General features: G+C 33.8%; 10 protein-coding genes across 17 annotated transcripts; 3 read left to right on the top strand and 7 right to left on the bottom strand.

Annotated features, from left to right (window-relative positions):
• Positions 1-19,040: 19,040 nt before the first annotated feature.
• Positions 19,041-19,562, bottom strand: LOC138856916 (uncharacterized). Its single transcript, XM_070107882.1, has one exon. It carries the CDS (start codon positions 19,560-19,562, stop codon positions 19,041-19,043), a length of 522 nt encoding a protein of 173 aa, XP_069963983.1.
• Positions 19,563-19,769: 207 nt separating this feature from the next.
• On the bottom strand, positions 19,770-21,344 carry LOC138856915 (bromodomain-containing protein DDB_G0278469-like). Its single transcript, XM_070107881.1, is given in 2 exon segments — positions 19,770-20,144; positions 20,146-21,344. Coding segments are annotated over 2 exon segments (1,461 nt in total). The 3' UTR covers positions 19,770-19,882.
• A 13,405-nt stretch (positions 21,345-34,749) lies between these two features.
• On the bottom strand, positions 34,750-48,221 carry NaPi-T (Na[+]-dependent inorganic phosphate cotransporter). Its single transcript, XM_014236595.3, has 7 exons — positions 47,679-48,221; positions 42,876-43,198; positions 37,425-37,670; positions 36,895-37,350; positions 36,696-36,828; positions 36,387-36,628; positions 34,750-36,323 (listed from the first exon to the last, which is right to left on the bottom strand). Exons 1-7 carry the CDS (start codon positions 47,686-47,688, stop codon positions 36,090-36,092), a joined length of 1,644 nt encoding a protein of 547 aa, XP_014092070.1. The 5' UTR covers positions 47,689-48,221; the 3' UTR covers positions 34,750-36,089.
• A 6,307-nt stretch (positions 48,222-54,528) lies between these two features.
• LOC106618751 (transcription factor SPT20 homolog) lies at positions 54,529-57,395 on the bottom strand. 4 transcript variants are annotated; one of them, XM_014236626.3, is made up of 3 exons: positions 57,066-57,395; positions 56,335-56,511; positions 54,529-56,237 (listed from the first exon to the last, which is right to left on the bottom strand). In XM_014236626.3, exons 1-3 carry the CDS (start codon positions 57,066-57,068, stop codon positions 54,825-54,827), a joined length of 1,593 nt encoding a protein of 530 aa, XP_014092101.2. In that variant the 5' UTR covers positions 57,069-57,395; the 3' UTR covers positions 54,529-54,824. The 4 variants fall into 4 exon arrangements, with proteins under 4 accessions (XP_014092101.2, XP_014092102.2, XP_036231445.2 ...); XM_014236627.3 differs by having other exon boundaries at positions 56,335-56,490; positions 57,066-57,372; XM_036375552.2 differs by lacking the exon at positions 57,066-57,395 and adding an exon at positions 56,686-56,999.
• Positions 57,396-57,651: 256 nt separating this feature from the next.
• LOC106618753 (venom peptide isomerase heavy chain) lies at positions 57,652-59,055 on the bottom strand. Of its 2 annotated transcripts, none has more exons than XM_036375592.2 (6): positions 58,868-59,055; positions 58,642-58,786; positions 58,454-58,561; positions 58,229-58,350; positions 57,963-58,147; positions 57,652-57,884 (listed from the first exon to the last, which is right to left on the bottom strand). In XM_036375592.2, exons 1-6 carry the CDS (start codon positions 58,974-58,976, stop codon positions 57,711-57,713), a joined length of 843 nt encoding a protein of 280 aa, XP_036231485.1. In that variant the 5' UTR covers positions 58,977-59,055; the 3' UTR covers positions 57,652-57,710. The 2 variants fall into 2 exon arrangements, with proteins under 2 accessions (XP_036231485.1, XP_014092104.1); XM_014236629.3 differs by having other exon boundaries at positions 58,642-58,789; positions 58,868-59,052.
• A 356-nt stretch (positions 59,056-59,411) lies between these two features.
• SMC2 (structural maintenance of chromosomes 2) lies at positions 59,412-64,358 on the bottom strand. The gene is made up of 8 exons (XM_014236625.3): positions 64,173-64,358; positions 63,865-64,072; positions 62,758-63,799; positions 62,242-62,669; positions 62,035-62,181; positions 61,841-61,963; positions 61,030-61,223; positions 59,412-60,971 (listed from the first exon to the last, which is right to left on the bottom strand). Exons 2-8 carry the CDS (start codon positions 64,030-64,032, stop codon positions 59,531-59,533), a joined length of 3,543 nt encoding a protein of 1,180 aa, XP_014092100.2. The 5' UTR covers positions 64,033-64,072; positions 64,173-64,358; the 3' UTR covers positions 59,412-59,530.
• A 531-nt stretch (positions 64,359-64,889) lies between these two features.
• Positions 64,890-66,687, bottom strand: RpS16 (ribosomal protein S16). Its single transcript, XM_014236633.3, has 5 exons — positions 66,576-66,687; positions 66,462-66,503; positions 66,229-66,360; positions 65,952-66,066; positions 64,890-65,141 (listed from the first exon to the last, which is right to left on the bottom strand). The coding sequence occupies exons 1-5, from the start codon at positions 66,585-66,587 to the stop codon at positions 64,996-64,998; spliced, it is 447 nt and encodes a 148-aa protein (XP_014092108.1). The 5' UTR covers positions 66,588-66,687; the 3' UTR covers positions 64,890-64,995.
• Positions 66,688-66,943: 256 nt separating this feature from the next.
• Positions 66,944-75,618, top strand: LOC106618754 (uro-adherence factor A). Of its 2 annotated transcripts, XR_004979122.2 has the most exons (8): positions 66,944-67,243; positions 67,594-70,535; positions 71,024-71,439; positions 71,505-71,783; positions 73,870-74,362; positions 74,521-74,648; positions 74,809-75,047; positions 75,188-75,618. XR_004979122.2 is itself a non-coding variant. In XM_014236631.3 (7 exons), the coding sequence occupies exons 1-7, from the start codon at positions 67,108-67,110 to the stop codon at positions 74,903-74,905; spliced, it is 4,491 nt and encodes a 1,496-aa protein (XP_014092106.2). In that variant the 5' UTR covers positions 66,944-67,107; the 3' UTR covers positions 74,906-75,618. The 2 variants fall into 2 exon arrangements, 1 of the variants encoding a protein (XP_014092106.2); XM_014236631.3 differs by having other exon boundaries at positions 74,809-75,618.
• A 5,784-nt stretch (positions 75,619-81,402) lies between these two features.
• dnr1 (defense repressor 1) lies at positions 81,403-97,172 on the top strand. Its single transcript, XM_014236593.3, has 4 exons — positions 81,403-82,232; positions 94,132-95,072; positions 95,391-96,050; positions 96,118-97,172. The coding sequence occupies exons 1-4, from the start codon at positions 82,146-82,148 to the stop codon at positions 96,239-96,241; spliced, it is 1,812 nt and encodes a 603-aa protein (XP_014092068.2). The 5' UTR covers positions 81,403-82,145; the 3' UTR covers positions 96,242-97,172.
• A 526-nt stretch (positions 97,173-97,698) lies between these two features.
• On the top strand, positions 97,699-138,071 carry px (plexus). 3 transcript variants are annotated; one of them, XM_070108862.1, is made up of 14 exons: positions 97,700-98,516; positions 98,584-98,858; positions 98,920-100,575; positions 106,089-106,308; positions 106,376-106,668; positions 111,203-111,336; positions 112,058-112,327; positions 112,405-112,594; positions 114,695-114,822; positions 114,960-115,178; positions 115,802-115,943; positions 120,830-120,905; positions 134,283-135,113; positions 135,179-138,071. In XM_070108862.1, the coding sequence occupies exons 3-14, from the start codon at positions 98,929-98,931 to the stop codon at positions 137,431-137,433; spliced, it is 6,405 nt and encodes a 2,134-aa protein (XP_069964963.1). In that variant the 5' UTR covers positions 97,700-98,516; positions 98,584-98,858; positions 98,920-98,928; the 3' UTR covers positions 137,434-138,071. The 3 variants fall into 3 exon arrangements, with proteins under 3 accessions (XP_014092095.2, XP_069964963.1, XP_014092098.2); XM_014236620.3 differs by having other exon boundaries at positions 97,699-98,858; positions 115,847-115,943; XM_014236623.3 differs by lacking the exons at positions 97,700-98,516; positions 98,584-98,858; positions 98,920-100,575 and adding an exon at positions 102,666-103,783.
• Positions 138,072-143,743: the final 5,672 nt, after the last annotated feature.

The raw sequence follows: 143,743 nt of genomic DNA, 5'->3' as shown, positions 1-143,743 counted from the left end.
TCTTGTTTGATTGCAAATTTTGTATGTATTTTCTTTATTTCCAGAAAAAAAAATTTAAATTATATTTTGTAATTTCCGCACATTTACATATCTATGTTCGCAAGAGAAATGATATTGGGCATATGAACTTGCATACATATGTATGTTATGTGAGCTTGTTTCTGATGATGCACTTTCCATGCAAAACTGTCAACTTTCACCCAAAAAAGCAAATTTATTTATGGCAGCCTTTAAAGGGCACACGTGTTTAAGAGTAAAGCGCCTGGGCGAGCATGTTAATTTGTATATACATAGGCATGTACACATATGTATTGGGCACAAAAATTTTGCGTAACTGGAAAGAGTCTCCTGCGAATGTCCAACTCAAGCCACACATCGGCAGTGAGCTTTTGTTTAAAAGGCTATCGCGAAAGGACATCTTCCAGAGTACTAGAGTACAAGCAAAAATGAGCTTATTGGGTGACCTTTTTTGGTCAACTCTTGGTCTATTTATAAAAGTTAAATAAACATTATCTTGTCGTTGGAAGAGAAACTGCAAGCGAGCAACTTGAATGCAAACAAATATGCAGCTGAGTGTGTGTTTGTATGTGTATGTTTGTATGAGTCCATGAATGTGTTGGTGGGTATGTGTCTCCATGTGTCGTAACCCTTTTTGTGCCCTAAAATACACATACACATATCATATATCTACTCATATGTGCTTAAGTCAGCTTCTGTACCCATGAACACAGGCAAACATGCACACAGCCACACACGCACCCATTTGTTTGTGTGCTCTTTGTCACATATGTCCTTTTTTAGCTCATTGCCCCACCCACCAACCCTCATTTGGTTTTTAATGTGTTTATTTTTTTTATCAGTTTTCGTTGTTCTTGCTGTTGTTGTATGGTTTGTGTTTTTGTACTCGGTGACCGCAAGATAACACCAGACCAGCTGACAGGCACACAGAAGACGGTTGGACAAATAAAAACAAGCAAGGATATATGGTACATCTATACATACATATGTATATACTACATATAAGTATGGTATATGCGACTAATATATGTGCATATATGTGTGTTTGCTGTTTATAATGTCGCTGGCCAACAGGTTTTGCTCTCCCGCACCCACAAGTTTGGTCAGATTTTGGTAACTAATAAATTACGTATTAGCGGCAAGGATCATGGTAATTTACGACAGGACTAAAGGCAAAGATACACATTATTTTTATGTTATTTTTTTTACTTTATTTTTTGGAAAACAAAAGCAAAGTAATAAAAACGGGTAATCAAGGACACTTTTATGTGCACACAAACGCTTGAATACATAGGAAAATCGTTTTAAATGAGCGGCACTCTGCTGTAAGGGCTAAGCAATGATATGCGTGTAATGCTTTTATGCGAAATTTAATTAGAAATAACAGTTTTCAATGCGATTTTCTAATGTAGAAACATAACATTTGGCTTAGTTGTTCTATTTTATTCAAAAAACACTGAAAGGGTTGCAATTTATGGACATAACCTCAAATTCTATAGCCATAAAAAGTAGTAGTCACCCTGCTTTTCAAAAAATATTAATTCACTTTATATAAGATTAATACTAGAAGGCTAAAATTTTTAAGAAAATGTGCAAAATGTCGCATACGAATGAACAAATCTACTAAAAAATATTAGCCATAGAGAAGCAAACGTATATAATGGAGCGCGAATCACCGAAAAACTATCATTTTGAAAAAAAAAATTAAAAAACGTTAACTTCGGCTGCACCGAAGCTAGTGAACCCTTGAGTAGTGAATTCTTAGAGCACAAAATTGTAAACATTTTTATCGGTCAGTTGTATGGTAGCTATATGCTATGGTGGCCCGATCCAAACTATATGTATGGAGATTGTAGCGTTATGGCAATAATCCATATCTCAAATTTCGTGTAGATATCTTGCCAAATAAGAAGGTTTTCCATACAAGGACATTATTTTGACAGCTATATGCTTTAGTGGTCCGATATCAGCGGTTTGAACAAATTTTCACAGTTTCTTAGGAAGAAAAGAACGTTTGCAAAATTTCAGATCTATATTGAATGACATACCATTGTCTCGAGCAGCTACACAGAAGCTAGGTAATGACCAATCAAGTAAATGAAAGATAAAATGAGTAAAAAAATAGGTTACTCACTCAAATTTTGTGTAAAGCTAACATTTGTAGAATAAAAATCTGACAAATTCAAGACAAAATGTTGGCCAATTTATTAGTTGAAATTAAAGTTTGTAATGTGAGAAGCTGTGGTGAAGTGCTAATACCGACCAATTTTAATTTGACTTTGACGTTATTTTTGCATTATTCCAATGGCAATATATTCCGAACTAAGAAAATCAAACCAATAGAGAGACATTATGGAAAGTAAAGAGTTTTCCTCACCCAAAAACATTCAATATGGACCTCTTTTACATCTCTTCACAGTTTCTTCTTCAAAAACGAATTTGTACATTCCGGAAACCTTCATTGGTTGTCAGCTATCATTTGAGTGAATAAAATATAACAATATCGTCCGCATATCCCTGACAGCGGATTCCGTTGCTGGTTAGCAGCTCGAGAAGATCGTCCACAACTAGGCTCCAAAGTAGGGGGGATAGCACTCCACCCTGTGGACAGCCTCTTGTTGTGCCGAGACGAATCTTAGTGTCGCCTACTATGGTTTCGGCAATCCTGGTGCACAGTACTGCTTCAATCTATCTGCGCACCGGCATCGCCACACCCCTTTTCTCTAGTGCTTTTGACACGCTCTCGTGTGACGTATTGTCAAAAGCACCTTCGATGTCAAGGAAGGTGCATAACAGCACCTCTCCCCCGTCTAACGAACTTCGGATCTCTGAGGTCAGCTGATACAGAGCAGTATTGGTCGATCTGCCTGCTCTGTAAGCATGCTGCGTCGCGTGTAGCGGTGCAGCTTTCAGCACCTTCGATCTTATTTCGTGATCTATGATCTTTTCCATGCTTTTCAGTAGGAAGGAAGTTAGACTTATTGGTCTGAAGGATTTCGCCAACGAATAGTCTTTCCTTCCTACCTTGGGTATGAAGATCACCTTTGCAGTGCGCCAAGGTTCTGGGATATACGCCAGCGCCAGGCTATCCCTCATCAGCCGAACAAGGTGGGGCAGTAGGAGCCAAATGTTCACAGTTTCTTAGGAAGGAAAGAACGTTTGCAAAATTTCAGATCTATAGTGAATGACACACCGTTGTCTCGAGCAGCTACACAGAAGCTGGATAATTACCAATCAAGTAAATGAAAGATAAAATGAGTACAAAAATAGATTACTCACTTAAATTTTGTATAAAGCTAACATTTGTACAATAAAAATCTGACAAACTCAAGGCAAAATGTTTGCCAATTTATTAGTTCAGATTAAAGTTTGTGATGTGAGAAGCTGAAAGTGCCAAACCGACCAGTTTTGATTTGACTTGGAAGTTATTTTTGCATTATCCCAATGGCAATATATTTCGAACTAAGAAAATGAAACCAATAGAGAGACATTATGGAAAGTAAAGAGTTTTCCTCACCCAAGAACATTCAAATTAGACCTCTCTATTTATCTACATCTCTTCACAGTTTCTTCTTCAAAAACGAATTTGTACATTCCGGAAACCTTCATTGGTTCTATCATTTGATTAAATGAGCAGAGGTATACTCTTAATACCCCTCGAGCATTTTCTCTTTTCGTCTTTTTCTTCAATGTTCTTTCAACATTCAAATGTGATATGCGCTATGCAAAGAGTAAAAAATGGTATTATTCTTGCCTTCATCAGTGGAGACGATCTATTATAGAGTAGAAATGAACCTATGATCGTATTGTCGGAGGACAGTAAGACAGACAAGAATTTTTGCTAGAGTATGCATATACTTTAAGATTTGTCGAACTAATTACCGGTATTAAAATGAAATACTAACTTTGAATGGGAAAATAAAGCAAAAAAATTATTCAAAGTATTGACTATTGCTTTTTACACATTTTGACCACCTTTCTGGTAATTTTTGGATACCATGCCAATCGAAATGTTCGTCTTTTGAAGTAAATCCAATTTTCGACTTCTATTTATTTGTTCAATGACTGTAAGGTTATTGAATATGTTTGACAGATGTCATGCCAATCAAACAGAAAAAATTAAGGCTCATTCACAACAAATGTTCCCTACCAACACACTTGTATCTTAACGCTCACTTCATACCGGTATACCTATGAAGTTCTAAACCTTTCGACTCAATAATGATAAACAGCTATAAAGATATTCGCTCAAATAATAATTTTTTATTCTCTTTGACATTTAGTTAAACGCAATCAATTGCCTAACTTCGTATAAGTACACTTAAGCGCTTTAAACATTAAAATATAATATATACTTCCTCCAACGGATTTTCATGGAAAAACAGTTAGCAGCACCGTTAATCGCCATTTGTGCGTTTAAGAGGCTGAAAAATCTATAATTTATTCATAAAGAAATTATCGCTAATTCAATCGCAGTGAGCAACATTAGATATGAAAGCATTGTGAAGCATACATTTACGGCCAGGCATATGTATATGAGCACGCTGTTATGTGTAGATATGTATGTATGTGTATTGTTTTCATAAAAGCAGCTTACTTTATCGCGCATTCATAACTGATGGAATTTACATATGTTTGTTGTTTTTTTTTTGTTTGCTTGGTGGAATAACGGCAGTGATATTTTACTACACACACAAACACACATATACACCGTGTCACTCACATATGAAGATATATTCATTTAAAAGCGCCCACGATTGTATTTAATGCCATTTTCACAGTACTCCAGCACTTTCACAGGTAGTTAGTACCTTAGCTGGCATTCTCAAGAGGCCACATCGTCGTCCATGCCACCAAAGCCAGCAGCAGAGCAAACATTTATCTTACTTTCGTGCATTTACATGTGAGCCACGCTGTTTAAATAGGCATTAAGCAAAGCTAAAACTAAAATGAGAGAAAAAACGACGACAACAACAAAGTAGAGATGAAACAAGCGGCATTTTAAATTTTCAAGCACACGGCAAGTAGAAAAAAATTACAAAAAAAAAAAATTGTGCCGTTACCCTTCATAAGGCATTTCCGGACGCACGCAACTCAGCTTCAAGCTCAGCAGGCGTGGCTGGAGTAAAACAAAACCAGCAAATATATAAATCGTTGTTAAACATAGTAAGTGACAAAGGCGCGCTTGTAAATTTGCGCCGAGCATAAAGCAAGAAAGCAGCAACAGCAACAAAAAGCTAAGCGCGTCACATACATAAATACAATTCGCGAAAAATGCGATGTAAATGAAAGGCATAAGTGGCGGTGGGTTGTAGTGCAGCACAGTAATGGATTTTAAATTTCGCGATTATGGAATTAAATTTCGGGATTATGAATTTTTTCGAAATGTAAGAAAATTTTACTTTTTTATAATATTTATATAATAAGGAATTTGCAAAAAACCATGAGTGACTGAAGCTTGGATTTTAAATTTCTTGATTATGGATTTAAATTTTCGGGATTGTGAAATTTTTCGGCAGGTAAAGATATATAACATTTTATAATATTTTTACGAAAAAGCATTATCAAAAAAGCATTTAATGTGATAACACTTATATATAATAATTTATTAGCAGAATAAATAAAAACCTTAGAATAGCAAAATTATAAGCTTAATTTTTGATGTAATTGCTAGGCAAATGAGTATCGTAAAATTCGGGAGCCCGTAAATAAAGTTTAAAAAAAGCGGTGTGTAGAATAATTTAAAAAGCGACTTAGCAAACAACGTCTTGGCTCAAACTCGAACTATCAAATTATATAATTTTACAGGGGTACCCCGATTTCTCCACCATTTCTGAATACCGATGACATTTAACTTGAAACTGTAACGGAAATTAACACAAAAACACCAAAAATAAGCTTTCAATCAATAATTATAACTATTTTTAATTTGAACTTTAAACAATTTTTACACAGTCCCGAAATTCGGGATTCGGGATTCCGAATACCGAAACTCAATTCTAAACACATTCTGCATAAAAATAATATAACTAATATAAATCTACACATAGGAAAAAATTTTACTAAGTATAGAAATTCGGGATCCCGAATACCGAAACTCGATTCTTTGCTTGAAAACTCCACGCCCACTTGTCGTTCAACTCACCTCCTCATACACCCACACACACACACAAATCATAAACTCACAAAGTCTCATGCTGCCCTGACATTTTAGCTGGGATTTCGGCAGAGTCAACAATTTATAATAATAAAAAACAAATTCAATCGTAAACAATGCAATCAAAAATTCATTCAAACATAACATTAACGCTTTGCACCCGCGTGAATTCGCCAATGCGACTACAAGTACGCAAATTGTGCGAAGTGCCTGTCAAAAGGTGTGAGTGGCACGGGGGCGCAAAGTCAGGAGGTACGAGCATAGCGATTTTGTGTGGAAGTGGGCGGAAACTATGCTACACCTGTTTGCAGTCGACATTTTTTTGTGGCATCAGACACGCTTACATATACACATATACAAACACTTATATACACTCACACACACCAATGAAGACATATCCTTGAAAGCACGTACCACGGAATGTGAATTTTTAATTTTCAATATTTTCTCGGTTAATTTTTTTTACCGCCACTACTCAACCACACAAACACAAAACCTACCTATCGACAGAAACTCATACCAATTCATAAAGAGTGCAAATGCTGGTTCCACTCACTCACCTATTCAATGAGCTATCATTTTTTATAGAGCACGTGATACATGCACACTCATACAGTGGCATACAGAAGTATGTAGACATTTCCTAAGTACAATAAATTTTTATACACTCTCAAATCCTTAGCTATTTCTTACACCCAGCCACACATACATATCCTTTCTTCGTCGAGGAGATTCGAGTGTTTCGAGCGAAGCTTAAAATAAATGCGCCCGCCAAAACGTTTCGCTGTAATGCAATAAATTTAATTTGCACAACAAAATAATGGCAACAAAGTCATTATTTACTTACTCTTTGTAAGGTAACTTAGCTTCCCAGCGTCGAAGATTGCAAGGAAGGGCCATTAACGAAGCATGAGCGTAGACATATTCACTACTGAAAAATTGAAGGCAATACAATTGAGAACACTCGCAAAATGAACTCTGCGAAGTGATTTACGCACGGCGTAGATATTAAGTCACAGCAAATCGTAAAAAAAGCTGAGCCTTATAATCTAGTGCTACGCTCAATATTTTTTAATGGTTCGAGTTTTCGACTGCCCATCTATTAAAATGGCCTTAAACGAAGATATTCTCAGTGTTTCCAAAGAATTCTTCGCCTACGAACGTTAATTCAGGGAAAATCTACGTACATTACTACTACGCCAGTAAGAGTAATAATTCCCTATCTTGGCGTAAGTAACATTCCGCAGTTTATTATTCTTTTTTACCGCCAGAGATCGACAAGAAAGAAACCCTTTTCCAGCAATAGGACCAACTCTGAATGGAATATATCACTTCCTCCTCTTTACTGAGAACATTCTTTAAGCGAATAAAATTAAATAAGAACTCTGATATCTAACACGAAAACATCTCAAGAAGAAAGGATAACAACAATGTGCCGAAAAGCTAACTAAAATTATTCATGAGCTCTTAAATATATGTAAATTATTCCGATAAGAAGAGAGAAGTCAATAAATTTAAAGCATCAAGATAAAAGAAATGTGGCGAAAAGCTTCTCTGAAATTTTCCTCCTGCTTGAGTTTCCTTTGTTGATACTCTCCGAACTCAACCGCTTCAAATTATAATGAGAGTCAACCAAACCCGTCTCTTAAATTGAACCAAACCTGTCTCATCAACTTCGCTACTCATACAACAACCCAGGGTCGTTTTGATTTTTATTTCATATGTATGTACCCTTCTCTTGAATTCATCAGCTTCCCTACTCATAATTTATTCTAAGTTCTTTTTGATTTTGAGGTCATACATATGTACTGGATTATCAAAATCGGGATTTGAGAACCTAAGTCAAGATCGCATCCAGGTTTGAACTGACAACGTTAAATTCCAATTCGTCTAAAAATCAATAGATTCCAATATAATAGAACCAAGATTTTCTCTCAAATTAATTTGACAATAACTCTGCGCTCCCGAGCAAAACTGCTAAATATGAGCACCGTGCTCTTGAAACAGTATAATATATACTATTTGAATAGTCCGAAATACTTTCGTAAGCTGCAAAATAAGAATCCTCCCTCGTCTAATTTTAAAATGATATCTTTGGACCGCTCGAAGGATAGCAAGAAATCGAAAAACAATAAAATAAAGTTTAAATTCCTAAGAACCCTTCGTCTAATTTTAGAATGGTATCTTTGGACCTAAGTAAAGCTTAGATTCCTAACAATCTATCCTTGCTTAATTTTATGTTAATATCTTTGGACCTCTCGAAGGATAATAAGGAGTCGAAAAAGAAGAAAAAGGAAAGTAAAGCTTAGATATCTAGCTATCTTTCCTTGCTTAATTTCAGGATGATATTTTTGGACCTCTCGAAGGTTACCAAGGAGTCGAAGAAGCAGAAAAATAAGATTAGATTCCCAGCTCACTCGTAAAGACTTTGCATCGCAGAATAACGCCTTCCAAAAATTATACATGAAGTGGTGTGCCTCTATCTAACACCCGTATGAGAAAGAGACACAATCGGATGAAATATTTTTTTTAGAAGCATCATTACATAATGATAGCACGTTATGAAAATTGTGTTCGAAAATTCAATATACATATATGAAGTGCTACTTGCTCCAATATTCAAAAGGATTTACCTTACAGGCGTAACTTCTGCTAAAGTATGAGATATACTCGTACTGCTGAATCTCGCGGAAAGGAGATTTGTTCATCTATAAAATTATTTCCGAACTTTACTTAACTTAACTAAAACTTAAAGCTTAGCTTTAAAATCTCAGTGAGAAATATGAATTTTAGAACTTTTAGGAATGCTGACACAATGTCTGGGTATAAGCCCGTGTTGATCCAAAGGGTCTTGTGCAGTAACTTTTAGATGAAGAATCCGTTACACTGTAGACAAAAAATACCAGCTTCTCTGTTAGAATAATTGTAAAGGCATTTGAGAAATATTATTCTAGACCAGGCGGCATCCAGAGTTTTTAAATTATTTAATAAATATTATTATTTTTTTATTCTTCATGCGTCAAACTGCTGTCTAATAGCCAGCGCCCACATCAACATATCTAGACACTTTTATAATTTATTTATTTTGAGTTATTTTTGCTTAAGACTTTGCTTTGAGTGATGCGTTGATTTTTGCCCTCTCTCGCTAATCCCAAAGGACTAATTCAGAAGCTCATACGTGTACGCCATATTTCAATGAATATTTCATTTATTTATTTTTTATACTTTTTTATCTGTCTTGCACAAACTCCTTCCACTGACCACCGAACCGCAGTTGATTATCCTGTAAATTATTGTTGTGAAAGCGCAAATATTAGACTCGTTCGCATTTTGCAAAAATAAACCCAGTTTGATTGTGTGTATTAGTCAGCTTATTTAAATTAGGATTGACATGTGGACATTTGTATTTGAACTCATATCTTAGCATCGGCAGGACACACTTAAGTTCCAGAATATGCGAATGTGAGTAGATTAGCAACCTTCGTGCAGCCACTTTGCATCCTTACCGCTAGACGGAAAGATGAAGACAGAGAGAGAGAGAGAGAGTGTGTGATATTGGTTGGTCGGCAACGAAAAAGGACCTTTTGGAAAATATTAATTTTCTGCTCCCTTGCACATGTCTTTCGGTTAGCAGACGCGTAGAAGTATGCAGATTGCCACATTTCGAATTGGACATTATGGCCAAGCAATTATAGACTGCAAATGTTCTGTAATGTAATAAGAGGGAGGGCGAAGTGTTATCTTCTTTTCTCTCACAAATAATCCGAAAGCTTTCATCGCTTTTAAGATATTTATTTTTGATTATCTCCATCTCTGTGCGCACTTTGAAAGAAAGAGACTCACACTTGCGTCTACATATTAAAGTCCTTAAGTATTTGAAAGAGATTAGACTACTGAGCCAGCGAGTTGTAAATACACTAGAAATATCAACCCGCGATCGAATAAAGAGCAGCTCTTGCCTTTTTCGTTAGCTCGTTCCTCACTCCCAAATCCCAAAAATATTCTCTGCTGATAGAACAACGACAGACTTACACTTGAGGAAACCACTTAACAGAGCACCTTTGACGCTATTTATAACAAAAAATGGGAAATTACAAAAGAAACGAATATCTCGATGGAGTTGGGTTATATAATGTTAATAAAAGCTCCCATGGAATGGAAGAATCCAATTTAGTAAGATCAGTTCAAATTACTGAGATCAACTTTAAATGTATCCAGAAAGAATACGTATACACCTTAACGACGTCTAAATTCGTGCACAATTGCTCCAAATTCTTATGTATTGTCTCTTAAGCTACAATATTCTAAAGGTTCCAAACAGTGTAGTGTAGAGAATTGATGAGTAGGTACTAGGACTATGAACATATTCAGATGAAAGACACAATAATAATTTGGGGTTCTCTAAAAAAAATCTTAAATAATTTTCAGACCATATAATCACGCCTAGACCCATTCCCTCGAACTCAAAACAGAAGAAGATACATTCTTTATAGTACTCCTTAGAATTTCTATAAATGTATATCTGTAGTTCTTACCCTTCCACCAAAGTGTCTTGTGCGTTAAAATTTTTGTTACTCGTAGTTTTTGAGATATATAATATATGGTATATATAATATAATCATGAACAAGGCTTTACAGCATGTAACGGGTGATCCAAGTAGAGGTACTTTTTTCAATAGCCTTTTTTTGACAGATCACGTGTGAGATTTGTCAAGCTGTCATGTTATTTTTGTTCAGTATTGTTTGGCATTTCACCGTGGAAAGACTTACGCCTGAACAACGTTTACAAATCGTTCAACTTTATTACAAAAATTCACGTTCTGTAAAGAATGTGTTTCGCGTGCTTCGCTCAACTTATGGTCAACATAATCGGCCTACTAAGCATACTTTTCGCAACACCATCACTCATCTTGAGACCCAGCATTCATTGTTGAATAATATTTCACTGAATAGACCATGTCCAGCACGCAGTGAAGAAAATATAGCAGCCGTAGCTGAGAGTGTACATGAATACTGTTGAGAGTCGATTCGGCGCCGTTTGCAGCAACTCAGACTGACGTATGGAACGACTTGGAGCATTTTACGTCGCGATCTTAAATTGAAAGCGTAAAAAGAACAGCTTGTGCAAGAACTGAATCCGCTCGACTTTACCAAACGAGATCGATTCACTAAGGGCTCTAGAAAAGTTCCAAGAAGATACGACGTTTTCGAGCTAAATTTTGTTCGGCGATGAGGCCAATTTCTGGCTCAATGGGTAAGTAAGTAAAAAGTAAGAAAAATTTCCGCATTTGAGACGAAGAGCAACCTGAAGAGATTCAAGAGCTGTCATTTCGTCCAGAAAAAACAACGGTTTGGTGTTTTTTGGGAGCCGATGAAATTATCAGTATTTCTTCAAAAATTATGCTGGTGAGAACATAACCGTCAATGGTGACCGTTATCGCGCCATAATAACCGACCATTTGATGTCTGAAATTGAAGCTCGTGATCTCAACGACATTTAGTTTTAACAAGACTGCGCCACACATAGCATCAATCAATGGATTTATTGAGAGAATTATTCGGTGAGCAGATAATTTCACGTTTTGAGCCGGTCGTTTGGCCACCAAGATCATCTGATATGACACGTTTAGACTTTTTCCTGTGGGGATATGTAAAGTCTAAAGTGTATGCGGACAATCCCGCTACAATTCAAGCCTTTGATTAAAACAGAGATAATCTTCAAAAAATTAATGCCAAAGAATGTTCTTTCCAATTATAATAAACATTTCCCATTCAATTTGAATTATCTGTATTTTTTTTTAAGTAGGAAACCTCGAAATTTATCACCCTTTAGCTGCAATACAAACTGACCGATCAAAATCAAGATAAAGACCTTTTTATACCTTTTATGCTATAAAAAATGCACCTGTGAAGGGTATTATAGCATCGGTGCAGACGAAATTAACATTTTTTCTTGAATTTTAGGTTCTGAAATCTTAGGTTTCTCATAACTAAAAATGATCGCTTATGGAATTTGCTGGTGTCGTTATCCAACCGCAGAGTTCGAGTGATTGCCGATTTGCAAAGGAACAGAACTTCCTAGTGAACACTCACTGTTACTATTGAGTTAGTCCGTCTGAAGATCTGACCTTTACCGAAGCTGCCTGCCGTTTAATTTTAGTTTTCTGAATCATATATGGACCATATATAGCTTGATCTTTACTTCAACTCTCCTTTATTTATACCACTCTTGGTAGTTACCCGACGAGCTCACATTGTTGAGTTTGTTTGGAGAGCTCAGGATTGCAATTGGTCTCAACATAGTGGTATATTTTTCTTTTTCTGTATAAGACTTTCTTTCTCGCTTATAATTTTAAGTTTTTAAACTCAAATGATCACTCTCTTTAACACACAGCTTTTAGCACCTGGCTTGCGTTATAGTTTCAGGCCAAAACTTCAAAGTGCGCTCGCTAAAAATTACCTTTTTTCTTTTTCCCTTTTTTGCAAAGTTCATAAACAAATAACATTAAAACTTCATCGCGTCTATTGCACACACACACACACATAATGCCTGCGCCTTTTATTACTACTTTAGAGCGCACTTGAAGCAGTTTGACTGCATTTAAAATCCCCCAAATGGCGAAACGTGCGACCATTACCATAATTTTTAATGCGAATATATGTCTTCATTTGGCGGCTATTGGCGACAAGCGAATAGACATTTTCGCATATAAAAGCAAATAAAAGAGAAAAAAAATTCATAAATTTCGCAAAAACAAAAAACAACGAACAGCAGCACATATTGTTTCTTGCAGAAAGCACTTCGGACGCAAGGAAAAAGTGTTAAAAGGGGTTTCATAACAACAACAACCAAAACAAAATAAAAATAAAATATTATATTTGTATTTTATAATGGCTTTCGGTACATGCTCTACCCTCAACCAGATCCCCACACACACACACACTCACTCACAGTGGAAGGTAGAAAGCAACAGGAAGTCAAATAGCTTTACCGTTTCATATTATATTATTGAAAATACTTTGCTGTAGTTGTAATTGAATATTTCATGCATGGCATATCACCCTAACGCAGAAAAAAAACATAAAATACCCCGATTCGTGTATACGTTATAATCGAATGATAATTCAATATAAGCAATGAAGTTATTGTTTCTTCGGCAAAAAGCATTATAAAACACCAACAAAGCAAAGTTATGCTAAGGAGTTACGCCGTCGCACTTGTCGTCGCTACGCAGTATTGTAGTCTACGTTACGGCTACTGTGCTGGTTGCTGCTCGACTATAAGCAGATTAATGTATGTGTGTGTGTGTGGATATGTGGAAATGCATGCATAATCATAACAAATGTTTATCCTGGGATTTGTAATCATGCATTTGTTAGCATGTAGTTTCAATCTCTTGTTCTTCTACATCTGCAGCTTCTTATTCAACTTCACACTCTTTCCATGCAGCTTCAAGCGCGCTACCGTTAGGGCTATCAGAGTTACCTGTAGTTCGGGCTTGTGGTCGTGTCCTTTTTATTCATAGACGGGCCTTCCGCCACCTTTGCATTGCGTTCCACATGCGACCATGAGTTCAGAGTGTTCTTGAATAGCTTTTATCACTACCATTTGTCGGTCCTTCTTTGTGTGTCTTAAAATATTTAAATGTTTGCACTGCTTTTAGCGGGTTCAGAAGGGTAAGTGTATTGCACCCTCTAAGTACATTGTAAAAAATATAACAAAAACAAGAAATAACTTTAAGTTCGGCTGCATCGAAGCTATAATCTTCCTCTTCTTTGGCACTATAATAGTGGGTTGGCCTGGGCCGAGAACAGAAAACTTCGCCAGTTGCCTATATCCTTTGCGAGGTCACGCCAGTTGTACATCCCCAGTGCAGACAGGTCGCTTTACACTCGGTCCTTCCATTGGATGCGGGGGCGCCCTAGTTTCCGTTGCCGCAGCTTTTCTCTGGGGCAGCATCTTTCATGCGAACGACATGGCCTATCCAGCGCATTCGTTGTATTTTTATGCGCTTAACTATATTCATGCCGAGCTCATACATTGACAGTTGGTTCCAGCTTCTTCGATGTACATCGCACACGTGGATGGCTCCAAAATTCGTGCGGAGAACAGTTCTCTTGAATGCTCCAAGAGCTTTCTCATCAACAGGGCGGGAATTATAAGAGACTTATAGAGCGTAGAGAGGGAACTGCTTCTCAACTTCTTACCGATCCCAAAGTAACACCTGTTAGCAAGAGTTATTCTGCGCTTGATCTCCTGGCTTAGATGATTGTTGGAATTTATGCTGGTTCCGAGATATACAAAGGGTTTACCTTTTCCAAATTTATAGCTGCCAACCGTGACCTAGTTCCCCAGACTCGGGAATCTTTATGTCTGGCCTCCAGATACTTTGTATTGCCCTCGTTCACCACAATGTCAAGCTCTTTTGCTTCTTTTTCTAGCCTAGACAAGGCTGCCCTGACGGCCCTGTTATTAAAACCTACGATGTCAGCATCATCTGCGTACCCCAGTAGCATTGGACTTTTAGAATGGATAGTGCCACTGCAATTTAGACTAGCGGCACGTATTACATTATATTGAAGAAGACGCACGAGAGGTCTGTCTAAAATCACTTCTGGTATCGAACTGCTTGGAGAGGTACTTCCCGATTATTAACTGATGGTTGTACTCAATGTCATTCTACATAACCGTATGAGTTTTGAAGGGATACCAAATTTAGACATGGCGTCGAATAGGCAGCTCTTGTCAGTGTGTCGAAAGCGACTTTAAAATCGACAAAAAAGATGATGGGTGTCGAACTGTTTGTCAAGGCTTTTCTCCAGAATTTCACGTATTTTGAAAATCTGGTTTATGGTGGATTTGCCAGATATAAAGCCACACTAAAATGTCCGATCGGTTTATTTAAATGGGTTTAAGTCTTTTACGCAATACTGTCGAAAGAATCTATAAACCGAACTATAATACCCTAATAATAATAATAAAAAAGTTTTAAATGCAATAACATAAGCCAAAATTCGTGAAGACATCTTTTCAAGTAAATTTTAAATACATGAAGCTCAGATTGATATCTCAAAAACTAAGTTACTTGTTCGCGTATATAGAGACAGACAGACGGACATAACTGAATCGACTCAGCTTGTACCGCTGATCATTTAAATATATATTATATTTTAATTATCTTCGACGTTTAATTCTGGGTGCTACAAAGTTCGTGGAAAACCTCATATACCCTCAGGGTTCAGGGTTAGATTTGGTTAGATTAGATAGCTGATCCCTCAGCATTGCAGTTATAAAAAGTTAAAATTATAGAAAATGTCTGAGGTTCGTAGTGCTAGAGTCTGGATTCGCTGCTACAAATAAAATACGTTAAATAAAGAAATCGTCAGACTAGTTGGAGCATAGATTGCTTAATTGAGTGATTGAGGCTACGTACGTCTAAAGAGTTCACTTAATGTCAAGGTCAGTTTTGAATCCGCTTGAAGGCTTAAATTCGTTTCAGCTCATTAAAAAGAAGTGCGGTGGTAGTAGAAGGTATGAAGTTAATGATATTAGGTAATGAGATTTTAGGCGATAGTTAAAAGTATTCCTTCACCTTTTTCAGGGATACAGAGGCCTAATCTATTTGCACCGAAATTTATTCTGAGCCTTTCTAGCAGAAAAAATGCAAATCCTTTACAGCAAGCTTGGTTGAAACTGTAGTCCTGTCCTAAACATGTTGAAACCTAATCAAATAATCAAAATTCGGTCACCGAAGTTGAGGAAGTTCGCCTAAAACAATCGAATTACCAAATCTATGAGCATCTTGATATTATTAAGACCCTCTAGTGGCAAATTTTCGAATATAATTTCGAAATTGGATCCCCTTCTCTAATTCTTTTTAAAAACTATATTAGAATTCAGTTTTAGTCCATAAAATGGAACTTTATACCTAGAAATACAGTTGAACCAATGAACAACTTCAAAAAGAAGAATTTTTCTAACTAACTTCGTTCCTAGTAGGTGAATTGAACTCGATGTAGAAACTAAAACTAACTAGCTAGATAAAGTTTAAGCTTCAGAGACTACTTTGCTTTATATGTCGCGCTTTTTATATTCTGTTTCCATAGCTGGTGTTACCAATTTGGCCGCAGAACCACACAGTGTTGCCAATGGTTTCAAGAATCTACCATCAAGGAGTTCATCAAGAACTCAAACAAGTTTGCTGCTGTTGCTGTTGCTGAAAAATGACGAGCCGGAGTTAGAAGAAGAGGACGATAAGGATTTCGACTAAACATTGCTTGAAGTACTCAAAAGAGAAGAGTATTCAACTTGTATTTTTTCCAGTGTACCCACATGCAATATGCAATAATTTCGTATCTATATTTATGGACAGACACATATTTATGTCAGAACGTGTGCATATGGAGGATATGAGGCGCACTAATTCAATTTGCATAAGTGCATAAATAATGCAAGACACTCTGCTACAACTACAACAAGCGCAGGCAACGGCATTGATGCTGTCAATTATGCAAGACAACCGCCTGAGATGGTGTCCACTCGTCACACACCTACAAACTCATACCCAGTTTACGAGCGATTGCAATTCAAGATGGCGTTATAAGTATTTATTAAGCGAACTGAATCTAAGTTGTTGCGTTCGATTGCTACATTACGCCTATAAGTAGACTATAAGTTTGAAAAGGTACTCATAAATGCATTGTGGGCACAGCTTAAGCAATCATTTGCGAATTTTTGTTCTATAGACTTACTAATAAGGACATGTGCTGCTCATTTGGTAGATTAGAAACGTGTTCGGGAAGCAAAATCACGGTGTTTTATATATTTTTTTCTTATTTCTTTTTCTTGTTATTGCGCGAATATTCGAGGTTTATGCAGAACACAAGTGAACATCAGCGCAGGTCACTCACTTTTGTGTGTTTTTTTTTCTTTTTTGTTGTCGGAGGGGGAATCTTACATAGATACTGATATTTATTAGTATGCAGTATGCACGATTCGTACTGGCCGCTAAGGGGTACACCTCTTTCGGGACCACGCCCAGTCAGGAGTATCGTCCCAAGTTGGACTTGCGGCGCAGTACGCCTACGTACTAAACCCTGAACTCCGTCACCTGCAGCTTAGGTGAAAGACCCTGCGGTACCGCCGTTAGGCATTTCATCGCAGGGTCAGCTTAGCCTTTTGGCTCACGTCATTTATTCGCTATTCGCGGCTCAAGCTTCACTGCTTCTCTGTCTTTCGGCTCTTCTCAGCTCTTGGATTATCAGAGCTGTCGTCTTTTTCATAATGCTCCATACATGTCTCGATTTCAACATATAAGGCACTGTATTATCTGGAGTTATTTGGTCTGCCACTTCTTTTTCCAGATTCTGTCTTTCTTTTGAAAATTTTGGGCAGTGAAAAAAGATATGCATTGCATTTTCGTTACTTATACCACAAAAGGAGCAAGCGACTCCATTGTCATGTCCGTACTTATGCAAGTACTCTCGGAAACACCCATGCCCTGTTAGGAACTGCGTCATATAGAAGTCAGTTTCTGCATGTTTTCTTTCCACCCATGCTTGTACATTACCAATTAATCGGTGCGTCCATCTCCCCTTGACTGCTGCGTCCCAGCGATTCTGCCATTCTTGTGTGCTGGCTTGTCTTTCCTCTTTGCGTTCTGCCAATGTTAACTTCCTGCCCAAACTCTTACTTTTATCGTAAATTCGTTTCAGTTCACAAGCCATTATATTATATCTGGTGGCATTATTCCTGATATAATGCTAACAGCTTCATGTGACACCGTACGAAATGCACTGACGGTTCTGATGGCACTCAACCGGCATACCGTTTCTGCCATTCTGGCGTATGTTTTTTGTATTAACGCTGGTCCCCATACAGGTACGGCATATATTATAATTGACTGGCTAACCTTAGCCAGGAGCGCTCTGCTGCTCTGTTTTGGTCCTCCAATGTTGGCCATTATTCTGTTTACGGCCGCATTCACACGGGCGGCTTTTTCGCAGACTTTCTCGATATGGACTTTATAACTTAGTCGTGCGTCTATCATTACCCCCACACTTCAAAGATGTTTGTGTCGAGATGTTATGTCCATCTATACTGAGAAAAATCGTCTCTAGTTTTTTTCTGCTTGTAATAAGCACTGCCTCAGTTTTTTGTTCCGCAAGTTGAAATTTTGCGCTTGCGGATAGGCTGCAAGTTTCCTTTTCCAGGTGATCTTCTAAGCGGGCGCAGATTAGTCGCTCCAGGATTTTTCCCATTGTATTGATCATGCAGAGTGGTCGATAAGAGCTCGGTTCCCCTGGCGGTTTGTTCGTCTTCTGCAGAAGTACGAGCCGTTGCATTTTCCATATCTTTGGGAAGACACGCAAGCATCGTGTATATAACGCCGTGAATGGATTTGTGTTAAGTTTTACTGCGAGTTTCAGAGCCCTGTTCGGAATACCATCCAGTCCTGGCGCTTTAGACTTTCCGAACCGCTCCACCGCTTGTAGTACTTCCATATCATTGACCTCTGGCGCATCTGTGGCTTCTGGCTCTTTAAGGCTTAGAGCTCTACTTTCTTGGTTTTGTGTAAGAAACAGTGTTTCAACTACCTTTTGGAGTAATGAGGGACAGGTAGGTACTTGTCCTTTGCCCCCTCCAAACCTTGACATTACGATTTTATACGCTTCGCCCCAGGGGTTCTCGTCTACTTTGTCACATAGAGCTTTGAAGCAGGCATTTTTGCTCTGTTTTATCGCCTTTTTGAGCTTGCTTCGTTTTTTCTTGAAAATGTTACGGAGTACCGTATATTCGCCTCTTCCTTGGTTCCGCTGACATAGGCGCCGTGCTTTGTGACAATCGCTTCTCAGTATTTTGATTTCACTGTTCCACCAATGCCGGCTTTCTCCGAGCAGTATGTTTCTTTTTGATCATGGCGGCATCGCAAGCTTTAGTAATATGATGAACCAGAAGTTTGGCCTGCTGGTCTACGTTATTAGTTTCATTGAGGTTTTCGTCAAGAATAAATTGGAAAACATCCTCGTCCAGTGTTTCGATCCTCCATCCTTTGGCCTGTACTTTTTGTTGGCAGAGGTTCCTTCTTGGCCGTTCCATGTCTTTGTTGATATTTATTATTATTGCCAGATGATCACTCTGGGTATATGTGTCAGACACCCGCCAGTCTATTGATCGCAACAACGATCTGCTGGCAAAAGATATATCAATAATGGAGCCACGTCCATTCTTCTCAAAAGTGTTTTGTGTCCCTGTGTTCAACAGTACAACTTCTAGCAGACCGAAGGCTTTGAGCAATGTACTGCCTCTGCGGTTAGTGGCTCTGCTTCCCCATTCTAGAGCCCAGGCATTAAAGTCTCCTGCAATTATGTTAGGTGTGGTTGTCATTGCTTCTTTCACAACTTCGTCCAGTATTTTTTCGTAGTCAGTATGCGATATACTTGGCGGTATGTAGCAACTGTAAAAATAAATCCCACATATTTTACCTCGTGTAAAGCACGCATTTTGCGTGAGTGGTTTGTCTTGTATCACTTTATCTCCACATGCCCATATTGCAACCTTATTGGTGGTATCTGAGATCCACGTGTTAGTGCCTTTATTTTTATATTGTTCACAAATTATTGCTACGTCAATATTGTTTTCATAGGCCGTTTGCGTTAAGAGATCCTGAGCTGCCTCGCAGTGGTTCAAGTTTATTTGCAGGATCTTCACTTCTTAGTTTTACTACATGCTGCTGTGTAGATGGGGCATCTTCGGCTTCCTATTTGGTGGTCAGTGTTCGTTCTCCCACTGTTTTTGCACGCAGTACAAAAAGGTTTGTTAGTACAAGTTTTGGCCCGATGGCCCGCTTCTCCACATTTAATACAGCACTGACTCCTGTCTTCCGTATAGTTGCATGCTTTCGCCATGTGTCCATATTCCAAGCATCTAAAACATTTCCTCAGTTGTGGCTTTTCTGTTATTCTGCATCCAGCCGATCTTTATCTTCTGCGCCTGCAATAGAAATTTTGCTTCTTGCACCGGAAGATTTATCACTGCTTTTTTGGTGCCTGCGTAGGCCGCTCTGATGTTTTTTATTGAAGTGTCGTTGAAAAGACTAAGCTCTTTAATTTGACGACGGATCGCTTCTGCAATATCCTCTTTCGTAGTGATATCGTCCATGTCACTCACCTCTATTGTTGTCCCCTGTTGCAGTGTTCTAATTTGCGCCTGGTCGCCTAGTATTTTTCCAATGTCCTCCTTGTATCCTTCAGTGCTTCCTGTTTGTGTCTTCTTTAGTTCAAGCAAAATCTCTCCTTTGGCTGTCTTCTTTACTCGGGCGACGTTTTTGCCAAGTTCTTGCAATGTTCCGTTATTTTTTACTGCTCGGAGTATGTCAGCGTACGTCATATCACCATTTTTTGCAATGACAATTGCATTAGGCTTTATGCGTGGTGCGGGGTTTGCATTCTTTTTAATTTTCTTCTTTTGCTCTTTCCGTTGGACCGTGGTCAAGTCCTCTTCTGTTGACGACTCCGTTCTTGAGTATTTACTATTGCTCTTTTCTTCCTCGCAACTCTTGTTAACCACCGTTTTCCCCGTCCGCTCTTCGTGGAAGGTTTTGGTCCTTTTTGGTAACGTCTTTCTGTTTATTTGGTTGTTCTCTCGTGGCCTTTTTGGCGTTACTTCAACAACCATGTGCTGGCTTGCTACAATTCGATTAGATTCCCTTTGTCTTATGTGATCCTCTTGCGCACATGCTTGGAGCTTTGAGATTGTGCTCAGCAATTCTATCACGGCATTGTTGATAGAACGCTGTGGCGGCCGCATCATATCCGCTAATTTTTGGATCATTTCTCCCAATTCGTGTATATGTTCCCGTTTGGTTTTCCCCTTCTTTACCGCGATCGTGGATCCCTCCTGTAGCGTCGGTGGTGACGATTTTGCGCGCGTGGGTCTATCCGTAGAAAGCACCTTTACGGGAGATTTGGCCAGACGCGAAGTCTTCTTAAAGGGATCTACTTCTGAGACGTCGCTCGTACTAGCAGTTCTATCTGCGCCATTTACCAGCTGCTCCACATGGGGATCATTCGGTATCGACGTCTTCCGAAGAGAGCTGCCAAGGGTACCGCTGTTTTTGTTGCTGCTATTGTTGTTTTTGTTGTTTGTTTTTCCATTTATTGTCTCCATTAATCAGTTTTACTACCCCAGTTCCCTGAAGCCTGTCCTTCGCTTTACCAGTTCCGGAATACACGGACGAACCGGCGCTCGCCCGGAGCAACGCAGTCTACTAGTTCTACGCCGAATGAACACTTCCTGACCAAGGCCCGAAGGGGCTGGTTACTGATTCACATCGTGGCTAACACTTCGGCAGAGCAAGCTCACATCATCCTCTCCACAACACCAGCGGTATACAGCTGATGATATTTCGTGGGACTCCCCGTGCGCCCCGGTATGGACCGGTCGTAGTTACAGCCGCACCTAACATGGTGGACAGACGCTGACCAGGAAGCTGCTCATTGTGAGTCCGCCGCGCCTGGATTTTTGTATTACTCACCACGCCCATGAATGGTGAGGGGGACACCTATTTTAGAGAAGCGGTATCGGCTCGCCTCTATCGCAAGAGTTTCATCGGCTTAGCTGGCTTTTATACCGCATCCTCCACTCCTGCCGCTCTTCGTCGGGGATTGCTTATTCGTTGTTACTTATTTCGCAATTAACCTGCTACTGCAGGCCGTCCGGCTATCCGCGACCTGCCGACCCCCCCGGTAGCTTAGAGTTCAGCTGTAAAAGCCTGATCCCTCATAGAATCAAAACCAACGGGTGTGTGTTTGTCTATTTTCGTTAAGAATAATTAAGTGAGTAGTTGTTGTTTTTGTTGTACTGTAATTTTTTGCGCCGCAACTCGCAGATTAATTACGCTTTCAGCATAAAATTTCCAAAGCGTCGAGCAGCAAATTAAATGTGGCCCACACGATGCGCATAAAAACCAGCAACAACAAAGAAACCTCAGCTCGTAATCAACTAAATTAATAGTGATACATAGTAGTCGTTGAATCTACAGACATAACATAACCTCAAAGTATATGAAATGAAAGGATAACGGTATTTTGTATGCAGTTGAGTGGCACCACTACTGCCAACAAGAAATATGTGTTTAACGGTGAAAAGTTGGCGACTTCAGCCACCAAGTTCAAAGCGTTTAATTATAATAATTAAAACTTTGGTGACAGGCGTAGGCGAAATGTCACGTTCGCAAGACGCCTTAAAGTATGCTATGAAAAGCAAAAGTGTGAGGCTCTCTTAGTGGATTTGGCAAGACACACGGCTTACTTACTTATAGTAATAAATTCATATGGCGACTAAGAAATGCAAAATAGACTTTACCGAGAGCTCGGATAAACCACACACACACATAAATTGTATCTATATACATATAAGTAAGTGAAAGCAAAAGACTCTTGCGTAGAATATATATGGCGAGCATTGAAATCGAATGCATAAATATGTTGGCTTTGCACTTGCCTGAAACATTGCTTCCAGCAGCATCTTCATTTTTGACCCGACTTGAGCGTTAGCTTAGTAAATACATACATACATATTAAAAATAATATGCAAAGTGCGGGAACCTGTTGAGATTTTATCAATTCCCCAAGCAAATAACATATTCACATATTGTTGCATAGTTGTTGTTAATATTATTATTCTTGTTGTTTTTGCCCAGCTAACGGTTGAGCGTGCACACATACATATACCAAAGATAGCCCTTCACACCACTTAGTGCGAGTAACGGAAGTGCGGTGTGGGCAACAAGCCAAACCCAACCAAACAGGCTTCTCACCCAATCGCTTCTCTCCGCTCCGTGTTTAAGTCTGTGTCGGTTATGCGTTGCGTACCGCAACATCTTATGATTTATTATCGCCACTGCCAAAGTCATTTGTTGTTTTACCAAATAAAATGAAAAAAATTATATATGAAAGCCACGAGCGTGTGGGAAGGGATTTTTTTGCATTGGTGAAGCGGCCGTGGAATGTGGCGCTGGCGGTAATGAAAGTGGCTTCTATATGAATTGTTGAAATTAAGTCGAGCATACTGTATAACTACAAGCAGTTGCTGTCAAAAATATTGGATTAGCTGCTTAACAGTTGCTTATTTGCGCTGAATAAAATATTTCAATACTCATATCAATTAATTAAGTGGGACAAGTGAACAAAGCAGCAGTCGCAATGTCATTAAAAAGTTTGGATTTATAGGTATAACGGTACAAAAATATTCACTTAGTTATATAAAAGCAAAAGCCGTTAATTTTAGCAACACCGAAACAATAATACCCTTCACACGTACATTTCTTATAGCATAAAGGTTGTAAAAAGATTTTTATCTTGATTTTGATCGATCGATTTGTATGGCAGCTACATTCGATAGTGGTCCGATCTGAACAATTTGTTAGAAGTTTGTAGCGCTGCTTTGGATTATAGCATCAACGAAATTTTATGGTGACATCTTATCAAATAAAGAAGTTTTCCATACAAGGATCTGATATTTATAGATCACTTTTATGGCAAGTATATGCTATAGTAAACCGATCCGAACAATATATTCGGAGATTATGGTGTTTCTTTACACAAAAATGTATGTCAAATTTCATGGAAATATCTCGTCAAATAAAAATGTTTTCCATACAAGCATTAGTTTTGATCGGTCAGTTTGTAAGATAGCTATATGCTATAGTGTTCCGATATCGGCAATTCTGAAAAGTAAGCAGCTTCTTAGGATGAAAGGTGCGTGTGCAAAATTTCATATTAATACCTCAAAAACTACATACAGAGATTAGACGGACATGGCTAAATCGATTTCGCTCGTCACGCTGATCATTACTATAAAAACTTTATGGGATCTCCTAGGTTTCCATCTGTGTGTTACAAGGTTTGTAGCAAACTTTATATACATATGCTTTACGCGGTATAAATATGTTGGAAGACTGTAGAAGTATCAAGCTAACCTCAACAAAGTCGAAATAAAAATCCTAAGTTTTTCAAAGTGCTAAAGTTTTGTAGAATTACGATAAAATATTCTCAAACTATGGTTGCAAAAGCTGTTCGGACGATAGTCTTCGATACGATATTAAGCCGAGTAATTTTGGTTGTATATCCGCATAACAATAATCTTAACAATAGTCAAGAAAACCTTAAAGTATTTTACAATAATCGATCTCATAGAAATTTAGATCGTACGAGTTTCTTTCGACCATTACCTGTACTTATCTATAGTAATTTAACTTGTATTTGTTTTTGAATGTGAGATTATTTTAAACAGAAAATTCTTCCTCACCGCCAGACCCCTTATTTCGGAGGTCCTACTGGAGATCGGCTGTGGGGTCGAGGGAATCCAAAATTTTTGAATATGAATCGCCGATTTTTAAAGTATATCAAATTCTGTAAATGTTAACTTTTTATTTTTTAAAAAAATCAAATGTTACTTCAAAAAATTCCATACACAAACGAATTTTTTCTGACTTGCAAGTGGATATAACCCCTTAAGGCTCATTATAAAGAGCAATCTATGAAAGTAATTGGTATAGATATATGGCATTTGGAGTTCGCCGGTTTTCGAAAACAGAAAATCTCAAGCCTCTGGACACGCAAAACTGCAGTTAGTCCAAAATATTTCAAAATCAAAATTTTATCTGTGGAATTTAGCTTTCATGTCTTCGGAGCAGCAACTAACTTCACGCGCTGCATTCAAGAAAAAATATAGTGAAATATATGTTTAAAATTCCCTCCACTTTCCTTGCTGCTGCATCTTTTCACCACAAAATCTATTTACTCACTTCCAATGGCAGCACATATTTACAATGTGTGCAACCAGTAGCTTATGGACCCGCCCAGTTTTTGCCACCTCAATGCTTTCGCCTAACTGTGTTGATCCATTTGTGGTATTGAGCGTGTCGCTGTTATTGTTTTTGCTCATCGCCAAAGATTAAGACTGTGGTTTGGTGCACTGTGGGTTTCATTCGAAAAATTAAATGAACAAAAATCCGTAGGAGTAGAAATTATTTATTTTCTCTCATGCGATTTTTCAAACAGAGATTAGCTTGAGATAATTTAAAGATCATGTTGAGCTCACATGTAAGCCTAATTGGAGAAGTTATAGACCAAAACAGTGAAAATATTTGTATGTGTTTATATACAGAATTTTTTCTGGCGAGCGGCCCAGAAGTCTCAGTATAAATTATTTAAAAACAAGAAGAGATATTAACTTCGCTTTCGAAACTATAATACCCTTCACAAATAAAAAAATATTCCATACAAGGACATGACTTTAATCCTTTAGTTTGTAAGGCAGCTGTATGATATAGTAGTCCGATATCGGCAAATCCGACAAATGAGAAGCAGGTAGAATAAAACACGTGCAAACTTTCAGGTGCATATCTCAGAAACTAAGGGACTAGTTTGCTTGTATACAGACAGACGCAAGGACAGACGGTCAGACGAAGATGGCTAAATCGACTCAGTTCGTCATCCTGATCATTTGTATATTTTTGAATGTAAATTTTAGATGGAATGGTCATATATATTTTTAATATGGTCTCCGACGTTTACTTCTGGGTATTACAAACTTCGTGGCAAACTTCATATATTCTGTTCAGGATATAAAAAGAGTAAATGCTTGAAAATTCAGCGCTTTTTTTCTACCCCTAACCCACTGTGCCACAATCGTCTACATGAATTTCCACCATGAGCTCCAAAGCTTTTTAGATAATTAAAAGATGAATAAACCTGACACAACGCGACAGAAGCAATCTTTTAGAAATGAAACACACCGAATGCGGTCAGGCGTACAAACCGTGTTTCATGCATATAAAGTAGGATGGAAGAAGAGTGCCGAATAAAAGTGCAACCACATTTAACACTTTTTCCATTATATTTATGCTTTTATTTATAAGAAAAATTGTGCAAAAGCCAAGTGTTCATATATATTAGATGTGCTTTTTTAGGAAAATATGTATGTACAGCTTGAGCGAACGCAGCCAAGTCAAATAAAGGCAGAGAAATGATGGAAGTTAGTTTAGTTAGTTAGTTAGAAAGTTAGTGGGAAATAAATCTATGGTAAAATCTAGAAACTATATTTGCTCTATTTTCAAGAAGGACGAAAAACTATTTCACTCAAATCAGATATATACATACTTGGCTTAATTCGATATATAATTTTCACCTGTCATCGCCAAATAACGCTCATTATTTTTAGTTATTACGCGCATTAATAATTGCAATCACAGAATTGTTGCAAGGACAACGCTGGACCAAACACAGCTGAGTTCGAGTAATTAAAGTACGTGCATAGCTTACTTAGTACATACACACACACACATACATCGAAGTAAACCCTTTATCCTGAGTCACACTTTGGCTGTATATCATTATGAGTTACTTAAATTGTAGTAGATGGTGATTAGGGAGGCTGAGGCCACGTGCAGTCCGAAGCGCCTTGCCTCATCAGCTGAAGTGTGTACTGCTATGTAGTATGTAATTTGTACTTGTTGGCGTTGCGACTTGCTAACTCTTCATTCAGTTGCGCAAATCTACAAATGTTTATGTGCATATAAAGTAAAACTCACTTACTGGGTTGAGGTGAGATTGAAGTGGAGCAAAATCGTGCTATGGAGTATGCTGTTAGTATCGCCAAACTGGCATACATACTTTGACGAGGCAAGCCAATTGTGAACAGATTGTGTAGCCAACACTCGAACCGCCACTAGTAATTAACAAGATTGTCCCAATGGGATTATACAATGAACAACAATGAGTGAGGTGTACAGAGCGTGAAAACTTGGAAGGAGTTCAAGCAGTCGGCGGTTACCCGGCTGATAAATGGCGTAGAAAATGAGTTATGTGGAATATTTTTAGACAGTATCTGCATATTATGTAAGGAATATTTTATTTTACTTTTTGTTTGACATATCTATAATAATTTTTATAAACATACAAGTCTAGATTTTTCTTATTAGGGTGAATGTCTAATCAATAAATCGCTTACAAAGGTGAATTTAACAAAAAGTGTTGATACAAAAAAATTTACAAGAAACCGCATTTATACTCGTATATACTTGAAATCAGACAACTTATTCACTTTGATTGCATATCTCATATTTTCTGCAACATTAAAATATAGATTTTACCATTTCTGACAAATCAATTTATAACAACACACTCACCCAATTTATAAGTAGGTATTTAAAATCAAAAACCGTAATCTATCTGATAGCCTTAGAAAAATCTATTATTTTACGCTCTTTTAGCATTAACATTTTTAACACACAATATATAATATAATAATTTACTTTACTACCGCCACCTACATCCACATTTCTTTATTATCATTTTCTTATATATCTTGTGCGCATTTTAAACTAAAAAAAAAGCATAAACTGCAATTTCTTTAACAAACTAAATGCAATTTTAAACTACCGGCATAAAATTGTTGTTGATATTTAACAGAAAATATTAACCGCTTTAGCAGTACTAAATAATATTTTCAATAACTTCGTTATTTCACAAACAAAACATTATTTTTTTTACATAAATGTTCTTGCGTCGGTTAGTCGACTGCCTTAACTTTTATCAAACTAAATTTAAGCAATATTTTACTGGCGGAGTTTATATCTTATATATTGTATTTTCAACAGAGTCATCACTAAAATAGTGTTTTTAAACAATAATGCAAATTCTTTTTATATATCATACAAAATCTACAAGTTTAACATATTATATATAAAACTTAACGCGCTGGCTCTTAGCACTCAAATTACAGAAGTTTATTTTAAATTTATTTATACAATTTTCAACTGCCGAAGTTAAATTTTAACAGATTATAATCACTATCAATTCATTATAAAAAAATATTATTTTATAAATAATTGTTGCAATTGCAATTATCGCATTATTTCGTAAGATATTTATCAATTAACAAAAACGTATTGCGCCGGCCCATAGCGCTCGCAACACTTAAGTAATATTTTGAGCACGAATTTCAATTACCGGAGCTAATATTTTGCTTACAATTAACAGAAATCAATCACTAAAATTGTTTTATTATAATAAAACTCTTTTTGCAAGCTTTTTTAATAAGAAAATTTAGTATTCTATATGAATTGAATAGCTGGGGCATACTCGGACGTCGTATTCGCTTTACACATTAAAATTAAACGAACAGCTGTCTTAGCTGTTTTTTTGATCTTGTTAATTATGTACTACTACTACAAATTACACTACTATAAATAGTTTTAGTACATTTTTATAATATGATAATCACTTTTTAATACAATTGAACGAATTTTACACGCGCGAAAACGGAAACTATAATAAAACATTAGTTATGTAGGCGGATATTTAGCTAGACACAGGATGCATCATATGAACATGTACGAGTGTTAGAAAGATCAATCTGCTTTAAATTTTATTTTATTATTTTCTCAATTTAATAAAATAATCAATAATAAGATAAAAATTAAATTATGACATACAGATAATAATAATGAATATAAATAAGCATGCATGTGCTTTTTACAACTTAACTTCTTATTTTAACGCAAGTACAGGTGGATACTTATGATCGTGTATATTTAAATATTAAAAAAATCAATCTTCCGTAAACTAAATATTATTTTAAATGTACAATTTATAAAATGAAATTCTTTCAAAAGACAGTTTACAATTTTTTAAAGTACAGTTTAAAATATATATCCCAAAACCTGATTAAAGATTAATTTTTTGTTTTAATCCCAACTACTATATTGAAAACAAATTTAATCTCAGGTTTCTAATTAAAAATTAAAAAAAGAGATTCTTTTATAATTTAATTTTTTTTACGTTTGTGTAGTTCGTGTTCTACCATTGGGAGAGCTCGCTCAGAGTCATCATATTCAATACTCTATAGAAATGGTCAACACATTCAAACGATTGATTTTGTATCAATTTTTATTCAAAGGTGTTTAGGATTCAAAATTAATTTATAAATTTTTGCTATTTAAATTACAAATACAATTTTCGATTTTTAATCCCAGATATCTTCATTCTGATTAGATTCCGATTTGGGACTAAAATTTAAATTAAATTTAAAATCTAATTTTTAATCCAAAATTTTTGATAAATATGAACTATTTCACAAGATGTAAAAGAAATACGTCAATGAACTTTTGTTAAATAACTACATTTGGATATTAATATATATTTAACATGATTGGCATATTTATTGTATGAACTAAAAAACTAATTAAGTATCAAAACTCAAATCTTATACTACAACAGTTAAATAACTGGCACACCTTTTGTGAGTGCTGATTTAAAATTATGCATCTGCAGCCTTAAATATCATTAATATATTCAATAAAAGAATTTTATTTAAGTATATGTGCCTAAACGGTATATTATCTATTTTCTAAAAAATTTAAACACTTTTTGCAAATGCCTATAACAAACACTTGTCTGAATCTACTACGATAAATAAAATTAAAACATTTGTGTCACCCTATGCCGAAATAAATGTCCGCCACCAACATCAACCGTTTTGTATTAATTTTCGCAAGCTCATATTAAACTAGTAGAAAACAGTGTTTTTGTTAATAAATAACGACAATTAGAAAAACTGTTGATTACGCATTAAGTAGTAGCGTGATAAATATTATGGAAATAAGCTAAACATTTTTAGCTGACAGCTATTTCTAAGTATATTATATGCCCTGCCCAGCTCTTAAGGGTGTTATAATGTTAAATACTAACTTCCTGATTTAAATAAAAAATTTTGTAAATAATGTAATTACAATTAGCATATGCTTATAAATAAGAAAAAAAGCTAGCTCCAGCTTTGATCTGTAAGTGCATTTGATGCATTTACCGCGGTAAAAGAAGGTTGTAGCTGGCGCCAATAGAAAATTGTGAGATATTTGTGATTGATTCAATTAGTTCTATCTTTTTAGCAATAACTTCGCGTTTCCTCAGTCAAAATTGTATTGCAATAGTAATAAATATTGTGGCTGGCAGTCAGGTTTATAAGGTTTTAGTGAGTAAAACTTGATGAGAAATACTCTAATGCCGGAATTCAATAAATATCGTTGCAATGAAGAAAAATATACACTAGTAATGTTTCTGGAGCTTTCCAGATAAGTGCTTGTGCGAAAAAATAATATAGACAGACATTTTTCCCACCAACAATGTCAAAAAATATCTTGCGCTCAAATCAGCAATGGAACTACAGTATTGCTCAGCTAAGGCAAGTGGTTTTTGGCCTGCAAGTTAAATATTTATCCAGAAATATTGGTGCTTACCTCTGGATATGTGTTTATCTTATGTCGCAAACATGCCGATAGACCGCTAGTTGCTATTAAAGTCAAACACAAGTAAAAACTTGAAGTTCATATGCTATCGATGCGCTTCTACTAGTATAACAAACTTTCTAATTTACAAGTTAACATATTAGATTTTGCGCAGCTAAATTGCTGCGGGAAATGTGCGGTGGAAAGTTTGGCGGCTGCCAGGAGTTTTATACACACATGCATAGAAGTCTCTAAGCATCTTGTATATACATATGTATATATCTATTTCCAAAATTTCTTAAACCCACACACCTCTCACATTTATCAGCAGCATGGCAAACTTATTAAGTAAATTTTGCCTTAAGTCAAAATGCTGCAGGCAAAGTAGTTGAACTTGTGTGGTGGTGGGCGGTTCATCACTCATATTCAATAAACTCATAAAAGATATATGTCTGGATGCTCTATGATGTGTATCTACATACAACAACAGATGCTTTTAAATATCCTAGAATATCAGCAGCGGCTAATTTAATTATCTTTGAATGTGTGTAGTCGTGTGCATAAGTGAGAAGTTTGCAAACTATTAAATTGTGGTACTTTTGGCATTTTAGGTTATGTTTAGCTATAGTTGTTTTTGCATAAACTTTTGCGTAAAGTATTTACCATAAATTTCACCGCTTTGATCAGCTTAAATGCGAGTATTATATCTACATATACATACTTACAAGTACGATAACAATAAGTAAGGGCTAAGTTCGGGCGTAATAGAACAAACTCTCCCTATGGGTAAGGCACAACGACGGTGATATATATTAAAAATTCTTAAATTAAACTGTAGGAGGTAGAATTGTGAACAGATATATATATTTATTAAAATATAAATATCTTACAAATTAACCGTCATTTTTGTGATGTCATCCATAGGTATTATGACGCTCATGTGCGATCCTGAAAGTGTTTAGTCCAGTTTTAGGTGAAAACTATTTACCTTTAATGAAAACAACAACCCGAGTTCAACGTTTCTTTTGTTTACCTTCAGCAAAGACAATAACCCTAGGTCAAAGAACCTTTTATTTACCTTTAACAAAGACAATAAACCGTGGTCAATAACCCTTGGTGAAGTCAATGACCTCTTTCTTTACCATTAGCGAGAGCTACAACCTGATGTCAATGACCTTTGGTGAGGTCAATGATCCATTTATTGACATTTAGCTAAGACAATAACCTAAGCCTTAGTGAGGCTGACTGCGTTAAGGGTCATTGACGATTGCGGTAAAGTTCCTTACCTTTTTCAGATAATTCATTATTCAACGATATTATAAATGGATTAAAATTATATTTGGCATAAATTACATAGACTATAAGTTATATACTAAGTTTTGCTTCGTGCCCTAGTTATTTTAATTAATTAACAAAAACAAGAGGAACAAAACTATAATACTCTGTATATACTCCGTTATGAGAGAATAAAAATAATATACTTATATACCAACATTTAAGCATGTACTTACATACATATGTATATGAGTTTTATATACTTTTTTTACATTTTACCTTTTTTTTCTTTCACCTTTAAATTGACATTGAACCCGGCAGTGAGTGCTGCTTACCTTTGTTGTTCGACAGACCGGAAGTGTTTAAAAATTTATGTTGATATCATTTTAAATGGAATGCATCTTTTACTCTGTTGAACTCTTTGGGAACGTTACCTCATAAAAACACATCATTGCTTAAAAATAATATATACAAGTATATATATATTATATATAACGTTATATTTCACCAACGACATTTAGTTAGGTTGAACTGCTTACTACAAATATATTATATTATGGCTCTTTTAGAAAGCCAGCAAGCGCGAATATTTCTTCTCGGAATACACCAAAGTACCACTAATTAATATTTGCGCAAGGAAAAAGTTTCGGAAATAAGATATGTGGATATATTCTCTTTAGACTTCAAAAATACCGGCGTTTCTGATATTCAAACGAAAGTGTGTACTTCCATTTTATTGAAAGACTCATAAAGTTTTTGGTTGTGTAATTCAATGACTTAGGTATAATTTCCACAGAAGAACTTCGTAAATACATAATATAGAAGTATGGTCTTTGGCTAAATGACTGATAAAAGTTATTTTTCCAAAATGCAAAATCAGTTCAAAGCTCTACTTCTCACCTCGTACCCAAACTGTTCAAAAGCAGCTAGCAAGGATAAATCCATAAAATTATCCATGACAGAAATCCTTATGAGACTCTTTCTCGAGTTATCCTTTCCAGAGCACACTTTCCATCTGATCTTATTTTCGATACAGTTAAAACGTAATGCTGCCATGTTCTCAAAATCCAACTCGCATGACAATTTAATTGTAAATATACAATATATGATATTACTTCTAAACATGAAATTGAACTCCACATTAAAGCCTTATTTGGTATTCCCAATTCACAACCGCCGCGCGTCTCTCGAATATATGCCAGCAGTTTCATTTGCTCTCCCATTTAATTTCATACATTGATAATTTTCGCTTTTTTATATCACTTTTTGCTTCTTTTTTTCCACCAATATGCAATCGGATAGCAAATTAGTTGCAATAATCCGAAACTGCCTGTGCGGAGCAAATAAAAAAAAATATGCGAAAAAAAACGGTATAAACGAGCTGTCGAAATCAAATGTCAGAAGTCAAGATGTTGTGTACCGAATATCAAGACGAAAGCCGAACAAGCAAGGGAAGACATTAGTGATTGGCTGTGTGTTAGAGTGAGAGTACTTGAAGTTATGGCTCCCAGGAGGGCAATTGCTTTGACCAGAAATTAAAAACGGATACTCGCTATAATGGTTAACGAGTAGAGTGAAAAGCTAAGCATTGAGTGCGAGGAGGAGTGTGGGAGGAAAGCAAAAAGCATTTTTTAAGAAATGCTTAACTAACGGCAAATTTGTATAGAGCCTGAAACTTCAGGAGCAGCATTATATAAGCAGCTGATAGTCGTTTAAAGATCTACCAGCTAAATAAACACATATCTGCTTCGCTGTTGCTGCTGCAAATAATCGCAACAAACGAAGTAGATTTGTCGACGACGATTTTGTGATGAAATTCCAACAAAATTCATAGGTGGGGCGCATGGAATTCCTAGCACGTTTATGACAGTCAGTCTTAATGTGAAAATTATTTTCGCCGAGCACAGCTGGCGGCGGACTTCGTCGGCTTAAGCGCGGGCGGAGCAATGGCGCAAAATTTTCAACCTCTCATTGGTGTTCCGACCTGACAACAGCCCTCAAAATTACCAGCTTACAATTGAAGGTATTTTTTCTCCATTTTCTCAATTTTTTTATTTCGTTTAAGTTGTTTTTTTTTATTTATTTTTACTTTTTTTCTGGTTTTTGTGACTTTGCTTTATTTCATTTTCATTTTTGCAAGCGTTAAAAAGTTTAGCCTAACATTAATCATTTCGCTCGTCATGTCGCTAGATACATATGAAGGTGGACAGTGGTTGTTCGGTTACAAATTTTCCGGATTAGCCATAAACCTACGTACAACATGGTGCAACCACAGCTTTGTCATTTTTTACGCCCGATCAGCACCGCCGCCCTTCTGCGCGCATATCGCTTGTTTGTATTGCCCTTTTTTTGTGCCTGTCCCGTCGGTGGATACGTGTTGAAATTAAGCAATTTTTATGAATTTGAAAAAAATATCTGCAAAAATTCACATTTTTGCCCTTTATTTCATTTTTTTTATTTTTTGTTTTTGCACGACACAAATTTCCTTGGAGATTACTGCAATAAACGCATTTTTCTTCGTCTATATTGACGTGTTGCTATTGTTTTTGTTGTATTTTAGTGTTCAGTTACTAGTAGGTTGGTTTTGTTTATGCCATCAGACATTTTGTGGTGAGGTATTTACATCCGACAGCCAACAGGGGGATTAACACACACACACACAGGCATAGTCATGCCTACCTAGGCTCGAAACATTCTCTGCATGCAACGCCTCAACCGTGCATGTGTATGTGTGAATAATATTTTTAAGCATGAAAAATGTTAAAAAGTGGACATCATCAGCCGAATTTATTGTTCCAGCAACTACTCAGCTGAGGTGCAAAGTTCAGTTTTCGCAAAAAGGAAAAGTTTTGAAAGCTTCCCATTGCGTTGTTGCGAAACCTATTGACGTTAAGTTGATTTGTGTTGAACATATTTTATATTAAAAGTTGGAAACTTTTAGTTGCTATGTCGATTCTGAAAATTTTAGACAACAAATGAGAGCAAAACAAAAAATAAAAAATTTGTAAATATGTTTTATATGGCTTTAATTTTATATGTCTTCAATTTTTTGTAATTTTGAAACACAAAAAATGTATTTTATTTTCATTTTTGTATTATTTTATATTTAAACTATTATATGAATATCATATGACATTGACAAATATTTTTTGGACGTAAAATATTTGGAAAAAAACAAGCAAAACCGCTAACTTCGGCTATTCCGAACTGTAATACCCTCTTAGGTGCATTTCTTATAACATAAAAGGGTAATAAAGAGATCTTTATCCTGATCTTGATCGGTTTGTATATCTGCTATAGACCGATTTGTACAAAATGATCGGAGACTTTAGCGCTGTCTTGGAAAATAGTCTGTGCCAAATTTGATGATGATACTTTATCAATTAAAAAAGTTTTTGATATAAGAACTTTATTCGGATCGGTCAGTTTATATGGCAGCAATATCCTATGGTGGTCTAACATCAGTCGTTCCGACAAATGAGCACCTCTTTGATGAGAAAAGGACGGATGCAAAATTTCGTTAATTTAAATGATCAGCATAACGAACTGAGTCAATTTAGCCATGTCCATCTGTATACACCTGAACTTGTGCCTTAGTTTTTAGATATCGCTCTGAGATTTTGCATACGCCTTTTTATATCCAAGAAGCAAGCGGAACTGAGTCTACCGATCTTAGAACACTATAGCATATAACTGCCATATAAAATGGACGATCAAAAATAAATCCTTATACCGAAAACTTTTTTATTCGACGAGATATCTTAGCGCAATTTGGCATAGATTATTGTCTAAGGCAGCGCTTTAATCTTCGAACAAATTGTTTAGAGCGCATTACTATAGTATATAGCTACCATACGAACTGACAGATTCAAATCAAGTTCTTGTTAAGAATCTGTTTTATATGGGAAGTGGTTTAAAGCTTCATTGCAACCGAAGTTAACGTTTTTTCTTGTTATACTCTCGCAACCTATTGCTACAGAATATTATAGTTCTGTTCACAGATCGGTTGTTTGTATCGCCTAAAACTAATCGAGTCGAAATTTATTTCGAAAATAAAAAACATCAAATAATTTTCGAGTTTAAGATTTTCGATTTCATATACTAATTTTGTCCAAGCTAAAAGATCCAAATATATTAAAATTTTTTAAATATAGCTCAATATTACATTAAAATTTATTGCTTTCCTGAATTTTAATCAGACTCTATTAATACTAGGTTTAAAAATTATTAACAGCTTTGAGTAGATTTTCCTAAAATTAACATCTTATACTTAAGATCATACTATAACAACATAGAACTTTACTTAACACTAAATTCAAGAAAGAATAATTAAGCGCAGCTAAGTTCGCTCAACTCTCACATTTATAGTCAGAGTTCTTTTCCGCATCATTACTATGCTTCTCATTCTCGTTTGTAATCTTCGTATGCAAGAATTCCAACTCCTTCGGGTCAATAACTAAAGCACGTTTTGATGAGTTCCAGTCTTGAAGTGTTGAATCGGAGAATAATACATAGAGCACACCACAGCCAATCAACATGAACGCGCAGAGCAGAAACACATTACGCCAAGCCTCGATTGTTTGCTGTAGGAGAAATTAAATCATAGTTAACCATAACACAAAAAATTGCACGCGACAAGAACATACATTGCCCAACGTCATAACGCCGACAATATAGGATGATATGAAACCTGGTAGCACGGAAATTGTGCCACTAATACCCATAACAACACCCGCATAGTTGGGCGACATATCGACAATGGCTGCTAGAGGGCCCGAGGATACCGCACCGTGGAACATTAAAGATAGCGTGAGGAAAACAACCGCTGCCAACGCATTATAGCCGAACCAAGCAAGACACAAAACCATCGCGCCATTCACAATTAAACCTACGAGATCGTTAATGAAATATTTGCGTGAGAAGAGCGCTGCGAAATCAAGCGACGTTGCACTTACAAACCAATGTTGCCAATTTTCGCAAGTTCGTACGCTTAATCTTATCCGTACGCAACAAATAGTCGGCAAATATGGAGAAGACTAAAGCGAAGAGCATACGCATTAAATGTGGAAAGCCAGAGAGTATACCGGTCTGCAGAACATATAAAAATAATGGTGTAATTATAAAATTCTTACAAAACAAAAATAATTTACGCACAGCGCGTATGTTCCAATGATGTACAACACGAAAGTATGTCGGCGCCTGTGTCATCATCGTAAATAGACCCCAAATGCCGCCCCACTGCGCTATCACATTCATCCAGACACCCCGTGATGTGACTATACGCCGCCAGGGTATCGAACCCAGATTGGCATGGTTAACCGAAGTTCCCAGTGCCTTCTCAATATAACGCTGTTCTGAGCTATTGATGCGCGGATGCTCCGCTGGTGTATTGTAGACAAAATAAAGCCAACAAAACCACCATATGGTACCAATGATGCCACACATTAGATATACCCATTCCCATGAGGTCCAATGCATAACATAACCAAATAAGGGATAGAATGCAGCGACACCTACCGAACTGCCCAAGTAGGCGGTGACGAATTTGCTGCGCTCATTCGGCGGTATCCATTTGCCGGTCATGTGATGCATAGCTGGCCACGATAAACCCTTTAGATGTAGTTTGAAAAATGTTTTTGTTTTTTGTTTTTTCAAAATATATGTGTGTCTTGCGTTTAACTTACAGTTACGAGTCCTTGTAGTATACGCAACCATATGAGCAACTGATAATTCCAATAGGCCGCTAATGGTATGACGAAACAGATCCAACAGCCGACTGCATTCGACAGACCGAAGATCAATTTCGTGCCATATTTTTTAGCCAAAATACCACCGGGAACTTGCGTGACCCAATGTAACCAATAAAACGAGCCTAAAAGCAATCCTTGTTGATACTCATTCCAGCCAAATCCATTCGTTTCGTAGTGAATCTATATATTTGTGTGAAGTGATAAAAAAGTAAATAAGGGTATTAGTGAGGTTATGAGCTGGGTAAACACAAATAAAATGAGTAAATAAACGGATTGTCTACATATATGGTATTTCTTCGTGGTGTGTTCAAACAAAAATACTGTTATAAAACATACATACCTACAGTGCGTGTCAAACGTCTTGAGCTTTTAAGTGTCAAAAATACTCACTTTATAAGCTCATGTGGATAATTTCCTCATATAAGCTATTTATTTAAGTGCATTATTTTATTTATATGGTAATCTAATCTTAGTATGATTATTAAAATAGTGTTTACTAAAAGATAAATGATCTCCCGACAATTTCAAAAAATAGAAACTGACAAAGGTTATTTTTTTTTGCATGGTTTAAAGTGAAAGCCAGCGTAAAGAGTTCTCAAAAAGCTCATTAAATATTTATTATAACGCGATAAGAATATTGTTATAAGGCTCAGCTGGGACGGTATTCAGTGCTTTCAACGAATTTTTAGTTTTTTCGGTTTCGGATAATTTTGAGGCGCTATTCGCTTTATTGCTTAATAGTAGTCGACGTCATATACATATTCAGCTACGTTGTCAAGCATATATTTTGCGACCTCGACAGTTTTTGCAACAGATTCAGGTAATTTGTTACGAATCTAGCATTGACAGGCTTCATACCCAAAACATTAACCAAAAAGTTTTGATTTGATCTATAAGAGATATAGAGATTCTAGGCTAGCTCTGTAATGCCAAGACAACGATTTTCAAGCACTGTTTCTTTAACTTTTTCGATGACTTCACGTGTGTTCGAGTTAAAGTAGTCTCCCACAACACCTCTGCAGTATTTTCAACAATTCCGTAGCTGTGATTCCATTGGAAACACAAAATCAAGCAAACTAGTTGTTCAATTTTATTTTTCCACGATAAAAATCGCCAGACAAACTTTGAATATTTTGTCTATATTCGCTCTAATATTTCTAAACATGGTGGATATTCTATAGTCTCGTTGTTGGCACTTGGGTTGTTCTTAGAACGACTGTCTAGTTTCTCTAATTTAGGTTTCAGTGAAATCTTTAATCGCAATGTCAAGTGCTCTCTAGATCGTGAAATAAATATTTTCTATTGGAAGACTTGTTATACTCTGTTAAACCTGGAGTTCGCTAGCTAGACAGAGAGAAACTCATTTAGAGTATAATATTTAAAAGCCTACACTCGAACAGCAAGCTTAAATAGAAACTACTTTCCAGTTACACAATTAGATCCACCTACACATTAAGGTCTTCATCTTTCCTTAATTCCTTAATGTTATTAATGCATTCATATAAATGTTATCTAACACAATAACAACATGAATAAAGAATTATATAAAATATGAGTACTTCAAGTAGTACATAGTTGCAAAATCTGATTACCGCTATGCCGCTGATAACAAAATACTGAAGAAAGTCTAATACTTTTATTAATGAGTATTAAAATAGTTTATTTTAAGATGCGATAAATCAGACAAGTTGTTGATGTTTAATCTTTTTTATATCCTAAACAGGGTATATTAAGTTTGCCACGAAGCTTATAAGATATAAAGGAAACGTCGCAGACCCTATATTATATACATATATCTTATATATTGTATATAAATGATCAGTGTGCCGTGCTGAGTCGATTTAGCCCGCCTGTCTGTATATACACGCATGAGTTCCTCAGTTTTTGAGATATCGATCCGAAATATTGCACACTTTGTTTTATCCTCAAGAAGTTGCTCATTTGTCGGAACCACCTATATAGGACGATATAGCATATATGTACATAGCTGGCATACAAACTGATCAATCAAAATGCAGTCTGTGTATTGAAAACTGTTTTAATTGACAAGATATATTTAAAAATTCGGCAACATTATTTTTCAAGGCATCCCTACAATCTTCAAATATATTGTGCAGAACGGACCACAATAGCATATAGCTGCCACACAAACCGTTGGCCGGTCACGTTTGCAGATTTAGCTATACATATTATATAATTGCTATAGAAATGCACCCGTGAAGGATATATAGCTTCTGTGCACCGTTTTCTTTTTTTTTTGTTTTTCATAATCGTTTCTAATTAAAGTACAGTTAGCAAGTAAATATTTAAAAATGCCTCTTACATTGTACATACATTGTAAATCATTTAAACTGAGTTTTGGTTTACTGCAGGAGAGGGAAAAGGTGGTCTTAGAATATCTACAGCCTTTTGTTGGGCAGTGTAAATATCAATAAGCCATCTGTCGTCAATTCGTTGCATAATTATGCAAATACATTTAGATTAAAAAAAGAAAAACAATAGTATTGATGAGTAGTATTGTATTCCTCAATTACACAGCTGTGTAGTGTTTTGTCATTATGATCGCTGTTTTCGAGTTTCAATTATATTTGCGCGGCGCATGTAGAATATCGAAAATGGAACGTTTTTCATACAATGTATAATTTTGTTCTCAGTTCATTAGAGCTTATAATTTTATTATAATTATGGATACGTTCGGTTTTAACTATTACTGCTCGAACCTTTTCGATTCGCATTGAAAACGTTAAAGTCAAACAAATGAAGATATTCAAATCTAAAGTTTCAATATCTTATTTATTTTCCTAAGTTAGCGTCGGCTAACTTTACTTCAAAAAGAAGATTAAGACCAACAGCAGCTGCTAGAAAATATCGAAAATATAATACCCTATATAAACTCGCTTTATTTAAAAAATTAACCACTTTATAATTAGAAGAAAAATGTAAGCTTGAGCACTCACTCTTTGCTCAGCAAAATTTAAAGAGTTCCAATTATAATTAATCCTGTAGCTATAAAGATACTCGAAAGTAAGTTTGAACACCTCAAGCTTCAGTAGATTTACGATTTTTAAGTTACAACTAATATTCCTAACCTCTTTTAAAGTGGTAGTAAAGGATTTGGAGCTACGCATCCAAGTCTTGAGGTGGCTACAAAGTACACGACTTTTTAAAACATTCATGTCAAGTTCCAAGCCGGTACAAAATTAAAATCAGGACCAACATATCGATCTCATTTTGAGAGAGAGTGAGAAAGATAGAGTTAGTATTCCGCCATGTTGCAGGCTTTCACACAGGCCTGCGATTAGTGCCCATAACATACCCATGTAGTTCATAACTTTGCGAATAATCGTTCTAAGGCGTACCCCCAACCAAGCGATTTTATTATTAATCGGTCATTAACAAGATTTCGAAGTTGATAACATTGTTTTTACACTAACGCTTTCAGTTCTTTGATTTTGTACACATTTTTTATTTAATTAATAATTTTGACAATTAATTTATCTTTCTATACATGTCTTCAATAACTTATGTCAACAAATAATTAATGTCTATTAGCAGTTAATAATGATAATCTATCAACAGTTAATTTCGGTTGCTGATAAGGAAATAATTATTGTAGACATCTAGTTACGTGTATAGACTGAAGTAGGTGCTCGACCACTGGATGATGTCAATGGATTGTTACGATATTTCATTTTATTTATTTTGACCACGATCATGCCATTTGTACTTTTTGATAAGAGATTTATCACTAAGCAGTAAAACTAAATATGCGTACATTCTCTTAAAACATGTCAATAACCATAATTAATTAATTTGGCACTTAGAACACGCTGTCGTACGAGTATGATTACATTTTGAGAAAAATCAATATTTTGTGATATACATAGAAATATATAACCTAGAGATGAGTTTTATGTAAAACTGTTAGTTTCTGGTTTCCAACAAGAAGAGCCAATTGCATCCAACGACTTTTGACCGCTTAGAACATTTGGATGACGCAAAAGCAGTCTAATACTTTAAATGTTATTAATTAGTTTCTGAAGGATCTTCAGTTTTCGAAGAATTACAACTGGAAATAAACTGAGACTTACAAAAAATCAATGAAGACATCATTATTTTCACTTCCATGGCCGACCTTATAGATCTGCTGTTCTCTCTTAGAAATAATCTGTAATAAACCTTTGTTGATTCATCGTCCATAATGGTATTGTCGCCCAAAACCGCCAAGATCAAGGTTAAATAAAATGATGGGAAACTTGCATTATATTCTCTGCCAAAAGCCAAGAACATGAGGGAGCAAGGCGATCTTCATTCTGCGAGACGATCGTAAATTGCTAGGCAATCGAGCTAAACTAGAGTTCAGAAAGCGAAATTCTCTCTCTCTAGAGCAGAGCAGCAGATTATGTTTTTTCTACTCGGCAGTTAATGTCAGAACCGCCTGTGTTTTTTTGCTATAAAAAGATATCTCATAGAAATTCCAGAGACATTTGAAGGCAGCTCAGCCCATGCATATGTACATATGTATGTAGGTAGGAGAAAATCAACATATAGAGTGGAAATTAAAAGAGGAACTTGGCCAAATGCCACACTCATACATATCTATATATTTATATACAAACACACTTACACAGCGCAAAACAAATTTGCTGCGATCACGTTTGCTTCTCTGTCAATGCGACGCACCTTTTTGCGCTATTTAATCAATTTTTATACCCTGAACAGGGTATATAAAGTTTGCCACGAAGTTTGAATCACCTAAAAGGAAACGTCATTACCCTATAAAGTGTATTTATAAATGATCAGCATGGCGAGCTGAGATGATTTAGCCACGTCCGTCCATATGTCCGACGTTCTGTAGTCGCTCAGTTTTAGAGATATCGATCTAAAATTTTGCACACGTTCTTTTCTCCCCAAATAGCTGCTCATTTATGTGAACCGCCGATATCGGTTTACTATAGCATATAGCTGTGTTACAAACTGAACGATCAAAATTAAATTCTTGCAAGAAAAACGCTTTTAAATATTTGGCATTAATTACTTCTCAAGGCAACGTTATGATAGAAAGAAGCAATTTTTCAGATCGGATCACTATAGCATATAGTGGCCATACAAACTGAACAATCATATTCTAGTCCTTGTATGGAAATCTTTTTTATTGTATTTGAAGAGATATCTTCACGAAATTTTACATGATTTTTTGTCGTCGAATATATTCTCCAGATTGGACCACTATATGATCTAGCCTTAAAACTTACCGATGTAAATTCAGTTCATGTATAGAAACATCTGTATTTAAGAAGCGTATTCTAGCTTCGGTGCAGCCGAAGTTAATATTTCTTCTTATTTTTAATTTTATATTTTTTTTAATTAGAAATTCAAACTTACCCCTAACGAGTTGAGTAACTGCTTCTCCCACGAGTAACGCTGCTCTTTCGCCACCGCAAGTGACACTTCGGTACTCTGATTAGACGCGATCGCTGCTATACTATTGCTAGTGATGTTCGCGTGAATACTGTTGGTGTTATTGCTATTCACGAATGTGTTTAGTGTAAAATTCGTTAACAACGGCGCTTGTGTGACTATTGTGGGCGCTAATAACGGTTTTTTGGCTATCATTTCCACAATTGTTATATTTAGATTGATGCGAATCATGTAATTCACCGCGAAACCGATGAAAACCAGATACCAGAGCACTGTGCGAGCTTGAACTGCAATGAGAGAGAGACAGAGAGAGGGTTTGTAAGGGAGAAGGTTAGCAATTGTGAGTGAGCAGTGAAAATAGCAGTATATCATTTAAATTTTTAAAATTAAACTTTAATTTTTATAAGAAAAATATAATAATTTTTTTTTTTGAAATTTCAAAATAATAAAAAATTAGAAATTTATTTAATGATTTTTTTTTAGTTTTTAATGCAAACCAAATTTTTTAATAATAAAAAAAATAAATAAAAAAGATTAGTTTATATAATTTATTTATATTTTTTTTGGAATTTATTTAGAAATTAAAATTTTTAAAAATTTTAATTCCACGAAAAAAATGTAAGTTTAGAGAATTTAGTTTTGATTTTATTTTGGAACTTAGAAAAGTGTATTTACTTCAATGTAATTTTTTTGAATTGAAAAAGAAAAATATAAAAATTGGAAATTTTTTTTTTGATTTTTATTGACAAAAAAAATAAAAATTTACTTGTTATAAGTGAAAATAATACTAATTTTAAATTAAAAATGTACCTTTTAGGTTTTTTTTAGTAATGAAGGCAATCAATTTTAATAGTTGGACAAAAATTGCTTATGTACAATATAATTTATTTAAATTTTTAAAGTTTTGCTTAGAAATTAAAAATTTAGAATTATTTCAAAAACTTCTTTTAAGTTTTTACTTTTTTTATTTTCCTTCTTACTCCTTGAAGTAATATATTTTTATGGTGAGAATAAAAAATTTTGGTGTTAACTAATCCTTAACTAATAATTAAAATTAATAAAAAAATTAATTTTATTAGTTTTTAAATTTGTTTTTTTATGTATGCTAAAATATTTAATAGAAATTAAAATAACTAGATTAAAATAAAAACTTGAATTTTGTTTTAATATCTTTATAGAATTTTATTTAGAATAGATATTTTCTAGATTCAAATTTAAAATAAATAAAAAACAAATATATTTTTTTTTTAGAATTTTCAGTACCAAATCATTTTAAAAAATTATTAGTTACATATTTAAAAATTTTTTTTTTAATTATTAGAAAATGCTTATGTATGTATGCTTATAACTTTTTTTTTAATTTTTAGGCCCAAAAATGTTAGTAAATACATATTTTTAAATATTTTTTAATAAAATCTAAAATTATCAATTAAATTTATAATAATTATTTAGAAAAGTTTCTTTTATATGTATATGTGTAGTTTTTTAAATTTATTTTTATAAATTTTAAAAATTTTTAAATGTTTAAAAAATTATTAAATTTTAAAAATTTTTTAATGTTTCAAAAATTATTAAAGTTTGTATTGGAATTTTTTTTTTAATTTTTATTTTTTTACTTCCTATACTAATATAAATTTAAAATTGAATAGCTATTATAAATTTAATTGGTTTACTTTTCGTTACTCATGAGAGAAAGAAACAATTTTGTGCATACATTCAAGTATAAAAATATAAATTAATAGCCCTTGCCAACATATATATGTATGTGTGGTATGTACATATGTATATCATTTCGCTATAAAACATCAACCGCATTATTTGAATACTATAATTAATTATAATTATCGACAACAAACATACGAGTATTACTCCGCATTCTATATTTTATTTATGCATGTGTATGAATAGCTAATATTTTCATACATACTATATTATATATTTATTAGTTTATGTAATGTTGCCAATCAATGAACTAGCGAACAGTTCTTTCATTAATTTTTATCGCTTTTAATACATACATACATATCGATTATCAAAAGCAGTTGTACTACATATATATGTAGGCGTAAAAATATAAATATGTCAGCATTGCAACCATTTGACAAGTATGAATGAACTCTAGGCTAAGTAGCGCCGCTGTAAGTCATTGCCTAGGCCAGCAGAAATGCGTGCGATCAATCAGCCAGCGCGCCAACAGCCGATCGACAGCTGATTCTAGGAATTAATCCGAAATATTTATTTGCATTTGCACTGAATTTGTAGCAAGTTTCTGAGCCTACAACTTTTAATCGCTGTAAATAATTATTATTATTTTTTTTTTGGAATTTCGGCGCTTGTAATTTTTACAAATATTTTGAAATGAAATGATTTCTGTAAAATTTTAATCAAGTGTATGCACTTGGCAATTCGCTTGAATTTCGGATTAAAAAATTATAAGAAAATTATTACAGCCATTTCGAATGAAGTTTGTGTATTTATGATAAAATGAAAATCAAACAACTTAAATGAGTTAACCTAGGCAAAACTCCAATTAAGGAAAATATTTATTCAATTTGCGTTGTAATAAATTAAAAGTATATTTTTTATTGTAGAAAAAATTTACTCGCATGAAATAAAAAAAACAATATCTTTTTTGCAAAAAATGCAAAATAATTTCCTCAATTATGTTAAAAAATTACAAAAAATGAATTCACAATCAAAATACACAAAATTGAAAAAAAAATCTAGAAATAAAATATTTGAGATTTGGAATAAACTTTTAATAACTCTTTATGAAAAATATATAGAAAATGTTAATGGCTTCTTATTTTTAAAAAATTGATGTGAAACCACAAAAAAATTTGTTCACAATGTTATGGTTAGGATAACTTTTTTCTTTGGAAAAAATTTTACGAAATTAAAATTTTTGTTTTTGAGCAGGTACACTTTTATAATTAATAAAAAAAATTGTTAAGAAAAAATTTGCCTAAACTAATACAAAAACAATGTTATTAAAAAAACAATTGTTTAAAATCGTATTTTTAAACAAAAACCAATGATGTATTTTACTTTATATCTTGTTTTAGTTTTTATTTCGATTTCAAAATGATATATTTTTGTTAGTTTTTGTTTAAAAATGCAATTTTAACATTTTTTTTTAATATAACTTTTGTAAATTTATAAAATTTATAAAAAAATATACTAAACCAATATTAGATTTAAAATATATATGCCACTTTTTGGATGATTTTATATTTCATAAATGTATATTCACTTGAAATTTCATTTATTGTAATTTTTTTATATATTATATGAAGTCATAAAAAATATCTTTTAAATTTTTACAAATCTGTTCTTGTTTATATTAAAATTTTTATTACATATTCTATTTTTTCAAATCATAAAATTTCAACTTTTGCACAAATAAAAATATTGTAGAAATCGAAATAAAAAATTTTTTGCAATAAAACGATATTGTTTTATATATTTTAATAAGCCATGCTTGCTTAACTATTTGTTAATTTCAAAATGATCATAAATACATAAAAAATTTGATTTTCAATATTTTAATACAAAATTCTTCTACATTAAATCTTTTTTGTACTACTTTATTAAAAAAATTATGATACATTTTTTGATAAATAAATAATAAATAAAATTGCTATAAAAATATTACAGTTTTAAAAATTTTACAAGAATAGTTTTGTAAAATTTTTTCACAACAAAAGTTCTTTATAAAAAGCCTTTTAAAAAAGCAAACGTTTTATAGTTTTAAACATTTGTATAAGAAAAATTTAAAAGCTAAAATTATACAATACTTTAAAAACACTTTCTTCAAATATTTTAAAAGTTGTTTATGACATGCATAAAATAAGTACAATGATTTTTTAAACTAATTTATACATTTAGAAATATATTTTTTTTATTTTCATGAAAAAAATTTTGATCAAATAAAATTATTTAAAACATTTTAAAATTTTTAAACTTTGCCAAAAACAAGTTTTGTGACATTTTTTCACAACAAAAATTCTTTATTATAAACCATCTAAAAACAAACCATGAAAAAATTTTAATATTTTTGATATCAAAATTAAAATTAAAAAATATTTTTTCTTTAAAAACATTTTTTGCAATATTTTAAAACTTTTCTCATTTATAGCATACATAAAATTAACACAATGATTTTTGAAACTAATTTATGCAGTTAGAAATATATTTTTTATTTTCATGAAACATTTTTTGATCAAATAAAATTTACTATAAAAATATTTAAATTACAAAAATTTTGGAAAAAAAAGTTTTGTATAATTTTTTCACAACAAAAATTGTTTATTAAATAAAATTCTTACAAAAAAAGACTTCAAATTTTTAATATTTTTATTATAAGAATTAACAAATAATAATAATTTTCTATAAAAAAATTTCTTTTAAAAGTTTTTAGATTTTCCATATTTATAACATATGTACATATATAAAATAAAAACAATGATTTTTCGGAATAATTTATGCAATTTTGTTCCAAAATTTTTAAAAATAAATTTTCTTTTCATGAAAACATTTTTAAGCAAAAAAAATTATAATCCAAATATGTTGCAAAAAAATTTTTTTATAATTTTTCACAACAAAAATTATTTATTAAATGAAGTTCTTAAAAAAAAATTTTTTAATATTTTGATTATAAAAATTTGTCAAAAATTATTATTATCACTTAAAACATATGTTTTAAACATTTTTAAATTTTAAATTAACTCAACACTTTTTATTATTCTACTCCTTTAATTAATTTACCTTCCACCATTTTTACGTTTATTTCCAAAAAATTTTCCACCAAAAGCTCACTTATAAGCCAACAGCTTCGCGCAAAATATTTTTGATATTGAACGTGTGTGCAGCTGCGCACTTCCGCAATGCGCCAACTACAAGTGCGTTGATTGCAGTGACTGTAAGAGATCACTTGAAACGAGGGGCGATCAATAAACCCGAGCAACGATCACTAGACACGGGAAGTCTAACCGCTGGCACGCGTCTACACTACTGACTGAGGGTGGATGGGTGTGTATGTGGGGGAAGCCTTTTCAAAACATTGCAACCACCGAACACAACACTACTCGCATCTTCACACACTTCAAAAACACTCAAAACACTTTGTTAAGCATATGAGACGAGCGAAAACGCGCTAAACGATCAGGTTGCATACGCGAAGCGCGAATAATTCGCAATCAGTGGAGAATTAAAGTCAGCACTTGTATTGAATAAACGGAACGAATTGGTTGGCGATCACGTCTTGCCACTTAGCAGTGTGCAAGTAGAATGAGGAAAATCCTATGCGTCTAATAATACATATCTCAAAGTTAGTGTGAGCTTCTGAGCTAGTCGAGGAAAGAATTTAGGTAAGCTACGCAACAACAGTAACTGACGTTACATATTATTTATTGCTCGCCACTCGACGACATTCAAATTATTCTGATAAAGGCACAATACATACAAACAAGGCTATTGTGTGCATATATATATATATATATACATACGTTTATATAGGTGGGCCACAAATTATTTGCACATATACTACAAGCTCACAGTTACTGCAGCGCATACGCCGACGATCTTGCCATACTACGTCTAATACATGTTGCTAATCAGCGCCCAACAACAGCAGCAATAACTGATCTACGATCGCGACAACATATGTGGAAATAAGTCACAGCTCTCGACTCTTATCAAATGTGGTTTTAATTTTTTACATGCGCTCTCTCTCTCTCTCTTTCTCTCTCTCCCTTTCTCTCTCCAGCACACCTTTTCAAATAGTAAATATCCTATCACCAAAGTGAGTGCGTAAAAATTACTCTACGCTCCTTCATTCTTGCGCTTACCCAACAAAATGCTACATTCACGCGATAACGGTTTATCTGTCTATCCCTCTCGTTCCCGCCCACCCTTGAAGGTACTTTCTTTTTATCACAATCTCTCGATTCGATCTTCAGCAGCAATTGTAAACAGCTGTAATCGCGCTTATCACAACCTCAACGGCTGCTTCCACCTCGACGATGCTCGTATACGAATAGTATACATTATATGTGTGTATGTGTGTTAACAAGCTAATTCATCACCGCCTGTGGCATGCTGAGGTATCATGACTTTGAAAGTGAATTACGATATGCATTTAGCGCTTAAAAGAATCTCAAAGCAGGGTTGATCGCAACACTGATTTGATGTGTTTGCGTGTGAGTGGCTTTGAGACAAAGCATTTAATTTTCCAAGTGATAAGATTAGCAAATTATGGTAAAGCACAAAAACAAAGGTGGCTATAATCCTACTCAAAGGTAAATAGAACTTTGTTCACGCGAGCAGTAAACGTAAACAAGCAGCTTCGGGTAAATACTACTAAACGCGATACAGTGGTAATCTGAATAACAAACTATATAACATACATATTCCTAGGATAATGTATGTATTAGAGCGATTGTGAGAGTCTTTGATAAAAGCTCTTCCATTGAAAAAGCTGCGAGTAACATCTTCTTGTACACCAGCCAAACCGAAGTCAAAGTCAACTTCGATCCACGGTTTCTTATGACAATTTGAATACCCGTCCACGAAAATTTACGAATGTTTACCGAACACAAACTCAACACAAAAAAAAGTGAAATAAAAGCTCGGAGGCCTTCATGGTTTAAAGCTCACTTGCCGGCAGAGCTTTTATTTAAAATAATAGATACACGATAGGATCTGCTATTAGAGTGATTGTAAGAAATTTGCAGCAAAAGCTCAAAATCAAAAAAACTACGACTAACATCTCGTTGTACAGAAAACAGATCCACGTCAAAAAAAAAATTAAGTCATAAAACCATTCGAATACTCGCCAAAATAAACCAGAATCCAATACTTACCAAACACAAACTCAAAAAAAAATTATGAAATAAAAGCTCGTAAGCATTATTGATTTACATCTCACTGCCAGCAGCTTCAAGCTCCTTTTTCCGGCAATGCTTTCAATTAAATTTGTTGCCACAATTGGAAGAAATTTTCGACTAAAAAGTTTGTAGAGCTTTAAATTGAATAAATGCTCGCGATCAAGTCGCTCGCTATCACGAAAGACCACAAGCTTTAACGATGCAAATCATAGAGCTCTTTGATTTAGATATAATAACTCGTATTGACAAGGGCTTTTACGAAGCCCATCTTATAGCAAGAGTTTTAGAGCTTTGTGTAGTCGGCGTCAGTTGCTAATATTTATTAACAAATTTCAGAAATCTTTTATCAAATATACTCTGTTTTACAAGCTTTACCCAAAAGCTTGCTTATATACAAACTAATTAGTTTATTCAAGACATAATAAAAGCTTTGGTGTCAAAAGCTCACGAACACTCGGACTCCACATACCTTTCGCAAAATACTTAGACGGGAGGAAATTTGGTTGAGTTAACCCAGCCTACTGTCTCAAAAAGCTTTTGAAAATGGTGATAAAGATTTTTAATAAAATATGGGTCAGTCCGGGTCAAATTTGATCGGATGATCAGTCTCCTGCGAACAAATTTTAAAATTTAAGCCAAAAGTTGTGCTCTGTATTGTATCTCAACACAAAAGCTATTAGCCAACTAATATATTGTGCAACGAAGTGAAGTATCTTACAGTCCAACTGTTTTATACCAACCAACCAGTTCTTCATATCAGTTCTATTTCCCAGAAAAGGCTAGCTTGCTGAGAACCTGGTGATTTTAGCTCTAATGACTCAATTAATTATGACAAGGATATAGCATTAGGGAACCTTTTTCTTTAATTAGGGAATACCTTCTGATCAAATTTGACACGGACCTGTTCATTAAAACTGCCGCGCAAACCGAATCAATCGATAAAAACTTTTTCGTAGATTGGTACAACCTTTGATATCTCGCGATTCTTGCCTTAGATAAAAAATTGAAAATTTTCTTGAAATGTTGTTTTTCCAATCGACTCACGATAACGGAATCGTTGAAAATGTTGCAGAGATTTTGTGAGTATACTTTATTACGAGTGGCATTCGAGAGATAGCAGAGGATCTCAACCTCTCTCATACATCGACTCAACACATTTTGGTTAATGTTTTGGGTATAAAGCGCGTGAATGCTAAACGCGTACCAAAATACCTGAATCTTTTAAGGAAAACCACGTCGAGTAGAGATCGCAAATGAGATGCTTGGCAACGTAGCTGAGGACACTACATTCATCGAAACGAGGGTTTATCCATATGACGTCGAAACTGTTCAAGAATCTGCGGCATGGCGCTCCAAAAGTTAAAATTTATTTATTTTTAGTCCGGATCAAATTTGATCAAATGGTACTTCTACTGTAAAGGAGAAGCTTTGACTAGCATATGTGTGATGAAACCAACTTTTAATTATCCAACGATTCTTTAAGTTTTTAACGGATTGACCAAATAATCAAGTATTTACTGTATTACTATTACCAGCAAATTTCCATATCAGGAGGTAATCTAAAGATCTAACTCATATTTAGAAAAACCCAAAAGCCACTACTATTTTCCTAGTTATATTGTATATACATATACATATGTATATAAAACAAAAACAATAGCAACCAACACAAAGTTCATACATTTTGAGTGCTGATTTCTGTTCACAATTTTTATAACCTGCACAGGTAATATTAAGTTTGTCACGATGTTTGTAACACATTGTACGCACATTGTAACCATCTCTGTCTGTCTCTCCGTCTGTCTGTGTGTATATATGTGCACTTGTCCTTCAGTTTTTGAGATATCGATGTGAAATTTTGCACACGTACTTTTCTCCCCAAGAAGCTACTATAGCATGTAGCCGCCATACAAACTAAGCTCTGCTAATCAAGTGCTTGTATGGAAAACTTCTTCATTTGATGAGATATCTTAACGAAATTTAGCATGGATTATGGTTTAAAGTAACCATATAATCTCCGCAGAAATTGTTTAGATTTGTATTTGATTCTTTAGTGGTAGCATGCAGCTGCCATACAAACCGAACGATCAAACTCAAGTTCTTGTAGCGAAAACTTGCAACTGTAAAAGGTATTATAGCTTCGATGTAGCCACAGTTAATGCTTCATCTTGTTTTCGTATTTATTAAACTGCAATGACACTTAAATGTAAAATAGGCAATTATTTAAGTAGCCCTTACTGGACAGCCCTCATAACTGCCTGGAAGCCTAACGTTGAACTGCGGTTGCTGATTGATAGACCAACAAAAACCACAACTACATCATTCATTGATTCATTCATTGATAACTTGTTTTTATTGTGTTTATGCATTTTATAAGCGAAATTTTAATTTTAATGATTGGTTTTACACACCAAGGCGATAGTTGTAAACTTGTATGTACATTGCATTATCCCAAATGATGCAATAACAAGATAAATCGCTGTATATGTTTTTTATTCTCATATTCTTCTTTTTGATTGATCGCAATTGATTTTCGCCGCGCCCACTAAAATTATCAAGCTTTTTTTCACTTTTCGCAATTACCATATAAGTTATAAAGCACCATCTGCTTATTTTAGGGTTGGCCGGTCTCTTACATAACGGTAACTTTAAATATAACTATAATAAAGCAGACAAACAGATAAGTGAATGATACGCATGTTGTATGAGCCGAACTTAATACCAATAACTAACTGACTACCTGGCGATACAAATTGGTTTAAACGGTCGCCGAGAGAACAGCTCTAGATACGATAATAGACTGGACAATTTCAATAAAGTTGAATCGATTGTCGTGGGATTTGCGGCCAACCACTTCGGTGCTCTAACCTTGCACCCGAATCAGCGCTAATTGAAGCCAAAGAAGTTTCGTATAAAATATAATATGACTCATTATGGCAATCAGACACAAAATATAGAACAATGACGGCATAAATTCGAAAATCGTTCAACTAGCCACCGGTTAAGCTCAGATTTTAATAATCCAAGAACAGCTGAGCAACTTTCGGGCTTTGTAGAACTCAGTCTGGAATTTTGGAAATACCAAAAAATAAAGATGCTCGATTGGATTTTTGTTGCTGGCCATATATTTTTCACATGATTTTGGGCGATGCAGCCGAAATGACAGTGCTTGGCTAGGTGCATAGCGATGATCAAAACTAGACTGTTGATGTAATGTGGATCGCATGAAAAAAACAAGAAAAAACGTGCATTTATACCCTCCACAGCTGCCTTTGTTATTGCTTAAAATGGTATAAAAAGATCTTTATTCTGTTTTTGATAGTTTAGTTTGTATGGTACTTATACGCTTTAGTGATCCCATCTCAACAATATGTTCGAAGATTGTTGCATTGCCTTGAACAACAATCCATGCCAAATTTCTTGAAGATAACTTATCAAATAAAAACGTTTTTCATATAAGCATTTGGTTTTGATCGTTCGATTGGTAGCTATATGCTATAGTGTTCCGATATTAATTATTAATTTATCGATATCGGTGATTCCGACAAGTGAGCAGCTTTTTCGGGAGAAAAGCAGGTGTACAAAATTTCAGAACAATATTTCAAAAACTGCGAGTATACATATGTATATACAGATAAACAGACGGACATGGAATCATCTAAATCCAATCAGCTCGTCACGCTAATCATTTATATATAGTATGTATGTTTATTAAAGGATCTCCGACGTTTTCTTCTGGGTGTTACAAACTTCGTGTCAAACTTACTATACCCTTTTCTGTACATTGTTAACATTTCATATATTTCTTCCTTTCTGATGACTGCTGTACAATTGTATAATAAAACAATTTTAGTAAATAAATTTAATTGCTGTGCATGCTGTACTATTAAACGATTATATATATTTTATTGCATAATCAAACATTTACTAACAAGCAAGCCCACCTGTATTTAGACGCCAGCCTTAATAAATGAAAATTTAGCACCCAATTAATAATAATATTTACATGCAAATGCAAAATAAATTATAAATAATTATTATACTGAGGAATTATTTGAAAATGTTATATTATTTGTTATTGCAATTTATTTTCAAAATTTCCCTAACAACTAAAAAATAATAGAATATAGGAAAACTATGAATACCGAACCTTACATAAATCGCGTCAAAAGCTGCACATATTAATGCATAATACCATACCTGCACATATCCACTTGCATTTATACATAGTATACATGCATATGTACATACTTGTATGTATGCAAGTATTTTCGCGCATAAATAATTTGTTGTTGTATTTATAGTATAGTTAATTTTACTATAACACTAATTCATAACTAGTTCTAGTGTAATCGCTTGCCACTTGCCGCTGCACCTCAAGTATATAGTATTTACACTCAGGCACTTTAATTATATACATTTGGCTCGTAAAAATGACAATTTTACTGGAAAACAATAACAACAACCAAATCATTTTGCATAACGAAAAGACACAAATGCCAACACAATTGACAAATCCCATCACAGCGGTGCTTTGTTGAGTGCGTTTATCCTCAGCATATCAATCAAACGGTTATTGTTTATGTGTTTGCATGCGCATATTGAGCACGTGTAGCCAAACACACACCTAGTTGCATTAAAATTAAAAACAAGAAACCGCTAATAATAATAATTATATGTAGAACTAGAGTGTTGGAGTAGAAGTGTGCATATAAATCAAACGACGAACATTTTCATTACAAATATTAACAATTATATTGTATTAATCATATATTATATTTATATATGTATAAGTGATTTCGAGTTATTTTCATTTTTGTGTGGTTTTTTTTTTTCTTTTTCATTATTTTATACTAATATTTTATGTTAGTAAATAATATATGTACATATGTAGAAATTGTGTGCGTCACTAGCCGGCAGCAAGCGGGCGCGGCGCAGTTCATATTTCGTGCTGTGCAACCGCTATGGACGCCGGCGCGGCATGTACACGTCCTTCCCAAGCTGCTTCCCACAAACGGCTCAGCATTCACCCGACATTCTCATACGCCATGGCTGGCCGTTCGCTGCTCATGGCGCTGGTGGTGGCCGTTGCGCCGAATATGGTGGGCGGATGATGTTGTTGCGTTTGCTGTTGATGTGGATTGTGTTGCGGCTGCTGCTGTTGCTGCTGCTGCTGGTGGGGATTATGTGCATGATGTTGCTGTGCCGTAGGTTGCTCGTTGCGTATTTGTGGCAATGGAAACATAATGCCATGCGCCATTTGTGGATGATGTAGATGTTGTTCACTGGTGGGTGGTGCTGGCGCCTGCTGATGGCTATTATGCTGTTGATGGCTACCCTCGACATGCTTGCGCTGCTCATTCTGTTGATGCACCTTTTCGGCGCCTTCATCGTATTTCTTTTGCAATTGGAATAGCGTGTGTGGCAATTGTTGTTGTGCGTGTAGCGCCACGGCCGAGGCCGATACACGTTCGACTTGTGATTGTGGCGATGGTTCTTTTTCATTTTTCTCGTATTTCTTTTGCAACTGATACATGCTGTGCGTTATTTGCGCGTGTTGCGACAATTGTATTTTATCATTTGTTGTGGTCGTACTTTGTTTGCTCGTTGACGACGCTGTGGATTGTGCGTGTGTTTGTGATTGGGATTTTTCCTGTTTCACCGCTGGTTTCTTTTGATATTTTTTTAGCACCTGTATAAGTTCGCCCTTAACATCAAGTCGTATCTCTTCCGGCACACGTTTGATCTCCTCATAAAGTGAGAGTAAGAAGAGCTTATCGGGATCACGATTCTTCCGTTTTTTGCTTTTCTTTGGAAAAGCATCTTGCATGAATTGCAGAAGTTTCTCTTCAAATGCGGATTCACGTTGCATTGCGGCTGCAGCATGCTGTTGGCGACGCAACAGATGTGAGTGCAGACCGCCGTGGAATGCCTGCAGGTGTGGCATCGAATTGTGTTGTTGCGACGAACTACTGCCCGATACGTGGTCACCATTGTGCGATTGCATGCCAACGCCGGGCGTCTGAAATGAGCCACCATGCGTGTCGGTATGATTCGATGAACCGGGCGCATCATTTGTTTCGCCATCATTGTTGGCATGATCTTGTTGCTGCTGCTGCTGTTGTTGTTGTTGCTGTTGTGCTGCATGCTGCTGATCCTTTTGATGTTGCATATGCTGTTGTTGCCCGTTGGATACCGCAGCAGCGCTTAAAATGGCATCACAAAAATGTTCCGGCACATAATCAAAGCCAGACATAAAGTTTTCCGGCTTCAATTCGCCGTTCATTTCCTCGTAAAAGTATTCAGTGCCAACAATGTCAATAATGTCGTTATCTTCTTGGTTGAGCTCGATTCCCGGAGGCGGTGACCCTCCTGCCAATTGGCAGCGTTTCAATTCGGCAAGTTTTTTACGCGTGGTCAAACGCATGTCACGCCAACACTGTAGATAGGTTAAAGAGATGCAGGAGTAACAAAGACAAACATTTAACATTAATTATGCATATAAAATGTATTGTCATTCCTAATGTACTACTCACCTTCTTCCATTGTATAATAGTCTTTTTCGGTCCAATTGTGTTTAGCGCTGCCTGTATCTTTTCCCAATACCACTCCTTCTCCTTTTTCCCCTCCATGTACTTAGTTTCACGCAACAATGTGATAAGCATCTTTTTCTGCGGTTTCGTTACACGATCCTTGAATAAAATATTGAAAACCTTGAAATTAAGAAACGAAAAAAGGCGAGAACTGGATATTTCACACGAAAATACTTCTTTGATCAACAGTAAAAAGTAATTATCGTTTTGTTTACAATAAGTCTATGCATACATATGAACATAACATAACACTTCATAAAAATCTAGAGCTAAAGCGCTATTATTGGTACGTACAATAGTAGATAAGTACCCCAGCAGCCATTTAGTTAAATTGTCAGACGTCACCCGGCATACTTCTCACACTACGGTTTATTTACTGTGCCATACTACGTGAATGCATTTTGCATACTTGGAGCATTACGCGATATTGGTAGACTGCTTCAATTTGCAGAAACCTGGCGCTCCACTACTATACACATAATCCGTGCTGGTTATTCACATTTTAACTTTTGTGTTTTTTTTTTTTGCCCAACACACATTCTGTGATTTTTTATGGGCTTTTCGCATAGACACCTAGTATTTGGCGACAGGTACCGACCGAACTATCATTTGCCTATTGTTACTTAGCTCACAGTAATAGAATTCGTTAGAATCTATATGCCACACACACTTACCATTTTTATTTATTGAAAATAATAATTAAATAAATTTTTCGCTAAATTTTATTTTCTGCTGCAGGTATTTAGCGATATATTTCACTTGATTCACCGTCGTGTTGACAATCGACAGTCAATCGTCGTTGCCGTCGACGTTCGTCGTTTTCATTTTCATGTATGTCTGTCCTGTGTGTCATACTGTATTTGTTGTTGGTTTGCCAGCGCTCTGCTCACGAACCGTCCGTCTTCCATGGTGGCTGACTGCGTTGTCGATATACACAATCAGCAATCGATAACAATTTCGACATTATAATGTGACACAAGGAAGTGTTACCAGTACTACATGTTTACGTGCAACTTTTGATGTAGGATTAAAAGTGAAAGAAAGAAATTTCTACACATATATATGTTATTAACATGCCATTGCTTTACAGAAAACATAATTACACCTGCCTTTAAAATCATTGGTTGATGGTATTTCAACAACATGCTAAACAAATATTGTAATAATATTTCACCTAGTCATTCTATCACTCCAAACTAATTTGTATTGACCGATATTACCTTGCTGCTATCGATTTCGATAAATAGGAAACAAAATACATTATAAACTTCCGCTATTTGAATTTATTCGTTTTTTTGTCACTTTATTGTGTCGAAATTTCAGCTATCTTCAACTTTATCATTGATTATCCATGTAATCCACTCCAAATAAGGTACTATAGCTGTATAGATGCTAGGTACACCTGTTACACCACAAGTTAGTCCATGAGATACAATACCACATATGTAAGAAATATCATCCGCTTTACATACTAAAGGACCACCGCTGTCTCCCTATAATAAAGTGCATTAAATACATATCTACGCCTGTAAGTAAACTATTGTACCCAACAATAAATATTGCTTGCATACCTGACAAGTGTCTTGATTTTCACCCAAAGCACAAAGTGTAGTTTCTTCATATGGTGGTGCCAATATTCTGCCCAAAATTTCGGTACACTCTTGTTTTGTAATTATTTTAACCTCACCTTCAATGAGATTGTTTTGTAATTCCCCAGCATATTGTGTAGCACCATACCCTATAATCTGGCATGAAACTGCAACAAGAAGTGCGAGTTACAGAAATAATAAGTTAAATGCAGACATGCATAAATGTGAAGCAAAAACGTAGGACTCACCACCGCTTAGATTTTTCATATCAGGCAGCGGTAAGATGCCAAACGCATGGTTGATTAAGCTCAGCTCCGGATCATATGACTTCTTCAGGCGTGCCAATGCAATATCATTTTGAATATTTGTGCTGTCAAGTCCAATGTCAACAGAAGTACAAACAAAGTTTGCATATTCATAATTAACAAAACAATTTGAGTAAATATAAAAATTTAGCAAATGGAAATACCTACGGCTGATAGTAAATAAATTTAACACGTTCGATGGCGTAACGACTGTTATTCTGATTGGCTTTTGAGAGGTTTTCATGACCGATAACGGCTGATATGCGTGCCAGCTTTCTTTTATGGGAGGAAATTGTTTTTAAAATGTTTTAAAAGTGATTAAAAATAAAAATAAAAATATATATTTAGTTAATTACTTGCGCAAAAAGCAATGTGCTGCAGTCACGAACCACCAACGGTTCAACATAGCGCCACCACAGAAATGTCGAAACTCTTTAACGCCCCGTGAATCAATAGGTTTATGCAATTCTTGTATGGAAACCATATAGGGATATTTAGGCGCTGCTAAAAGTGTTTAATTATAACTTTAAAATATTATTCATGTGAAAAAATTACCTAACCTCAACTAAATTTAAAACTTACCATTTCCTGGATTATAAATTACTTGGCCACCAACAATGGGTGTTGCACAAATATATTCCACAAAACTTAGTAATAAAAACGCCACGCTATTAATATTAAACAACCGCATTTTAGCTGAGTGTATATAGAACTACTGAGACCCCATTGCAAGCTGACCAGGCCGTGTTGGCCGATGGATACAAAGAAAATTCTAAATATTAAGAAACTCCACGTCAAACTCACAAGCTGTGCAAATAAAAATTCTGTCAACATTTGAGTGTAATATAAGAAACAATACTTATTAGAATCGAAATTGTCGCAGTGCTCGCCCCTTTTGGTCTGAACAGAGTGTACAACGCAAAAACAAATAATATGTTTAATGGTTTCAACACAATTAAAATACATCAAAGTTGAGCGAAGCTATAAACTGTTAATGATAATTGGAAAATTTAAACTGTTGTTGTAAAACAAAGAGCCTTTTTTAAGTGTTACACTTAACTTAATATATAAATGAAACACCAGCCAGCATTTCCTCACATTTCACTTTCAGGCTAACAAACATAAATTATAGTAATACTAAAAGAGTTTATTTTTCATATTTTTAGCGTGTGTGATTTGTTACGAAAGTCTTAATACATTATATAACATAAACATGCAAAACGCTGCTGTAGTGGCACACGCATTTCACTTACGTCCGCGTTGCGTCAACTTAGTATTGACCGTGCGCGTAACGGCCGATACACCCTCTTCGAATTTGGTGCGGAACAGCACATTTGCATTGTTGAACATGCCATCCTTCAGCGAGACGATAATGAATTGTGAGCCGGTAAAATGCGCCTTCAACATGTTGCCGATATTTTGTGTATGCGACATATCCAGCGCTGCGTCCACCTCGTCGAGTATATATAACGGTGCGGGTGAAAATTTGAGCATAGCCAAGACCAGCGATAGTGCAACCAAAGAGCGTTGACCACCGGAGAGTTCGCTAAGCGACTCCTTCCATACGCCGTTGAAACCAACATTTATCTCCAAACCGAACAGTTGACCAGCCTGTTTAACAGGATTGAGACGTGCTTGCGCACCCTGTAACAAAGTGCTGAATATGCTGCTGAAATTCTCATCAACAACCTTCCAGGCTTTTTCAACTTTCTCACGTTTCTTTTCATCCATCTTGCAAATGATGTGTTTTATCTTTTCTTTGTCCTGCTCAACGATCTTTTTGCGACGCATTGTCTCCTGATACTGCTCCTCTTCGCGATCTAACAGTATCATGGCGCGCAGATTTATATGTCGCTCCATTTTATCCTTTTGTTCGCGCATAACGCTCAATTTTTGCCCCGCTTCGATCGGGTCTTCTTTCGAGTAGTCATATCTGGTGTTTTTCGTGCCGAAAAATTCGCGATCCTCCAAAATCCAAGGATACTTCTCCTCGAGCGCTGCAATTTTGCGAAATGAGTCCTTGCTATCGTTGCGCACCTTATTGACCTCATTCTCCTTTTTCTTAATTTCCAATGTCATATCTTGATTGCTTTTAGTCAACTTTTCTTTTTTTACCAACAAATGTTTTAACTCTCTATTCTGCGAGTTGATTTTCTCTTTGTGCTCTTTGATGCGTTGCTTCAATTCGGCCACAACCTTTGTGATGCTCGTACTGCCAACACGTAGTTCTCGAAGATTCGTTTTCATTTTCTCAATACTCTCCACCATAGCGTCACGCTGCTCGGTGGTCTTTTTAATACTTTTATGTAATTCCTCTATTTCCAATTGTAACGTCTCGAATTCTTGTTCGCGCTTTTTCCAATTGTTGCGCGACTCTTCGGATTTCTTCTTCGCCTCTTTCATGGCCTCTGCCGCCGATTTCAGTTCACGCTCGCGAAAACCTTTGGCATCGGCTAGCTTTGCCTCAATATCCTTGATTTTGTTGCGTGATGTCTTTTGCGTTTCCCGCGCCTTGACAAGATCGCCTTCGAGTGTTTCGATTTGCAGTTTCAACGCCTTCATTTCCTCTTGATGCTGCTGGAATGTGCTTTGCGCCAAACGCTGCTTGCAGGCGTTCAACTCATGCTGGCGCAGTTCTAGTTGCTCTTTAATGCGATTGTAATTGCGTGCTGCTTCTGTTGTGATGCTACATGATGAGAGAAAATAAATATTTTCTAATTGCTACAACAACAAAAAACAGTTACCGTAATTTTTGCTCAACATTATGCAACTCCTTTTTGCGCACGGCAATTTCTCTTTCCAATCTTTTGATTTCCGACAAATCAGCCAACACATTGCTGCCTTTCGGACGTGAGCCACCAGAAAGAGTACCTTGTGGATCAACTACATCGCCTTCCAAAGTCACCGAACGGGAGTGAATGTTGCGATGATAAGTGACCTTCAACAAACAAACAAATAATAATAGTTAACACAAAATTATAATAATAAACAAAAAATAATAATAATAATAAACAAAAAAAAGAAAACAAACAAAAAAAAACGAAAACAAACCAAAACAAAAAAAAAGTAAATAAAAACAAAAAAAAAAAAAAAGTAACTAAAAACAAAAAAAAAAAAAAAAAGTAAATAAAAACAAAAAAAAAAAAGTAAATAAAAACAAAAAAAAAAAAAGTAAATAAAAAAAAAACAAAAAAAAAAGTAAATAAAAAAAAACACAAAAAAAAAGTAAATAAAAACAATCAGAAAAAAAGAAAATCAAAACTAAATAACAGAAAAACAATAAAACAAAAGCAAAAAAAAATATATTAAGTTTTCCACGAAGTTTGTTATACCTAGAAGGAAACCTTATATAGTATATACATATGTATGTATGTATAAATGATCAGCATGACAACAAAAACACAAAAAAAAGAAAACAAACAAAAAAACAAAAACACAAAAAAATAGAAAACAAAAACAGAAAAAAAAGAACACAAAAACAAAAAAAAAGGAAACAAAAAAAAACGCAAAATAAAACATTAATTAATTTACAAATAAACAAAACGTCTTACTCACCTGTTTCGCTATATTCAAATCGCGGCACACCAGGGTATGACCAAAAACAAATTTCATTACTGGTTCAAAGTAACGATCATATTCGATTAAAGACAAAGCAGACTGCACATTCTCCTTACCCACCTAAAAGCAACGTATGTATGTACACTTATAACAATTGTGCTTACAATAAAATTTTAATTTATTTTACTTACCAAGCTTTGTGCGAAATCAACTACGCTCTGATCAATCGGATGTGAAGTGATCTTGTTAAGTGGTATGATGGTGACACGATGTTGCAATTGTCCTTTTTGCAGTATTTTCTTGCTCGTTGTGTCATCATCCGCCACATAACTGTATAGCTATAAGTGAATGCTTATTAATAGAAATATATCACTAAATGGCACATTAACAGCACTTACGCTGCCACCGGCCGTCATCATTAAGGCGAGATTATTCTTTTCATCGCGTACATTAAATAGTTTGCCGACCATACCGCGCATTTTGGTGCGATCGAAATTTGGTTCAGGATCGCGATATTTCAATTCGTATCGATAAGCATTGCGTCGATCCAGTTGATGATTTAAATCTCGTATCTCCTGCTGTAGCAGATTTTTACGCTCCTGCAAAGCTTCGTAGCTGCCATCCTCATAATCAATGTCTTGCATTTTTGCACTGAGACCAGCTATTTCACTTTCGAGTTTATCGCATAGTTCTTGATCCTTGGCGTAGAGTGTATCCTTAGACTGTTTGTCGTTCTCACGTTGTTTGAGCACATTGCGGCAGTGAGTTAATTCCATGCTGGATGTTTTAAATGTTGTCTCTGCCTGACTGAGTTGTTGTTTCGCATCTGCACAAAAAATATTGCAGTGAAACAATATTATTATCATAGACCGATAATATATTATATAACTTATTAATTTATATACTCAACTTACTTATTAATTGATCCTGCAGTGAGCATTGCTGGCCGTCATCATCCACTGACAAACCTTGTGTCACAGCTTCGAACTTTTTCTGTGCCGCCTCGTAGGCTTGCGCATCGCGCATATCGGCTTCTTTGAGGCTTTGAAAGAGATCGTGTACCTTTGACATTTGTGTTTCCTTTTGTTTTAGCGCTCTCTCATCATCTGTAATATTTTTCTCTAAAGTGAGTAATTTCTTTTGCTCTTGATCGATGCTAGTTTGCGCCGACTTCAAACTGCCCGCCATTTTTCCTTCTTCCACGACCTGTTTCGTTAGTTGTTCTTCCACTTCCTTAAGCGCACCACCACTATCATTATCAATTTGTGATTGAACTTCTTTCGATTTTTCGTCGATCTGTTCTATTTCAGCGTTATTATCTTTGATAGTAGTTTTACATGTTTCAATGCGCTTGGTTATTTTTCCAACATTTTCTTCTATAGAACGTAATGCCTCTTTCTGTTTCAGATACCGATATGATATATGTATGCGTGTCAAATATTCAATATCCCGACAAATTTTTTGAAACTCCAAATATGCTGAACGTTCTTGCCGCAACTTTTCTAATTTCGGTTCGACCTCTTCTTGTAGTAGTGTATTTGTTTCACGTACTTTGGCATCCTTCTTCTCAATCAGCTTCGTAGTTGCCTCACGCTTTGTCTCATACATACTAGTACCTGCTGCCTCTTCAATCATTGACAATATTTCTTGGGGCTTCATATTCAAGACTTTGGTTATACGTCCTTGCATAATTAAAAAGTTGGGATTATTAACATTCAATTGTACGGAACAAAAGAAATCTGACACTTTTTTATTCTGCACGAGTTTTCCATTGATTAGATACTTATTTTTACCGCCCACAACAATTTGACGCGTAACTGAGATTTCACGACACTTTTCGTAGCCCAGTGGACATTGATTTGGATCAGTATTGTCGAAAATTAAAGTAACGGTAGCCTTTGTAACTCCCGCCTGACCGCTTTTATATACAAGATCTTGCAGCGATGCAGCACGCACCTATATTTGCAATTATTCATAGCATTAAAATAACATTTTTAATAACTAATTATAAGAACATATACCTGTCCCAAATTCATAATACCAAGCACAAAACATATTGAATCTAATATGTTTGACTTGCCCGTACCATTCAATCCGGTAATCGCTGTAAATTCGCTGTCAAAACCATGAATTTCCGTGCGTCGTCCATAGGACTTAAAACCATCTATAATAACAGATTTAATGTACATCCTTAAACTTCTGTAATCCCAGTTGAATTAATATTGTAATCTGCGAAATAATAGAAAATAAATAATACCAACACTGCTTTTCAACCAAACAATTAACGCGCGTCTTCGGCGCGATGTGCATAAACAATAACTTTACTCACTTTAATACCCAATTGTGTTGTAGGATAACCGTGTATAATTTTTAAACAATTTAACAACATAAATCTTTAGAGCTGAGCATGCAATATTAAAATTATTATTAAATTTTTATATTCCAAATAATAAGACAGCAACACAAATGGAAGCCTTTTTCGTTTTTCTCTTCCTCTTCTTGCAAACAACCGTTGGCTGTGTTGCCACATTTATTGTATTTTGAAATTGAAATGAAAAAAAGTTGAATAAATTTATATTTTTACAAGCTTTCACATAACCGCCATTATTTTGAGAAATTTCGTTACTTTTTATCCAATTAATTAATATTATATTATATAATATAATATAATATTGTCGATTGGGTGCAGTTAAAACCTTTATTTACTAAATGTACGGAATCTATTACTATCACGAACAGGGTGATCAATTGTTTATAATAACTTAAAGATTTAAAACTTTCACAAAACAAATTTGTTTTCAAATTAATAAAATTTTTATTATTTATAGCAATTATTTGAATCATGGTAACGGTGTTTTGGCGGTTGTAAAACCTTACCTTACAATACTAAAATTGATATAAATTTTTAGAATTCCTTTCCAAAAAAATGTTTATATATGGTATATTTATACTGGTTATCAACATCACCCCATAATTAAAATACAATATATATATACAAAGTGTACTGACAAATTTGCAACGTCCAACTTGAATAAAAAAAACTCAATTTAATTATTATTACTTTTTTTTAAATAAAAAATGTATTTTCTCTTTTTATAAGTGTCCACCAATAACGCCTTAGAATATAACTAAATGCATATCGTAATAAATACTTAACGATATGATTTTTGGTAGCGAGCACGGGCACCTGGACCACCGAATTTCTTTGGCTCGCAACGACGTGGATCACCGACCAACAGAGTTCTGTCGTATTGGATGAGAATATCTTTGATTTCCTTCTTGGAGGCTTCATCAACATCTGAAAAACATAACAAACCACCAAAACTAAGTCCACGTACAATTTAATACAATTAAAACTAATTAATTCTAAAAATCTGTTAATCGAGCATCACTCACAATTGCTATAACAAACTGTGATTGGTATTTGCTTTATTATTTATTTTACCGTGTTTTCATCTTTCGAGAGGAATTTCGTGTTCCAACCGAAAATCTGGTATTAACCGGCATTAAATAGTGATCAAAGTGTAATAGATAACTTTAAATTTGTTTGTAAATCTAGCATCACTCACATGAGCCATATTTGGATCACTATGTGATTGGTATTTGCCTGAATCTTTAATTTACCGTGTTTTCATCTTTCGAGAGGAATTTCGTGTTCCAACCGAAAATCTGGTATTAACCGGCATTAAATAGTGATCAAAGTGTAATAGATAACTTTAAATTTGTTTGTAAATCTAGCATCACTCACATGCGCCATATTTGGATCACTATATGATTGGTATTTGCCTGAATCTTTAATTTACCGTGTTTTCATCTTTCGAGAGGAATTTCGTGTTCCAACCGAAAATCTGGTATTAACCGGCATCAGTACTTAACTGCATTATAATGTATTGTTTTTTGGTTCTCAAAATTTCTATATTTGTTATGTCCATTGAGCATCACTCACTCCTGCTATTAAAGTAGGATTGATTGGTATTTGCTTGATAAGTTATTATCCCGTGTTTTCATCTTTCGAGAGGAAAGTTATGTTCCAACCGAAAATCTGGTATTAACCGGGCTACTACTTCTAATGCTATTTAACAATTTAAATTGTGTATTTTATGCTTACATTTCTGGTAGAAAGCGATCAGCGCCTTGGAGATAGCTTGACGGATGGCGTAAATTTGAGCCACATGACCACCACCGCTAACACGTACACGGATGTCTACGCCAGCGAATTTTTCCTGCAAAATTGCACTTACGTTAATATCCAATGGAGTCACTAAATTATCTCATTAATGAAATATGTTTTCAGTTAAGAAACTTGTTTCATTATATTCAATTTCGGGATAAGTAAGACTCATCACAGAGCTGTACTATGCGAAATCACTGCATAAACAACTCACCTTGCCCAACAGCAAAAGTGGCTCCTGCAATTTGTATTGCAAAACTTTGGGTTCAATTTGTTCCAAAGGACGGCCATTGACTCTCAAGAGACCATGTCCACGCTTGCAGTAAGCAACAGCGGTGGCGGTTTTCTGCAATTACAAATGTTCCATTAATTTTTCGTATACCATTTTAGATTCCAAGGCACGTGTAAACCACGGGTCTTTCATTTCATATTTCAATTATTGCTTACCTTGCGTCCGAAAACTTGCACAGCGTGCACGGGTTCTCTGCGCTGTAATTGACAAAAAATTTTAAAATTATTACAAAAGCTTATATATATAAAAAATTATTTAAGCAAATTTACTTTTTGCTGCATCTTTGCTCAAGCAACTTTGTGAAAAGAACGGAAAGGACAGGAAAAGGCCAGTGCGCCACTGAACTGTAATTTAACGAAACGAAATGTCAAATTCTCTCGTTCAATGCAGCAGCGCACTCTAAAGTGATATGTTTCAGAATTAAATAATGAAATAATTTTATATATTAATTAAAAATTATGTCGAAATCTTAATTGTCTGTATATGATTAAGTTTACTCATTAATATTTGTGTATTTTGCATTTATATATACTAATTACATTTTGTTGATATATATATATGTTGCAAATTCATTGACTGTTCGAAGCTGTGCTGATTTTTGTAACTTTGTGTCACCCGATACCTATAATCGCTGTCATTCATATAGTATAAAAAATTGGTTTTGTACAGGAATGGAAATTTATTACTGCGATATTTTAATTTTTCGCTTGACTTTAGTGTAATTATTAATTTCTGCGTACCTTAATTAAAAAGGAAAAATACTCGCGTACATTTCGCCAAAATAATTGATAAGTTGGGAAAATGTCTAGTGGACGCGAAGAAGGAGAAATCGATTCAGAGGAAGATGGTCTGCGGAAACGCATACATGAGCTTGAAAATGAAAATGCTGAATATGAAAAGATCAAGCGAATTTCCGAAAGTTATGGTGATAAATATGGTAAGCACATGACGACAGCAAATGGATTTTTGTTTCCTATTCGTAAGGTATGCCTTACAATGAATACAAAGACTTTCCATAGCCTCTGGCCATGTAGATATGTATGTTAAGCAACATGTACAATACATAAATATGTATGTATATAGTGCTCGTGTTAGCTCTTAAGTAAATATGGACAAGGTTATTATTAAGCGATATCAGACGCTTATCAGTTTAGTCTTCTTTATTAATTTTCTATATTTTTTCATAGATGTTCTGTTATAGTTTTTATGTAAGTTAACTCATTGCAATCATGCGAAAATCTATCATAATTACATATAAAACACAAATTGTTTTATTTTTATATGCAGGTAACATGTATAGACTGAATGAATTTAATGACTGGGAAGCTGTACAACGCGCTGGTCAAGTGCCCACCGATGTCTCCTCAATTTCTTCCGATGAATTTCCCTCGCCAAAAAAGAAAAAACATAAAAGAAATAAAAAAGCTAAATGCAAAATGCATGAGCGGCGTGCACTGCAGCGTAGTCATCGTTGTACGCATCAACGGCACAAGCACAGTAAAAAACATCAACATCATCACCGGAGAGAACGTCTCATCAATACTTTCTATGAAAGTCGTGGTATTGAAACAATATCATTGGACACCACCGATAATAGTGAATATGAGAAGGATAACTACTCCATAGCTACAATGGATATTGAAAGTACCGATGAAAATGACGCTGACATAACATTACCCTTAAGTCGTGAAGAGCTCCGTTTGGCGCTGGGACGTGGTAAAACGGAAAGAAAAAATAACGTCTGCTCATTAAAAGAACGCTTGCAACCGGATAAATTTATTGCACTGGATAACATGGAAAAGGTACAAATATTGGAAGAATCCGCTGCGAATTCAAATGACGCGGAAAATGTTGTAGAAATCAATAGTGATAATTCCATTTCGATTGAAGAGCAAGAGTTGCGTTTGATTGCGCTCAGATCGGCGATAATGCGTAAACATGCGACGCGTAAAAAACGTAATGACGAGATTGCCTATTCACCAACCGATTTTGATGAGCTGCTGGTTGAGCCCGTTAGTTTGGTCGATACGGATATTGAGGAATTAGAGGGTGACATGGAAATAAGTCCGGCTAGTTCACCCCGCTTGCTGCTTAGTCCCATACAGTGTGACGATGAACAAAATAGTAATATTAGTTTGGACACTGAGGATAATCAAGTGGACAATAAATCTGTAGATATGGAGCTAGCAAGTAGTGATAGCGAGCAGGAAGACAATAGTAAAAATATCATCAACACGGATATGTCATATGCACAAATGCACGATATACCGCTACCAGCTGGTCTACCAATGGATAGTGGTGTCAGTTTGCCCTTGACATACGATTATGCAAGTAATATCAATCACGCGATGGCCTATGATATGTATATGCCGGCGATGCAATATAGCTCACCGATGGAATTGCCACCGCCACTGTTGCCAATGTCTGCGTTAACAAGCACAACGCAGCCATTGGATGCATACGACGTGACGTCGCAAAATGCCACTAGCAGTGACGATGTGACGTGTGTTAAGCATGAAGTCGTCATTGAGCCTCAAAGGGTTAGCCTGTCGCCCAAGTCATCAACTATGGAGATTATACAACAAGAAGAACTACCTGAGGAATGTAGTGATGAAGAAGAGGCGGAAGCTTTGCGCGCGTTACTACTATCACAACGTCAAATGGCGAAAACCATAAAAGCTAATAGCTTGACACAAATACGCAAACAATCGCCAACGTATGCGCAAAAAACATTTGAAGATGTCAAAAGCTCTAAAAGTATGATAAAAGCACCAGCACTGCAACCAAGCATACTAAGTGAGTGCAACGTCAAGCCTACACCTACTGAGTCGATTTTGAAAGAAGCTGTGCGCCGTTTGAAAGTCAAAACATTTGCAAGTTGTGAGAATGCGCATGCGCAGGATGTACATACGGTGTCTGAAACGCTTGCACCACGTTTGAAGATTAAAGCTTTTGCGCGCTGCAGAGAAGTTGAAGAAGTAGCAATAGCGCATGCGCAAACTACGCATATAGCTGAAAACGCAACAATAGCATTTAAAAAGCAATCCACGAATTTCCATAATGCATTTAGTAATCACGAAGAGTTTCCGAGCAGCACTGAAGGCATACAATGCAAGAGCACACCCGAAATTTTGGACGCACAAACAAATTCGCCCGAAAATGTCACAACATTTGTACATAACAAACGGCGCTTGGACAATATGGATACTGTGGAACCGAAGTTAACTGTAAAAGAACTGCCAAAGCTTGCTGAAAGTCTACATTCCTCAGAGGACAGTAACAGTTTGCCGTTGCAACAAAGCCACAGAACACAGCACACTTTTGAAACCCAAGCTAAGAAACTGAAAAGGTCTTTGGAACAGACAAACCATGCGCCTGTCGCAGATTTGAACGACTTGCAGGGCAAAATGCATACACAGGAGATTATGAAATTAGAAGGAGATGCCAACAGCAGTGGTGAGAAGGAAAACAAAGAGATTTCTAGCGCAACGATGAACAAAAACGAAAACGCAACTCACACCGTCACAAAGGCGAAGTCAACGGCCAAGCCTGTTGCTAAAACTCTGAAGGTCACACCGAAAAACAAAGCCAGTATCACACTCGCGACAGCAAAAAACACAACGGTGCCTCCAAAAATTAGCGTAGCTCCACCGTCGAAGGTCATAAAGCCACTAGCGCAACAGTTAAAAATTGTTAAGCCCAACAAAGTCATCAATAAAAACCTGGAAGTACAGCAGCGGACACAAAAAGCGGATAATCTCAGCATACCGAAAAAGTCTGACGCCAACAATCAGCCATCGCGCATACTAACACCCACCACATTACCGAATATTAAAGTGAAAAAACTGATTATACGATTGGGTGACACTGATTCCTCCTCAGAGGACGAGGAGATTATACGCAATCAAACGTTGGAGCGTTGCATTGGACTGGCGACAGCGCGCACCCAGACACCTGATTCATTGAGTTATATCCTAAATGAAAATGTTTACGGCAGCAAAGGTTGTAGCACGCCAACAGAAATGACAAACGCGCAAACTAATGATGACCTGTCCAATGCGTCAGTGGCTAAAGATACGACCGTCGGTGAAGCCTTCGAAAAGAAATTGGAAAATTTCCTCAAAACTATACGCTCCAAAACGTTGCAGACGAACGAGCACGCTGAGCATGCGCATGCGCGCGTGCGTAAGCTTAGTAGCAGCAACGGCGTACAAACGCGCACACCCACGGTGCGTATGAGCTGCAAAGTAGCGCGTTTTATATGCTCTCTAATATCTTTAAAACCTAAATAGCTGATTTAGCTATGCCAGTATGTCTGTCTTTCCGTCTGTATATAAGCGATTAGACACGCAGTTTTTGAAATATCGATCTGAAATTTTTTACACGTCCTTTTCTCCCCAAGAAGCTGCTAATTTGTCGAGATCGCCGATTTTAGAACACTATAGAATATAGCTGCCATACAAACTGTTCCATCCAAATCAAGTCCTTGTATGGAAAACTGGTTTATTTGACGAGATATCTTAAGAGATATCTCAGATCGAAATATTATAGCATATAGCTGCCATACAAACTGACCGATCAAAATCAAAATAAAGAAATTTTTATACTTTTTTATGCTATAAGAAATGCAAATGTGAAGGATATTATATCTTCGGTACAGCCGAAGTTTGTGTTTTTTTTTTGTTTTGCTTGTTTTATTGCATTTTGCTTGTTCTAGGCCGTACGCAGTCTTCCAATAGCCTCGCAAGAGGAATATAAACGGTTAGTGCATCGCATGAAGATACTGGAACGACAAAAGCAATTGAAGAAAATGCAAAAGAGCCTAATTGAGGATGCAGAAAAGTATACGAAAGCCAAACAAGACAATGCAGAGAACAATGTGCGAAGGTTCGATGATGCCAACGCGCCCCACACCAACTGCGCCAATGTCGAAACTACAAGCAGCGGCACACAGACCTGCAATGAAGCGCACAGTGCGGTTGCTGAAAAGTCTACAGAAGTTCATTCCGAGAAATCAACGCCGAACGAAAGTTTAACCATCATGCCGGCGTCGCCAACCGTAACGCCGCCGCGAAACCAGAAAGCACTAACGGATAAGCTGCGCTCCTGGGAAACTATTTACACCAGCATTAGGTAACATTAAAGCTAACTAATATTTTAGTGTATTTAATTAACGCACACGCTGCCCACGCTTCTAGTAATAACATCATAACAAGACTGGACAAATCGCTGCAGCTGGTGAATGAAGCGAAGTCTGCGAAAATCGCCAAAATGCGTCATGAGCAGCGTCTCAAGGAGTTGCGTCACGAAATGGAGCAGACGCAACGGAAATTGAAAGAAGAACAAGTGAAAATAACACGCATTCATCCACAAATATGCGCCAGTAATGAATTGATTTCGAAATTGAAGCAAAAACGCGCCAAGGTGCTGGAAATGGCTGTGAAGTTGGGCAAGAGTGTTAAGGGCGATGATTATAGGTATTTTAATAGTTCGTTTGGAATGTTAATTTTTAAGCTGCCATACCGTTCATACTACATACAATACTTGTGTAACATATTGACATAGTGGTTGTAGATATTCAAGTGTTTTATACATACTCCTGCAATATTTTGCACACAAAGTAAAAGTAGTTTTGCTCCAGCGGTTTTCTGTAACACCATAAAATAATCGGGATAGTTGCGAGGTTATGTACACATAATATTTTTTTATATGTCATCTCCAGTAGTTAGTTCAAGCAGCTACGGTAATATGAAAACAAATACACTAACAACAACAACATACCAAAACAATACGTTTGCTGTATGGCAATTATCTTCTAAAAATTTACAAAAACGGTCCATTTCTTCTCTAAACCGCTGTACAAAGGTTGTACTGATTTTTGTCCGCCCTGTTGACTTCCCAATAGATTTATCGAAATTGAGTGAGATATCGTTGTGAACCTTAGTAAAATTGTTGTAGTTTGGATATTGTAGTTCCAGATCAAAATCAGCTTCTGTAGATCCATAATTTGCACAGTCCATATATGTATATCGTGTATATTAGCTTTTTCTACTTAATTTAATAGTTATTTTTGTTTTTATTAGTTAATTTATTTTTTTAGTTATTTTATTTTGTTTGAAATAATAAACTTTTTATTTCCACTTTTTGTTATTTTTTCTTTTGTTCAAATTTTCAAAATTTCTTGAATGAAAACTTTCATTAAATACTTCTTTGCTTTTCCTTTTTAGATTATTATTTCTAATTTTACAATATTTATTGTTATTATTATTATTTTTTTTATATTATTATTATTATTTTTTAATTATAGTTTTTAAATTTGTTTTTTAATATCTTTATTATTATTAGAACTTTTATTTATTTTTCATTAAAAAAATAACTATTTTTATTGTTACATTATATATTTGTTATTTGAGCTCTTTCTTACTTTTTAGTTATTTAAATTTTAATTCCTTTTATTTATATTTTTTATATAATTTTATTGTAATTTATTTTTAATTTAATTTAATGTTTATATTAATTTAATTTATCATTTAGATTATTAACAAATATTTAATTTTAGATGATATATTAGTATTTAGATTAAGTACGTACAAATACATACATATATGTACATATACTTATTTATAATTTTTTTTTAAATATTTATATGTACATATGTATTATGTTTACTTTTATTTAATATTTCTTTAAACAATTTTTATTTAAAAAAAATTGTTTTAGAATTATTTTTAATTTATGTACTTTTATTTATTTTTTATATATTTTAATATATAATTTGTATTTATATATATTATTTGTAATTTTTTTTTTAATATTGTAATGTTTTTTTAAATATTATTTACAATTTTTTTTTAAATATTATTTCTAATTTTTTTTAATAATCTTTTTAATTTTTTTTTAAATATTATTTGTAATTTTTTTTTAAATATTATTTGAATTTTTTTTTTTAATATTATTTGTAATTTTTTTTTTTATGTTATTTGTAATTTTTTTTTAATAATGTTTGTAATTTTTTTAAAATTATTTTTTATGTATATATTTATATATATATTTTATTTTTTTATATTATTTGTTATATGTTTTAATATTTTTTTTTATTTAAAAAATATTTTTTGTTATTTAAAAATTTAATTATTTAAAAATATTTTTATTTATTTATATATATTGTTTTAAATAATTTTAATTTATTATTATTTTTTTTTTTAATATGTTTTATTATTATTATTTATTTTTTTATATATTAATATTTAAAAAAAAAAAATATTTTTTTGATATTTCTTTTAATCTTTTTATATTTTTTTTAAATATTTCTATTTTTAAATCCTTTTTATTTTCATATTTTTATTTTTTTTTTGTTTTTATAATTTTTATAATTTTTATTTGACAACTGTTGCATATATCGGCAGCTGTATTGCTAGCGGATAAGATTATGAGACAATTTGCTCTGAGCCATTACATGTTAGTGCTGCCATATTTGTTATTTTTAAAATTTTGCTTAGAATAAATGCGAACTATTAATTTTTCACAGATCCCTACTAATTGCTTGCTTTTATTCCTCTGTAGATTAAATAATGATTTGAAAAATGAAATAGCGCATAAAACAAAAGGATTGGCCACACATATAAAACTTGTTAATTCCATAAGATATAGTGATCTAGAAATATTAGACAAATTACCGGCCAATAATGCAAAAACTACAAATGCCATAAATGCGCCACAAAGTCAGCTCGCCTGTGATGAACTGGTCTCAAAGCAACTGCCCTCAACGGACCACAACAAACGCATAGCGTGTGACGTGCATGAAAGTGCTGCGCTTATATTGTCAACGCTTGCAGCTAGCGACACAAGATCCGAAGCCGAAACCGAAACCGAAACCGAAGCACGAGCTGCAAACACAAATGCCAATGATAAGCAAAGCAATGCTCAGGAATCAATCGAAAGCTGTGATAAACAGTGCGAAGTGGAGCCAGCGCCTAGACTGGTAGCTACTGAAACGTGCATTGAGGAGGTGGCGGTGGAGGAGGAGCAGCCTGCGCCGTGTGCGAGCGTCAAAGAAGTGCGTGCCTATTGTCTTGAAGAAATCTTACAAATTAGTAGCTTTTATCATGCAATACAATATACATTACATACATACGAGTATATGCATAAATATGTAGTAACTAGTACCCTATATGCAAATTTCTCCATAATAACACAATTATTGAGTATGTTTAGGTGCTGCACGAGGACTGCGCGCCGACAAAAGACAGCACGACAACGAAGGACATGGAGGTGAAGCTGCAGCAGGGGCGCACACTGCGCGACTACGTATCACCGCTGCTGCACTTACGTAGCGAAAGTGGGTGGGTATTAAGCACGCGATTGTGAGCAACTGAATTTACTTAATTTACATATATCAACTATAGAATGTGCATAACTTAATTAATTATTTACAATTTAATGTGCTGCACTGTATATATTGCATAAATTGCGTCATCATCTAGCGTTGTATTGACTTTGCAGAAAATGGAACCCGAACGATATTATCTGTCCGTACGAGTTGATGGGCCAATGCGAGGATAAGGACTGCAGTTATACGCATTTGAAAATGTGCACATAGAAAAAAAGTTGCCGCTTAAAATGCTTGCAGCTTCTGCAGCGGGCTGCAAGTGTACATATACGTAAAATGTATATCGTTTTTCCAAAACAAAAAAAAAGTATAACAAAATAAAGGAGTACTCCGAATAGAAGTTGCCTAATAGGTAAGTTAAACCACTCAATTTAGAATTATACAGAGATTGTGTAACGCGTCCATTTGAAATTTACCTATACCACTCGTGCATAATTTTCTATTGAAATTATATGTTTTTTTGTGATAAGAGCATTTTTCAATAATTTTTAGTTTATTATTTGAGTTGGTGGTGTGGTGAAAAGTTCTTGCTAGAAATGCAGCACAAAGGTCGGTTGAATTTATTGCGCTAATTTGCGCCGAAATCTGAAAGTGAAATAAAAAATGTAATATAATAATAATAAATACTTTTTTTTGTTTAAAAAAAATTTTAAGCGGCCAATATATACTTTTACAAAATTTTATTTATTTATTTTTTTCAATTAGAAGGTGCCATATTGTGTTTTTGCATATAGTTTATGCAAATAATGGAGCCTTTGCTGTATTTTAGCAAACTTGCCACATTCTTTTTTGATTTTTGTAAAATTTAAAAATAAATTTAAGATATAATAATAAAAAAAGAAAAATATTGTTTTATAACGTTGTTATAAGAAAAATTGTTTACAAAGTGAAATAAATAAATACATAAGTGTTATAAAAAAAAATCAATTGTCTTTTATTTAATTGCTTCGTTTCTGGCGGTTTTACTCTCAAAATGCTGGTTGTTTTTTCCATCGTTGGTTGTCTAGTATTGGCTCTTCTATTGAAGTGGTAGCGAAGATTAGCTACTTTAAAGTAAGAGTGCTTTCTAATGCATAAAACTGGAGGCAAGCCTCTAATATGGTTGGTAAAAAAAGTGTTTGCATGTTTGGAACATCGGAGCCCTGGCAGTGAATTCCTTTATCATTCAACAAGGGTTTACTAGGATTTGAACGAAGTTTGTATTACCCAGTAAGAAATGGCGGAGATCCTATAATATATATGTATATATAAATGATCAGCGTGACGAGCTGAACCGAGTCCGTCTGCCTGTCAATTTGTATATACGCGAATTAGTCCCACAGTTTTGGAGAAATCGATGTGAAATTTTGAAGATGCCCTTTTCTCCCTAAGAGACTACAGTTTAATCAGAATCGCCAATATTGGGCATATATATACATAGCTGCAAACTCATCGCTCAAAATCAAGTTCTTGTATGAAAATGTGGTTTTCTCGACAAGATACATTCCCGAAATTTGTCATAGATTAATATCGAAGGCATATCGTTGGCTTTCTCCACACAAAGTTTTTCAGAGCCGACGTTAACATATATAGAGGGTTACGAATTTTTTAATTAATTAATTATTTTTTAATTAATTTTTTTAATTATAAATAAATTTTTTTTAATCCCGATGTTGGGGTTAAAAATTAAATCTTAATTTTTTAGTCCCGATGTTGGGATTAAAAGCTGAATTAAAATTTTTTAATCTAATATGTTTGGGTTTAAAAATTGAAAATATAATATTTTGATTTTAGAGAACGCGAAAATGTGTTAATTCAAAAACAAATTCTTTTTTTATTTCTTAACTATATGCTTGAAATTAAAATTTTTACTTTTTATTTTTCAATCCGGTAGTTGGGATTAAAAATTAAAAATAAATTTCCAATGTTAATTCAATTATTTATCCAATGCATTATTAGCAGATTGAACAGCAGCCACAGTTAAATAAATTTTCTTGTTTCATGATATTTTTTTTTTTTGAGGTTAGTTTTGTTTTCATAATTTTTATTTTCAATTAAGACAGTTTCTGAATTAACTGTACTTTCATGCTTTTAAAACATTTATTTATTAAATTTTTTTTTTGCTTTTACATTATCTGACCAACCAGCCTTCGGTAATTAACAAAAGGTGCAAAAGCTCAGCATTTACCTGATTACCAAATGAACTGAATAATGCCAAGCAGAGGTGAGGTTTCAATGAGATCAAAAGAAGGACACGACCCAACGTTGCGTTTACGCAACTAATTGGATTGGTTTGTTGCACTAAGCACAACAATAACAATAAAAGCTGAAGCGCTAGCACGTTTTAGAGGTCGTATTTGGAAAACGTGCGAGTTGTCACATGCAACGGACAAACAGACACACTTACATACTCGTATACGTACGTATGTATGTACTTGCAGCTGTGCATTGAGTTTGAGGTGAGTGCGGATATTTACAGTGTGTTGCAAAATTATGCAGGAGAAGAGAAAATATTGTATTATAGGTATTTATGAATTGTTAATTAAAGTTTCTGAGGAATATACATAGATAACAAGTTAAATGTAAAACTAAAAAAAAAAGTTAATGTAATAAAAATGTACAAGTGTACGTATGTATGTGTAATAAAAAAAACTTAAGTAAAGTTTAAATAAAATCAAAATACATTCAGATTTTTTTTATAACTAAAAATATTTGACAAAATAAAAATAATTTAATTATAAAAATTTAATAAATTAAATAAGATAAAATTAAACATTCAAATATATGAATAATAAATTATAACTATAATTCATAAAAAAAATAAATAAATGAAAAATTTAAATAATATAGTTAAGTAAAATAAATTAAATTAATATAAAATAAAATCAAAAAATTTAATTTAAATTTGATTAAAATATAAAAAAAATTTGAGAAAATTAATATTGATAAATTAAGCTAAATAAGACAAAAAAAATTAATTAATTAATTGTAATAGTCTTATTTAAAATTATATATAATTATTTTATTTAAGAAAAAACTGGAAAATTTAAATAATACAATTAAGTAAAATAAAGTGAAATGATGTAAAATAAAACCAAAAAATATAAAAATTATAATTTAAATCAAATAAATACAAAATTTGGGAAAATTAATATTAACAAATTAAGGTAAAATGAGAATAATAAATTAATTAAGTGAAATACGCATATGCAAAGATTAAAACTTTGTTTCAAAAAAACGTCTAAATAATAAAAATAAATAAAAAACTAACAGTAACAACAAATAAAATTATTAAAATTATATATATTAATTATTTCATATATCATAAATAAATGGGAAATTTAAATAATATAATTAAGTAAATAAATTAAATTAATATAAAAAAAAATCAAAAAATATAAAAAATTTAAATTTGGTTAAAATAAAAATACAATTTGAGAAAATTGACAAATTAAAATAAAATGAGGATAAAAAAATAGTTAAGTTAAAAAAAAAGCACATATGTATATAATATGAATATGTATAGTTTAAAAAGTTGCTTCAAAAAACTTATAAATAATAAAAAATATAAACAAAAATAAAATAAAATATAATGAAAATTCACTTATTATTATTAAAATAAAAAGCATAAATCAATCAATTACAAAAAAAAATTAATAAATAAAAAAAAAATTAAAAAAAAATAAATTGCAATTACAAAAAAATATACGTAGAGCTTAAAAATTTACCTCAACAAACTTATAATTAGTTAAAAATAAAAAATAAACAAAAATGAAAAATGAGTACAAATAAATAAGCGAGTAAAATTAAAATAAATATAAATAAAAAATAAATACGAATAAGAAATAAATAAAAAATTGAATTAAAATTAATTTTTATTTTGCATTTTCTGAGGCAATTTTTTTTTTAAATCTGAAATTTTGACGTGAGATTGTTTGATTGAAAATTAGGGTTTATTTCGACTTTAAGTAGAAATACTGTTTCTTTCTTAATATTTTACATAAATACAAAATACAGTGTATTTGGCTCATAAGAAGCTTAGTTTACACCAAATTTCGTCAAAAAACTAATTTTTTTGTGCAAGATAACAAAAAACCCAAAAACTTGGTTATTTGAAATTTTCAAATTAAGTTTGAGTTTATGTGAAAAAGGTCTATATGCAAAAGTTATAGATTTTTTCATTACCTACTGCATTGCCATATAACTTTTTTCTATAGGGCTCGTAGTTTTACCGGAAACAGAGATAAACTGTTTTTAGCCCTTAAAATTCAACTACGCCCCTTCCCTTCCTTCTCCCGGCGTCAGACGCGCGTAAATTATTCTTTTTACTGTTTGTTATTTTATCTTTCGTTTCCGATGAGTTTCACCCTACTGTAATTTTTTTTTGTTTTCAAATATTATCTAGCCTGGTCTAATACAGTGAGTTTGTTCAAGGTGATCTCACATATAGTTCAATGATCTCCGCTGCTTTACAACAATTTAGCACATTCATAGATAGCTATATATGTACATGCATGTGTATGTATGTATGTAATATATTGAAGAATGCATTTCTTTATAAATTTGCTGCCAATAGTCTAGGCAAGTTTATTGTTCTTAGCAAAATTCGCCATTAACATTTTGTAAGTCACTGTGCTAGGTATGTACATATGTATGTATGTATGTAACGGGGTTTGTATTGAAACCTGTAGCAAATTAGCTGCATACATCTGTTTATACAATTATACATGATAATAGGTGTTTTCCGATTTTGTTGCATCGGCGTCTGCAGCTTGTGACACCCCCTTATGGCATTGCGCTGCAAACACAAACACACACACCGACATGCATGAATGTGGCGCCTTTCAAAAGTAACCGCATGTAGTACGTGACCCTGCCAATCACTCCAACAATAAGTGACTCTCCAATAATATATGCATCCCCGTGTACTGGGTACGAGGTTCACTCGGTAAGAAATTAAAAATACAGTTTTGTTCTCCGCTTGCTGAGAAAACTTGTTTACATTAAAAAAAATTAGAATGTTACATTTACTCCAAATTCATCGTTATCCAAGATAGCAATAGTCGGGTTTCAAACCTAATATATGTAGCTTAAAAACAACATGTTTCAGATTCCTTTAATAATATCTGCGAAACTCATTACTAATAATACTTAATAATTGCTTCTAACTCTACTGTGAGGTGAGGTTAAGTTAGTCAAAGGCTCGTGGCTTCGTACCTCAGTCAAGCGAGCACCAAAAATTATAGTGGAAAAGTTTCAAATACTTCTTCTATATAGATATTAATCAAACTAACTAAACTATAAATCAATAGGTGAAGCTCAGCCAGTAGTAAATATTTAGGCCTCATGGGATCACACAACAGCACTATGCCTCATCGTCAATCATCATGCATTCAGTTCTTGATCAAAATATTGTTTTGTCATTTCATTCCGAGAACGTTGTTGTAATATTTATTCGATCTTGGAAAGTAGTAGTTGTAAGTTAAGTTTGATGGACCAACTAATTTAGTTAAGTTTTGTATGAGATAACAAATTTTTCAAGGCATTCAACACAACGCGGCTATGAACGTCGATGCACTATAGTCCAAATAAGGAGTTTACAGTATACTTGATGATTTATCAGTAAAAAAAAGAAAATAACGTAGCTATAATACCTTTTACAAAAGAATTTCTTATACAATAGCATGAATGAGCATAAAAAGATCTTTATCTTGATTTTGATAGCTCACTTTGTAGAGTTGGCTTGGAAAAAAATATATGCCGAATTACGTGAAGATATCTTGTTAAATAAAAAAAGCTTTACATAAAAGTTCCAGATTTTAATTGACCAGCTTGTATGACAGCTATATTCTATAGTGCTCCGATATCAGCGGTTTCGATAAATGAGCAGCTTCTTTGGGAGAAAAAGACGTCTGCAAAATTTCAAATTGATAACTATAAAATTGAGGGACTACTTCGCGTATATACAGACGGACTGACAGATAAAGCTAAATCGACTCCTTCGAGGATCTGCAACGTTTTCTTCTGAATGTTACAAACTTCTTGGCTAACTTAATATACCCTGTTTAGGTTGTCGAAATCATTTAGACCCGATCTCTCATCAATTTATTGACTGCTTATCGAACGGCATTCGTAGTTTTGAAAATAAATTTTGTTTGAAATAATTGAACAGCTGTTTGGTCGCTCTTAAACCAACAGTGCCGCCGATGAGACAGATCAAACACGGCACTTCGTTAATGAATCAATTGCTCTTAAATAAACAACAGCAGTTTACTCTTAAAAGCGACGAGCATGGAAAATGCGGAAGAGCACGCGCTTGAGAACGAAAACTAGCGGCAACTTAGTCACCTTGCTTTTATTACGTGTGGCTGTGTGTGTGTATAGTCGTATCTCAGAGATACGATTGTGCACATATCGACCGACGTTGGTACTTGTACATGGAGAAGTGCGGAAATATTGGCGGCATACAAGTGCAAGTACAAGTTTTATCGCTCCTCGTTGCCTATTTTATGCCAGCTATTAATACAGGATTTGTGTGTGTGTGTGTGCGTGTGCCAACACTACTCCAATTATCATGTTTGTGTGGTGTTTTCCTGCTTTTTTTTAATTTGTTTATTTATATGCCTTTACAATTTTTTAAATTTTATTTTTGCATTTCGGTTTCGCTGACTTTCTATCGGAGAGGCTATAGCGTGCTGGCGCGCTAGCGGTTTTGTTGGTTGTGTCAATCGCAAACTGTTCAATCGTTACGCGGATTTCAAGCAACACAGTCGTGTGAGCGGCATACACAAGTCGCAGGTGTACTAAATACCACTTACATTTAAAATAAAAGCATATATTATGCTAGCAAAAAATTAGCGAAGTGTTTTAAAAATACTATATATTATATTTGCGAAATTCAAAAATTAACATACGAAATAAGCATAGAAGCTATTGAACTCGTTGAAGCTGAAGAAAAAAATTGAGTAAAGCAAGCTATATAAATATTTGTATTATTATATTTTTTAAATGCGTGCCGTGCCGTATACCTTTACATGCAAATAAATATAAAGCAAAGATATACATATGTACACATAAAGAATGCAAAAGTCCAAAATAAATACGAATTTTTCGTTTATTTGAGACGTGCAAGAATACAATAAAAAACTGGTCTGTCTGTTGTGCGCGCACCTACATAAGTTAAATACATACAAACGTCGTTTTAAAATCCAGTTTGTATGTCCGTGTACAATATCCACACACCACATACACATTCATATGAGTGTTGAAAGACGGTAGAATTCACGCAAATTGCACGTGAACAAACGGCTAGCAAACGAAGTAAAAAAACAAACCAACGCTAAAAGTGTCACAAATCGTTACAAAAAACTGTAAAAAAATTCAAAATAAAAACATTTTACTAAAGTGAAAGGCTGGCTGCTGCAACATTAACTGCCACTGCAACGCAAAGTAGGCGAATACAGTCATCAAAATGTGGTGCATTGTCAACCTGCCGAACGGCACACAATTAGCAGTCAAATGGGATACGAAGGCAATCGGCCAGGAGTGTCTCGAAAAGGTATGTGTTATCATAAATACTATGCTTTATGCTTTCATTCTTTACCTACCACACTTATCCTATATTATTTGTAGCAATACACACCCATCAAAACATTTCATTATTTTTTGGGTTTATTGCATTTTCTTTGTTGATTCGTTTGTTGTTTTCCGTATTATGTTGCACCACATATCGGTTTTTGCAATGACCTACGCAACAAACGTTTGCCGCATGTATTGACGTTAAACCGCAGCGGCGGCGGTTTTAAGCATATAGATATAAATGTATGTATGTACAGATGTACATACCATTACACGTAATATATAAGTAAAAAATAGAAACTTATTAAATTTATTAAAAATATTTTATTTTCTTCCACATATGGCTTTGAATTATGCATTTGTAAACAATGTCTTTGCTATGCGAAAATGATCGATAACTACAGTAAAACGATTACTGTCTGTTCTACTGCATTGCAGTTGTATACAGAAATACATATTTAAGACATTTACGTGTGCATTTGAAAAAACAGCAAGTAGGATTTTAATATGAAGTAATTCAAATATTAAAATAAGAATGAAAATAAATTTGGCTGTTATGTGGCTACTTGAGTTGTACTCACACAAGTGCAATTTTGCAATAAGTGAGCCATAAGTATCGTAATCTGAAAAAAATATATTTTATGAGTTGTGTTGGCTTAACCTGAAAAGTATTTCTAACTATAACTATACAATTTTTTGAGTGTCGCTGGTAAAAAATATGTTTATTTTTTATATTATATCATCGCCGTAGAATTAAGCTTGAAGTAACTGTTATAGAAGCGGGTCGCAACTACGGTGTGGAAAACTTTTTTAATGACTAAATATCTTCATGAAATTTGGCACAAACCAAGATAACGTTACAATCTCCGTACACATTTTTTAGATCGGACTACTACAGTATATAGCAGTCATACCAACTGATTGATCAAAATTAAGTAATTGTTTGCAAAACTTTTTTATTCGCAAAGATATCTTCACGAAATATATAGAATATAGCTGCCATACTAACTGACTTCAAACTCAAAGATAAAGATCTTTTTATAGCTTTTTGTATTGTAGCTTCGGTTCAACCGAAGTTAACTTTTTTTCGAACCGAAGTTAACGTCTTAATTTATTTCTTGTCTTATATTAGTTTCTTGAGTGACAAAGTGCAAATTTTAGTTTCCATTTCATTACACCTTATTAAAGTCCAAAACGAAAATTCAGAAAAACATATCAATAAAAAATAAGTATTTGTACATGTTTACAAGTATATGTATACGCATACACCTTTAAGTAAATATTATTTAAGTTTATTTACCTATTTAGTAGTGCTTATCATTTTGTACAATGTTTTGCTGTGGTTTAGAAATTGTTTTTGAATGCATAGCTAATGGAATATAAACAACATTTTGATAAGCCATGCAAATTTATAAATAAACAATAAAATCTTAATAACCAACTATACATAGTACATACATACATACATACACACATATCAAAGGAAACATTAACAGAAAAATACGCCGGCTTAGTGTTGATAAGCTGAAATATATTTTTAAATGAAATTATGAGTAATCCAATAGGATTAATAATATAACACTTATATGATACATAATATCTACAGTGATTTTAGGTTATCCCAGATTACCTAGTAGTGGCAATTATGTTTTTTTTTTATATACATATATGTATAAATCCAAACGATGAGTAAGCTTTGTAGTAAATATTCCAAAGAACATCCTCTTTTCTCGCTTTTTACGGCTGACTACATTACCGAATCGCTCTTACACGCAAACTTTTTCAAGTGAGTAATCCCATTAAAAGTTCATAGCTGCTCTGAAAGTATTGACCCTTTATACTTGCAATTTCATTCATTCATTTGCACTTCTAACTTTAGTTGTTTTGTTGCAAAAAAAAAAATATTAAAATTATTATAATGCTTTTCGTTTTTTAAAAGTAGAGCCTAAGTATAATAATATAATTTAAACATTTTAACGTGTTATAAAAATAAACAAACTTTTATCCTTTGGCATAAATATTTGTTAATCGATGAACCGCACATAAATCAAGCGTAATGAGTTGAGCTCAAAGTATACTTATACAAGTACTCGTACATACATACATCAGTTCCAAGTCCGCAACAAATTAAATTAATGATGTAGATCGATTAAGTTCGCATTTAGAAATTGCTTGAAGTGTCACTGCTTTTATCTGCACCAAATACGCCTGTTGATAAACGAAGAAATAACAAAGGTCGTACGCTTTTTAGCAACAACGCTTAGTGCTGATGATCGATCATATATTTAAGTTAATATGCATGGCTAGTGTAGGCAACTAGTAAAGTATTTTCTTCATGAATGTGGCAATATACTTATTATACTCAAAATAAGGGTTTACTTAAAATTAAGAATGAAAGCAGAAAGTAATGGACGAAATTTTGTAACCTCTATTTTAAACATTTTCGTTCACAATTTTGTGTTTCTTTACATATTTTGTAAAAAGCTGTAAGTCTCAAATTTCTGTGCATTGACTTCACGTTGCTTTGCGTGCCTTGCTTATCAGTCAACTGAATGCAGTGTACGAGTGCTAGCTCAAAATACAAAAATAAGTCATAATTTTGCCACAAAACGGCTGAGGTGTCAATACACGAGGGTAGTTAACACCTTTACCGTTCAAAACACATTACTAATATACAAACATACTTTTGTAAGTAAATCTTAAAATTTAAAAACTGCGCAGTATACACAAATGTTGCAATTAATATCGGTGCAGACAGTATAGGTACATATTAATGGTTGTACAAAAATTATGTTAATTAACTTAACTGCCATATTTGGTTAAGTAATCGTATTGCCAGTCAAATTGTTATGGGTTTATTGAACGCCACAAAAAGTGCTCGCATTTTTATCATACACACCCTAAACGAAAACAAATATATTATATCGATATACCATGTATGTACACGTATGTATGCATGGCTCTAATAAAGCCATATAAGCTGCAACTACACGCACCTTGCACCCGCACGCTTTTATAAACTTTTTACTTACAAATACTCAGCCATTTTCACATAATTATACCCTTAACAGGGTATATTAAGTTCGTAACACAGAAGGAAACGTCGGACCAATAAAAATGAAGTGCGTGTACAGAAAACTTTTTTATTTGACAAGATATCTTCACCAAATTTGGCATGGATTTTTGTCCAAAGTAGCGGTACAATCTCCGAACATAATGTTCATATATAAAAAAAATATAATATATAAAATTTTTTTATACTCTTTTATTTCATATAGCATAAGTAAACCTGTAAAGGGTATTATAGTTCGGTGCTGCCGAAGTTAACTTTTTTCTGCTTTTATGCTTTTTTTGGCGTTAAGTATTCACATATATTATTAATTCAACATTAAATAAGTCTTATAATGTTCACTTCAGACTATTTTGCAATAATTTGTTCTTTGATAACTGATAACAAGTATACTTTGTCAAAATTCATATAAAATTATAAAATTACTTGCTAAAATGCTAGCAATAGCATTTTACGCATAAGAAACTTTTTCACAATATTACTTCACGTAGCCAACGTTATTCTTATCAATTTTTATTTTCATTTTCTATTTTTCATTATTAACAAAACATACAGGTAAATAACTTATTTTATAACTCACTTAAGACATTGTTTACTTTACCATAAAGGCCGTAAGGTACTTTATTTGCACCTACATCGATAACGAATTCGACTTTGTACTCTCCACTGATTTCTCAAGTAGGCTGTGTTGTTATCACGCTTATAATAGGAGAAAAGTCAATTGCCAGAAATATGTGCGCATAAACACATTTACCAACAATTCATTGCGTCGATTATGTTCCTGAAGGCTTTCGAAAACAACAGAATTAATCATTTTTAACGCATTAATCAACAGTTAATTATCAAACTAAGAAACAATAAAAACCAAGCAAAAATATCAGTTAATAGATGGTCATAAATAGTTGAAATACAAAGTTCTAGATTCCAGTTATATCAACTATTTTTCAAACATATTTTGTTAATCATCACAATTTTAATAACATGCATTTCCTCATATATTTATTTATTTTTCTTAATCTGGTTACACAGTATTATTAACACGCATGAAAGTAATCCGTTTTTCTTCGAATCGAACCTGCAATTAAGTTAGCCACCATGGGCGCTATGCTTAAGCGTTTAATTGCGACGTGTATGCACTTAAGTAGGTACTAGTTTATTTATCACTTTAAGCAATAAAAAACTCAATTTGACACCTAGGACTTTCGTAATACACTAATCCATTTAATTTGGACATTAACGATTGTTTGTGATTCACAGTTCAAAAGCTTACAAGATTTACGGTTGTTTTTGGACTTTGCGCAACGCTATTTAATGATTAACTCGTATTTCGTTTATAATGTCACAACATTTTTGTCATATTTAATTTTGACCTATGACTAGACAACTCTTAGCGGAGGTAAAATAATGATTTACAAATGAAAGTTGATGTCACAGAGGGTCTTAAAGTTGGTTTAATATTTTTTTTTGTATAACCTTGTGCTGCCAGTATCCTTTTTCGATTTGGAGTTACAGTTTCTGAATTTAAAATAATTTTTTTTTTTAATAATTTTAGCTCAGATATAATATCGTTTACTCGCCTAAGACGTTATATATCTCAATTTATACAATTTTATTGAATTTTTAAATGACTCAGCTAAGCTAAAAATTATCCACAGACAATTTTTTTTAATATTTTAATTTTTGTCCTATTTTATTTGTTTTTTAAATTTTTTTAAACTGTTCTCAACTTTTTTTATTAAAATTTATGTTTACACTATTTTCAATTTTTTTACTCAATTCTTTTTAAACAATTTTTTTAATATTATTTTTTTTTCTTGTGGGATTATTATTTTTATATATAGTTTTAATTTTTTTCCAAATTTATTTGTTAAAAATATGTTTGCATAACTAAAAATATATAATAACACTAAATATATACATATATAAATAATATTAAACAAATTTTGTAACCTTACTTTTTTTATTGTATTTGTTTTACTCCTCTTTTGCAACATATTAAACAAACGTAACACATTATTATATAATTATATTCGAAATTTTTTTTTCACAAAACGTGACTTCAACTAAATATATGCGTCAATTTAATGGGAGTGTACTAACGCCCTTGTGAGATTACTTGCTAGATGATTATTGCAATCATAGTTAAGCCGGTCAAATGGGATTGCTCTCATTAGTTTATTGTTAAGCGCTAGCAAAAATAACAACAAATTGTGCTGATAAGCGCTAGGAAAGAAATTATAATTGAGAAAATTATAAGCAACCGTTGCTAATAGTTGATTAACACTTTTTTGTAATTTTTTGCTTCTTTTCCACATTTATGTAAAGTATTTTTTATGGTCAGCATTTATTGTGAGCGATAACACTAACGTGCCCCCAAAAAAACTACGTCAATCAACATACAATAAGTATGTCACTATGGCAACATAAAATATGATTACATTGTGTAATACTGCTTACATGACAAAGTAATAAAAAGTCGTAAAAATTGCTTGCATTTTAGCCGAAGGTGTTTACCAATCATAAAAAAGACAAGACTTTGTATGATTTTTTAGCAGTATTTTTATTATCTCAATACAATATAAAACAAACTGGTTTTATTGTGCAATACTCGATACAAAAAATTGTGTAAGTTCTTGCTAATTTTATGAAAACAACTGTACAAGCATATTTGCAATTTGGCGTCATGCATTTGAGCATAAATATAATTAGCACAAAATTCTAGACAGCGAAGTTAGCTGCAAAACCCCTATAATACACTTGAGCAAATCTTACCTTTTAAAATATAATATAATGTTCAAAGATCTAGGTTAGGTCACATGTGGGTTCATCTGTGCAGTTTGTCTGCTACGACAGTCTCAGCGACATAATACACCACCGCCGTTGTGATCACATGCCAACATAGCAACATTTGCCACTTTTATTATTGGTGGGTAAAGTCCAATTGCTACAATATGACTCAACTGTCAAGCTTTAATGTTTTAATTAGTGTGCGTGTGGGCTTGAGCAGTCGGTAATGCTGTTCGACAGACTTCCTATAGAAATATGGTACTAGAACCGTTTAAGTGTGTGCCGGGGTAATCTTATCTTAGTAAGAGAACTCTAACCTTTATTTAATTGATTTTGCTGATAAAACTGGCGCTTCAAGGCTATGTACGGCATTCTCGGTAGAAATTTTGTTTTCTTTTATTAATATGAAATATGAAATCTGAAAATTTAATTCAAATATTTTTCCCTGATTTTTAATATTTACTTTTTTTTGTAAAAATTGAATTCGAATTTTTTTTTGACTAGTAAGTAATTTAAAATAATTTTTGTTTTTAATTTAGTTCGAATACTTTTGTATTTTAAAATTGGCGCTTCAAGGCTATGTACGGCATTCTCAGTAGAAATTTTGTTTTCTTTTATTAATATGAAATATGAAATCTGAAAATTTAATTCAAATATTTTTCCCTGATTTTTAATATATACTTTTTTTTGTAAAAATTGAGTTCGAATTTTTTTTTTGACTAGTAAGTAATTTAAAATAATTTTTTTTTTAATTTAGTTCGAATACTTTTGTATTTTAATTTTTAAATAATAGAAAAAATTTCTGTGAAAATTGCATTCGAATATATATACTTTTTTTAGTTTTTAGGTAATTTAATATGTTTTTCTGTGAAAATTGAATTCGAATATTTTTGTTTTTAATTAATTGAAAATATACATATATTTTTTGATATAACGAGCCATTTAATTTGTATTTAGCAGTTATAGTGATTTTTTTTATATTTTAATTATAACGAATCACAATTGCATTTGTAAATTTGTATTTAGCAGCTTTAAAGTTTTTCCTTCACTTTATTCACTTAAGTTACGTAGCTAAATTAACAATGCAAATGTAAAAATACATTTCACGTAAAAACTTCATATTTTTTAATGTCTGTGTCTGTAGTTTTTCTTTAAACACATAAAAAAAACGCTTAAAATTTACATATGCAAATTAAGTATAAATAAAACATAATTTACTTTCAATAAAAAAATGCAAATATTAAATCTGCTTGTAATACATTTCGTTGCACTCAGTTACAGCCAACATTAAACAATTATGGCCCATTTAATATTTATACGCCCTTACACTTACCGCAATACCTTGTTAGACCCGTTGATCGTTCAGATGTACTCAATAAAATTGCAAGACACACGGCGACTGTTTGCACGCTATGGAATCACTCACGAACCGCGTGCTACAATTACAATACAATCTCGAGATGTGTATGACACATATTAGAGACACAATAAACATTTGGTTATTAGCACAGCCAAAGATATATTATATGTAAGTATGTCTGCATGTTTACTTGCGCGCCTTAGTGTAGTCTGCCATTCAGGCCGTTGTGGCGACAACCTCGTTGCCGAAGGAATTCACATATAGACAAGTGATGAATGTAAATTGTAAACTTTGCACACAAGCGATATCACACGCTCAGAGCTATTTTAGAACATATAATATAAATATACATATATGTATGTATGTATAATATATGTATCCTAATGTTGGTGCTCAAACAAATATGCCACAAGTTGCTATAAAAATAGCGTGTCATCGACGTGGCTCGAGGCACACTTGAAATAATTCACTTTTTAAAGAATATATTTCATGCACACGTAAAAAAGGCACACTCAAAGAAAATAAATAAATGAAATAAAATTTTAAAAATTTTTAAAAATAAATAAATAGTATTTGTAGTATTCAAAATTTAAAAAGGAAAGAAAACTTACGCAAATGCTTAAAAATAGGTAGAAAAAGTCCTGCTGCTGAATTAAGTATGCATGTTTAAAAATAAAAAACCTGACGGATGTCTCATCGTACATATCCAATTATATAATTAAGTAGGTAATGACTTGTGACTACGTATCAACAATGTGCAGCGTTCAACCGCTAGTCTGTACCAGTTCATGAGTTAGTAACAGTCACTGCTGCATGCTCATGGAAATCCCATTAGAATTACATATATGAAAACGTTTTTTTTTATGTTTTTGTTGAAAACGCTTTTTAATGGCAGGGTTGCCAACTTATTAACACTTTTTCCAGGTGTTACTTATGGCAGTTTTAGCATAGTATTCGTCATTTAAAACAAACGTGGTCCTGATGCTGATGCCGTAGAATGTTTATTTACTCACTATCTTTCACACCTTTTCATAAAGTCATTTATCGCACTTCTCATTTTAAATTGCACGCGTTTGCCTGTTTATACACGGTTTTCTTAAATATTTATACATAGGTATATATTTGTATTAGAATTTTTCAAAATGTATAATTAATTTACAATTAAGCACGTGCACAACAACAATTTAAAATTACATTAAAGATGTGGTTATCGATAACTTTCAAATAATGTAAATAGGTAATTGTCTAATTATTAAATATTTTTATTTATATTATATTAAATATTTTTTATTAAAAAAGTATTTTTTAATTAATTTATTTTAATATTTCATTATTTGTTTCGCAATTTATTCCTGATCAATTTTTTTTGGAATATCTGTTGGTTTATTGTATAAAACTGTAAGCGGTTTACAATTAACCTATGATATACATGTTTTTTGCTATAATTTCATTGTTTGCATTTAGATTATTCAATATAATGCACTTTGCGCTGTTATTATATAATATATAAAAACCTAGCAATACTCAAGGTCTTAGCTAACATTAATTCAATTGTAATAAAAACGAAATACATTTTAAAGCAGGAAAAGAATGCAAATAATGACAATTTAGCAAATAAATCCGCAAACTAGTGAAAACACGCCCAGCAAACACACAAGTATACAAAAAAACTGCCTACTTACCTTCATAAATTAATTAATGACAACAAACAATGTTTAATTACATTTATTTATTTAGTTATTTGTTTGCTTATTTCATTTTTTTTATGCTCGTTACGCTTCTATTCCAAATTAACGGCAACACTGCATGAGCAACTCATTAACACGCGGCGGCATGAGTACGCGCACACGGCAACGAATAAGCAACCAACCAAGCAACAAAAAATTAAAAAAAAAAAACTGCGTTCAGTTGAGTTCATATGTGAATGGGTACAAAGTCCAATTTTCGTTTGGGTCGGGTTCCAAAGTCCAATTTTGTCATTCACACACAGCATGCTTTCATTCGTGTACGTGCGTGCGTGTGTGTGTGTATAATGGATATATTTTTATGTATATACATACATATGTACATGTGTACTTGTAGGTGTGCTTGTGCGTTTCGGTATGTGTTACACTTCATTTCTGTTTTGTTCACGAAATTCTCTTTATTAAACAATTTTTTTCTCTCACCTAATTACTGTTACCGTTGTTGTTACTGTAGTTGTTGCTAGTGAAACAAGCACAAAAACTGCTAAGTTCATTCTCTCTCAAACCTACCAACTAAATGAAGAAGCAGCAACAGCAACAACAGCTGAAAGATCGCGTCTCTACAGCTAACAACAAAAAAGTACAAAAACAAAAACAATAAATATATATCTCAGCAATGATTTTTCGCCAGCAATTAATACAAGCGACGCGCTCTTGCTTACTTTTATGCGCTACACTCGCGAACAATTCGTGTGCAACGGCAGTTTGTATCTCTTAACTGAAGTTATAAACACTAAATACTCTCTACAAGACGTAAGAGTGCTCACTGTTCCCATAAGGAGTAATTTTTTGGTTTTTTTCGCAGCTTTTTCCACAAGTATCTGTGTGCACATCTGTTTTCGAGTTGCTTTCAGCGCCACAGTGCTCATGTACCGCGTCTCATACACACACCCACAAGCACGTGTACAGACACATACGTACTTTTGTAACTTGATTTGTGCACTAAATGTCTATTGACTTAAGTTATTTGCGCCCACATGGCTGCCATACGGTTGACGAGTTGACTGGCTGACTGTTGGTGGCTTGGTGAGTTGGGCACTCACTCTTTGCATCGCTAACTCAAAATGCAAATAGGTCTGAAAAAGACCTAACTGTCGAAGTTTGGGGGAAAAAAGTGAAGCGAAGTATAGCAAAAAGCAGAAAAATGTGCTGGAAGTGCGCAAAAAAGCATGAAAGCCAAATAAAAAATAAAATACAAAGATACACTTTTAGAAGGCTCCGGTTGAAGCTTGAAAAATAGACAAAGGTTTGACAAAACCAAAAAAATAGAAGAATAGAATATTTCACCTGGAATCTCTATTTCGCACACACTCATATATGTAAATATTATACATCATGTAAGGTATATAAATAAACATGCACCGTTTGCCAGCTTGTCTACACCCTTTTCACAAACTGATTTATTTATATTTCTCCAGCCAGATAACAATGATTTATAAAAAAATATTTCTTACGAATATGTGAGAAAAATCAAAATGTTTTATGTACATGATAATTGAAATTTCTTTTTGCAAAAAAGTTAAAAAAATATATATGTAGAAGTATGTAGTTTTATCGCAAACATTGTATAGCAGCGATAATTATTTATAAAGAAGTTTAGTTTGTTTAGGCACAACAACAACGCGCATGCACACGCCTTACCTTGTCTGCGGTTTATTTTCGAACTTGTCGTGTTGTTGGTTGATGTCATCGCATATTGCGTTTTACTTTGTTTGCCGAAGTAATTAACAGTTGTGTTTGCATGCAGTTTATGAGAGCGAAGAAATGTAAGGAAGACCAACCTAAATTTGAAAACAAAACTATAAAAATACTTCACAAACAGCAAAAGCATCAAAAGCTGAGCGAATATGCGCAAAAATATTATTTTTCTATTTTGAGGTTAGGAGCGGTTGGAAATAAGGGATAAAAAGGAAGATAAGTATATGTATTGTATATCAATACTATATTTTTGTGCCTCTACACTAACTTCTAACTTCAATTTCTTTGGGTAATGTGTTTATAACGGATTATATGTACATATATGTATATATTGGCTTACTTCGGCGTAAGTTAAAACTTTCGCACAACAAATTCGATAATCAGAATCATATTTGTAGCACAAGCAATTACAAAGAAAAACATAAAAATCTCAATGAAAGTAAAAATTAAAAGTCTACATAAAAATAGATTAAAAGTATATGACAACTTTTGACACACCCCAATAAAAAATGTGGAATTACCTATGTTGCTCTTCTTTAGTGTTTTTTTCGGAACCAAAAAAGGTAAACATCTTAAATGTCGTTAGGTTAGTACAGTTGCGAAAATTGAAGACAGGGTGACTGCACTGAAAATATTTAAGAAATTAAATTTATAAAATATTTTAGTTCGTCGAATTACAATAAATATACATATGTGCATACGCCACAAAAATTTTGGTTTAATTTTCTTGAATTTTTATAATAAATATTTTACATTTTACAAAAGCATGCAGAACTTTGTTTGTTAAAATTTTAACGAAATTTAACAAAACTACATAAACTTAAAAAAAAATAGCATTAATAACTAAAAAATACATAAAATTATAGTAAATATCATTAAAAATGTGTTGTACATGGCGTATGAGCGACATAAGTGTCCATATACCAAAAAGCTTAATCAATAAACTTTTAAAGCTGTTGAAGAGGTTTATTAAAAGCTTGTTACTATTTAAGCGTCATTTGAATAGAAATTAAACAGAAAAAAAATCATGAGAATTTTTGCTCACCATGGCGTATGAGTAAATTACAATAATATACTTTTTTTTGTACATAAATATATGTATGTATGTACATCATACGTGTTCTACGTAGAGAACACTATAGTTCACCATACATTTTAAGCCACAAATGCCAATCTTATATCAACAATACTAACCTCACTTTTCTGTTTTCGCTTACAGGTCTGCAAGGTGCTCGACATTGTCTGTGAAATGGAATATTTCGGCCTCGAATACTGGACACCCAATCAGGAGGAGTCACGCACACGCCAATGGATCAATCTGCGTAATCGCCTGTCGTGCGACAACAGCAGCAGCAGCATACATTTAATGCTAGCGCTGCGCGTAAAATTCTGGGTACCTGTCCATTGTCTACTACAAGAGAGCGTACGCAACATTTTCTATATGCAAGCACGTGCCGACTTATTGGAGCGACGTCTGCATGCACGTGACTGGAACAATGCGGCCAAATTGGCAGCGCTGCTCTGTCAAGCTGATGGCTTACACTTTAATCCACTCTCGCTGAAGGCCAAATGTCCCACACAAATGCGTCGCCGCAGCGCTGGTGATGTTGCTCAACAACAACAATGCCAACACAAAGAACGCAAAGACAAAGAACATGTATTGTCATTTAAAAAGCGACGCCTCTCCAAACAAAAGTCCACCGAAAACATACATAATTCACATCTGGCCGCCGCTGTCTCCGATGAGGGTCTAACGACATTGAGCGCGAGCATGAAATGTGCCAACGCACTGTCACAAATGGCCACCGCAACAACACAGGCGTGCGATAGTGATTCTGGCGAAGACAAAGCCGCCGCGGCAGCATTATCACCATTATATGTTTATCAAAATTATAACATATATCCGGCGTCTGTCGATGGTGTTGACGTCGATATGCCAGAAGACTACTACAATCGCATTGCTATAGAGCATGGCAAGTTGGCGACACTGAAAATGACAACAAAGTCGGCAAAGTATTGGCTGTTGAAGCAAATTCAGGATCTCGAGGGTTACGGTGAGGAGCTGTTCAGCGGTGTGACGGCGCATGAGAATTCGGTGCGTTGCGATGTGTCAGTGGGTACAAATGCGATCACGACCTGCGTGGGAGGCGAAAAAAATGTGTAAGTATTTTTACAATCACTCAGATTCGGTCATATTCGGTTTGTTAGAGTGGTAGAGGGAGGAAAAAATTACAATTGGAAATATTTTGTCTAATAAATTAGTTGCAAACATGTATACATACATATCTTTATGTTCTAAATTGCTATTCGTATACAAATTTTTCTTAAAATAGACTTTCTATTTGTTTAATTTTTTTTTTTATTATACTTGTTTTTGTGTTTTTTTTTTTTTTTTGTTTTTTAGCTATAAACATCTCTTTCATTTTAAATTTTTCACAAATTTTAATCATTTCAAATTTTCTCTCCTGTCTCTTGCAGCATCCCATTCAGCGCAATTGCCTCTGCAAAATCATTTCGTCGCATTTTCAAATTGGAATATGTCGGCGATTGCAATGATCGTCGTGAGCTCGAAATCAAATTGCCAAAACACTCGATGGCCGCTGGTCTCTACCGTTCCATAACGGAGCGACACGCCTTCTATGTCTGTGATAAAGTACGCGGTGTGGTAACCAATCAATTTACACGCGATCTCAAGGGTACTATCGCCTCAATGTTCAAAGAGGACACCGAGCTGGGTAAACGCTATGTCTTCGATATACAACGCACCTGCCGCGAAGTGCACGATCAGGCGCGTCGTATATTGCACGAAAAGGGTATTGAAGTTTTGAATAACACAACAAGTGGCAATGAAGATCTCTTTGAAAATATGCTCAGCGGCGCCACAAAGACGCTGAGCGCGAGTACACTACATCCGGCTGATGAAGAGGTTACGCAGCTGCATATCGATGACATCAGCGCTGTCGCCGATAAATTAGACATGGCGCTGCGCGAGAAGGAGAAACGCGATGCGGCAATTGCACGTTGCGTTGAGGCTCGCATCTCCGAAGCGATGACCTGTAAAATTTGCATGGATCGCGAAATCAACACAATGTTCAATCCCTGCTCTCATGTGACCACCTGTGCAGAATGTGCGGCGAGGTAAGTTCAAAAAAGCCCGAATAACTCAAGCGCAGCATTTCAATTCATTTTCATTTTCTCTTTACAGATGTATATACTGCCCCAGTTGTCGGGTAAAAGTGACGAGCACTACGCGCATATACTTACCACCCGAACTGCGCATGAGCGTAGCCACGCCAACCGCCACCACCAGCTGTGTCGCTGCACATTAGTCGAATTATTTCCGTTATATTTCTTTTGATCGAATCGCATTCGTAAAGTGGACTTTGTTTGCAGTATAAAATAGAAAAAAACTCGAAACTGTGCTAAACGCTTTATTGACGAGTTATTAAGCTTAGACTTACACTCTATATATAAATTTATTGAATGTCGTCATGCAAAACCATAAATATTTATAAGTGAACCTAAAGTAATTATTTAACTGTTTTTTTTTTGTAGTACATATATGCAATTGTTACTAATTTCACCGTTAAGTTAAAAATAGTTTTATACAAACAAACGTACTGTAAGTAATTAAGACTTCGAACTATTTTAAGTTAGTTGGTTGCCAATGCATTCATATTTTATTTAAAACAATTATTCTTAAACAAATTTATATTAACTAAATGTGTGCTTAAATGCCGTACATTGAAAAAAAGTATTGAAACCCTTAAACGACAGGATTGTTATAAAATTTTTTTAATATAAAACTTATAACTATTAAAATATAAAGAAAAAAATACGTAAAAAAAACAATTATAAAGAATTTTGCAATATTTGCACTTTTAATTTATAAAAAAAAAATATTTTTTGTATGTACGTTTTTCCAACAGCATTTAATAATAATTACAAAAAAGTAGTAATAGAATTTGAATTTTCAAAAATATGCGTCATTTTCGCAGTTTTTCGACGAATTTTTTATTTTTATTATATCTATATTATATCCTAAAGCATTTCAACTTTTGATTAAGGATTTTTGAAATATTGAAAATGTTTAAATAATATATTTTGTCGTGCCTTTGTCGTATTTTTCCCTATATTTGTTATAATTTTAAATTAAAATATTTAATGGCTTATGAAAAACGTACAATTTAAACATCCTATAAATTATAATTTTAATATTTTGTATTATTAACATATATCCTCTAAAAGTGGAAAGAAAAATTTAAACCACAAGTACAAGAAATATAAAATTAATAAAAACAAACAATTAATTGTATAAAAAATATATGTCTATTATTTTTATGGTAAATAAAGCCAAATTGAATAAAGAGAAAACTAAATACCGTTATCTACCACTACAGAAATCATATTTTCGAAAATAAGCCGCATCAAGGGAGTTCTGACGAGTCTCAAGGGAGACGAGTGCCCGCAATTACAATAGACCCGGATTCTACTGCGGAGATAGATTGTCATATAAAAATAGTTGTTCTGAGATAAAAGATATTATGTCTTCCCATTACGTACGAGTATGTGTTGATAAAAAATAATATAAAAATAGTCGCTGTGAGGAATTTCTAAACCATCCTCATATTAAGCCTCTTATGTATTGTGGCAACGTTGAAAACCGAAATTCGTCCAAAAATTTAATCAAGAAAATATTTTCAAAATCGCATGTGGCAACGCCCTTAGTAGCCAATCGGAAAAAATGCTACAAATGTCAGACAATAGCAAACAATTGGTTGACAGAATTGTTCAAAATGGACGCAATATCTTTGTGTTCCCATTCTCAGATCGCGTGAGCAGCAGTGATAAGTTTTTGCAATTTACTTTTCCTAATAAAAAAGTGGAGTGTGAAAACTGAAAAAAATGCCAATGAATTTAAATTTGTGATATACTACTTATAAATGGGACGAAAGTGGATAATAATTCAAGGGTTTACGTAAAATTTCGTCCGGGTAGTGAAGAAACAGTCAATATACAAATCAACTAAAACTGTCTGATGGAATTTTGTAATACACCAATTGCGAGTTTTCTTTGTGACCTCACTTTTTGTGTTTCGGCGTTTGTGTGTGTTTAGCGTACTTTAGCAGAGCGTATTGTGCTGTCGTAGGTTGCCAAAACGATGTTTGTAGCAGCATTTTCTTTGCAAGTATTATTAAAACAAAAAATGCGATAGAAATTCTCCAGCAACTGCAGTCGAAAAGTTAGTTAAAGCAGCCAGAAGTCAGTAGTTGATGTGCGGTTGTTTGTGTGTACGTCAATCCTAAACGAGCGACCGACTGGCTGGCTGGCTGGATACGAAAAACGCAGTGACAGAAAAGAAAACAAGACCACAAAAGAAAGAAGGTAGTACAAGCGATCGGAAATTGTGCTAGTGACAATTTGGCAGTTTTTTGTTTTACGCCAGCTTATATACCTTATTCTTTTTTGGTTCAAAATTATAATGGATTAGTTAAATAATGCAATACGTAGAAGTGCAAATTTGTTTCCACGTATAGCCAACTTGTGAATGAAGAACCAACACATTGCAGTGTTAATTATGAAGTACAATAATGTGTAACGCAAGTATGTATAATTATTGTAGAAAGAGATAAAAGTTTATACAACAAAAAAAAAATGTATAAATTTGCAGTAAAAGTACTGAAAAAATACAAAGAAACCAATTTTGAAAGTGCCTACAAACAAGGACAAATTTGTATTCCTTTGAAAAACAAATAAAGTGATAAAAGCGGATTATCGGTTAGCGTTCTGTCCGCTAAAACTAGTTTATTATAACAAAAAAAAATATATATACGCCTTTACGATTTTAAATTTCATTTACCGTCTAAACGCATTGAATTATATGCATTGTCATCATTTGTCTACACGATCCCAAAAGTACAACGACGCATACTTGCTGAAGTTTAGGTAAATATTTGATATAATAGGTTTAAAACATTTACAATTATTTGTTTAAAATTTTTTTCAGTTATATATTATGGAAAAAGGGAAAGTACATGTGAAAAACGAGCATCGTGGCGTGTCTGCACAAACACAACAACAACAATTAACGCCAAAAATTGCTGAAGGTCATCCCACAACGTCACTCTCACCCGAATTGAAATCTGCGCCCTTTATGGGAATGCACCATAACATAGAACATCCACCACAAACAGTGTACTACCATCCACAACGCCCTTCATCGAAAACGAATACAACAAATATTTCGGAATGTGAAACTATCGGAAATTCAGCTAATGATGGTGTATTCCCTTTATGTTACGTATGCGGCGGTAATGGTGGCTGCGAATCTCTTCGCGTACGTCCTAATCAGGATTGTCCAACTGAACCGTATTTTCCATTTTTGGAACGACATGAACCACCTAACGCTGTACCAAAGCTTACGTCTACACAAACATATGTAATCGCTTGTATGCTATGCTATCGATCCTTGCGAGAGCAATGGGACGCGTACGAACGGAAAAAGAAACCACATTTACAACGTTTGTATCATATGAAACGTGTTGATGGGAAAAGTTACATTGGCGCCGACATACAAACACAAGGTGAATACGCTGCACAGATGCTTGGTCTCAGTGCTGAACATTTGCAACATGGTAATTTGCATGAAGATTTTGCCTATTTAAGTGGTGTGCCGCGAACGCCAAATCGCGCCGATTACGAACGTCCATCGAATGTGACGAATCAATATTATTCTTTACAACCGAATGAACCGTCATCGTCAGTACATTATGCTCAAACGAATAACACGCCTAGCTCAACGGCTCAACAATACTGTGATTATTACAATCGAAACTTTAACGCTACCTTGAATGGCCAAATAACGCCACAACCAAAAGAAAAGCAAACTGGCACCACGCAGTTACCTAAGAATGTGGCATTTATGAATGAGGAACCTGCCGCGGTTGAAACTCGTAAATCTCTCGGTAGTGGTTCACCATATGACTCGTTAAATATAAAATCGTCCTCATTTGCTCATCATAAATTTAAATTAGGTCAGATTTCGAGTATGAATTCAGCTTCAGCTCGTAATGAACTAAACTCATCAAATGAAACTCAAAAGGTTCTTCATACAAATTCTGAAAGTAAACAACAACTACAACAACAGCAGCGGCAAGATCGTAACAGTCCTCAATACGACTATGGCATCGCAACTGGTGTTGTTGGTGTTGGTGTTGGGGGTAATCACTCCAATGCCGCGTCAATGGCTGATGTTATTGACGATGCAAGTGGTGCTGCCTTGGATTTGCGTAACTCATCAAATAACATCTGTGAACCATACATGTTGTCATGCGGTACTTCACGCCAAATGTTTCGAAATGCCTCACCTAGTAATAATGCCACCAACCAAGTCGATGTCGGTATTCTCGACTTGTCAATGCCCGACAAGAATTCATTGACTGAAGTTTGTTATGTTTGCGGTGATGAACAGCGACGTGGCAGTCTCATCGAACTAAGCACTGTGCGTTCGAAGGATGGAAAGGGTCGCCATCATCCATACTTTCCGATTTTCAATGAACAAATACCGCGCCCGCCGCGCTCACGTCCCAAAGATCCACGTGGCATGATACAAGCTTGTCAATTATGCTATGAACATCTTATACAACAGTGGAATAATTACCAGGTAAGTGTTAGCTGACGGTGTGTAACCTATTTATATGCATTTTATAGCAGCAATTAATATGCACAAATGCATTTATTATAAACAAATATATATAAGTAAAAAATAAATATGCATAAATAGTTATAAAGTTAAAAAAGTCATAAAATTAAATAATTCATAATAAATGTAGGTCCAGATTACACTTTTTATTGCAGACACGTGCAAAATATTTAAAAAAAAAATAGAAAATGCTAACAGATAGCAATTAAATGACTTTGCATTAACGTCATGCAGAGAACGTTGAGAAAAATGAAGCTTTTCTAAAAGAATAACACTGCGAAACGAAAAACAGATTTCAGTGCGACGACATTTACCGTTAGTCTACTAAAACTACTACTAAAAACTTACAGCGTTACATGCTCTGAATACACACATCAACTTTTGATATAACATTTTTTTTTGTGTAGTAAACTAGGTCAGCGTTGCCTGGCTATATCTGATTGGTTAGAACGCTATAACGTTTCCATTTCAGGTTTTGGAGCGTATTTTTTAGTTTTCCGTAGAAGTTTTGAACAAAGAAATTGAATTAAAATTTTTTTTTATTAGAAATTACAGGAGCTCCCGCTAACGACGTTTCGATTGTAATGCTTGGGTTCAACAGATCAATTCGAACCCAAAAATTTTTTTTGTCAAAATGATCCTTTTTTATTTACCATCTGGGTTGCAAATAATGCATTAAATCAATAATTGAATTAACATTTGAACTAAAATTTTTTTTTATATTTTGTAATCCTAAATATAGGATTAAAAAATAATAAAAAAAATGTTTATCCATATACCTAAAAATTTATTTATTTTTATTCCCAATTACCGGATTAAAAAATACAAAAATTTCTCGCAAGCACAAATAATAAGGAATTAAAAAAAGAAAGTGTTTTAAAATTAAAAAAAGAAAGTGTTTTAAAATTAACATTTTTTCGCCTTTGCGTACTTCATTCAAATAAAAACAAAAATTTTCAATTTTAAATTCCAAACGTTTTCGATTAAAAATATAATATGAATTATTAGACTAAAAAAAGAAAATTAAAAAATACAAATCTAAATTCGCAACCCTGTTTACCTTAGATGTTGTTGTTGTTGTTATAGCAGCAGAAGATAACTCTAACGTAATTTGTGTCCGATCCGACTGTCGTGGGTGCGAAGCGGATAGTCCTTTTGGACGATATCACTAGCGATGTTACGACTGTTTGATACCATTTTTGTAGTACAACTTCTTCTTTTATACCTTTCGTGTAGCGTGGCCTTAGCAATTTTTACCAGCTTATTTATGTAGACCCTATCAATTTGAAGGATAACTTTCATGGTCCTCTTACTGTTACAACTAACTTTGTAGTTCTAAGATAATGTCTATGAAATTATAAAATAAACAGTTTTGAGCAAAATCACGCTACAACTGTCCACTGTCGAAGCTACTTCTGATATAATAAGATATTTTGTAGCAAATTTCCTAGTAGTCACGTTTTAAAACATCAAAAACAACTCGTACTCTTTATCTTTCACGTTTTACCCTTAACAGTAAAGTCAATAAAAAATTAATTTTATTTAACCGCATATAGTAGAGCCATTTAAAAACAGCTGAACGATTAAAAATATAAAACCAATAAGGAGGCATAACAACAATTTACACAGCGATGGTTTTGTTTTAATTTGTGAGTGCTAACCTATTTTTGTACCCAATTTTATAACCACTTTGAATGTCTGGTTGTGTTTATTATTACTATTTTTTTTGTTGTAAATCTATGATGACGATTAGTCGTGTCGCTGCGGCGTCGTCAGCGTCTCAAGTTGAGCCATTTGATTTTTAATATTAACTATTGTGTAATGGAGTGCAACAAAATTTTAGATTACATTGTGCTATATGCTGGCTCAATTGTTGGCTGTTGTTTCTATTTACATTACGATACTATAACGCCAGTCGACTCGGGATCCTAATTAAGTCCACCATTTATACCTACAGCGTCGATTCCCACTGTTATCAGTTTTCCAATGTGGATTTTGGGTTCGAATTGCTCTCGTGCCGCCACATACACCCAGTCGCGAACGAAGCGCGCTTCTACACGTTTCACATAACTAACGCAAGCGCTGCGGCGTCAGTATCGTCGCCGTGTCAGTGCAAGTGCCAGTGCGGATGAACTGTGCAAGTAGAAGCTTGACGGTATTTGAAACTGGACAAACAATTGCATTTAGTGTTCCGTTTATTTTTTGTGTTTTTTGCTTGAAAATATGTACAAATATGTACATAACGCTTGTATAAGCTAGTTACATATGTACATATGTGCGTAACTGCTACTGTGCGTGAGTAATTAGATCACAAATGTCAGATAAGAGAGATAATAAACGCCAACTTCGTAACGCCAAGTAACAAAAAAACAGTATTTTTTCTTGTGGTTGTTTCTAAAAATTTAGATAACCCCAAAAAAATATAATAAATAATAATATATGTAACCGCGTGCAAACCACTGTTTCCGGCATATAAATGTAATAAGTGCAAGCATTTACATATATGTATATTTGTTTGTATGTACATATGTATGTATGTCGTGCGCGATCGCTTATCAGCATTTGCAATTTATAAATCACTTGACGCTCTATAATAATTACTTTGTGTGCTAAATACGAAATACTTGTAATATTCGAAGTAATTGTGCGCGGCTGTGGGTGTTGAGCGTAAAGCTAGTATGCTCAGCCAATTACGCCGCTGGAAAAATTATTAACGCCATTTAAAAACATACCGATATATATAATATTGTAGTACATACTTAAAAGTGCTCGTAACCTTTCTCCTCTTGGCCTTTTCAATTACTTGACTACTACTGCATTGCATGAATAACGGCATAGATAATCATTAGCAGTTCCGTGAAAACTATATTTATATAAAGAGTACATATATGTGTTTGTGTGCGTAATTATAAAACTTTGTTTGACCCTTAAATCAATGCAAATTCGCAAGTGTTTATTGCGTTCGGCAATGTCAGATTGTAGTGATAATAAAGTTGCGATCGATTTCGCTCTTGCAACAAATACGACCGGCGCGATGATAAAACTTCGAGAAACGGACGCAACAGCGGTGTGTAGGCGGAATGAGCAGAAATTGTTGGAAAACGATAACTGGAAGGATTATAAGAAATTAAAAACTTACCTAATACTTAAAGATAAGTTGGTTGAGAAGGTAAATACCAGAAGAAATGTAATTCTAAAGTCACTAGAAAAAAATATACATATACGTATGTATGTATAAATATATAGGTAGATATATATACATATTTACACATGCGTATGAATGCTTTGGATAAATACCATAAAACGGAAGTAATAAATTAAATTATGCACTGAAAATAAATAAAAAGTGAGCAATGCTTTCGTATTAAACTAATTGTCCATGAAAATTACAAAAGTATAAAATATTTAAAGGCTTAAAAATATTCTTTCATGGAAATAATTAAAAGTTTTAATAATATAAAATGAAGTTCGAAAACAGTGCAAAATTAACGGTTTAAAAAGAGACGTGCTTTTACCGTTACCACGACAGTCGGGTTTTAGTAAGCGAAACGTACACGGATTTTTATCCGACCAAGGACTGTCAACTCGGCACGATTCCTCGAAATTACTTCAGGAATGTTTTCTGTCACTACAACAACAGACTTGCTTTTAGTATTTTTAACGACCTTTTGCAACTTGCAATTTAATTTTTAATTTTTTTTATAAACGAAGTTGGAAGAAAATACCTTTTAAAATAAGTTGATAATATTCAGCAAATAAAATATGAATATTTCATTTTTGATACACGTCTAACGCTGTTCAAAGTCATTACCGACGTTTGGGAATATATTAAATAATAAAAATGAATTATACTAACAACTAAAATTATGAATTCTGACATGACATTTAAAAAAAATAATGTAAAGGAATTAAAATGAAAGAAAATATATTTGATTAAATAGAAAATTTTTAAATATTATATATACAAATAAAATAGAAAAAAGAAAATAATAGATAAGAATAGATAAGGAAGAAAAACAGAAAATAATGCAAAAACAAAAAAATAAAAAAATAGAAAGAATACAAAAAATGCAAAAAACAGAAAAGAAGAAAAAAATAGAAAAAAGTGGAAAAAATTTTAAAAATATAACAGAAAACACTAAAAAAAATACAAATAGAAAAAACAAGAAAATAATAGAAACCGCAAAAGAGAAAAATAAATATTTTTAAAGAAAAAATTGGAAAAAAATAAATGAAGACTAAAAATCTAAATGTAAAATTATATAAAGATATAAAAATCAATTTAATTGTAGTTATGTATTGCTAAATTAAAAAACAATAATAATAATATAGAAATAGTTGTATAATTAGAATTCGAAAATTTAAAATTTAAACACTGGAATTAAAAAAGAAAACACTACTAATAAAACATAGAAAATTATGAAGTACAAATATTTAAGTGAAATTTATAATATTTGTAGACAACAAGTATTTAATTGTATTTAAAAATTATAAAATATAACTTTAGGCATATCTACTTTTTACTATATAATATAAAACCCCTATAAAGTGTATACATACATACATATGTATATAACTGATAAACGTGACGAGCTGTGTAGTTCTAACCATGTCTGTCTGTCTATCTGTATATACTGGAACTAGTCCCTCAGTTTATGAGATATTGAACGTAGCACACGTCATTTTCTCCTCAAGAAGCGTAGCTCAGATCATTTGTCGGAACCGCTGATATAGGACTACTAACTGATCCTTGTTCCCTGTTCCTTGTATGGACAACTTTTTTTATTTTACAAATTATATTCACGAAAATTGGCATAGATTAATGCCTAAGGCAGATCGGACCACTATAGCATAAAGTTGTCATACAAACTGACAGATTAAAATCAAGACTTTATACTCTTTTATGCTGTAAGAAATACACGTGTGAAAAATATTATAGCTTCAGCCCCACTGAAGTTAACATTTTTTCTTGTTTAAAAATATTTAAGAATGATTATATAGAACTTATATAGTCTAAAAAATATAAATAAATATTTCTGCGTAAAAAATGTGTATTTTACTATTACAAAAGTATTTCAACTTCATGAATGACCTCAAATTACTTTCAAAACGTATTCTAAATAAAATTCATACTTGTTTTTTCGCCAAAAGTTGTTTAATATTAATTTTTAAAGAAATTTGTGACGCTTGTTAATTGTATTATTGTTGTACTGGTTAAAATTTTATGAACTATTCTACTCTCTATCAATATTAATTACATTAATGAAGGCATGACAGACATTTATGCTTAAATATTGACGTAACAAAAACGTTAAAATGTAAAAAAATTACGCCAAGTAATTGTCACATTTATTATAAAAATAAAAGCAAATATTTAATTTCATTGTTATAATTGTAATTATTTGCTTATTCAATTAGACAATGTGTAAACTATTTATTTAATTTAATTTAATTTTTTTCTTATTTTCTTTCAGACTACTCAAACACCTGAAAATGAACGCTCCTATACGTTACGTAAGAAACCTACATCCGTCACGGAACGTACCACATTTGTGTGTTATACCTGTGGCGGCGACACGCCCTCCTCACGTTTGCGGCTTGTGTATTGCTGTCCCAATGCAGAGCGCGAACCCTACTATCCTTTCATAAAAACAATGAAAGCTTTCAAAAATGCTAGTCCAATCAGTCCACAGGGTGAGTAGTATGATATACTTTGCAAAACAAAAAAAAATTATATAATTTTTCTCTAAATTTAAACTAGGCATGGTGCAAATATGTTCCTCATGCTATGAAAAGCATTTATATTTGGCGGAGGGTGGTAACAACACTACAATGGCAGCGGCTACCTCTACCGGCCGTATATCTGGTGGACCCGCTGACAATAATGCGACCGGTAGTGGCGTTGGTGGTGCCGCTGCAATTTACAGCGTAGATGGTGACGCAAACCTCAGCAACAACAATGTGATCGCAACAAGCGCTGAGGGTGCAGGACGTTACACACCCTCCGAAAAGTCGTTGGCCAACTCGGATTCGACAAGTAATGTGAAATTTAAGGTGAGCTAAGTTCAAACCAAAACAAAACAAAAACAAAAAAAAAATGAAAAAAACGACGTACATGTATTTGTGATTTATGATCACGATAAGTGTTGAGTGGTGATTATCAATTTTTACGCCAGCCGCTGCAGGTCCTCAAAATAACTGTGCTACAAATTAATGCATGTTTGTGTTTGAATGGGTTTTCATATTTGAGTGTTAATACTTAGAGTGTTATTAACTAGTCTTATAATAAGTGGGTAAAATATTTTCACTCTACTGCAAAATATTTGCTCTAATAGGTCCACATACTTGTACTATCCGTATATCAGCATTTTTTCGTACACATTCAACCAAACAAACATATTTACTCAAGTGTACTACATAATAATAAAAATAATATTCCGACATACATATATATAGACGCATTTAAAATATACGTTCGGCATCAATGCGATTAACAGGCACTTATATTTATTTTTGTGTGTGATAACGTCGAATGTCAATAAAGGTGCCCACTCCATGTAACAGAGGCTATCATTCGGGGGCAATAAAACAGTCACCTTTTGCCTTATCAGGCCAAGCAACCAATTCACTGTATATATACAAGTCAGCGAGTCAGCGAGCGTCAGCAGCCATGCATTGTACTCATATATTGTACACGCTGTCGCGCTCTATTGAATGCAAAATGATTTAAAGATTAAACAGAAGGCGAATACAACAGGAGAACATGTAGCAAAGAAAAACAAGAAAATACTTTAACTTCGCTTGCACCGAAGCTGTAATACCCTTCACAGATGCATTTCTTATAGCATATTATATATATATTTTCTTACAGTGTGAAACACAGGGCCTCAAAACATAAACGGCTATGAAAAGATTTTTATATCGATTTTGCTCGGTCAGTTTGTATGGCAGCTATATGCTATAGTGGTTGGATCTAAACAATTTTTTCAAAATCTGTAGCGTTGTCTTGGACAATGAACTATGATAAATTTTGTGAAGATATCCTGTCAAATGAAAAAGTTTTCTACCCAAGCACTTGTTTCCGATCGTTCAGTTTGTATGACACACTACATAGAGCAGATTGATTCGATATCGGCGATTCTGATTAAAGTGCAGTTACTTAAGGAGAAAATCGCATCATCTCTAAAACTGTGTTACTACTAAACAGATAAAAGGACATGGCTAAATCGACTCAGCTCGTAACGCCGAACATTTTTATATATATTGTATAGCGGCTGCGCCGTTTTCTTCTAGGTCTTACAAACTTCGTGGCAAACTTAATATACCCTGTACGGGGTATAAATATGCGATTGTAGCAGTTAGGCCAATACATGAGCAGACAGACAGCCAGTAGTGGATGTTACAAAAATTCCGCTATTATGGGAAAAATACTAAATGTGTGACAATCTCCGTAGAAAATGCTGTTATACTACGACTATAAAAATGTCTATAAGTTTTGTAAAAAACAAAAAAAGAACAAAAAGTGATTGCGACTTTTTCGCGCTGAAGGCCGTTCGTTGGTTAAATTGGCGATTTGCAGTATGCGTGTATGTTGGTAGATGTCAGTTGAGTAAGAGCATGTTGAATATTCAAGTGAAGCATTTCACTTCAAGTGCTCAAGTTTTGCTTTTGCGATAATTAAACGCTCTTTTATTATTAGATTTGAATTGCCTTGGGCCGAACCACCTGAATACCATTCGAATGACAATTGTCTGGCTGACGCACGCGTTGGTTGGTGCCTTTTTATTTCCAAACATTTATTGAGAAAATTTCATTATCAATATCACCGATTAATATGCCAACATGTGAACAAACTCAAGTCAACAAATGTCACTGATAAGATAATAAGCCTACAATATTTTATATTTTTCAATTTTGCGTGCTTTGTTTTTATTGTATTTCTACTACTCGTATAGTATTTATTGTACTCGTAATGAACTTGCAATAAAATTTACCTATAAAAAGTAGTGAGCTTATAATGCGCTTAGGAAATAAAATGAAATGGCGTATGTGCGTATATATGTACATATGTATGTATGGCTTTTTTATTATAAAACTTTTACTAATTTCACCCAATAAGCATTGTGCTAGATAATGGCTTGAGTGAGCAAAACGAGAAGTTGAAACATACCGTAATATTAAATACTGCTAATTATGAACAACTAATTTCATAAAACTAGACAAACAATTTCGTTTGTCATTTCTCCTTTCATTTCTGAATTAACTCTACATATAAACATCTTTAGGAACAATTGTTTCGGAAATTGTAGTTTTGCCTTGAACAATAATCCCTGCCTAGTTTACAGAAAATATCTTGCAAAATAAAAATATTTCCGTATGAGAACTTGAATTTGATTGATCAGTTTATATGGCAGCTGTATGCTATATTGATCCGGTCTCAACAATATGTTCGGAGATTGTTGCATTGCCTTTGAGCAATAATCTGTACCAAATTTCGTGTAGCAATCTCGTCAAATCAAAACGTTGATTTCGATTATTCAGTTTGTATGACAGCTATATGCTATAGTGGTACAATATCGGCGGTTCCGACAAATGTGCAGCTTCTTGAGGAGAAAGGGATGTGTGCAAAATTTCAGCGTAATATATCATAAACTGAGGGCGTAGTTCGCGTGTTCCAGCGTGGATAGCTCATCGTTGTTGAGGTCAACGACTGGCAAATGATGTATTACAAATTTTGTGCTGAATTATTGTAAATTTTAGTCTAATTTAAAAAAATTATCTTGATTCGCCTCAGAAATCTTCGAGCATTCCTAATGGAAATCAAAAATATTATGTAAAAAATCGTATTATTATGAAAAAAATTAGCAGCGCCCTCTATTTGAATTTTGAAACATTCGCAAATGTTTATATGTTCAATAACGCATTAAAAACAAAATTCAAAAACAGTAGTCCTTTCTTTTAACAATCCTAATGTGTACTGGGTGTAAAGCTGAATAATCAATCAGTGTTTATTCTACTTGGTCAATTTTGTGGAATTATATTGTTATTTAAACTAGTTGAAACCAGTTTAATTGAAATGTGCAATTTAGTGGTCGAAATTATTTTTAAAACACATTTATTTATTACAGTCCATTTGTTGCTTATACCAAATTGCGATAACCCAAGAAGGAAACGTGATTAATTTTTTTATTATAGTCCATTTATTGCTTGTACTAAATTGCGATAACCCAAGAAGGAAGCGTGGTTAATTACTTGTGTATTTCTTGTTTAAGGTTATATTTAAGTTATAAATGTTGACCCTACAAGATGTGTGTCGGCAATAAAAATCAAGCAACATACAAATTTACAAATATATATTCGAAATTGCTAGAATACCCTCCACAGGTGCATTTCTTATGGCATCACAGGGTAAAGTTTGTGTGGCAGTTATATGCTATAGTGGTCAAATCTGAACAATACGTTCTGAAATTAAAGCTTTGTCTTGAACAATAAGCCATGCCAAATATCTTGAAGGTATCTTGACAAATAAAAAAGTTTACACAGGACTAACCTTCAATCGGTCAGTTTGTATGACAACTATATGCTATTGTAGTCCGATCTGATCTTCGGCGATTGTCGTGTTGCCTTGGACTATAAGCTGTATGGTAGCTATATGCTATAGTAGTCCAAACTGAATAATTCGTTCAGAGGTTCAAGCATTTTCTTGGACAATAATCTATGACAAATATCGTGGAGATCATTTGTCAAATAGCAAACTTTTCCATACAAGAACTTAACTTTGATTGGTCAGTTTGTATAGCAGCTATATGCTTTAGTGATCCAATATCGGCGGTTCCGACAAATAAGCCGCTTCTTGAGGAGAAAAGGGCGTGTGCAAAATTTCAGAGCGATATCTCAAAATCTAGGTGCTTAGTTTGGTTCAGGGTATAAAAAGCGACGCAACAAATGACCAAGACGCTTGGAATTGCGCGCACTCCAGCTAACTTCTGCATGTTAAACTTGAGCTCAATGTAGATCGCTTTCAGCGGCTGATATCGAGGAATTAGTTAAAACCAGTAAGCAGCAGTGACTTTCTTTGATATCTAATCACCACGAGAATGCTTAAGTAAACGCGTTTCGATTGCGGCAATTACCCCAGCGTGCATGTGCGTTATATATATGTGTGTCTGTGTTGACTTTGTGGCATTTGCCGGTTTATACCGCCATGTTAGTACATAAATACATTAACTAAGTAAATAAATATAAATATAACAAATTGCGTGCGTATATTCTAGATTACAAAGCAGTGCTGTGACAAAGCAAGATATATTTATTCATAAAATTTTATCTTTAGTATGGATTTGAAATGTGGCAGTGTAAACCTATTATTTGATTTATAGCTTCATTATTATTATTTAGACTTTTAAACATGTGTAATACATTATTTATTTGCATATACATACATATATATATATATATAAGTATATACTGTAGCTTCAGTTTTTCAATGTATTAGTATTTGTGTTTGTATTTGCATGCCGTATATCTTTGCTATTGTCCTGTAATGTAGTAATATAGGTGCCTGCCAACTATTTCACTTCCTTTCCAGCCATACGAACCGATTTCAAATAGTTCTCCATCCACACAGCGTGATTTCAAATTTGCACGACAGGGGGATTCGCGTCCCAATTCGCCGACATCATCATCTCAGGGCCCTGGCGAGAGTGAGCGTGGACAATATCCGTAAGTTTGCATATATCTTAGAATTATTAATGTGAGAACCTGTGCTATAGCACTGTCGAAACTCAAATCATTTAAAGTAAAAAATTATAAAAAGTATCATATCAGAAAATTTTCGAAAAAAATTTTTTTTTTTAAATTTGGGAAAAAAAATTTAAATGCAACTCAATTTGGTTTTGTTTAATTTTTTCTTCAAAATGTTTGCGCATACAATTTGAAATGTTCTGAGTTAAAAATAGTAGCGAGTTTAGTTTTTTGAAAATGTTTCGAAAATTTTGAAAAATTACCCATCAGAGTAGATTAAGAAATTGAAATTATTTGATCATTATCTGTCAAATATTTCTAAGAAGATTGTGCAAAATTTTCAAGTCGATCAGTTCAGCCATTTTCTCATTGACTCTGAAACAGTGGTTCATGAAAAACGTGGAAAAAGTTTCGGGAGTCGATTACACTAATTTAAAAAAAGTTCTTACAAATCTGAAATATTTGCCAGATAAACTACAAATTTTCGGAGCACATTCTTAAATATATGTACATTCGATATATATGCAAGTAAAAACAATTATTTTTTGAAATACATGAATGGATATAAGCGCTTAAAATCTCTTACAATTTATAATCGAGAAAAAAAAATCGAAAATTGCATTTATAAGATTTCCATATATATTTGCTGATTAAAAAATCAATATTAATAAAATTTGTTGAATTTACTTGCTTCATACAGTTGTTACATTTGCAAAATCCTTTGCGCCGCCAATAAAATGGAATGGTTATCCACTAGCGCTGAGCATATGAACTCGCATGCCATGCACTTTCCTTGCTTACGCAGCAGCAGCAATAATGGTCGTGATAATGTCAGCCTAAGTGGCAATGGCAACACTGCCAATAATAATGATAATAATAATCGTGTGCTTGCCTGTAAGGATTGTGTGAATTATTTGGCACGCCAATGGGAGACTATGGATGCTGAGCGTGTGCCATTGGAGCATAGAAGGTACAATTCAAATATTTACTTGCGTATATACATATTTTCATATATCTTTAATTGCTTATTTGCATTTATATTTATAGATATAATATACCTTCGCCGATGATCACTTCGAGCTCACCAAATGGTTCACGTCATGGTGGCCTAACTATAACTACACCACCGTCTACGCCTTCCGTGTCTTCAACACCTGCCAGTACATCGATTTATTGTTTTCTATGTGGTTTACATTCGGATTTGACATTGGCGAGGGTGTTGTATGCCAGTAAAGAGGTAAATTTTGTAATTCCCTGTTATTAGAATTCGTCAATACATATATTCAGATAGCATTAAATACTTTTATTTAAACGTATGCGGTTATTTTTGCTATGACATTTACTTTCATTTCAAACATGTACGAAATCGGGATCGATTTTTCGAAATAAATACATCTTAGCGCACTTATAGGTATATAAAAAAATTCATAAAATTCCAAGAAAACAACAGTTTGAGGGGTATATATTTGCTTTAACACCAAATTTTTTGAAAAGATGTGGTTGATTTTGTGGATGTGATAGATTACTTTATAAAAATAGATTAAATTTAAAATTCTATTTTAAGTACTTTTTCGAAGTTGATACTATTTGTTGTTGTATTTAAAATATATTCGAAAAATATTTTTAAAGAATAAATCATGTTGAAATATCGATGTTATGAGTTGTTGCTGTTATAATAGATACGTTTTTTTTTAAATGAAAATTAGTATAAATTTTTTTCGAAAAGATGTGGTTGATTTTTGGAGGTGATAGATTACTGTATAAAAATAGATTAAATTTTAAATTCTATTTCAAGTGCTTTTCCGAAGTTGATACTATTTGCTGTTGTATTTAAAATACATTCGAAAATAATTTTAAAGAATAAATCATATTGAAATATCGATGTTGTGAGTTGTTGCTGTTATAATAGATACGTTTTTTTTTAATGACAATTAATATACATTTTTTAAATCCCAACAATTACTACGATTAGTTACCCAAATGGTAGTTATTCATTTTTAGTTCGTACATATATGGTAAATGATATCGGATTTTTATTCCAACTAACTTAATTTAAGTGAGAAACTGAAAAATTTGAAAATCGGCGCTCAATATATACCCAGTTTACAGCATAAAATCAGTTGCATCAGTTCTTTTGAAGTTTGATTTTTCGAAAACGCTTTTGTCTAAAATGTGTTTTAAGTAACGTTTTTTTCGTTTTATGCATCGAGCAAAATAAATGAATATATTTAGATTTTTTTTTTAGAAATTTAAACCCCTATTTTATTTTCAATAAAACAATAAAGTTCAGTATATTTTTACGGTATTCAAAACAAAAATTAACTTCGATTCGATTTGATTTTTTAAATTTGAAAACAATAATAACAACAATAAAAAACTGCGAATCTGAATTAATTTTTTACTTGAAATTACCTTATCCTGCAAAAATAATAAATAGGATCTCCGATTCGATTTTTCGATGTTCGAAAAATTTTCGAAGTTGAATTTTTTCTGTAAATTGAAATAAAAAGGTGTTATGTTTACATTTCTGCTATATTAATGCACGAAAAAATTTTAAACTTGCGACTTTATTTTCCACAATGCTCTCATATGGTATGAGCATATCATTTTATGTAATAAATTCGAAACTTTTAAACGGGAAAACTTAAAAAATCTTAATTTTATGGTATCTACAACTGACACATTTTGCATATACATATTTTTCCAGTAGTTATCCAAATAGGTACAAGTTGTTATTACTGTTAAATCTAAAGAATTACTCAGTATTTTCTCCAAAATTACATTACATTACTGACATTTTTTCATTTATATATTTTTATTTTTTTTTTTTACATATTTTTATTTTTTTTTTACATATTTTTATTTTTTTTTTATTTTTATATATTATTTTTTTTTTTTATTTTTATATATTATTTTTTTTTTTTATATATTATTATTATTTTTTATATATTTTTTTTTATTTTATTAATTTTTTTAATCTTTTTTATATTATTTATTTACATATATATATATATATTTTTTTTTTTGGTATTTTCTGCGGTTTTCATATACACGTGTAAGTATGTTTATTTTTTTCTTTTGTTACGCATTAGCATATAAAAATTATAAATTTGCATAAACTGTTCAGAGACACACTTGTGAATATTTATAATCTGTGATAAATTATATTCAGTTAAAGAAAAATAAATTAAAAAATAACAAGAATAAAAGTAAATAAAAAGATAAACAATAATTTATTGCATTTCTAAGTTTATCTTTTCAAGTGTCCAACATCTCACTTCACACTTTATTTACAATAATATTAACATTTTATTTTACACTATATTTTTTGTTGCAGGGTTCACGACCATATTTCCCACATCTCCTCAAACACAACTCGCTGCCAAATGCTGAACAATTGCGCAAGGATTACTCAGCGCTCGTTTGCACATTTTGCTACCACTCCATGTTGAATCAGTGGCGCAAGTAAGTGTGTATAATGTACTCATTATAAGTACACTTCATATATATTTTTGCTTTCTTTTTGCCGCACACAATTTACTTAAGATAACAGTTATTATTATTTTTATTATCATTATTATCACTCGGTACAACTTTTGCAGGTATGAAGCGCAGACACCAGCTATAGCACCAACCGAACGCAAATACAATTGGCATGATTATATTTGTCATTTATGCGGCATTACGACATACCGAAAACGTGTGCGCGCACTACCGGTTAATGAGTTTCCATTCGTGAAAAATCGCAAAAATGGCGATGGACTTCTGTTGGAGAATGGCGAATATGCTGTGGTTTGTTTGGATTGCTACGAAAGTCTTAGGTAAATATAAAGCATACGTTTTTATTGCTTTGTCATATTTCCTACTTCATTTACTATCAATTTTCCACCAAAACTTTAAGCAAACATTTTGCTCGAATTCCACACTACAACACTCAACGCTATTACTAAACAATAATGCACTGTAAGAGCGCAATTACCAGTAAATAAAAAACAAAAAAAAAAATAAAATAAAATAAAAAAGTAAATAACAAAAATATGCAAATGTATGTGTAACTAATTTTCGCTTTTGTTTGCAATTATTTTATTTTTATTGCACTTGTATGTATTTGCATATGAAATCGTTTTTACGCTTTTAATTTATTTGCTTTGCTACCTTCACATACATATTGCATACATTTACAAACAAAAAAAAACAAATAATTTGCATTAGTAGATGATTTGGAATTGTTGCTCGGCTAATATTTTTCCGCACTAAACTGCTACCATCGCCTAAGCACAAACATAGAGAATTTATTTTTCATATATGCATAGACAAACATACATAGATGCATAGCGTTTGTTAGTAAATGCATTAAATGATTTGAGACGCCTACATCCTGCACACATACATACATAAAGCAAAAAGCATAAGAACATTGCATGTACGCAAATGTCAATTTCAGACAACAAGCCTCGCAACATGATCGTTTTGGTGTACCAATTTCTAGGCGTGGATACAACTGGGTGCCACAACCACCACCGCCCGAGGACAGTCCGGATGTTGCTGTAGCGCGTTTGCCATGCGGAGAGCGTTCCGATCGATTTGTAAGTATTATTTAATTCCTTGTAACATATGTATGTTTTAAAGGGTTTTCCAAAAAGAGTGATGTGATTCACAAAAAAAAAAACAACACGCTAATTGTTAAGGAAATTCAAATGTTTTATTATTTAATGTGAAGTTCAATAAATACAATTAAGTTCTGCATGTAACATCATTCAAATGGCCTCCACGACTTCTTTTGCATTAACGAATTCGATGAACCCAATTTTCTAGTACTTTTTCCACTAAATGAAGTCGTATGTCATGAATAGCACTTTCAGTATTGACTTCTAAAGCTTGAAGGTCGTCTGGTTTATTGCTAAAGACCAATGACTTCAAATAACCCCACAAGAAATAGTCTACTGGTGTTAAATCACAACTTCTTGGAGGCCATTCAATATCAAAATTTCTTGAAATTATCGAAACGAAATTGGAGGCCGTCACAATTTATTGAAATTCTCCAAACTGCAAACTTTTCTCGCAATAATTCGGTTGTTGCACGTCCTGTGTGGCACGTAGCCACGTCTTGTTGGAACCAGTTGTTGCCAAGATCAACTTCTAATTGTGGCCATAAAATGTTGGTTATCATCGCTCTTTGCCGCTCTCCATTGACAGTAACGGTGTCACCAGCTTCATTTCGAATGAAATACGGACTGATGATTCCACCAGACCAAAAACCACACCTAACTGTCAATTTAACTGAATGTAATGGTTGTTCATGAATAATTTGTGGATTTTCTTCGCACCAGAATTGACAGTTTTGTTTATATACCGCACCACACAGATCAAAGTGATCTATACATAAAATGGCAAAAGCGCACGAAAAGTTGCAATTGGAGAACGATTATTTTGATGATAAAATTGAATAATTTGTTAACGTTGTTCTTGCATATAGCATGACATATCAAAAATGACCGAAACGACACTTAGAAATCATATTATACCTATTGGAAAACCCGATATATGTAGTATAAGGTGTAATAATTATTTAGTAAATAATATCGGATTTATATTAAAATTAACTTAAAACAAGTAAGGAAGGGCTAAGTTCGGATGTAACCGAACATTTTATACTCTCGCAAAGTCAAATGGTATACTCGTTTTAGATTTCTTTGTGGATTGACTGATATTTTCGGTAGAAGGTCAACTATAGGCACTGGGGTCCACATATTTAGTACTTAGGTGTTTGAACAGTTTTGGTTCGATTTAGACAATTTTTGGCCGCAAGGTGGCATACTTTAATTGCATTATTCACGCAAAGTTTTACGCCGATATAATCATTGTTGCTTGATTTGCATAGTGGAAAGTGAAAGAATCAAGTGGTATTTAAAATGGTGTCATATGGAAAATAGGCGTGGTTGTAATCCGATTTCGCCCATTTTCGCACTATAACATAGAAACATGAAAAGAACGTTACGTACCGAATTTAGTTGAAATTGGTTAAGCAGATCTCAAGATATGGGTTTTCACCTAAAAGTGGGCTGTGCCACGCCCACTGTCTAATTTTGAACGCGGTTCCTATAAAGTCATCTTATACCATCTCAGAGATATAATTTAATGTCTCTGGCGTGTTTAGTGCTTGATTTATCGCGCTTTTAGTAGTTTTTAACAGTACCGTTATATGGGGAGTGGGCGGAGTTGACACCCGATTTCAACTATTTTCACACCGTCAATAGAAGTGCTAAAAACATTTGCTTCTAGTGAATTTTGTTATTATAGCATTAGCGGTTTAGGAGATATGCACATTAAACCCTTTATAGAGGCGGGACCACGCCCACTTTTTAAAAAAAAGTTTTAACTGCAGATGCCCCTCCCTAATGTGATCCTGTGTACCAAATAACAGTCTTGTATCTTATTGCGGAGCTTAGTTATGGCAAGTTATTTGTTTTTGATTAATGGCGTTTTGTGGGCGTGGCAGTGGTCTGATTACGCCCATCTGCAATACCAACCGTCTCACGGTACCTAGAAACATGTCTACCAAGTTTCATAAAGATATCTCAATTTTTACTCAAGTTAGAGCTTGCACGGACGGACGGACGGACAGACAGTCACCCGGATTTCAACTCGTCTCTTCATCCTGATCATTTATATATATATAACCCTATATCTAACTCGATTAGTTTTAGGTGATACAAACAACCGTTAGGTGAACAAAACTATTATACTCTGTAGCAACAGGTTGCGAGAGTATAAAAATTATATATCGAGCGATATTTTTAGATAAAATTATGATAAAAATTTCTTTTGGCACAGAAAATTGTGAGATATTCATATTATGCACCTTATGTATGTATGTATGAAAATTCAAAAAATTATAAGTGCTTAAAATGCCTTTACTGCTTGTTTTATACTAAAAGCTTACAAATTACGAAGTGTTAAGCCTGAAATGCTAAAAAATTACTTTACTTTGAAATGGTGATTTCAAAAAATATATATGCAGCGTTTTCGAAAATCTCTAACATAAAAAAAATGTATGCAAATTCAATATTTCGCACTTATTATACTCTCGCAACCTGTTGCTACAGAGTATAATAGTTTTGTTCACCTAACGGTTGTTTGTATCACCTAAAACTAATCGAGTTAGATATAGGGTTATATATATATAAATGATCAGGATGAAGAGACGAGTTGAAATCCGGGTGACTGTCCGTCCGTCCGTGCAAGCTCTAACTTGAGTAAAAATTGAGATATCTTTATGAAACTTGGTAGACATGTTTCTAGGTACCGTGAGACGGTTGGTATTGCAGATGGGCGTAATCAGACCACTGCCACGCCCACAAAACGCCATTAATCAAAAACAAATAACTTGCCATAACTAAGCTCCGCAATAAGATACAAGACTGTTATTTGGTACACAGGATCACATTAGGGAGGGGCATCTGCAGTTAAAACTTTTTTTTAAAAAGTGGGCGTGGTCCCGCCTCTAATAGGTTTAATGTGCATATCTCCTAAACCGCTAATGCTACAATAATAAAATTCACTAGAAGCAAATGTTTTTAGCACTTCTATTGACGGTGTGAAAATAGTTGAAATCGGGTGTCAACTCCGCCCACTCCCCATATAACGGTACTGTTAAAAACTACTAAAAGCGCGATAAATCAAGCACTAAACACGCCAGAGACATTAAATTATATCTCTGAGATGGTATAAGATGACTTTATAGGAACCGCGTTCAAAATTAGACAGTGGGCGTGGCATAGCCCACTTTTAGGTGAAAACCCATATCTTGAGATCTGCTCAACCGCTTTCAACCAAATTCGGTGCATAACGTTCTTTTCATGTTTCTATGTCATAGTGCGAAAATGGGCGAAATCGGATTACAACCGCGCTTACTTCCCATGTAACACCATTTTCAATTCCATCTGATTCTTTCACTTTCCACTATGCAAATCAGGTAACATTGATTATATCGGGGTAAAACTTTGCGTAAATAATGCAATTAAAGTATGCCACCTTGCGGCCAAAAATTGTCTAAATCGAACCAAAACTGTTCAAACCCCTAAGTACTAAATATGTGGACCCCAGTGCCTATAGTTGACCTTCTACCGAAAATATCAGTCAATCCACAAAGAAATCTCAAACGAGTATACCATTTGACTTTGCGAGAGTATAAAATGTTCGGTTACATCCGAACTTAGCCCTTCCTTACTTGTTTTATATTCGAATTTATTTCGAGCTTGAAATTTTGGGTGTTCGATTAAATTTTTCACGTTCGAACTTTTTCGAAGTTTAATTTTTTGTAGAAATAAAAAGTGTTTGTTTACTAATCTGCTTTTTTAATACTCCAAATGAATGTTCACTTTTAGACTTGCGATTATATTATATATTTCATAATGCTTTTAGTAAGCGTTTTATGTAATAAATTCGATACTTTCAAAAGTAAAGACTTGACTAATCGTAATTTTATCTCGGAAAAAATTATAGTTCCAATTTTATGTGCCTATTATCTGATTTTGTAAATTTGACTTAATTACTGAAGCAATAAATCACGCAGAATTCGATGTTTTTTGCCATGAAGTGTTATTATCGTATTGTATTTTAACTCGCGTTTTTTGCTCACGTTTTTTGTATCAATATTTTTTTACTGTAATGAATGAATGATTTCACTCGAAATTGTTTTTATTATTGTATTTTCATTTTACACGTGTGCGTGATAAAGGTATAAAGATAAGAACAAACAAGTGTCAGTATATACTATATACAACGTATGGGCTTTACAGCCTGTAAATATTATCTCTTATATTTCTAGTGTCGCAATAAAATTACTTAATTCACTAATTAATCTATATTGCTCACTAAATTAAGGCGATAAGTGAAAAATCATATATACATATATTATTAGAAATTATTATATACTTACTTATTTACAAAATTTTTAAGTGGCTTACAAGTATGTAGGTCTGGTCCAACAAAAGTATTAAAGTATAAAATAAATATTAAGAGGTGTTTGAAGAGGATACTAAACATTATGTATTAGTTTCTGCACACTATTGAGTTAGTTTAACGCAGCTAACAAAATCATTAATCTGTTTTGATGTTCGAATGTTTTCATACAATGGTATATTGATCGAAAAAATTCGAATTGAAAATTTCAAAACTGCAAAACCCGTAAACAAAAGACAAAAAAAAGCATTTGTATGTGAGCTACTTTATATTCGAATGTTTTTATATACAATAGTATTTTGCTTTGTTCGAAAAAATTCGACTTGATCAAAATTTCAAAACTAAACGAGTTAAAAAAAAACCATTTATCTGCCAGCTACTTTATGTTCGAAATTTTTTGTGCACTAGTTTTGTGCTATATTCGAAATATTCGAATTGGCAATTTTAATTCCCCTAAAGTAAGAACAAAAAGTTTGAATATTATTTTTGTTTCCTTTATTCACTACAGCCCATCAACACCACCCTCAGATCCATATCTAACAAGAAAATCGCATCGCCGAAGCATGGCGAAAAAACTAAAGATGGTAAGTTAAAGAAAAAATACTACTTTAGTTATATGCACATATAGTATATACTTGTACTTACATATTAACAAATATAGTATTAAACGTAATGTTGAAATGTGAAACCCGAAAAGGTCATTTGCGTACGCTTAAGTAAATCAAAAGTTCAAACATTTTTCCATCGGCGAACAATTCGCTTCATTTAACATTTGTTTATTTGCGGAAGCAATACAACTACCCGAAAGTGTTTAATGTATGTAGATATGTTTAAAACTAATGTCTACGGTTTATATTTCAAACATGATTCTTTTTCGCCTCGGCTGCAGTCAGTCAATTGGCTGGAAGTGTTTATGGCCACATTTAAGTAGTACGCACCAGCTTCGAAAGCTACCTTCAACATTTAGTTACATATTTTTAATACTTAACCGGTACTATGTGTTATTATTTAGTTGAGGCAGTTTGTCATAAGTACTTACTTGTAATTGTTGTAAATTAAAGTAAAAAGCTTCGCCAATCGGAGGACGAGTTGCCACAGAAGCTCAAATTAAAGCTTCTGTTTATAAATTTTACTGAATATTTCACAAATATTATGTAGAATCCATAGAAAATCTAAAATATAAACCTTACAAGACTCATCAGAAAGGAAATGTGTTGATTTCGAAATCTTAAAAGCTCACCTAGTAAACTTTTGAATTTCTTCTAATCTTTCAAAGCGTCATCAGCTGCTCGGTCTAAAAGTAGATTTTTTATTAGTGCTTTCGTATGGAGACCAGGAGATAAAAGCTTTCACATTTTATGTACTTTGCTATGCCTTCTTTGCTTTTTATTGTTTTTCTTCGGTAGATTATGATTTGAGTTCGTCAAAAGAATGCTCAGCTATGTAATTACTTGAAATGCGACTAGCTATAGAAATTGGACACATTGCACCTGCCTGTATTAATTAATATTCAATTGGATATGAAGTCGATTGTCTGAAATTTTTCGATTATTCATTTTGATTGCAGATTTTAGTGTTTTCCCGAATATATTTGGACTTTATCCGTTTTAAACGTCAGAAAGACTGAAAGATATTATTTTTGTAGATTCATCTTCGTCCTTGTTCGACGTCGAGGCGTATGAATTATAACAATGATGCAGAAGTGGCGCAGAATTTAGTATTATTTGTTGCTTGACAGTGCACGAACTCGATAAAAAAATTACGAATGGCTCTACGAAACTCAGTTTTATATCATTTCAAATCAAGTTCTTGTATAGAATCTTGTTATTGTATCTTTACGAAATTCGGTCTAGATTATTGTCCAAGGTAACGCTTGTCCAAGGTAATCTCCGAACATATTTTTCAGATCGGACCACTATAGCATATATGTAGATGCCACACAAACTGACCGATCAAAATCAAGTTTAAGATTTTTTTATACTCTTTTATGCTATAATAAATGCACCTGTGAAGGATATTATAACAGCCGAAGTTAACGTTTTTTCTTGAGGTTACCCCTCAACTGGCTCTCCCAGGCTTTGGAGTGCATTTGTGCAATAGAATATGTCATAATCGTATTTAATCAATTATTCAGTTGTAACTTAGAAATTATAGGTCACCTGTAAATCACATGATATAAAACAGCTAAATCAAACTTCATTCAAGAGTTTCCTTTTTTCATATACAGAATAATTTTCAGTTGCATTAACCTTAACTGTGAACCTATGCATTTCCTAACATAATATAGTTCGCTCATATATTCAAACTTTGCTTTGCACATTGGCAACTCTGCTCGTACAAATTGCTGGCATTATCCTCTCACTCCCAAATACTGTACGGTCAAATGGTGCGAGTACTAACTAAGTGCCAGTATATGTAAATCTTAAGTAATTTTAACTCGGAGCAAATCGCAATGCATACCTGCTAACTTTGCTGTGGCTACAAATATATGCATACATATATACATACATCCATCCATATATCCCTATTGTACATTGTATGACTGCCTGTATTATTTACACTTCACCCACACCAAAAACGCGCCGTAAACTTTGCTGTAATTTTTTTTTCGTTACTCATTTTATTATTTTCCGCCCAACCCCACTCACTTAAATACTCAACAAGCTCAGCAATTTTCGCACTGGTACTCTTTGTGGCATAAAAACCACAATGGCAGACTGTTACGAATGCGAGAAGTCAGTCGTGTGTCCACTGAAGGATATTGGTTTGATTTTATTGCGGCCATCAGTTTCGTATTTCATCCACATGCATGTGTATGTGTATGTATGCGTGTAGTGTATCTAAATGCTACTAGTAGATACATGTACTCCACTTCACCTCGAGGTACACAGAGGCCAAGTGCAGTTCTTGTCGACGCTAGTGTCATTGTAGTTGCAGCCAGTGTAGTTGATGTGCACTTCGTTGCGGTAGTGTGTGTGTGTGCGGGTGCACACTATAAGTTCTACCACCTTATGTACCGACGTTAAAGTTTTTTTTACACGTTCCGAATTCGGCAGCATGGGGATGCATTTATATTGCTGCAACCACACGGCTTCAATTTTCGGGTACTTGCTCTCTATTGACTTTAGCGTTGGGCTCGTTTGGGCGCTTGGCGCTCCAGAGCGCGCACATTATCTATGCATACAAATGTGTATAGATATATGTGTGTAGGTGAGCATTTTGTCTTCGTTTGATGTAACCAATGTGAAGTTCTCGTACTCTTTTCGTATGCAACTCAAGAAATGGTTATTCAATTACCCACTCTTGTTTCTATATTTTAAGATTATATACGCCAATCTTTAATAATTACATATATTTAGAAAGCTCATTATTAACAAATTTTGGCGTGACACTCTTATTTAGTTACACCAATGCCTGGTGTCTGGCTCTCAATGCATTTGCTGTGACCACTTCTTTTGTGGGGTTGTTTGTTGTTGTTGCTATTATATCTTCAGTTAAGCGCTCAGCTCAACTGAGAAGTACTGTTTCCGTTACGTGTACTCGGAGAATTTGCTATGCTCTAGTATCGTGTCTCTAGCATCTGCATCATATAGCCCGTTGAGCTAGAGGAGAGAAGAGCGAGAAGAGCTGACATTTGGTGGTTTACTCGAAAGAAGTGTAATACAACCCTCGTGTAGGACTCACCCTCTATGTGTATGTCCTCTATACGTTGGATACAGCTACAGTGACTACTGCAAAGTTGTGCTTGAGCGCATGGTTTTGTAATACACATATTTTATATAAAATTTTTGAGTTGTAGTTTTATAAAAAAAAACAAGGTTTGTGTCTTTCAATGACCGCAAAAAAAAAAAAGACTTGCGTAACGTAAATTTATTTAAACTTACTGCGTCATGGTGTGTACAGTGTTGGAAAATTTTGAAAGCTCTTAGAATAAGCTTAGCTTCCACTGAGGGTCGTTGTCCCTCTTTCAGAAACTCTAATAATAAGTTTAAAATTTTATAACCCAATTTTAATTAAAGTTGTTTTGTTTTTGTTTTACTTTTTGGTTGTTAAATTGTAATGCCGATGAAAGCTCGAAGCTCTTGTAAGCCCATGCAAGTTCTCTAAGCTTTCAAAGTGAGGTTAAATATCTAATCTAATATTTAATTTGAAAAAATGACAAAAGTTAATATTTTTCATATATATTTCTCACAAAAAAGCTATAAAAGCTTTCTGAATCTCCTTATTTAACTCCTGTATCATCTGTTTTTACATTTTGATTGTTAGCCAATGAAAGTTTTAAAAGCTCTAACAATGAGTTTTTTATAATAGTCGTATTTTATTAAATTTTTACTAAAGGAGAAATATTAAACATGCTTTTTGACTTTAAATTGTATCACCGATGGAAATTTTAAGCACTAGTAAGCTATGAGACCCGAATCACTTCATGTCCGTTATTTGATTTGAAAAATCAATGAAAACTCTAATAACAAGTACTGTAAAAGATATTACAGTTTCAGTTCTGATAAGCTAACCCTGACAATGAAAGCTCTGAAAGTTCAGAAAGCTCAATAAATTAAAGAGTTTTTTTTGGTATTTTTTTATTGTAGGATATCGATAACCTTTATTTTTATACCCCAAACAGGTTATATTAAGTTTACCACGAAATTTGTAACATCCAGCAGGGAGCGTCGGAGAACCTGTAAAGTATATATGGTACATAAATGATCAGTGGGACGGGCTATTGCAATTTGGCAATGTCCATTTGTTCGTCTGTATATACGCGCACTAGTCCCTCAGTTTCCGTGATATCGATCTCAAATTTTGCACATGGTATTTTCTCCCCAAATAGCTGCTATTTTGCCGGAATCACCAATATTGGACCACTAGCTGAAATACAAACCGACCGATCAAAATCCAGTTCTGGTATGGAAAACTTTTTTATTTAAAAAAAAATCTTAACGATATTTGGCATAAAATATTGTCCAAAGTGATATGCACCTGTGAAGGGTATTCGAGCTTCGGTGAAGCTGAAGTTAACATTTAATTAATCGTTTACTGTAAAATTTGCTTTGCCAGTGAAAGCTCTAAGCTCTAATCGATGAAAGCTCTAAAAAGTCTAAAGTCATCGTTATCTGAAAGCTGATAAAAACCTAAAAACAGTTTTTTTTAGGAATATTTTTCCAATTCACTGTTACAAGAATTACTAAAGTGGGAGTTCAAAAACGCTTTGCTATTATTGTATTATACACACGCGCGTCAGCAATAAAAACGGCAGCGACGTCAACATCACAGCAGCAGCGTTTATGATGAGGATGTTATCCCGCTGTTCCGGTGTCGCTTTAATACCGTTTATGCTTATTACCGACTCAAATCTATGACTGTATCGCATAAATATCACTGTGTGTGTATGTGTGAGTGCGCATGTATGAGCGCGTGTGTTTTTGTAAGCCAGTGAGTAAGTCAAGCATCACATCACACACCGATAAACAGTAACTAAGAAAGAATTTGTGAAGATATGCAACACTTCCTGTTACAACAACATACAAACATACGAACAAGCAGCGCCATTCATACAGTTCAATGGTTAGACTGAGCCAGCAACTTCCGTTCTGACAGCTCGTCCTTTACAATGCTAGCTGCCAGCATTTGTGTGTGCGCGTGTGTGTGTGTATGCATGTGCATCTGTGCGACGCGCATTCCTGCCGCATGTCTTCTACGGTTGTCATTTCGACATGCAGTCACTTTGCCATGCCTAACGGACAGTCAGTGAGTCAGTCAACCGGACATACATACAGTCAAGCTGCCGGAGTGTCTATGCCTCTTCGGGATTAACTTAACTTTTCTCTCGCATCTTTCTATCTGCCACTGCGTCCTGCAACGTCCTGCACTGTTATAGTCGTCGTCGCTATCGTCATCTCCTCGTTCTGTAGATTGGTTATAAGTGTTTCCTCGAAACGCTCACTGGTGCGAGTGTGCTGTGCGAGCACCAGGCTGCCAAGCTGAGCGCACAGACAGTTCAACTTCGAACAGCGAGCGTGACGGTGGTCTCAATATTATTAGTGTGGTGCAGAAAAGGTCTATGTTGCGTCGGGTCGTACTGGGTAGTAGTAGTGTTGGTACATTGGTTCGTCGTTGCTGCGTCGCTTATTTGCTTAGTGCTCATTGACAGCGCTTGGTGAGTGTAGTGCCGCTGTGTGTGTGTGTGTGTGTATGTGTTGCCGAATGGCGCTAAAGTGATGTTGGGAGTGTAGTCGTATCGGTACGTACGATGACTATGACGGTAACGTTAACGGGAACGATTGGTATATGGTTGGTCTGGCCGTTGGTGTCACTCACTTGCTGCCACATTGTTTGTATTTGAACTGTAACTGTTATTGTTGTTGCTGTTTTTGTGAATGTATACCCCCATGCATGCTACCACACACACACACACATACACATACATAAAAAAATTGCATATAACTGTGTTTAACTGCACAGCACTGTGTATGAGTTGCGTTTTGGTATTAATGCCTGAGAACATTTACGGCTGTCTACAAATGCTCTTGCATATACCACACATAATCCTGTATATGTGTGTCCGTATGTGCGTGTATGCGTGTGCACTTGTGGTTGGGATATGAAATTCTTAGGGACGCACGACGCATCCAACCACCGTACTCCGGCATAGCGCGAATGTTCAGAAATTTCACTTCAGTTCTTTCGTATACTTTGACGACGTGTCTTTGTCATATCCAATGACGGAAGACTGCATATTTCCATCATATCATAGCATTTTGTTGTTGTACAGCATACATACACACATTAGTATAAGATGGTGTATAGTGCACGCCTAGCAAGTACCTAGCTCGACACTCACACTACCTGAGGCAGCGACTCAAAACTCCGAGCAGCGAGCATACTCAAAAGACTATATACAACAACACAAACAACTAGAACAACAAATATTAGCAAAAGCAGCCAACAGCAGCCGTGGCAGTATCACTAGCTCTAGCTGTAGCTATAGCTGTAGAAGTAGAGAAAGAAGAAGCAGCAGCAGCAGCAGCAACAGAAAAACGCTCGAGCAATCAAAGTAGGGACTTAGGCACTAAGGCAGTACTAAGTGGGTATTGCTTGGATAAGCAGCAGCTTTTACACTGAAACGCGCCAAATAAATATACAAGCGAGCGACTTAGCAATACAAAAACAAAAGCAATAGCAAACACAACAACAACACAAAAAAAATCAAATAAGTAAAGGAAAATGCAAGAAAAAAAGCAACGCAAATGCCATACAAATACACAAAAGCGATTTAGCGGATTAACTTAAAGTAAATGAGTGTGCGAGTGTGGTTTTATTGCCGGCGTTAAGGCTCTACATGAGGTTTGTGTATGGAACAAAGTGATTATTGTAGCGTTTAGCGCAACGAATGCTGTGTCGGTCTCGTCCTTTTTTTGCACACGCCGACCGCCCCCACCCCCCAACACATTCACATGGATTTTCGGTTGGTGTTTTCTTTATTTCATTTCTTCATTTTTTTCGTGTGTTTGTGCTATTATTTGTGTATTGATTATGGCAACGTCGCTGCTGAGAAGAAAATTCGAAAATTTCGATTTTGCACGCAAAATCTGCTGGTTTAAAATGTATGTTTGTGAAGAAAAAATACTTGAATTGCATAGAAAAAGCAAAAGTGAGTGTGAAAGTTGTTGAAAATTATTGAAAACTTTTGGAAATTGTTGAAAATAATTGAGATTTATTGAAAATTGTTGAAAGTAGCCAAAAATGTGCAGTTAAAATCGTTATAGAAATCATATTTGCAACAAATCGTTCAAAAAAAATTTTTTTTTTTTTAATTTTTTCGAAGTGGGAAATTTTTGCATTGATAATTATGTGCTAACTCAAATAGAAAATTTCAATATTTGGTTTTGATAAATCTTTTTAAATACAATTAAATGATTTATAACAACAAAAAGCTGTGATAATATTAAATAAATCGAAACTTTAAACCGCCTCAAGTTGAATATTGTTGAATTTGCACCAAATTATGCTCCTCAAAGTATCGAAATACTTATTTAAAATAAGCAATATACAATATATATAACAATTCAAAATATAATAAATAGAACTTATATTTTTACACTTGAAAATGTTGAAAATTACAAGTGATACTTGTAGTGCATTAATATATTATGCGTCAGTATATGTATAGTACATACAAATGAAGAATACGGCAATTTGCCATGAAATATTTAAAAAAAATGTGCTTATTCATGGAATAATTTAAAAAATTATATTTCAACTTCATTGAAAACAAACAATTTTTGGTAAAAAAATATTTAAAAAAATCAAAAATAATAACTGAATTTTAGATAATATAAAAAACTGCAAAATAATGTGACAAGTAATATATTTTTAATCTTTTGATGAAATCATTAACTTCTAATCCATTTTCAACTCTAAAATATATATGTACAACTTCCTTAAAAACAAACAATATTTAGTCAAAAATTATTTTTAAAAAATCATATATTAAAAAAAAATTTAAGTTATATACAAAACAACAAAATAATGTGAAAATAAAATAATTTTAATTTTTTGATGAAATAATTAACTTAAAATCAACTGTTAAACTAAAAAAGTCGCATTAAAACAATCAGTAGAGACCTTAAGTGAAACCTTGCGAAAATAAAATATGTTTGTGTTCACCGAAAACGAAAACAAATATTCTTTCACAAATATTTATAAAATAAAATAATAGAGCTCAAAAATAATACTTAATCGAAAAATATACCTCAAATAAACCACTAGTCAACTTGTTGAACTGCATTAACTAACCCAACCTAAAATATTTCCAGTGATCGAACACATTGTCGGCTATAAAAACGAAACACATATTGATAATACAAAGTTATGCCCTTAGAAAATTGCACATCGAACTTCAACAACACTAATATATATGTGTATAATCGAATAATCAAATATGACTTAGACCCGAAAAAGGTCCACTGTGACAAGACGAATAAAAAACGGTTTTATGCACACTTGAGCAAGTTTTGTTTGAATTTTCACCCGAAAATAGTGACTTTATCAGTATATAAATGCTATGCTCAAAGTTTTACAAAAACTTAAGCGCTTTTCATTATTTTTTTCCATTTAGTAGTGTATCGATCATTTGATCTTTATCGGTTCGTTCCGGTCATGTTTCCCTAGATTTATAATAACTTGTATTTGTTAATATCTAAATACCGATTTTCTATATATAAGTATCTTTAGGACTCACAGTTGTCATATGCTCGTACTTTAGCCGAAACAAACCGATGCGCCCTTTTAGGTTTCGTTGATGTGCTGGTGCACATGTGTGATCTTGCTTCAATTTATATTTTATATTGCATTTATTTATATCAACTTTCTGGTAACACCTAACCAAATCTCTGTCAAAACATCCTATAGCTTTCTTTCTTCTCAAATATAATCTATCTTGTTTTGCCATATTTTACATTTTTCTGCCCCTTAGTTAGGACTGCGTTAGACTGTCTTTAGGTTGTCCTTGTATAAGGCAGAAAAGACTGATTATATATAATATTATAAGAACCTTAATTAATAATACCCGTTGAACTGGTGGTATGTTTTGTGTACAGCTTCAAAATGCTAGCCGGGTTCAACTATTTATCTTTTATTTTGAAACAATTGTGGATCAACTCTTAATGTTTTTGATCTCTTTCTTCTAAAAACACTCCTTAAACTACACTTTTTTTACCTCGTCTTCGCAATTAATGCTTGAAAATTTCTGATCAGAACATTTTCTTGAAACTTTTGTTCCTTTCCTTTATATTGATTTAAAAATGCATATTTGTCTTGCAAAAAATCGACGCTATAATGATAAAATTCGACTAAAACCTGTGGATACTTGAATTTTTAAAATTATTTTTCATTCGTCTGTAGTTCTCATATGATTTATAGAAAAAATTAACGACGTTTTAAATTCTTAGCGATATAAAAATTAAAAAAGTGTTTGAAAAGTCTGGTAGATAAGTGCGTTAATATTGAAAAAGTTCCGAAAAATTTGATAATTTAGTCCACAGCTCGCTGCTAGAACAATTTTTCAGATAAAAATTAATACCCCGCAAATGCATTGTCTCCGCAAACATAATTGCTCACGAATTTTCTTTCTGAGTCAATGCGTGCTTGGAGCAGCGCCCATTCGCTCCACGGGACAGCAATAAATATATACGAAGACACACATACATTTACGTGTATTGAACTGTGCGAAAACCAACTTTTTGACGTGTGTACCTTGCAACATCCTTCGTGAGGCGCGCGGTGCAAATTGTAGACCCACAAAAAAAAAATTATAAGAAAACTGAAAGCAAGAAGGAGAGCGCATTGCCGAGAGTGCTATTTTTTATAGCTATATGTTATATACGTGTATGCAAGTGAGCAAGAGCACACTTATTTTTAGTGATATTTTGTTTTTGTTGTTTTTTGGCGCTGCAAACTCACAAATGCCAACAAGTTTAAGTGTGCAGTTCAAGAAACAAAAACGTAACACGAGTAACACTAATAACAACAACTTTAGTGACAGCTAACAACAACACCAACAATATTAAGCAAAAGCAGTGTACTATCCTATCTATGGCAAAAGCAACAACAACAATAACAGCAAATAGTGACAGTCAAACATGAAAAGTGCAAAATACACAATACTGTACGCTGAGGGGAAAAAAGGGATCAGAGTTCATGCTCGAACTCTTTAAGCAAGAACTACACTAACACTAACAACAAAAACAACAACAACAGTAATGAAATGCAAGCGTGTAACGCAATCAGTAGCTGACACTCCCATTTCACATCAGATACCATATACTGTGCGCTAACAAAAGAACAGCAGCAACAACAACAACTACAACTAAAATGTACCCCCAGTGCGCGTATGCACGGTGACCGCGTACAGCGTAGCGGCATGTCGTTATCCTTGCGTTTTATTGCGGTTGGCGTATGAGTGCTTTTGTTGCCTCACGGCCTACGTGTGTGTGTTTGTGTTTGTGTGTTGGTGTGTGCGTGAAGTGTTAACAAAAGTCTTTCAACCCCTCTATAATTGTTGTCTGCCCCTGTGCTGCTGCTACTATTAAACGCACCCCTACTCTATTGTTTGCTTTCATACGACGCATGTGTGTGTGTGCAATTGTTTCTGCTATTGTTTACCTTTTGTGTGTGTGTTTTTTTTTCTTTTTTGATTGCTTTCGTGGACAATACTGTGGTTACATGTTTTCTACTTATTGTTGTTGTATTCGCCCAACGGCTAAACACCACCAACACCACTATTAATATACCGTTTAGTATGCTACCCAACACCGTCGCTGATGAGCAATCACATGCAACTTATGAAATGTGTTAAGCGTAAATACAGACAGACGTGAATTGAAACGTGCATCCGTGAAAGATATAAAGCGAAGACGAGCCTCTTCCGACACATTGAAAGTAATACAGTGTGTTAAACTTAAATAGCGAACAGTGAAAATTTTCGTTCATATTTGAAAAGAAGAAAGAAAAAAAATTAAAAATAAATAACGGTAACTCAAAAAATAATAAAAATTGTTGTAATTTGTGCGCTCTTGGAGAGTAGCGCTCGCGCGCCGGCGTTCATTCGTTCGCTCGCCTTTGGTTTCGCTCCCACGCCGCTCACATTACGACGCTCTCGTTGTTGCATTTTGTGTGTGTCGGTAATATAATAAATGATGGAATGGCTACCGAGAGGATTGCCCAGCATCCATGCACCAATACCGATTTGTGGTGAGTTGTTGGTAATGTTATCTATCTATCATTCGTACCGTAACGACCGTATGTATTCATATGCATATGTATATGTATATGTTTGTATGTACATATGTACGTACGAGTTTTTAATTGAAATTCAATCAAATTCAAAATTTCATAACATATTCATTTTTGTTTGCCCTCAACATGCATTCTGCGCACATTTGCTGTGGCATCTTATTTGCTATGCCTGCACACATACCCGCTAACATATATGCGTGCATTACAATGCAAATAAAAAGCCGTAGGTAATTGTTTTAGAAATATTTGTGCATTGCACTAAATCAATTCTGCGAATTACCTTTAGCTCAAATTTATATTATTATTTAATTTCATTAGAAATTTTTACACAGTTTCGTTGTTTTTGCTACAAATATATGTTTTGTAAGTTCGGCATGTCTAATAAATTTTAAATTTCAAATTCAAATACAAACATTGCAATGCAACAGCTAAAAAAATATGAAATAAAAAAAAAATAAAAAAAAAACATTAACGTCGGTTGCAGCGAAGCTATAGTACCCTTCACAAATACAAAATATTCCTTATAGGAGCTTAATTGTTATCGCTTAGTTTGTATGCCAGCTATTTGCTATAGTAACCCGATCTAAACAATTTCTTCGTTTCGCAGCATTACCAAAGACATTAATCCATGCCAAATTTCTTGGAGATATCTCTTCAAATGAAAAAGTTTTCCATACAAGCACTTGATTTCGAACGTTCAGCTTGTATAGCAGCTATATGGCATATTCTTCCGTTCACAAAAATATCTAGGAATATATTGTCTTAAACAAAAACTCAAGCCATATATTGAAAATATCTTATCAAATAAAAAAGTTTTTCATGCAAAAACTTGATTTCGATCGTTCAGGCGAGCAACTTAATACACCCTGTTCAGGGTATAAAAAAATTAGATCAAATATTAAAAATTTAGTTATTTAGACGCTCGTCTAAGTATTGAAATATAAACTGTTTTCTGAACTATTGCTAAATAGTTACAAGTGTATCTAAGTGAAAGTGAGATGTCATAGCTTGAAACTGTAACAAAAATATTATATTTTAAATATTTTATTATATAGTATATTATATTATTTTTAAATTAACTTTATTTGGCATAATAAGATTTATCTGATTTAGGTAAAATACGAACCGTTTTGTTCCTTGACCTATTGCTATTTTGAAGATAATTTTATAATGCCACTCTCATAGAGAGGTTAGTCCCTATTGGCAAAAAACTAAAAAATCGATTTTCCTAATCTCCTATTGAGAGGAATTTTTCACCAGCAAAATCATAGGCCATATACTTGTACAGGAACAAATAGTAATCAGTTGGTGCCAGGTCCGTACTTTAATTTAATTTGGAGCAGATGATTCCCTGCTAAACCCACCAAACACATAGCAAGATCTTCATGAAAAATAATGGCTTTCTCCTTACTAGACCTTATATTAAATATTTGGTTTAGTTTGATACTTTTTATACTCTTGCGACATGTTGCTATAGAGTATATTACTGTTGGCTGTCGGTGTTTATTATTCAATATACATAATTACAAAAATTAATTTTTTAATTTTATTTTTCGTAAAACCATTCCTTTTTAAAAAATTATAGGATTTTTTAGAGATATTAAATTTACTAGGGGGTTTTATTTTTTATCCTTCACAAATACAAAAGATTCCTTACAAGAACTTGTATGGTGACTCAATCTAAATAATTTCTTCGGAGATTGCACCATTGCCTTCAGGAATAACCCTTCCGAAATTTCGTGAAAATATCTCTTCAAAAGAAAAAGTTTTCCATACAAGCACTTTATTCCGATCGTTCAGTTTGTATGGCAGGTGTATGCTACCATAAAGTGGTCCGTTATCGGCGATTCCGACAAAACATCAGCTTCTTGGGTTGAAAAGGTCGTGTGCAAAATTTCAGATCGATATCTCAAAAACTGAGAGACACAAACTTTTCTCCTCAAGCTGCGTGTATACAAACAGACAAACGGACAAGGCTGATCATATCACATACACCTTATAAGTTCTCCGACGTATCTTTCTGGGTGTTTGCTGTGGCAAACTCAATATATATAATGATATACCTCTAAAATAACACCCTTTATATAAAATTATTCGCATAATAAATATTTTGTTTTGGAAAACTCGCATTTTATTAGTTCTAAACTATCTTATTTTTCTTGCAGTTCCTCCAAAGAGTGGCCAAAAGCGCCCAGCAACAAGTCCAGCTCCACCCATCCCATCACCACATCATATACAATCGCCCTCCACCACACCCGGCGCTGGCAATAGCAGCGGTGGCAATGCGGCGACGCAAATGACGTCTAATCCGGCGATGCTGAATCATGTTATGCCACCAAATCAATTGAGTGGCTTGCAAGCAGCCACTTTACAACAGCAACAGCAACAACATCAGGCACATCAACAAGCCGTTGCTGCAGCAGCAGCAGCCGCACAAGCGCAACAGCAACAAATGGTCGGCGTACCGGGTGCATTGAATGCGGCACAAGCCAGTGCACGCGGACCCTTCGCCTCGGCATTACGCAACTTGGCTAAGCAAGCCGACATCAAAGAGGAAGACGATATCAATGTGCGCGTCGATCGCAACGAACGCGCAGTACCGCTAAGTGCGGGTAGCGGTGGTGGTGGTGTATCAGGTGGCGGCGGTGCGGTCGGTGTTGCCGCAGCAGTGAGTGTTGCCAATACGAATGTTGTGAATGTGTCTAATACGGCGCGTTCATCAATGTCAAATGAAAGGCTGCCACCCACGGGTGGTGGTGGGCAAATCAGTAGTGTGGACGAACGTATAATGGCCAAAAAACGTGCAGGCTCGTCGCCGCAACCAGGCGAGAAGATCGCACGCATGTCTTCGCAACAATCGGTGCAAATGCAGCCTGAGTTATTGGCGCGCAGCGGTTTTCAACCATATCGATCGGATGAGCGTCTGATACATCCGGCAGGCGCATTTCCCTTGGAAGCCTATGCCACCTTCGCCGGTTTGCCAACAATGCCGCCAGGTGAGTGTGTGCGCGCGCTCTTTGCCATATATAATATCTCTACAATAATTTACTTTCTTTTGTAGGGCCGTTCTTGAGTCCAGCTGGTCTGCCTTATTCCGATCAATTGTACTTAGATCAACGCTTTCAAATGCTACGTGCCGCCGGTTCTCACCACACACATCCACATGCTCTTTATCCACCAATGGCTTCGCCCTATGCTTCTCATTTATATTCAATGATACCGGGCGCTGCGCTTGGTTTGGGCTCTGCGTTGCATGAACGCATGAAATTGGAAGAGGAACATCGCGCGCGTATCGCCAGGGAAGAGGAACGCGAAAGGGAAATACAGCGGGAAAAGGAACAACGCGAGCGCGAACGTGAGCAAAGGGAACGCGAGCAACGTGAGAAAGAGCAGCGGGAACGGGAACAACGCGAAAAAGAGCAAAGAGAGAAGGAACAGAAAGAAAAGGAAGCACGTGACCGTGAGTTACGTGAAAAAGAGCGGGAAGCAAGAGAACGCGAAAGGCAAATACTATCAGCTTCGCATCATTACACAAGTCAGTTATATTCGCCATTGGGGCGCAATCTACTCGGTCCAATGATGCCGCATTTGGGTTTGGGCTTGCGGGCACCGCCTGGTGCATTACACAGTCTACCGATGTCCGCCTATCATGCGGCGAGCCAACGTCAGAGCCCACACTCGGCAATGGGTCTCAATCTCGGTTTGCCCGGTTTGGGTAGTGTACCATCGCTTTCGCATGGTCCCGGTGGCTTACCGCATCATTTGCAACAATCTGCATTGGGCTTGGCACATCCGAGTGCTGCTGGCTTAACACATCCCGGCTTTCCTGGGGCCGCTTTGGGCTTATCACACCACGGTATAAATTTAACACATCCACATATCTCACCACACCATCCGGCAATGGTGCCCAGTCATCAGATTTCACCACATTCATCATCGATAGCCTCGACCTCGACCACTACCACATCGCCACACAATCTGAATTTGAGTATGCAAAGCAATGCGGGTTCCAGCATGAAGGTATCAGTGCCCAGTAGTGTTTCACAAACGTCAGTATCGGGTTTGCAGTCTTCCACTAGCATGACGCAAGCCACTTCAACGCTGTCCTCACACATTCCGCAAATGAGCAACTCACTTTATCACTCGCATCACTCTAGTCAGCATCTAAGCAGCGCTGGACTGGCGCCAACATCTGCGCATCAACAGCCGCCGACGTCAATGCCGCTTTCGCTAACTAGTAATTCGGGCCGCAGCCATTCGGCATCGCCCATCACAATGAAAGCAACATTGCAATTGTCGAACAACAATCCAGGTATGCATAATCAAAACGGTGGACGCTCTGCCAGCAGTCCACATACTTCACGTCAGCTGGCCATGAGCCAAACGCAACACCAACAAAATGCTGGTGTACACGATAAGCAGAATACTTTGGCGTCGAGTGCACTCGAGCCGGCCACACTAGATCTGACCGGTTCGAATTCCAATTCTAGCGTGCAGGTCTCATCCGTTGCTAGTAGTGGTGGCGGTCACAATACACATCCGAATGAGCTGAACGGTGGTAGTGGCGTTGAAACAGCTACCATTGGCGAACGCAAAGAATCCGCTGCTACGACAGCGAAAAATCTCTCGCTCAATGTAAGCACCACCGATAAGAGAAGTCCATCAACATCGCCCACAGTTGCCGCCAAAGATAATGCTGCCGCATATAATATGAGCGTATCCAACAACGCCGAGGATCCAACCCGACAATGCAGTCCCAACAGCGCAATGTCCAACGCAGCAGAGCCGCATACATCTGTATCGCCACCAGCGAAACCAACAATCGGTGGTGATTCCATTGGTGTTGCAGGACATGGAGCCGGCGCAGGTTCAGGTAATTACAGCAATAATTCCAAAGTTACGGCCGTACCGTCAGACAACAATGTCAAGCCGACCAGTGACCCCTCGACCGGTGTTTTTGTGCCCAACACACAAAATGTGCCGCTCAACGAAACCGTACTGCCGACAGTAGGCGCCACAGATGTGCAGGCGACAGCAACGCCGAACAACACCAACAACAGCAGCACCAGTAACCATACGCATATTACCTCGCCGACGACTACCACGCCCGATGCGTGTGCCAGTGTAGGCGGCGTGACCTCCACGACCGGTGGCAGTACGTCGCCGCCTGTCGTGAGCAGCAGCACGAATATTGTAAACAACAAAACACAACAGAAGACCAATTGTGATGAGACGGTGTCCAGTGCGACGCCAACAACCACCACAGCCGCGATCGAGGTGAATGGCGGTGGTGCTGCTGCTGGTGGCGGTCGGTGATGCTGTGCTGCCGTGTGTCTGTTCGCCCAACGGCACCAACCAGTAAAGCAACAACTACACGGGAGTGCCTACGTCAAACGCTATACTTATGCGCTCGTATAAATATTTCGTAACTGTAATTACTTTAGCAAACTTAAGGTTAAGCCAAGCTTCATGCCATGTACCCGTTAATGAAGATCACCGTCTGCTCATTTTTGTTTTACTTGTTTGTTGCTTTTTCCCCCAATTTCATTTACACAAATCTCCGAATTATTTTATTCTATCGAATTCTCTTTACATATCTATTGGATTAACGATATACACTTTTATGTTAAAGCAACAACAATATATCGGGATTTTGCCTTAATTATATATGTCTATTTGAATTTATGTGTATAGTGTAATTTTCAGTTCATTTTTAATATTATTATTAAATTTTCATTTCATTTCAATTTTAGTTTAGTTTCTTAAGTAATATACATACATACCTACTATGTTGGATTCTAATTAAGGTTTTCATAGCTGGTAGAAAAACAATTTGCTAACACAATATAAACAATAAAAAAAAACAAATAATAATACCAATAACAATGCAAAGTATGCAATTTCGAAATTACATTTATTTTTTGAATTTATGAAATAAACTTTTGCAATCCAAATTCTACTGTGTTTCAACTTTTCTACTACTTATGTGTGTGTGTATATGTATGATTTCGTTTGCAAAATGTTTGACCTCGGTTTGTTTAGAAGTGTTGAAAAAAAAAATATTTTTTTATGTTAACATTTTTAATTTATTTTCTAAAAAAATTTTTTTTTGGATTCTTTTTGTAAAACTAGTTTTTGGAAATTATTTTTTGGAATATTTTTTAAAAACATATTTTGTGTTTGTATTTTTTGTAAAACATTCTTTTAAATGTAGTTTCTTTGTAAAATATTTTTATTTAATTTATTTTTTTTGTAAAACATTTTTTTATTTAATATCTTTGTAAAAGATTTTTTTTAACTTTCTTTATAGAACAATTTTCAAATATATTTTCTTTGTAAAAAAATTTTTGGAAACATTTTTATTTAATATCTTTTCAATGCACTTTTTATAAAATCCATAAAAAGTGCAAGTAAAACAATTTTTAAAATATATTTTTTTTGTAAAAAAATGTTTGGAAACATTTGTTTCGACAACAGTTTTTTTAATATCTTTTCAATGCACTTTTTATAAAATCCATAAAAAGTGCAAGTAAAACAATTTTTAAAATATATTTTTTTTGTAAAAAAATGTTTGGAAACATTTGTTTCGACAACAGTTTTTTTTAATATCTTTTCAAAGCACTTTTTATGGATTTATCTTTTAAATTTTTAAAATTAAATTTAGAGTGTAATTACAATCAAAAAGTTTTACATATGAAACATGTTTTTTTTTGGATTATACAATATCACAAAACATATAATTTGAAACAGTAAAATCGTCATTTTACATATTTAACTAGAAAAAAATATTTCTATGCTGTATAATGTCAATAATAATTTTTTTATAAAAAATTAAATTTAATCATTAAAAAAAATACATTTTCTCAAAATTGTTAATCAAAAAACATGTTATTTTTGTCAGATTTATTTTTTTCAAAATAATTTTCCGAAAATACTTTTTTTTTTATTTACGCTAAAAAAAATGTTTGTCGAAATTATTACTTTTTTCCAAATGCATCAAAATAATAAAGATTTTTAAACTGTTATGTTTTCAAAATGGTTTCTTTTTTTTTTGAATAAGTATATATGTTCATAAAATTTTTTAATTTAAAAAACAACAAATCAAAATTTGATTGTCTGGACTTGTTTCTTTAAAACATATTTGTTCAAAATTTCTTTAAAGGTTTATATTTATCTAATATACTTTACCGCAAAAAACTACTTTGTATAAAAATTTCTTTTTCAAAATTTTTTCTTTAAAATTTCTTTTTAAAAAATTATATATATTAAAATAAAAAACATTAAAAAAATTTTTCTAAAAAAAATTATTTTTATTAAATTAATTTTATCAAAATTGATTTTATAAAAGTGTATCTTAACAAATAACAAAATTGAATTGTACACAACAGTGATAGATTTACAGATATTCAAAATTTTTACTATAAGTTTTGTTCATTTAACTTTTATCGCAAAGAGCAGATCCTAGAGCTTTCTCTTAATTACTCTTCTAAGAGCATTTCTCTCGAGTGGCAAGATTTTTGAAACAACGTTTTGTCTAATTAAAAGGATATTTCAATAATTGCTCAACTGTCATTGATCTTGCGATGCCAAAAAAGCAGTGTGTCCTGCGACTACAGTGGAGTAACACTAAAAAAAACATATCTGCTATTACGCAGTTCACTCTCAAGACGGCGCTTTGCTACACTCCCCAACAAATTTACATAATCCAATTGTTTTTCACCCCCTCATTTGATTTAGCTCATTACTGAAGCCATAAAATTCCAGATGTGATACAAACCGCGGTCACACATCCGCTGAGCGCGCACGTCTGCAGCAATCGCAGCACACCCGAAGAGGCGAGCAATACATCGGCTTCATGACATCAATTCTTCAATGCGGCCAACAAGTAACTGCTGAAAAATATGAACGACTATGGCATGTATCTGCTGGCCGAGCATGCGGCTTACAATGAGAAGAAGCGCTGCATCGATAACTTTCTGATCAAGTAGGCGCCGTGGTAGTGAGCAACACGGGGAACAGCTGATTGCGTAAAACTGTAAATTTGGAAACGCTAAAAACATTTGTCATGATGTGGTCATGCTAATGTTGTTAATTGCATTAAAAATTAAAATATTCAAAATATGTAAAAAAAAGTCGATAAAAAGATCGAGCGTGTTAGGCAAATTTTGAAATTGCTAAAAAAAATTAAAACTACAAAAAACCAAAAAAAAAAAAATTATGAAAATAATATAAGTAATATGTAAAACATAAATATTGTGATTTTGGAGAGTACGAATTGGTTAATAACAGAACTGAAATTTTTAGGCAAATCAAATAAGTCTGGAAACGAGATACAAAAACAAAAGCAGCGCGATGTGAATATTTTTTGAAATTTAAATTTTACGTAAACGAGTTAGTTGCAATTGTCCCCGAAGCAAATAATAATGAAAGCATGACATTTTATGGTTATGAACATACATACATATGTACATTGTAGTTATTCCAACAAAGTTATGAAAATATATTAAAAAAGTAAAAAAAAAAATAAAAATAAATATATATAATATATATGTACTATATGTATTTATTGTATCTATTGTACGTATAACGCCGCGTCTTCAATTCAGCTAAACCCAGCCCAGCGCCGCATTATGCGCGCAACACTCCTAACAAAAACAAAAAGAAGAAAGCAAAAAAATTAAACAAATTAAGCAAAACCAGAAGCGCGTGTATTTTATCATCCTGTAATTATTAGATACTATGTATGTATGTGTTTGTGTGTGTGTGTGTATATATATAGTTTTAATTGCGCATAAACTGTAATATATTAATATACATAATTAAAACCGAACTAGAGTTTTTCGTCTAATGCAACGTGAATTATGCCATAATTAATTATTATTAAAGCAAAAATACACACAAGCAAAAGCAAACAAAAAAAAAAAATAAATAAACCAAACACAATGATATTGTAAAACAAAATGTAATTATAAAAACAACAACAAATTGATAATTATTGATGTTAGAATTTCTTAATTGTACACCGTTTCGATAAGCTACTGTGAATTACCAACAAATTATACAACAAAATATGCATAAATATTAAAAAAAAAATAACTACAAAACAAACAAAAAAAAATATGTGCAAAAAATAAGTTGTCATTAGCAAATATCGCATGAATACTAAGACAAAAAACTAACAACAATACACAATATTAATATTTTGTTTTCAACATAGTTGTTAATTTAAAAACATATATTTTTTATTATAGTTTATAAAGAGTTCGGTAATGTAATGAGTGCTAAAAAGGAAAAAAATAAATAAGCAATTAAATAATTTAAGTTAAAAAAATATTTATTTGATTTCAATTTCAATTATAAAATTCAACAAAAATTGAGCACATATAATTAAAGTTAAAATTTTTTTTAGATCAAATATTTGTTTTTGAGTTCAATTTTAATTATAAAATTCAATAGAAATTGAATACACAAATAAATTTAGTTCAAAATAAAATTTTTTTTAATTCAATTTTTATTATAGAATTCAACAAAAATTTACTACTCAATTAAAATGAAAAAGAAAAAATTTTTTTATTCAATTTTAATTATAAAATCCCATAAAAAAATTGTAAATAACCAAAGCTAAATTTTCTTGTTTCATTAAATTTCAAATATAGAATTCATCAAAAATTGAGTAAAAGTTAAAAAGAAAAAAATTTGTTTTTGAATCCAATTTTAATTATAAAATTCAACAAAATTTTAGTACACACTTAAACAAAATTTTAGTACACACTTAAAAAATTAGAGTTGAAAACAATAATACTGTTTTTAAGCTCAATTTCAATTATAAAAATTATTAAATAATCAAAGTTAAATAAAAAAATTATTTCCTTAAAACAAATTTCAGTTACAAATTCATCAAAAATTTTGTACACACTAAAATAGTAAAAGTTAAAAAATATAAGTATGTATGTACATATGTAAACATTTATTATATTTTATATATAACATATAAATACATTTTGGTTAAAAATTCTCTTAAACATTTAATTTTGAATTAAAGGGAAATTTAATAATGTTTATTTGACTGCTGTAGAAAATAGCATTTATTGTTATTATTTTATTTTTTCTATTATTTAATTTTTTTTATTATTATAATTTTCTTTATTATTTTTTTTTTATTATCATTTTATTTATTTTTTATTATTATTTTATTTTTATTGTTTATTATACTTTTTTGATATGTATTTTTTTTAATTTATTTTTTTATACTTTTTTTTATTTATTAATTTAATAATTTTTTTTTTGAAATTGATTATTATTGAAAATTATTTTTTAGGAAAAACGAGTCATTACCGAACGCTGCCAGCAATTTTACTTACTTTTTGTAATTTGTGTAGATAATAATTTATAATAATGAGTTTTTGAATATTTTCAAATTCGACAGAAAAAAATTTGATTTCAGAGCACAAAAGCTTCTTCATAGCAAAACGTGCAATTTGCTATAAAAGCAGTTATTTTCATTTAAATTTACTTGATTGCCAAAAATTATTGTACTTAATTTTTATTAACGCAAAAAAAAACAAGAAATTCGATAAATCTCGAGCAATCTGTGATATGGGGAAAAATTAAACAAAAATAACAACTAAAAACTAAAATCTTATGTAACAAAGTTTCGGAAAATTAAAATAAAAAATATAAGTTTTTTTATACTAAGTTTAAACGATATGATATATATTGCATTGTATTTGTATTTGTATGTATGTATTATAGATATTTAACTTTCTAACGAAAAAAAGATATCAAATAGTTTAGTTTATTTTAAGCACTGTAGAAAATTATAGTTTTTCAAAGCTTTACTATTGCCAAAAACAAAGTAACAAACAATTACAAAAACAACAAAGATTATTTGCGTACAAATAATTAAGAAACTACCAAAACATAAAAAAAAATATACTTTGCATATGGAAACTTGAATATCCGAATTACAAAAACAGATTCGTACACAAACAAAAACCAAAAAAAAAAAAAACAAATGCAATGAAAACAAAATGGCGAGAGGTGCAAAATATATAGTCCAAATTTCGATGTACTTGTGTATTTTTTATGTTTTTTGTGAAATCTTGTATTGTCACACTCAAAAACTGTTTCAATGTTTTATTTAGTTTGATTTAGTTTGACTTAGTTTTTTATGGCTTGAAGTGTTTAAGAATTTTTCATGGTGTTTTTTAATTATTTTTAAGTGTTTAATTAATCTTTATATTATATATTTATATATAACCCCTATTTTTAATTTTTGCAACAATTTTGCATTTTTTTTGAGTTTACTTATTTTTTTAAATTTTATTTTAGTTTGTACAAAAAATTTTATTTTAAAATGTTTTATCTAAAAAATATTAAGATATTATTTTATATCTTGTAAGTTTCTAGTTTAAATTTTTATTTATTTTTGTTTTTTGGTTTTAATTGAAATTATTCTTTAATTCGACGTCCTCACCTCTCCACATACACTAATTCACACAATTCTCAAACAATAAATCAAATAAAATCTATACGTTTATAATAATTAACAATCAAATAACAGTTATGCAAATTCTGTAAGAAAAAAATTGTGCTGTAAGTTCCAACAAAATATGCATTGTTCATA

Source organism: Bactrocera oleae, chromosome 4 (assembly GCF_042242935.1).
Source record: "Bactrocera oleae isolate idBacOlea1 chromosome 4, idBacOlea1, whole genome shotgun sequence".
In the NCBI taxonomy this organism is placed as follows: domain Eukaryota; kingdom Metazoa; phylum Arthropoda; class Insecta; order Diptera; family Tephritidae; genus Bactrocera; species Bactrocera oleae.
This window is presented reverse-complemented; position numbering and strand designations above follow the sequence as displayed.

Excerpts from the sequence above, each read along its gene's own strand:
- LOC138856916 (XM_070107882.1), bottom strand. The coding sequence starts at position 19,562 with ATGACAACCACACCTAACATAATTGCAGGAGACTTTAATGCCTGGGCT.
- NaPi-T (XM_014236595.3), bottom strand. Across the intron at positions 37,671-42,875 it reads AGTTACTCAACTCGTTAGGG|ATTCACTACGAAACGAATGG; the intron begins GTAAGTTTGAAT and ends ACAAATATATAG. Across the intron at positions 36,629-36,695 it reads AAAATTGGCAACATTGGTTT|GTTTAATTGTGAATGGCGCG; the intron begins GTAAGTGCAACG and ends ACGATCTCGTAG.
- LOC106618751 (XM_014236626.3), bottom strand. Across the intron at positions 56,238-56,334 it reads CTATTATACAATGGAAGAAG|TGTTGGCGTGACATGCGTTT; the intron begins GTGAGTAGTACA and ends ACCTATCTACAG.
- LOC106618753 (XM_014236629.3), bottom strand. The coding sequence starts at position 58,976 with ATGCGGTTGTTTAATATTAATAGCGTGGCGTTTTTATTACTAAGTTTT. Across the intron at positions 58,790-58,867 it reads AATTTATAATCCAGGAAATG|CAGCGCCTAAATATCCCTAT; the intron begins GTAAGTTTTAAA and ends AAACACTTTTAG. Across the intron at positions 58,562-58,641 it reads GCACATTGCTTTTTGCGCAA|AAAGCTGGCACGCATATCAG; the intron begins GTAATTAACTAA and ends CTCCCATAAAAG.
- SMC2 (XM_014236625.3), bottom strand. The coding sequence starts at position 64,032 with ATGTACATTAAATCTGTTATTATAGATGGTTTTAAGTCCTATGGACGA. Across the intron at positions 62,670-62,757 it reads ACTGCAGGATCAATTAATAA|ATGCGAAACAACAACTCAGT; the intron begins GTAAGTTGAGTA and ends TTTTTTGTGCAG. Across the intron at positions 61,964-62,034 it reads TTGATTTCGCACAAAGCTTG|GTGGGTAAGGAGAATGTGCA; the intron begins GTAAGTAAAATA and ends CGTTGCTTTTAG.
- RpS16 (XM_014236633.3), bottom strand. Across the intron at positions 66,361-66,461 it reads TGCAAGTTTTCGGACGCAAG|AAAACCGCCACCGCTGTTGC; the intron begins GTAAGCAATAAT and ends TTGTAATTGCAG. Across the intron at positions 65,142-65,951 it reads GATCGCTTTCTACCAGAAAT|ATGTTGATGAAGCCTCCAAG; the intron begins GTAAGCATAAAA and ends TATGTTTTTCAG.
- LOC106618754 (XM_014236631.3), top strand. The coding sequence starts at position 67,108 with ATGTCTAGTGGACGCGAAGAAGGAGAAATCGATTCAGAGGAAGATGGT. Across the intron at positions 70,536-71,023 it reads TACAAACGCGCACACCCACG|GCCGTACGCAGTCTTCCAAT; the intron begins GTGCGTATGAGC and ends TGCTTGTTCTAG. Across the intron at positions 71,440-71,504 it reads ACTATTTACACCAGCATTAG|TAATAACATCATAACAAGAC; the intron begins GTAACATTAAAG and ends CCACGCTTCTAG.
- dnr1 (XM_014236593.3), top strand. The coding sequence starts at position 82,146 with ATGTGGTGCATTGTCAACCTGCCGAACGGCACACAATTAGCAGTCAAA. Across the intron at positions 95,073-95,390 it reads GTGGGAGGCGAAAAAAATGT|CATCCCATTCAGCGCAATTG; the intron begins GTAAGTATTTTT and ends TGTCTCTTGCAG. Across the intron at positions 96,051-96,117 it reads TGTGCAGAATGTGCGGCGAG|ATGTATATACTGCCCCAGTT; the intron begins GTAAGTTCAAAA and ends TTCTCTTTACAG.
- px (XM_070108862.1), top strand. The coding sequence starts at position 98,929 with ATGGAAAAAGGGAAAGTACATGTGAAAAACGAGCATCGTGGCGTGTCT. Across the intron at positions 112,328-112,404 it reads GTGCCATTGGAGCATAGAAG|ATATAATATACCTTCGCCGA; the intron begins GTACAATTCAAA and ends TTATATTTATAG. Across the intron at positions 120,906-134,282 it reads TGGCGAAAAAACTAAAGATG|TTCCTCCAAAGAGTGGCCAA; the intron begins GTAAGTTAAAGA and ends TTTTTCTTGCAG.